The following is a 144,179-nucleotide window of genomic DNA, read 5'->3' as shown; positions in this document are numbered from 1 at the left end:
AAGCAAGTAAGTACTCTGCTGGATTATCTGGCTTCCTTTAAATACCAACTAAAATCCTACCTTCCACAGGAAGCCTTCCCCAATCCCTCTTAATTCTAGGGCTTTCTATTAATTATTTCATATTTATCCTATATAATCTTACTTTCTATATATTTGTTTGCTCGTTGTCTATTTCATTAGATTGTAGGCTTCCTGAGGACAGAGACTGTCTTTTGCCCATTTTTTTGTGTCTCCAGAGCTTAGGACAATGCCAAACACATAGAACATGCTTAATAAATGTTTATTGATTGGTTGAAATTGTTGTTGTTGCTATCCAGTCATTTTCAGTCATGAAATCCCATTTGGGGATTTTTTAGCAAAGATAGTGGAGTGCCATTTCCTTCTCCACTTCAATTGACACAACAAGCAAATGGGGTTAAATGACTTTACCCATGGTCACACAATGATTCCATGTCTGAGGTCAGATTTTAACTCAGGAAGATGAGTCTTCCTGACTGTAGGCCCTGCACTCCATCTGTGGTGTCACTCCTTTTGATTAAAGTGAGTGTTTCATTAATGAGATTTGTGAAAAAAAATTCCTTCTCTGTTGTTCTGAGAAGGGTCAACAGCCCAAGGAGTTAAAATGAGATTGGTAATGTAAAAATAGAGGTGAGGCTTTGGATTACTGAGACCACTAAGGAACATTAATTCCTAGGGGAAATCTTAAATTCCTTCATGCTTTGGTTATATTTCAGTATCTCTTTAGGTCAATGCTGCCACTGACATCTTTTCTGAGATACTGGGAACACAGTTCTTGGAGTGATCCAATTGAGAGAAGAGTCTTTTGCTATGTCTGAAACAATTCTCTTTGTCAATGTGGAAGAGTAAAGGCTTGCATCAGCCTACTAATGTGCCTCTGACCCAATAAGATAGCAAAGGACTGGGCAGACTAAACAAGACAAAACCAGGGCTTCCATTGATAAATTCTTGTCTCCAAGGTTAGAGATACTAGCTAGACTGGTTACATTCTGCCTTTCTAGCATAATGCTGTCTAATGCTTAAAAAGGATGAAAACAGAAAAAAAAGGAAGAAGGCTTGTTCTTTAGAGTCATAGCTAGGTATATATTACTCATATTGCTCATTGATTTAGAGAAGAACAGGACCTTAGAGATCATCTGAAACCCAGAGACATTAAATAACTTGTACAGACTCACATAGGTCAGAAGTATTAGAGTTGAGAACTGACCAATCCAGATCCACCATATGTTCTACTTCACTATGGTATCCCTCTTGCTCATGTTAACATTATTTAAAATAGAAAATATTTTCCATCCAGAAAGTACAACCTTGCTTTTAACATTTGGGAATGGAGGTGTGGGGCAAAGATGAGGGAAGAACATGTGTACTATTTTCATGAAAATGCTGACTGCTGAAAGAAAGTAGATTGAAAAATGCTCCTGAGCTTTGGGTCATTTTTGAAACATTCACTTAAAAAAAAAATTCAGTTTCAAATTCTCTCCCTCTCTCCAGCCCATCCTCCTCCCATTGAAAAGACAAGCAATATGATACCTATTATACATGTGAAGTCATGCAAGACATATTTCCATATTAGCTTGATGTCATTGTCTATTGAGGTGGTTTTGTTTTTGAGTAGACTAAATTAGTAATTAAGGTGGAAACTGAGGAATGAATGTCAATCTCTTTGATCTTCCCACCAGCATTTTTCTCTGGGTCTCTCTCTCCCCTTTCTTCTCTGTCTACTCCATCTAGTGTCCTCACCTCTTGCTTTGCTTTTTCTTGCTTTTTCATTCTTTCCAACTCTTTGTCTCCTTTCTTTCAGTCTCTCTACTAAACAATTTCTTTTGAGATAAAGGAGAGCCAACATTGGGTTTGCCCTACTCCATGATCAGTCACTTCAGGACTTTCTTTCTAGATTATTTTTCTTGTGTAGCAAGATAACTGTATTAATATATATATATATATACATACATACATACATATATATACATATACATACATACATACATACATATACATGTGTGTGTGTGTATATATATATATATATATATGATTTAACATATATTTCTAGATTTCTTTGCTCCCTAGATTTAGTATCATGCCACTTATGAGTGCTGAGCTAATCTCCAATATTGAGTCATTTATTTAACTTCTTTAACAGGACTCAAAGCATTTCTGCAGAAAGACATAGAACCCCCAAACAACTCACTATGAATTGATACTGCATAATTTTAATTGATACCTCAATGTAGTTCATCAATTCTTCCATCTATCTCCTACTGATTCTTCAGACACTCCTTAAAATACTTATTCTAAATCTTGATCTTTTCCCCATCACTTCCATCCCTTTCTCTCCCCCATCTCTCATCAGTTGACATTGTATTTTACTCTACAGAGACGAATAAAATCATTTGTCCTGAACACCTTTGCTTTTCTGTTTTTCAACTCAAATATTTTGCATTTTCATCCCATGCTCCTTTTTTTCTTTTTGTGCTAATAATTTTGTGCTAATAATTCTATTCTTTCCAACCTCTTCCAGGACTTAGCTATGTCAATCGTCTATCAACATATTTAGTCCTATTTTTGCTATTGCTTTATTCCTGTTTGCTATTGAATATGGTCAGATTCCTACATCTAAGGAAAATAACTTTCACATGACCTTGCTACCTCCTGCAGTGAAAATCCTATCTTTCTCCTTCCTTTGAGGAACCAAGTGCCAAATGTCTGCCTCTATTTACATGACAGTCATGTATCCCTAATCGATGGCAGTCTTGCTTGTTAGCACCCTCTTAAAACGCTCTTCAGAAAGTCACTAATAATCTCCTTGCCAAAGTCAGAAATCTTTTCTCAGTCCTCTTTCATTTCTCTTAAACATTTGATATTATTTTCTCTGCCTCTATAACAGTATATTATCCTACTTTTCCCAGCTATTTCTGACAATCCCACTGATTCTTCTGCCTCCTCCTCCTCCTCCTTCTTCTCCTCCTCCTCCTCCTCCTCCTTCTCCTCCTCCTCCTCCTCCAGAAAAGTGGGTACATCAGATCTTGGTCCCTTGATTTTTTGTTTCTTAGATGTCCTTGGGACATCTCATTCACCTTCAGTGTTTCAACTGCCATTTCTATGAAGATGATGTTCCTTCTTTCTCTGGAATTAGAAATGAACATATCTTCAACAGCCCACTGGATATTTCCATTTCCATGCTCTTCCCTCACATCAAATTCAATAGATCTAAACCAAATTCATGTCTTCCCCAAAGCAGGCTCCTTATTTTTTGTTGATGGCTTATTTCTGGCTGTAACCATTGTCCCTTGATTATCTTGATTCTTCTCTCTCCTCCTCCCATCCCCCCCATCCAATCTGTGGCCAAGTCCCTTCAATCCTTTCTTTGTAATGCCTCACCTCTATTTTTACCTTATCATTCCCACCCTAATTCCAAACCCTTATCATTCACACCCGATTGTTGCAATAGCTTCCTAACCAGTCTCCCTGCCTTTCATCTCCTCCCTCCAATCCATCCTACTCATCACTACCAGTTAGCTTCCTCAAACACTATTCTCATAACCCTCTCCTAGAAACTTTCAGGAGCTTTCCATTGTCTTTTGGACAAAGTTCAAAATCTTTAACCTAACATTTGAGCCTTCCACAAATTGGTTATAACCTACCTTTGTATTCTTATTTCCCATTACTTCCTCATGTTACCCAGTTTCAGTTAACTTTTCTACGCACTGTCTCTAGAACCTGTCATACTCATTTTTGGCTTCTCTTTTCTAATGCTGTTCCTGACACTTAAAATATCTCCTCCTGGTCTATTCATTCAAAAGGCCTTAAGAGGCAGTTCCAGTCTTCCCATTTAGATTGTAAACTATTCAAAAGTAGGAGCTATTTTCCCCCTGTATCTCTTGTCACACCTAGAAAATGCTTTGTGCCCACATAATTGTACTATTTACTAAGTATTCAAGAAGTAGAATCATGAGATGGAATCTTTAAGGAAAAACCAAATTCTAGGTTCTTGCACTTGAAAGCCTTCTAAAAAAAATCATTTAGTACAAGGATTCTTCCCTTTTTCTGCATCTGTTAGACCCCTTCTTCTTAAAAAAAAAAAAAAAGTTAGATTTCTTCTTTAATGTACAAGATAAAATATGAAGAATTACAAAGGATACCAAAATGATTTTTTATTTAAAAAAACCTTTAAAAACAAGTTCACAGACCCTAAATCAAACTTTAGTCTTAATCTAAATCAATCCCCTCCTTTTATACATGGGGGATTTGCAGCCCAGAGACATAAACTGGGTTTCCCAGCATTTTATACATATGCTACAGCGTGTAGAATGCCAAATTATACAGAAAGGGCTTTTAAAAAATCTTCCTAAGTCTGCAGCATTATGATTCCATTATTTTGATTAATAAGAGATAATTTAATAATAAATGTCAGTCTCTGGGATAGCCCAAAATAGGGAATCAGGGCAATTTGGGGTGGAGCTAGTAGTGAGAGTTGGTACCACCTCTGCTGATAATCACTCCCTTTGATTCTTCCCAGGGGCAGCTGCCCTTTGGCCTGTCATTCTGAAATTATTCAAGGTACAAGGGCATTGTGCTCTGCTCACTAGATACCTTCTTGAAAAAGCTGAGTGTAGGTGGTATTTACATAAATCTAGGTATGTTTCCAGGATGTACCAGGAATTTGATAGGGGAGCTTTGTAAAAGGAAAGATCACCATTTTTGTATCGATTTAGAATTGCATACATCAGATTTACTAAAAGAACAATTTACTTGTATTTAATATGGAATCAAATGGAGCCTTGGGCTGTAAGGCACTCTAGTTTTCAGTCACTTAGGCTAACCTATTTCATTTTACAGTTGAATACATTGGGGTGTAGCTATGTTTAATTGACTTGGTTGATATCACATGGCAGTCAGACATGGGATTTGAACTCAGTTCCTTTGATTGCAAGTCCAGTGCTCTCTTGTAAGAGGAAATAGAAAAGAGAGGGAAGGCAGCAAAGAGAACCCAAGGGGGAGGAAGGGGGAGAAAGAGAAAGGCAGAAAAAAGAGAAGGATGGAGAGAGAGAGAGGGGGGGGAAGAGAGAGGGGGGAAGGAAAGAAGGAGAATGAGAGAGAGGGGGGGAAGAAGGAGAGAAGGAGAATGAGAGAGAGAGGGGGGGGAAAGAAGGAGGGAAGGAGAATGAGAGAGAGAGAGAGAGAAAGGGGGGAAGAGAGAAGGGGGAAGGAAAGAAGGAGAATGAGAGGGGGGGGACGAAGGAGAGAAGGAGAATGAGAGAGAGAGAGAGAGAGAGAGAGAGAGAGAGAGAGAGGAGATAGTGAATTAGAGATAGGAAATGAGGGCTAACAGAAGGATGGAGATTCTTCAAGACCACAACTTTTGTCATTTCTGGAAACATTTATGTATGTCCTCCTTTCCTTCAGTGTTCCTGCAATAACATGGTGATTACCTATATTAGATTCAGCAGAAAGAGATACACCAAGGATCTAGCATTTTGTCTACTATCTTGGTTAAGACCCAGGGCTAGAAGCAGCCAAGGGCCTCAGCAGTAACAGGTGCCTTGAAACAGCCAATGCATCTACCTCCTCCCAGGATGACTTGTCAATCAATTCCCATACTAGGAGGATAATGACAAACCTGAGGTTATATAGATCACAGTATCATGGATCATAGACCTCAAAAGTCATCTAGTCCAATGCCCTCATGTTATAGGGTGGAAACTGAGGCCCTAGGGAATTAAGTGACTTACCCAAAGTCACATATGTAGTGAGCATCAAAAGCAGAATCTAAACCTCAAGTACTCTGATTGCAAAGTCATTCTTCTTCTTACTGAATCATAGTCCAATATGCTGAATCAAAAATAGTAATTTGTCTTAGTATGTATGTGTGTGCTTGTTCATGGAGAGGGAGGGATAAAATGTTTATGTATGAGAGAGAGAGAGAGAGAGAGAGAGAGAGAGAGAGAGAGAGAGAGAGAGAGAGAGAACCAGAAAGAGAGAGAGAGATAGAGACAGAGACAGAATTAGAGAGAAAGAAAAGGAGGAAGAGAAATTCAAATCAAACCTCAGAGAAAAGAAAACCTGGGTTCAAAATTCACTTTTGACCCATCATAACTGTGACCTTAACACTTAACCTTCTATTTGAAATTTCAATTTAAGTTCCCTATACCAATGAAGTCAGTTTACTACCAAACCAAACAAAACAAAACAAAACAAAATAAAAACCAACCAAAAAATCCATTTTTAGCTACCCCTCTAACTATGCTGAAAACCACATTAACCTCAAATTTCAAGCTGTGCAACCTGTCTGTGTGGTTGGAATCAGCATAGCACAATAGCGGCAGTTCCCGGGACTCTACTGGCACAGGACTTGACTGATTTCCGAGTGCTTTGCCTTTGACTTTCAGTTGAACCTCACAACAGCCTTGCAGGGCAGAAAGAACAAGTCTTATTATATCCATTTGATAAATTAGGAAACTGAGGCCTAGAGAGGCTAAGTGACCAAAGTCACCTAGAGTCAGTGACTGGCTGGGAGTCTCCAGGACTCTGGACTCTTGGTTGAGTATTTTCCTCATCTCTCTCCCTCTTTTTGGTCTTCCAATAAATAAACTCACCTGGAGTGAAGTCCCAAAGAACCTCCCTCGCACCCAATTCCACTCCATGTTAAGTATTGGAGAGGGACTCTCTGCCTCCTGTCTTGGGGACCCAGTCCCAGCCTCCCAGTTCTAATTTGCACGGCCCGCTGGGCTGTCCACACCCAGGTCACTACCCCCGGTGCTCAGGACAAATGACGATTGTGTCTTCTCCGGGGGTTCGGGACAGACGCTGAAGTGTCCCGTATTGTTTCTGGAAATTAGCAGCGGTCAGTACATTTGGGGGCAACACACAATCCCGGCTACTGTGGTGCATGCAAAAGGATTGCCTAGCAGGCAAATCCCCCCATTGCCTTTTCCTGCCTCCAACGCACACTTCATTTAATTTTCACAGTGGAAGGAGATGTGGCGTCTTTTGAACATAGATATCCTTGTGGGCAAATCTAAGTGGCAGACAATAAGGAACTGTGCACAGAAGCGTTTGGCCAGGGCTGTCAGTCTTCCCGAGATTAACAACTTCATCTGGGCCACTGTTGATATTGACACTCGGTTGCTAGGTAACTTGTTTACCACCCAATGAATAGGCGACTGAGGGCGAGGGAGAATAGTCAACAGATTGGCAAATAAGCCAAACGTGCTGGGACTTGATTTGTCCGCTATAGTGAAAATAAGTGGTTGTATTGATGACTATCATTTTACAGCGCCTCCGTAGCTCTCTGAAATGGCCACTTGAGAGTCTCCAAAGTAAATACGGCCCTTGTTCTCGAATGAGAAAAAATAGAGTGCATCTATTTTTACCCTAGGCCCCCACGGTGCTTGGTGGCTCTTGACGGAAATATACCAATTCATCAGAGGAATGAAATGCTCTCGGGCTCTGAAGGGCCCTTGCTGCTTGCCCACCCTTCATATCCCCGCCTCCTTCCGCCCCCAGGTCCGAGGAAGTTTCACAGGGGAAGGGAAAGAGTCTTGATATTCCAGAGATGGAGGTAGGGAAGAGAATTGGGGATAAGCAACATAAACCATGGCCTAGGGTGCCATATGTGAGAAGGTGTGGATGGGGAGGAGAGTTACATTGTTGAATATACTTTTATAAATTTATAAAATTAAAGAAACACAAAAAACCCCCAAACATTTGTTTTTTTTTCTTCTCCCACCTTTTCTTCCTCTGTTGGAAAAAAGAAAAAAAGGAAAAGGAAAACCAAGACTTTGTAATGCATACACACAGTCAAATGAAGCAAAATCCCAAAATTTTTGGTCTTGACCAATATATGCCTTGTTCTGCATCTTGAATCCATCATTCCTCTGTCAGAAGGTGAGTTATAACAAATGTACATATGTGTAATGACATAAAATTTGCTTTATGGGACATTTGGAGACTCATAAGATCATAGATTTAGAACTAGAAGGGACTTTGAGACCATTGAGTCCAGCTTCCTTACTTCACAGGTAGGAAAAATGAGACAAAAAAATTAAGTAATTTGCCCACATAGTAGGGATCTTTAGAACCTTAGTCTTTAAATTTTTTTTATTTGTATAGCTTTTTATTTTTCAAAATACTCGCAAAGATAATTTTCAACATTCACTTTTGTAAAACCTTGTATTTCAAATTTTCCTCCTTTCCTCCGCCAAAACCCCCAGACAGCGAGCAATTCAATATGGGTTAAAATGTGAGATTCTTCTAAATATATTTCCATATTCGTCATTCTGTACAAGAAAAATCCAATCAAGAGGTGAAATTAAAAAAAAAAAACAACAAGCAAACAAACAACAACAGCAGCAAAAAGTGAAAATACTATGTTTTGATCTACATTCATTCTCTATAGTTCTCTCTCTGGATGTGGATGATTCTTTCAATCATATATCTATTGGAACTGCCTTGAATCACCTCACTGTAGAAAAGAGTCAACTCCATCATAATTGATCATGTAATCTTGTTGTTGCTATATACAATGTTTTCTTGATTCTACTTACTTCACATAGCATCAATTCATGTCAGTCTTTTTAGGCTTTTCTGAAATCATCCTGCTGATCATTTCTTATAGAACAAAAATATTCTATTACATTCATATACCATAACTTATTCAGCCATTCACCCATTGATAGAAAATTTTCTTGTTATACAAAAAGGGCCGCTACAAACATTTTTGCACATGTTGGTTCTTTTCCTTTTTTTATGATCTCTTTGAGATAAAGACCCAGTAGAGACCCTGCTGGATCAACGGGTATGTAGTTTGAAAGTCCTTTGGGAATAAGAACCTTAGTCTTTTGCCTTAAAGGCCGTGTCCTCTACTCACTTTACCATGTTGAAAAGTCAAATCACATATATAAATTACAACAGCTCAATGACTAAGAGAACAGTAGCTCTGGAGCAGAAGACTTGAGTATTCTAGATCACTTCAAATCTTTGGGACTCTGATACCAAGGCAATGGAGTAATACCTAGATTTAAATCTCACCTTGATACATAGTAGGCATTTAGTAAATGTTTGTTGACTGATTGAATCAGGCACTTAACCACTTGGTGTCTTAGTTTCCTCATCTGTAAAATCAGAGGATTGATCTAGATGGTTTTTGAGGATTTTAGATCTAAACAATATTTTTATATGCAAAGCAGCAGTGGAAATGGGATGGGTTTTTTAAATGTTGCCTAAACTGAAGAAATAATTGGGTTTCAACTCCTGGGGGGAGATCTGGGTTCCAGTACTTGATCTATCACTCAATAGTAAATTACAATCTCCCAGAGAGTTAGTTTTTTTTTTTTTTTTAACTCAGAAATGAATCTACCCTTCGGATATCAAAGCTTCTAGCTTCAAGACAGAGGAAAAGAAAGTGATTCTGAAAATTCTTTGCAAAGAGTAAAGTAAAGGGTAAATTAAAACTCCTGTGTTATTTGCAGACTTGTAAGAAATGGTGATTGTGTTCTAGATATACTTGAAGAGAAGGATTGAGAGAAAGAACAGCAGATATTCAAGTGCTTCTTTTTAATGCACAGACAAGGCTTTCATGAGGCCCCTTCTTTGTACGGATAAAATGATGGACAATCTTTATTTGTACTACAGTGCTACATTCTATGAGAGCAGTCATCAGTAACCATCAATATTTTAGAAACTCAAGTTCTCAAGTTTTTGTAAGGAAGTGGATGGGAATGTGGAGACAGGAAATTCTCTTCTAAATAATGAAAAATCAGAGAATCATAAAGTTAGAATTAGAAGGATCTTTTGTTGTTGTTCAGTGAACAACTCTTCTTACCCCATTTGGGATCTTCTTGGCAAAGATGCTGAGGCCATCTGATAGCTCATTCTACAGATAAGAAAACTAAGGCAAATGACTTGCCCAGGATCACACGGTATTTGAGAACTGCAATTCTGGAAGATGAATATTCCTAACCAGATCTAACAGCCCCCAAAAGGTCTTAGGGGCATCTAGTGAATGAGGAAATTGAGGCCCAGAAAAATCAATTTATTTGCCCCAAAGCTACACATTTAATAAGGTTTTGTCATGGAATTCAAATCCAGCTCTTTTTCACTTCTGGTTCTACCACATCACCTGCATAACTATGGTAGAATATTAAAGTAGAAGACACTCTTTCACCATTTTAAAATTATTGTAATTTCATTAAGCTAAAGGCCTTTAGCTGTTATTCAGTTTTGCTACTCCCCTCTCCTTCAAATTTATCACAGTCTTCCTTTATCACAATTATTGATGTACTTGTCTTTTTCTTGTTGGTTCTGGAGAGCAGAGTCAGAACCTATTAAAAGTGTGGGGGGGTGCATACTCCCACACATAGAGTTCCTAGCAATAGCATATAGTAGGCCTTCACAAACACTTGTTTATAATTAATAGACTTACTTCAACAAGCAAATAAGAACCATTTATTTATTTAATTGCCACCTAAGTGGTAAGGAAACAAGAGTTTATTAAGTGACTATTATGTACTAGGCACTGTATCTATTACTTTACAAATATTGTCTCATATGATTCTCATAACAACCTTGGGAAGCATGTGCTATTATTATCCCCCTTTTTTCAGTTGAGAAAACTGAGGCAGCCCAAAGTTAAGTGATTTGCCCAGGTTTATGCAGCTATTAAGCTCTGAGGTTGGATTTGAATTCTTCAAGATCTTAGGGCTGGAAGTTTCGTTTACCTCTGATCTGTTGGTATGCAAATAAGATACTTTTAGAGTAGTTGGAATAGATCTTAAGAGTCCCTTTATTTTACAGATAAGGAAACTAGCCCAGAGACATTGGTTAATTTACTTAAAGTCATACAAGTAGTAGGTAACAGATTTGTAATTTGAACTCAGGTCTCAAGATTCCAAATTGAGAGCTCTTTCCACTGTCATGCTTATTTATAGTTAAAAAAAAAAAAACAAAAAAAACAAAAAACAAACTCTTGGAAAGTAATGGATAGAGTTCTAGGCCTGAAATTCCTGAATTCAAATCTAGTCTTAGAAACTTCCTAGCCAGGCAAGTCACTTCACCCTGTTTGCCTCAGTTTCCTCATCTGTAAATGAATTGGATAAGGAAATGCCAAACTACTCAAAATCTTTGCCAAGAAAACCCTAAATGAGATTATAGAGAGTTGAAGATGAATGAAAAAAATAACCAAACACAAACTATTCCCTGCTGAATCTTCAGTCATTAAATTGATTGGTGAATCTTTTCTTCAAAGTAATAAAATCATCCCAGCTCTTGTTCAAACAATCCAAAATCCAATTTGGGGAGAGTCTGATTTATTAAAGTTTGAGTACAATCATAATGTATGTAAAATTAACTTAGATCAAAATATTTAGCCATCATGATAGTCATTTAGCCCCATAACTAAAAAAAAAATAAAATCCAAATGTAAAAATAGTTTTTATTCTAGAGATATATTTTGGGAAATCATATTAGTCTACCAAATACCAGATTTGGCCCTTTAATATTTTCTAGCCTGACTTCATTGCCTTAAGCATCCTAAAGGTTAGAGCTAAACTCTATCCATATCATATGAGCAGCTTATCTATACTGGCTCTCCGTAGGAGCTCAGTAAATATTGTGGCTGGTAGTGCCAATAACTTTAGTCAAGCTACCACACCCCTGCTGTTCATCAAGTTGTCTCTGATAGGATTGGCAATTTAAGGTTGGCTTTACCAATTTGGTGGCCATAACTACCAAGCCAAAACATCTTGAGGGAAAGTGAAAAACTTAGTCAGCCATTGACATGTTTGTGCTTTAGGATAAAAATAATGACACACTTATATAGTGCTTTAAGGTTCACAAAATGCTTTCTTGGCAATAACTCTATGAAGTTGGGCAAATATTATTATTCCCATTTTGCAGATGAGTTAATGGAAACTTAGAGAGATTAAATGATTTGTCCAAGTTCACACAACTCATGTAAGGGATGGGATTTGAATTTAGATATTTCAATGTCAAAACCACAGTGTTGTTTCCAGCAGAATCCTAATAAACCTTAGGTGAGGGAAGCATTTATCTTAGGTGTACAAGCTGAGGGATGCAGGGGGCAACCCCTCCCAAATCCATGGAAAATTAAGATGGGAGGTGTTACACAGTTTTGTCATGTTCTTGCCTTGGGTGCAAAACTAGTTATGATCTTCCTTTCCATACATTACAAACACTAAACAATTTGGTAATTTCCCAAATTTGCCTATTTTCCCCACCACCTTAACTGAAGATCTCATTACCTTTGGCCTGTCTTATTATAGCAGGATTCTAGCAACCTTCATATGGCCACCCTCACTTCAGGCTTTACACATTCCAAACTTGCCTATGATAGATATCATACTAAATCAAAATTCTTAAGAAGAAATTTAAGGACTTCCACTAACTTCGGCCTTCTCTCTGTTCTCTCTGCCATCTCTCTCTCTCTCTCTCTCTCTCTCTCTCTCTCTCTCTCTCTCTCTCTCTCTCTCTCTCTCTCTCCTGACTCATTAGCTGTTTAAGTTTAGCCAATTCATTTCACTTGTTTGCCTCAGTTTCCTTAACTGGAAAAATGGGGATGATAACAGCACCTGCTTCTGAGGGTTGTTGTGAAGATCAAAAGACATAATATTTGTAAGATGCTTAGCACAATTCATGGCAAATAATAACTGTTATATAAATGTAAGCTATTATTATTATTCCTCTCCTCTACTGCCTAATTCTGCCAAACAATCTTTACAATTTATTACAGCCACAGAACTTATCCATGGCCCATTTGCTTGGCTTTATTCTCTTCACTAATCCTTGTTCCTCACCTCTATCAAAAACCTACCTAACTGTTAACCTTAAAAGTCTTCCATAATATACCTCTAGTTATCTATTTCCATCTTGTGGTTGGCACCTCCTTCTACTGCCACTTTATACAATACCTTAGTTATCCAGGTTGGTTGGGGAAGGAGGTATTCTACATAAGGGAGCTTGTAAAAAAATAGAAAGTGAACCCACTAGAGATCAAAACTTTTTATTTTAATTTTTTGATGGAAACCTTTATAGAATGTCATAAACTTGTTTTTCTAAGTAGGGCTTGTTGAACATAATTTTATTTTTCTTGATGATTCCAAATCATCATTAAAAGGAAAAACATTGTGTTATATTATAAAGAAGATTGGACTGAGAGTCAGATTGCCCAGATTTTAGTATTAACTATTTACTACTGTATGATTAGGGATGTTACCTTCTTCTCTGGGATTTAGTTTCCTCATTTGTAAAATGGGATAGTTGGACTAGATATTCCCTAAGATCCTTTCCAGTTCACATTTATTTGATTTTAGGACTGGTCTATAAGAATTGGCGCCTTTGGAGCATGTTTTTGCCCCAACACTAAGTGCTTTCAGTGCTCCAGAATGTTTTACAATAGATCATCTTCTCTTTTTTCTACCTCTTGGACAGATCAGTTCTATTCTGTAGTTATATTTTTTTCCTTTCAAAAGAAATAATTTTGTAAAACTCGCCCAGTACATGATACATAGAAGAGATTGTTTTCTCTACTTTCCCTTTCTCTTTACTGATCCTCTACTTGTTGCCTCCATTGCAACTTTATTGCAACTTTTATTTGTCACTGTTATTCTTCTGTTGTTCTCTTTGTTCTGGTCCACTAAAAAAGTTCACTTCATCTTCCATATGTAGCCTTTGGAGTGTCTGCTTTTTTTTTGGGGGGGGTACCAGGGGAGGAGGCTTATAGCTAACTTGTTCAGCATATAATGCTTCATTGGTATCAAGGTCCTGCAGCTCAAATTAAATTAAAAATCACACGAGAATAAGGCTGGTAGCTTCTTGTTCTTTATTATTTCCCCTTTAGCCTCCCTATCTCATAGGTAGTATAGATCCTCAAGAGTCACAGATGAAAGGTACTTTAGGCTTTAGTGAGTCCAACCCTTTCATCTTATAAATGAGGAAACTTCAATCTAGAGACATTAACTGACTTGCTTGGAGTCTGAGTGTCTAAGGCATAACCCTTCTTATTCAACTCAAGTGGCTTCCTATTGACTTTAGGATAAAATATAAACTCCTCTGTTTACTATTCCAATAGTAATCTGGCCAGGACCTATCTTTCCATCCTCATTGGACATTATTGTTGCCCCTTCCTCACTCTGCAAACCAACCAGATTGGCCTCCTCTTTGTCACACAAAAGCTTCCACATTGTCTATCCCAAGTGTCTGGAATATACTCTCTACTTCCCTCACCTACATGGAGTCCTTCTCTTTCCTTAAGACTTAACTCTAATCTTCTTCATGAAGCTTTTCATGATTCCCCCCAATTGCTACAGTCTCTTGCCTAAGCTAAGTTGTATTGAACTACTTTATCCCTTCCATCCCAGCTAACTTGTTCTGAATTATTTTACACATGTTTATATTCATTTGCTGTATATATTTATATATGTACTTGTTTCCCTCATCCAAATGTAAGTTCATTTTCTAGTAGGGATTGTTTCATTCTTTATACTTATATCTCCACTGACTAAGAGTTCCTGAAACATAGTAAGTACTTAAAAATGCTTCCTAATTATAAATCCAATGTGCTGTGTACTCCATGACAACTGACTTTCCAAATTTTGGACTTGGTTTTTTTTCCCAACTACAGTAAAATGTTTTGGCATCCTTGAGACCCATCCTTTTATTTTATATGTTGTTGTTTCAGGTTTCAGCTTTTGGGCCCCTAGGCAGAACACTTAAAGGGTTCAGAGAAAACATGAATTAATGAGAAGGTAGAAAAGAAAGTTTAAAGGCTTTTTCTTTCAAAGAAGAAAGACCTTTTTTGAGTAAAAGAAAGTTATATTCAGTGCTGCTGGTCTTATTATAAATTGGGTGAATGGACTACCTACAAGATTGGCAGAATTCTGGGAAAGTCTGCTGTTTGCCTTGGTTTCTTCAGCTGTAAAATGGGGATCATAATAGTACCTACCTCCCATGGCTGTTGGGATGATCAAATGAGATAATATTTGTAAAGTGCTTAGCACTGTTCCTGACATGTAGTATGTGATTAATGATTGTTTCTTTTCTTTCATACTAAGCAGAGTAGACTCAAAATGAAAATGTAAATAAGATCTGATGATCTGGAAAGATTAATATCTTATGCAATGATCAGTAATACCTGAGCCTGGTTTCTTTGATCTGATTTCCCTTAAGTCTATCAGAATTTGAAGGTAACGAGGAAAAGGGTACAATTTGACAGGGAGAAAGAAATAAAAGAAAGGGGAAAGGGATGGATTAGAGGTGTCTGCTAGAGAAGGCAATCCCAGATGGGAATTCTGGTGAAAAATTGGGCTTTTATAGGGAATCACAGGACACTGAATGCCTGTGAGGAAATCTGAATCAGAGGCTCTGTTGATGATGGGCATTGGAGACATGGGGAAAACAAACTTTTCAAAAGATAACATAGACTTAGCAGTGATTCTGCCTTTCTAATCATAGTAATGTGTCATTCCTCTCCAAGATCTTATCAGGGCAAGAGCTTATAAATTATGAGAGGAAAGAAAATGCAATGTAATTCTTGGGTTATTTTGAATAAGATTTCAATGATTCTATTTGCCAAAAAGTGAAAAATTTGTAGGGCAAAGTAACAAGATAAAGGAGGATTTCAGGCATTAGAGCCACACATCCAATAATCCTTTCATTTCTGGGAGAAAGATCTGGAACTTTTCCTGAAGAGTGAGGGCAGAGGGCAGGTGGAACATAGAGAGGTTAAATAATCTGCTTAAGGTCACCTAGCAAATCAGCAGTAGAGCTGGACTGGAACCCAAGTCTCCAGATGCCCAGTCTGATGCCCTGCCCACTGGACCATGCTGCCTTTAATGAGGGCACCTCTTTAGGGATTGCTGGCTGGCTGGCTGCCTGGGCGTAGAGCTGCTTGCCAGGCATCCAAAGCAGAGGGGCCTCTTGCAGATCAGTACCAATCTCTGCCCTTCTCGGCTATGTTTGGACAGAGGGCCAGGTAAGATGTGAGGAATGGAATCTTTTCCTAAGGAGTAGATGGATAAGAAATCTCCTGACTTCTTGAGGGCATTCTGGAAAGGTCATCTCACTCCCTCACTTGCTCTTTCTGTTACAGAGACCCTTTCAAATCAGGAAAGGTTATTGTGGATAGAGTTGAGGGAAATGCCAGCAAGTAGCTTTTCAGGCATAATTTCCATAAAAAGCACACAGTCTTGAGGGGCCATCCAGTGGAGAAGCCCTTTCTACTTCAGAAGAACCCAGTTCATCTTTCTCTGGGCTACCATTGGTCCAATGGTTGGTTATTATAGAAGCCCAGAGTGCTAAAGGGAGAAGACCTCTTAGAGATCATCTTATTCTGACTCCTCATCCAACAGATGGGGAAACTAAGATGTAGAGAAACAAATCGACTTTCACCTCCTATCCCTCTTGACTTGGGTGGGATCCTGCCCTTTGGCTGACACCTACCATGTCCAAAATCACTTGTGAGGAATAGCAGTCTCTGTCAGCGGTCTTGCTTGAGTTGATTTGGTTCTCTCTTTCTTTTTTGTTCTCTTAACCGTTGATATCAATGCAAAGAAGATAGGATCCATATAAATCTATAAACATTGACACAAATATTAGAGAAAGCTGATTGAAGCAGGTTGCTCACTCTTAGTTTGTCAGATGGGGACAAGGTAAGGGTAGCCCATTCTACTTAGAGATGGCTCACCTGGGAATCTTTGAAAGAACTGAGCATAAATGGCCATGGAGCAGGGATAGCCACAGTGGAACTTTCTGAGGGGAATTAGAAGACATGGTATATGTGTTTTGGGTGGCAGGAGCAGGTGCAGGGTGGGACTGGAGGAGAAAGCTGGCAAGTGTCTATCTTTCAGTGTATAACTTCTTTTAGACCAGAGTTCATTCTCATATGGGCACTGACCAATATAATCGAATTGGCGCCATTTTCCATTTGGGAGGAGCTAAGGACCTATCTTCTCAGACTAGCCAATCATCTTTTTCTCCCCCACCCCCAAACTAGAGAGACTCTGTTTATCTAATTCACCACAAGCCTTTCTAGAAAAGCTTCCATCTTCTGTTTTCCACTCCCCCTTACCCTATCCCTTTGTGGGGGTGGGGGAGGTTAGTGACTGGGAGATGGAGAGAAAAAAAATACACACACAACAAAAAACAACACCCTGCATTATACCCCACAAAGCTTGAAATATAAAACAAAAAAGCATCTGTGCGGAATAATAAAACAAAGTGTGTATACGTGTCGTTCTCACAGGGTATTTGGCTGAGCCCCGGCAACGGGAAAGCATGCATAGCTAACTCTCCTGACTGTGTGAAATCCTTTGTACCGGGCAGAGGCTCGGCAAGAGACCTGGAGCCCAGGGCTTGGCATGAGCCCCAATACATTTTTTGGAATGGTTTCTTGTTCATCACTGACACTCGTAATGAGAAATTTATACACCATCCTAAGCGGATAAATTAATTTCAAACACTTTAGACTGGGGAAGACAATGCCTATTGGCAGGCCCCATTATTGGCCTTTTTATTAAAAACAAAACAAAACCCATCGCCTGCTCATGGAGCTCACACAGTAAAGGGCCCAGCTCCGGCAGCGACGGAAACTTGGCCTGGCTCAAAAAGGACACTTTCAGTGTATATGTGGGTCAGGGGATAGTATGTCACTTTTGAAACTTAATTAAAATAGGTTCCATTTCTTCAAGGACTCTGCTTCTCGCCCCTGGACGAACAGGACCCCTCTTCCTGTACCTCTTTTAGAAATGGCATTTTGGCAGAAGGGAGTGTGATTTCGGAGGCTGCATTTGTGAAAGGTAATTAAATTGTTATAATGTTTCCATTCAGCCCCAAAGAAGCTGCTTAGGGGTGAGGGTTTGGGATTCATCAGGCAGACATATTCTCACTGTCTCCTGAGGCTGAGGGCTCTCCTGGCACTCGATCATAGCAAACATTAGTGACAAACAGGGCAACCTGAAACATACTAATAAGTGTGAGATTCAGAGTAACCACATTGCTATGTGCACATGCCCTCCGCGTACAGAGGGGGGCAACTTGACGGAAAACTGCAAGTCTTCCTGGACTCTTGTGGTCAAGTAATCCCAGCAAGCAGGGGTCTGATGATTGATATTCTGCTAGTGCTTCCCAGCTCCCTCTGCGCTTTCTTAGCTCAGTGCCAGGGCCAGGGACTCGGGTTGCAGGTTCAATCCCTGTATTGGCCACTTGTCTTTGCACTAATTCCATAATCACAGATTGCATCTGGGATTCTAGCTAAATAAATTCATGGGGTGATAAGGAGCAGGCGAGAAAGTGTGGATGACTCCTTGCAAGCCCATTCCTGCCACTGGATGGCAACTAAAAGTGAATGCTTTTCCAGAGACTTTGCTATTTTCCCATAATTTTGTACTGAATTTGCTTTGTCCCTAGAATGCTCTCCCTCTTCACCTTTGCCTTTTAGAATACCTGACTTCGTCACAGATTCATACTTAATATATGCTTACTGATTGATTGGTTGATCCCTCTGTTTAATTCTACCAAATTTTATTAAGCACCTACTATGTGCAAGATAGGTGCAGTGGTATGGTGAATACAGAGCTGCCTCAAAATCAGGAAGACCTGAGTCCCAGCTTCAAATACATACTGGATATGTGATTATGGGCTAGCCTCAACCTTTTGGACTCTACACCAGTGGTTCTCAAAGTGTGGTCCAGAGAATTATGGGCCTCTGAAATCCTTTCAGAGAGTCTACAAATTCAAAATTAGCTTTTTTTTGTCTAATATGGTATCTATAAGTATAACTCATTAACAAAAACTTTTTGGACAGATCCTCAATAATTTTTAATAGTATAAAGATGCTGAGAACAAGTTTGAGAACCACTGCTAAAAGCTGGACAGCTCTCACCAAGATCATAATTTGCAGGGAATGCATCAGCTGGTAGAGACATTTTCCTCATCTATATCAATGAAATCATAGGTATGGTTCCTAGCTCTCTATATATGTTATTAACCTTCTATACCTTATTAGCACTATTATATATTACTAACAATAATTATATAACCCATTTCTAGAGTGCTCTGAGGAGTGCAAAGTAATTACTTTCTTAATTTAAGAAAAACCCTATTCTTTTAATAAAGTTATAGAATTTTAGAGTTGGATGAAGCCTTTAATTCAACCTCCTAAAAAGGTATAAAATGTTTTTCTTTTTTTTTCCCCATAACAGGAGATGATCATTTGGTAAGTTATCCAATTTCTGCTTGAATTGTTCTCATGACAAGGATCTTACTACTAGATTGGGGAAATTATTCCATCATTGAAAAGCATTTATTTTTAGTTCTCATAGTGAGCCCAAATCAGGCTCCTTATAATTTTTATTCATTAGTCCTAATTTTAGTTCTAGTTCTAATTCTGAAGTAACAGACATAAAAAGTTTACTCCTTCTAATTAAAGGCCTTTCAAATATTAGAAGGAAACTATTAATTCTCTTTTTTAGCTTTTTCTTCTCCATATAAAAGCAGTCATATTCTCTTTAATGGTTCTTTATTTGATAGGGATTCTAGATCCTCCCACCATCTGAGTCACTCTCTTCTAAATATTACTACTAATACCAAGTATTATTTAGTATTATTCAAATACTAAATCCAAGATACATTAGGGCTATTCTTTTTCTTAATCCAAATTTCATATTTCTGTTAATTCTGCTTAAAGTTTTATTAGCTTTGTAAGGTAGTATGTGGCCTTTCTGCCTCAAAATTCTTTGTCACTTAAAAATTCTGAATCTTTTCTATCACTTGCTGCCAAAATAGCTCTCCACTATATACCATATGTGTGAAATGGAGTTTTTGAACCTAAATATAGGAATTTACATTTATTTATATTTAGTTCTAACTTGTCAATTTCACTCTAGGTTTTCAGTCTATCAAGATCATTTTGACCTATCTCCCTTGGTTTTGCATGACTGATAAATATGCTTTATCACACAAAGTTTTGCAAGGATTAATGTTGAAAACTATCTTTACATATATTTTGAAAATAAAATGCTACTATGAAAAATATACATCATGTATGGTATATAGTAATAGAAGGAACAGTGAATATGGAACCAAGAAAACCCAAATTTGAGTTCTAAATCTACCACTTATTAACCATGTAATTTAGTAATTCTGAAACTTATTTTCTTGTTCTACAAAACAGAATGCTGATATTAGCTCTATCTACCTAAAAGTTTTTGTAAAAACTTTTTTTTTGTAAAGAAAGTAGTTTGTAACCCTTAAAGTACCATATAGGGATGTATTATTATTAATTATTAATATTTGCCCAGGTTTTTGATTCAGTTGGACAGGATAGAATTAGGACAGCTATTTCCCTCCAAATTCACATAGAACACTCTTTGAATAAGATCAATTAACTATTGGCTGGCAATTTTAATTGAAAGGAGGGAGGTATCAGAAATCTTAAGATCTTTTCACAATGAAGGCCGTTTTACCTACCTTGGTAGGTGCAGTTCCAACAAAAAATGAGCAGTGGGTCCCACTATGTAGGATATATCTATGGTTATCTTGATCCAAGATGTGTGAAATCCCTAGAGTTGGAAAACCTTAACATTGTCCATAGTGGCCCAGAAATCCAGAGAAGTGTACGATTTACTTACTGAAGTAATCTGAGAAATTTCCTGAGCAAATGATAGGCAGGCAGAAGACAAACCCCATTTTGGGAACCACTGTCTTCTCAGAAGACATCTAATCTCGTGGAAAGGTTGCCATTTCCATGAAGATTTAATCCAGTTGTTGCTATAGCATCATGATCTCACCTGATCTTGTGGTTTTGTCACCTATCCCTTCCCTCCATAAAATTCCTACACACATCCCTTAACCATCTTCTACTCCCTATATATGATGGATTTTTAGAGTCAACAAGTGACTAACTTGGGCATTGAGCTGTAGATGTGGGAACAGGTCTGTTCCAATTTGGGAATGAAAATAATACTATTAGACTCTGCTCATTAGGGGATATGGAGTGGGAAGGGTCAGGGCATTCATGCTCTTGGGGATTAGGGGCAATTAACATGATCCTAGGAACAGAACACTGTTGGAGAAAAGGAAGATGATCTAAGTTATGATCAAGGAGAGTAAAGAAAATATCATATCAGGTCAAACCAGAACTCAAAAGGGTAATCAAATCCAAGCATCACATGGAGCAGAACTTAGCAACAGCACAAGACAAAGTAGTTGTTCAGGGAAATATATTACAAAGAGTAATAGTAGTTATCTAAGAAATGACCCTTTGTTTCACATCTCTGTCCATGACAATTCTTTTTATGGTTGATTTGTTCTAATCATACCCTTCTATTCATGAGGCCATATATAGCAACTATAAAAAGAACATATCACATTTAAGAAGAGAAGAAAGTAAAAGAGGAAGGAAGGAAGGAAAGTGGGAGGGAGGGAGGGAGGAAAGAAAGGAAGAAAGGAAGGGAAGGGAAGGAAGGGGAAGGGAGGGAGGGAATGAAGGAAGGAAGGGAAGGAAAGGAAGAAAGAAAAGGCAAGAAGAAAGAAAAAAGGGAAGGAAGGGAAGGAGGAAAGGGAGTGAAGGAAGAAAAGAAAGAAGGGAAGGAAGGGAAAAAGGGAAGGAAAGGAAGAGAAGGAAGGTAAGGAAAGGGAGAGAGGGAGGAAGGAAAGGAAGAGAATGAAGGAAGAAAGGGAAGGAAGGGAAGAAAGAAAAGGAAAGAAGAAAGGAAAAAAGGGAAGGAAGGGAAGGAGGAAAGGAGTGAAGGAAGAAAAGAAAGAAGGGAAGGAAGGGAAGGAAAGGGAGAGAAAGAAGGAAGGGAAGGAAAAGGAGGGAGGAAGGAAAGGAAGGGAATGAAGGAAGAAAGGGAAGGAAGGGAAGAAAGAAAAGGAAAGAAGAAAGGAAAAAAGGGAAGGAAGAGAAGAAGGAAAGGGAGGGAAGGGAAAAAAGAAGGAAGGGAAGGAAGGAAGAAAGGGAAGAAGGGGAAGAAAGGAAGGAAAGGAAGAGAAGGAAGGAGGGAAGAGAAAGAAGGGAAGGGAGGTAAGGAGGGAGGAAGGAAAGGAAAGGAAGAGAAGGGAGGGAGGGAAAGAAGGAAGAAAGGGAATGAAGGGAATGAAGGAAGAAAGGGAAAGGAGGGAAGAAAGAGAAAGAAGGAAGAAAGGAGAGAAGAAAGGGAAGGAAGGAAGAAAGGGAAGGGAAGAGAGGAAGGAAGGAAGGAAAGAAGGAAAGGAAGGAAGGAGGGAAGGGAAGGAGGAAGAAGAAAGGAAGGGAAGGGAAGGGAGGGAGGAAGGAAGGAAAGGAAAGGAATGAAGGAAGAAAAGAAGGAAGGGAAGGAAGCAAGAAAGGGAAGGAGGGGAAGAAGGGAAGGGAAGGAAGAGAAAGAAGGAAGGAAAGAAAGAGGGAAGAGAAAGAAGGGAAGGGAGGGAAGAAAGGAAAGAAGGAAGAAAGGAAGGAAGAGAAGGAAGGGAAAGAAAGAAGGAAGATAGGGAAAAAGGGAAGGATGGAAGGAAGAAATGGAGGGAAGGAAGGAGGAAGGAAGGAAGGAAAGAAGGAAGGGTGGAAGGGAAGGAAGGAAGTGAGGGAGGGAGGAAAGGAAAAGAAGGAAAAGACGGAAGAAAGAGAAAGAAGAAAAGAAAGGAAGAAAGGGAAGTAAGGGAAGGGAATGAAAGAAGAAAGGAAGGAGGGGAAGGAAAGAAAGAAAAAAAATTTATAATAGTAGGTGCTAAGCGCTGTGGAGATACAAATATAAAAGCTAATACAGTCCTCAATGAGTTTACATTCATATGAGAGAAACAACATACATATGGAATAGTGGTGTCTTGGCCTGAAAAGTTACAAGGGTGGGGGCATAGAAGAATAGATTAACATGCTACATCCAAGAACAATGACAGAGTTGATTTGATCGTGGTTCATAGTTCCATAACTGGAGAGGGAGGCAAGGAAATTAATGAGAAGGTGAAAAGAGAGAACAGTTGAAATATTGTTCCAGGAGAAGTGAGAATGAGGACTTATGACTTCAAGGACATGAGTTCTGAAGTTGTTTGTCAGGAGCGACACATCCAGGTGATTCAACTGATCTTTTTGTGGTAGTCCTTTTATCACTCTGGTCACCTTCTTTTGGATTCACTCCAGATTTTCTATTGACTTACAGAATGTAAAATACAGAATTGAATTTAGTGAGCTAGATGTGGTCTCACTAGGGCAAAGTATGACAAGACTGTGAGCTTTTAAGTATTGGACATTATGCTTCTCTCAATGTATTCTAGTTTAGTAAGGCCAAATGAAAGAACATTAAGTACCTATTTTTTTGCCAAGCACTGGATATAGCAAGAAGAGAGTGTGTGAACCCTTCTAGAAAAATTCAGTTTCTACTTTCAAGAAGCTTACAGTCTAATGGAGGCTATGACATGAAAATAATGTTTTCAAGTACAATGTTCAAATAAAATAAGATAAGCTGAAGATAATCACTAGAGGGAAAGCATCAACATTAAAGACGACCAAGAAAATGCATTTTTTCCTGGAATCTGAAGGAAGTCAGGAAAACCAGGAGATGGTGATGAGAAAAGAACATTCCAAGCATGTAGGACAGCCAGTGAAAATATCCAGAGTCAGGATATAAGAGTATCTTGTGTAAGAAACAGAAAAGACTCCAGAGTTCCTGGATTCCAGAGTACATCAAAGACAGTAAAGTATAAGAAGACTAAAAATATTATAAAAAGCTTTAAGAAACACTCCTCCCCATTTTTTATATTTGGTCTTCCACAGGGAGCCACTGAGTTTATTGAAAAAAGGAATTCCATGGCCATACTTGCATTTTAGGAAACATAAGAGTACATATAAGAAACGATACAGACTAGATTTAGACTTAGAAACTAATGTGTATATAGGGTCAAGGGGAGAAAGGTGAAAGCCAAGAAGCCTAACCTGTATAACTGGCAGGATAGTGATGCCTTCTAGAATAATAGGGAAATTAAGCATAAAAGAGGTGTTTAGGGCAAAAACCATCAATTCAGTTTCAAAAATTTCAAGTTTAAAAGTGTATGGGACATCCATTCTTTAACATAAGTTTAAGATGTCTACTACACCAAAACTGAATTCATTATTTCTCTTCCTAAACCTTCGCCACCACCTTTCTCCCTTCCTTGTTATTATAGAGGACAACACTATCTTCCCAGTCCCTTAGGTTCTCAACCTAGGTGCCATCCTTGACTCTTTCCAAGATCTCTTGATTTCATCTTTGCAACATCTCTGGAATATGCCTCCTTTTCCCACTGACATCCCCTCCTTAATCTTTTCTTTTTGCATAGTAACCAACCTCAGCCCCCTGCCCCCTTGCCAGACTTAGCTGGCATGAGCATTAAGATTTCTAATACTCTGCTTATAGGATCATACCATTCATATTTTTATATTAATCAGTCATACTTTCATTCTGTATACATGTCTTTGGAAAAAAATTTATTTTGGTTGATGAGTTCCTCATGTTTCCAAAGTGATCTCTTTAAGCAATCATCTTTTTTTCCCCCTCTCTCATTAGGATTATTTCTCTTTGTGTTTTTAGAATCTCATTCTTGAGAACTTCCTATACTTCTTGGTCTGGTTTATCCTATGTAATTTTAGTTTATAAGATCTAATCTATCCCTTTTCAGAAAACTTCTATGTCCAAATCTAAGATGCTTATCAATGATTCCCAGATTTCCTTTTTCCTATCTCAAATTCTAAGATCAAAAGATCATTCCCTCCAAAGTTCTAATCTATTTAACCCCAATAAAGTCTACTTGTGAGTGAAAATCAGATTTAGAATAGAAATTTCCCTTGTTGATTTTTCCACTTTTTCAAGGAAGAAATTATCACTAGGGCAAATGAAGAAATGATCAGCCATGGCTTTTGGCAGGGAAGGAGCACCAGCAGATGTCTGGATAATTGAAATGCTACATCACTACTAACTATATCATGCTTCTGTGATCTACTTCCTGAATTTACTCTTATCCATTTGCTCTTTCTGTCCATGTGGTGTATTGTGTGCTGTGTGACAATATTGCTGTTTCTATCTCCATTGATCTTAACCAAATGTTCTCATCATTATTCCCTTCTCTAGTTCCTGTAGTTCCTTGCATAGGTATATTTTCTTAACTTTAAGCATAACTCTAACCCTTCCATTTTATATCTCCAGTTTCTTTTGAATAGAGAAGATCATTTCAGGGCAAAATTCTAATCATGAACCTCATTAAGTCTCAATGATACCTCAGTCATAATTTGCCTTCTTATATCAGGGTCTCTAGTTCATCTTGTTTACTACTCATATTTTATTTATTTGTGTAGAAAGCCATAGAGTTCATTATTAGCTCATTTCTTGAATTTTGTTTCTCCTATTCCTACACTGTATGCCATCTAGCTTGGTTAATATACATTCACCAAGAATTCCTTTTCAGTTTAGAGTTCTTTACATTAAACTTGCAAGAAGATATATTTTTAATCAACTCTTACTGCTGTACTCTAATCCTAGCCAGTAATCTGTTGCTCCTGTATTTCTAGTGATAACCCAGAAATCCATATACTATTCTCAGTTGCCATTTCCTTAACTAGCTGTGCCCTTCCCAAATCTATGATTTTCTTCTGTATTCCTTGTTTTTGATTGGTGATGGTGAAGGAAAAACAATCCCACAACCAAGGATTTCTGTTTATTGTTTAAGACCATGTAATCTTTAGCATCTTCCCTAGGTTCTTTGGAAGTATAATTTATTCCCATATAAATCACAAGAAGTAGATAGTAGTCATGATTTGACATGTGTTGGAAAGTTCTGTCACTCTTTGAACTCAGGTCTTGGAAAGGTAACAGATCTTACTGTTGTGTAATATCAACAAATAGCTGCCAAAGCTTAGCCTGGGTTGTTGTTGCTTAACCAGAAGTCAGACTTTAACTTTACTATGTTATTTTTTCCCACTGAATTATTTTACATTTTCTTCAATTGTTTTCACTTTTTTTTTTGCTTTTGTTTGACTGATTCTTGAAGTTTCATTGATTCTTTCACTTCTATTTGTTCAGTTTTAATTTTTAGTAACTTATTTTCTTCAATTAGCTTTTTTATCTCCTTTTGCATTTGGCCAATTGAACTTTTATATGAAATGCTTTGTTCATTGCATTTTTTTCCCATTTCACAGATTTTGTTTTTCAATGAGTTGGTTTCTTTTTCATATCTATTTTTTAGGAATTATATGCTTTTCCCATTTCATCAAGTCTATTTTTTTAAAAGAATTTTCTTCAGATAATTTCTAGTTTTCCTTTTTCATACCCTCTTGCCAAGATGTCATTTCCTTTCCCCATTTTTCTTCTCTCTTTTAAGATCCTTTTTTAATTCTTCCAAGAGAACCTTGTGAAATGGGGACCAACTCATATTACCCTTTGGGGCTATATGGTCAGAGCTTTTTTTTTCTTTTTTGCTCATTTTTTAAAAAGTTAAGGTCTGCTCTTAAGGCAAAGGGGTGACAACTGCTTTAGTTTGTCCTGAGATAGTTCTGCTGACTGACTTCCAGGATTGGGTAGTCAAGTTCCGAGTTCTTCCAGGGTTCAGTGGTTCACAATTTGCCATTTGTATTTGCTTTTTGATGTCTTACAGCAAATCTGCTTAATTACTGGCTTGCAACTAGGACAGAGTAGCCTAAGAGCCTCTAAGTAGATTCCCCATTGTGCAGAAGCTGCAACATGCTGGCTCCCCACCCTGGCTCAGCCGCCTCTCCCCCTGCCCAAATGAAACAGACCTTTTCTGAGGTTCTTCCAAAGTGTCTTCTTCTGGAAATTTTTTGTACTCAAAATATTTGTGGGCTCTGTCACTCCAAGTTCAGAGGCTTAATCTGCTGTTAATTTGAGGGAAGCTCAGAGGAGGTCGCACAGACACTTGTCTGCTCTCCACTATCTTGGCTCCATCCTACTATGTTATTTTTTTTCTGTCCCTTTTTAGATTATCTCTTACCTGAAAGTATTAAAAATATTATTCCTCGGAGGGAAAGCATCTGCTTCCTTTTAAAAGCATTTAGCCTCTATAGCTAAGAGAAGAATTTTTAACAAGAAACAGAGAGGCAATCATAAAAATAAAATAAATAATTGAATTGAATAAAATTAAAAAGTTTTTATAAGAACAAAATTATTGCAATTAGGATAAGAAAAGCTGTTGCTTATAAATAAATTTTTACATCAAATATATTTGCTAAGGATCTGATATCTAAAAAGGAACTGATACAAATATATAAGACCAAAAACCATTCTTAAGTTGGTAAATGTTCAGAGGATACAAACAAATTGTTTTTAGAGGAATTACAAATAATCAACAACTATAGACACTAAAAATAAGAACTGTGAATCAAAATACTCAACAAATTAGCAAAGATGGGAGTAGTTATTGTCAGATGACCAATGAAAAGACAGATATGTTACTATACTCTTGGTAGAATTGTAAATTAGCCCAGTCATGTGAAGTTGTGTTATAAATGTCATTGACCCAGAGAACCCATTACTAAGCATATAGCTGAAGAGGGTTAAATATGGAAAAAAACTTATTATCTGCACCAAAACAGTCATAGCAGGACTTTTTGTGATATTAAAGAACTAGAAACAAAATAAACATCCATTGCAGTATTGTTCAGTCATTTTTCAGTCTTGTGTGACTCTTCATGATCCCTTTTGAGGTTTTTTTGAGTAGAGATTCCGTAAAGGTTTGTGATTTCCTTCTTCTGATCATTTTACAGATGAGGAAACTGAGAGGAAATAGGATTAGTGTCTTGTCTAGGTCACACAGATGGTAAGTATCTGAGGCTGGATTTGAACTGAAATAGATGAGTCTTACTGACTTCAGGTCCTGTATTCTATCCTTGTGCCACTTAGCTACATGAACATAATGGGAAATTATTATTCCATTAAAAAATAACATAAAGGACTCAACAAAGCATAGGAAGACTTACATGATATGCAGAATTAAATAAGCAGAACCCTAAAAACAATATATACAATATAAATGGAAAAAAAATAACAAAAAACTGAAGATATATGCTTTGTAATTAAAATGACTAAGCTTGTCTTTGGAGAAGAGATAAGGAATTATACCTCCTTCCCCATCTCTGTGGAAGTATGGAACATTGAATATACTGTCAATTTTGGTTGATATTTTCGTTTTGCTGAACTGAATTTTTTTTTGGTTCTTTATTATCTAGAATGGTAGGGGAAGGAAAAGAGATCTATGTAGATATAAAATGATGTGAAAATGAAAAATAACTAGTATATCTGCTCTTAAAAAATATATGTTTGCATTAAAAAATTGGATCTTCTTTGTCCTCTACATGAAATACATAATTCTGTGCTCTTTTCTTCTAACATAGATGAAAAATGCCTCTGGCCTTTGAAAGGAAAGTTGGCATGGTGGTAATGGATCCATAAGGAATTGTTTCAGAGAATCCAAGTCAATTAGGAAGAGAGCTTTTCCTTCATTCATGTCATAAGCATGCATAGAGCTTAAGTCCAGGGCACTTTTACATTGTTCCTTTACCCATTGACCTGTGAAGGGAGAAATGTTTGGTGAAGACACCTTTTTAGATTCTTCCCTGAGAGAAGGAAAAGAGAAGTTCCTCCTTTTTTTAGAGGAAATAAGAGAAATTTAGAGAAAATTCTTCTGTAATCTCTCATATTGTACATCTTCTCTCTAGATTTCCATGACACTTCTCTCTTCTGGTTTTCCTTCTATCTCTTTGATCTCTTCTTCTCAGTTTTTTTTTTTTTTTGCTGTATCTTCATGTAGGACATGGTCACTAATGGTGAGTATCCCCCAGAACTCTACTCTTGTCTCTCTTCTCCTTCTATATCATTTCTCTTGATATTCTCATCTATTCCCATGGATTCAATGATCTCTATGTCCATTATGCTCAGATCAAGGAATACTGCTTAGTGATTATTTCCATATATTTATATGTCTTTTATAATTAGAAGGCCAGGAAGGTTAGCTCTCACACAGCTAAGTAATGATATGGCCCAGAAACTCTAATCTTGGACCATGAGAACCTCTTCCATGTATGTCTCACAAACATTTTATTGAATACTGAATGTTTAATTCACGGTTTCCCTCAAATTGAGTTAGAGAGGCAAAAATGAAAAAGCTTTAAGCCCTTCATGATGATTTTTCTTTATAAGGGAACACAAAAGGGGGAGATTTTGAACACTAGCTCATCCTGCACAAGAGCCTGAACCAGCTGTCTGGGAGCAGCTAAAAGCAATATAAACCACCCTTCAGGAGGCATCAAGGAATGTTTTCAAATGATCCAATTCATCTTGGAGACAGCCCCAATTACTGAGGACTAAACAGGAGATGCTATTTGTCCTTTCAACAAGGTTTCAAAATGATTATCCTCATTTTCCTTAATGAAGACCTTCCAAAATCCCACCATCCAGTAAATTCACACTAAAAGTCCTTCAGAAAGACTTCTTTTGAAGTTGACTTACCACATTGATCAAGGAACCCCCTTACTCAATTCCCTACACTGGCAAGAAGAATATATTATCCGGTTCTTCCAAAATTTACAGAAGCCATGAGACTACTTCTTATCCAGTAGGTTGGCAGGGTTGTGAGACTGAGGAAAGATGTGGGATTCTGCGCAACATGTATGCCCCGGAGTTAATAGAGACCTTTTACTAACATCATCCCGCTAAGTTGATGATGGCTTTCTAGTGGGAGGGATAGTGTCTAGGTCTTCAGCAACTCCAACAGAATGGAATAAGGAGAGGGTGTGGCTGCTGCTATACAACCATGCTGTTAAGGGTGGAGAAACTGCAGGAAACACTGTCATTACATGGATGACTACTGCTTCTCCTCCTAGTACATTACCTTGAAATACTCTGCTTATTTTCTTGGCTTTGGATCATTGCCACAAATTCCTTCTGATTTCTACCTAATTCTTAGATTTCCTTGGATTTGGTGACCCCACAAAATCTAGTTTGACTTGGCACAGCATCTTGTTTACTCTCCTGGATCACAAGTTGAAAGATCCTTTGACTCCAGAAAAATTCTCTCCCTCAGACTCTGTTTACTGTCTTTCTGAATTGTCCTTCATTCCTTCTTTAACCTGTCTCTTCTTCAGGCATTGCCCTCCCCCCTAGTCCCATATCCTAACAGATAGAGATTCTTAACCTTTTTTTGTGTGTGTATCATGTCCAGTGGAGTCTATGTATCCCTTCTCAGAATAATGTTTTTAAATGTATAAAATAAAATCAATAGGAGTATAAAGGAAACCAAATACATTAAAATGAAGTTATCAGGATATTTTTTTAAAAGTTCAGAATACATTTCAAAGAGTAAGGAGTCGACAACTTGACAATTAATGTCCAATAATGCCCAACATTGCGGTTGAAGGAATGTCCAACACCCTTTTGTAAAAGTGTTTCTAGTATTAGTATTGAGTAGAACCTAAAACCCCAGAAAATGTTTTTATTTAAATGGGAGCAGCTCATTTTGCTGGTTTATTAAGGAAAAATACAATTAAAAATCCAAGAACTTTCTTATGTTTAAACATATTAAATTTAGAACATTAGCCAGGTCCTCAGGTGGACATTATTTGTAACATATATATTCACACTGGCCACAGTTAGTATGATTAGGATAATCAATGTATTCAGTCCAGTTGCCACCAAAAGGTGCAAAATACAGAGCATTTGCTAACATCTTTTCTAATGTTCACACATCTTTTTTAATGTGTGGTTTAATAATACAGCCATGAAAATATTCCTTCTAAAGCGAGTTGAATTAAGGCAAAATGCGATACCTAAGGTGTTTCCCAGATTCTTAACAATGATGCTAGTTCCTTATCTCAGATAATGGATTCTTTTAATAAATAAAATTATGTTGGGGGGGGGAGAAAGAGGTTGAAATTTTCAAACCTGGTTGTAGGTGAACAAATGCCTATTCCTAGCTTTGGTATCCCCATAAACTGGATCATCTGTGATAGAATTTTGGTTGGAATTACATTCAGATGGGTGAAATACTTGGATAGCCACAAGTTTACTTGTCTAAAATTTGCTGAGAGTGAATTTGTATCTTCTTTTCATACAAAGTTCAGTTTTCTGTCTCTGGAAGTGCACTTACTTCTTGGGAGCATTTTAAATTATAATGAATTCTTCTGGTGTCTAGTAGACTGTACTGTTTGTGAATCTTTTGGCAGTACTTGCTAATCTCTGAGGATTTGAGATCTAGAGGAGATTTTAATGGTCACTTAGAGATACCCCTTCATATTACAGCTGAGGAATGTCAGATTGAGAGAATTTAAGAGACTTGCTCAATATCACAAAGCTAACCAGTGGTGTGGTAGAGACCAGGAGTTGTATGTCTGAACTCTTAGTTCAATATTCAACTCATGATAACATATTGGATCATGTGAAAAATAACTTGCACAGTGGATAGCTATGATCTGTAAGATCAGAATTCAAATGTAGCTTCCAACACTTATTATGTGATCCTTAATTATGTGATTTACTTAAATCTCTGTTTGGCTCAATTTCCTCAACTGTAATATTGGGATATTAATAGCATTGTTGTAAAGATCAAATGAGATAATATTTGCAAAGTGCTTAACACAATACTCGCAGAGAATATACTTGATAAATTCTTGTTCGATTCCCTTCCCTATCCTTTATTTCCCATGAAGTTGAAGAAATGATTTATCTCCCTGGGGGCATTGCTTCAAGTTATGTGTTATAGTTTGTTAATATAGCATTGGTCCTCTGACTTGGAATTGTGTCAAAGTAGATTGTCTCTTGAATGCCATGTGGGATGGACTTTTGTGATGGAATCTCCCTTATTAGAAAAAAATCAAAGGGAAACTGATAGTGCTCTTTTAGTGACAAATCAGGTATTTCCTTCGGTTAATTTCAATTAGGATTGGGAGAAGGAAAAGAACTTCTCTCCCTTCTTTCTCCATCAGTGGCTATGGCAGCCTAAGGCTCAAGCACATGTCAATGGTGCTTACTATGTATTTTCCTAGGCAAGCCCAAACAGAACTGCACATTTCTGGCTATCTCTTCTGTTCTGTGATTTTTTCCCCCTAAGTACAGGTAACTGAATAGTAATCCTGAGACATGAATGTTTCTGATCTTAGAAGCTACCTTTTATATTAAAGAGATCCTAGGTTCCTGAGTCAAGTATTAGTTGCCCAGTAAGAGAAGCTTCTGGCAATTATAACATTTCTTAGAGGAGAAACCACTAAGAGAATGGCTTTGCCATGCTGAATGGATATAGATAGACAAAAAGGCAGACAGAGAGATAACAAACATTTATTAAGCACTACTATAGTGCCAGGCACTATGCTAAGTGCTTTACAAATATCTAATTTTTATTTTCATAATAATCCTAGAAGGTAGGTACTATTATTATTTCCGTTATACAAAGAGTAAAGTAAGGCAAAAGTGGTTAAGTGACTTGCCAGGGTTAAACAACTAGTAAATATTTGAGACCAGATTTGAATTCAGGTCTTCAGGGTACTGCACTACCTTGCTGCTAAAGCCAAGCCTTGGCTAGCAGAGGTATTGCCTTATAAATTGCTCAGAAAGGCACTTCCAGGGGTTGCCAGGGTGCTGGAGTCTAGAAATCTCTCTAATAGTCTGTTTTCACTAGAATTCTTCTGAAGCAGCTTAGATAACCATACGATTCTTTTTGATACATTGTAGAAAGGATTTTCAGTGAGATGCAGTTTGGATTAAATGGATTTATAAACCCACTCCTGTGATTCTCAAGTTAGAAATCAGTAGGTCCCAGAATGGTAACCTAATACTCCCCAAAATTAATAGTGACTCACATATGTCAAGGACTTTAAGATTTACAGAGTCCTTTCTATGCAACAACACTTTGGGAAAAGTGTCATTATTCCCATTTTACAGGTGAGAAAACTGAGATTCAGAGAGGTTGTGACCAACAAGTGAAACTAAGCCTCAAACCCAGATCTATTTTCTTCAACAACAGTGCCTTTTTTATTATTCCATTATGAACCTCATACCATAAGCTATTCAAGGACCCAATAAACTGTGGTGTTAGAAAGTTCTTTCCTGAGTCTATATTTAATTTCAACTGCTATAGTTTGGTGATTAGTTAGAAGAGGATGGTAAATATTTGTGTCAACTGAGATAGTTTCTGAAATCCAAATTTTTATCTAGGGCTCAGTACAGATACCTATTAGAGAAAAATTATTATGAAAGTGTTTCATATGACTTCCATAGCGATCCATTTAAGACTATGTCTGCATTGACAGACATAATATGTATGTAAAATAGAGAAGTATCTCACTAGCATACAATGAGACTGCATTTTGGACTGCTGACCACTGGAGGGGATAATATATCTTTTGTGCCCAGTATTATTCATACAAAGAAGATATAACTATCCCTTCTTCCCTCCTTTTCCTCCTTTTTATACTCTTTCCTACTTCAATGATAGACCTTAATGGTGATTTATTTAATTTGTCTTTACTTGTATGAGCTCATAGGAAGAAGTGAGAGAAAGGTTGTGTGGATGGGTGGGTGGTAAGGTATTGGCAATGAGAAGCCCTGAAAGGTGGGTATCTCTAGGGATGTCAATAGAATCCCCAACCTGCTAGAGAAAGAAGCTCAAAACCCATGAGTTAATTTGTCAGAATAAGACCAGCAACAGTCACCAAATCCCTTTTACTAGGACTTAGAATTAGCCACCAAGAATCTGCCTCTTTCCCCTACCCTACCAAACACTAATGAATCAGCACTAGTCCCTAGCTACAGAATTCCCACAACCTTCCCCCAATTCCTGTTCCTGCTCAATCTCAATAAGAAATCTATAAAATTCCACCACACTTTACTGGTTTGGATATCCAATAAACTTATTTTCTTTATCCTCTTTGCCCTTTCTATTATAAGAATAGCCTCTCAATACAACAACTTGCTTTTCTATCTTGGTTCTCAATAGACTTCTTGTACTGAATTACTGGTAGTGTGAATCCTTCTTAAACCCTTATTGAAACATGGTCTTCCATTTTCTCTTGGAGATGGTCTGGGTCCTCTACCTTCCTTGGAACTTTCAGAGAGGAAAGCAATTTCTTTTAGTCATGGTTGATCTAATAGAGAATAGAATCAAGCTCCCTAACCTTTCCCAGTTCTATCAGTCTTCTCTCTAATTTATTGAAAGTATGTTCCTAATTAAGGAAGGAGAAAATACACACACACACACACACACACACACACACACACACACACACACACACACACTCTCTCTCTCTCACCCTCCCCTCCCCATACACAGAGCTTCATTGTTAATGAGCTCAATAATGATTCTATTTCTAGGATTTTTTTTTCTTTAAGACTCTTGAAAAAACCCCAAACAACAACCTGGAAGGGAATCTGGTCAATTATGTTCTTGGCACTGCTGTGCTTCTTGTCTGAATGGCAATTCAACTCAACTCAAGTTGAATTGTAGAATCCCTTACCGTCTTCCAAAAATAACTTGGTATCTTATGGGAGCCTACTAGGAGTGTGCTAGAGTTAACTTAGACTGGATCTAGAAAGTCCACTGTTAAAATTTCTGGAATGAGCATTTATATCTCGGAAGTTAGCAGTGCTACAAATCAGAACTTAATTTATTTTAATGTTAATAAGTGATGGAGAAAATGTTAATAATGTCAATTCCACTTAAAACTGTGTCAGGTACATTTTTGGGGGAGTCTGTTGTTAAATATTTGTTAGCACACCCTTAGATTGCCCCCATCCTTTACTTATTAATGTATCCCCCTCTTGCCTGTACTTACTTGTCTGTATACATCTTGAATTGCCTCCAAATAAAACAAACTTCTGTAAGGGAGGGAATATTTAATTTTTGTCCTGGCATGCCTGGTATAGTCCTTTCAATATAATTGATGTCTCAGAAGTATTTGTGCATTGACTAGAACAAGTAGATAGATAGATATATAGATAGATAGATAGATAGATAGATATCTACAGCTACTTCTGGTCACATACTTTATGGCATTTCCAATTATCGATGTATTAGTAGCTATAGGAGGAATAGACAGAGGAAACAGTATGGCTCCTGGGGTAGATGACTAACAGAGAAATTAAGAACACTGCAAGATGGGATATAGCCAGGATACTAAATTAGGTAGAACACACTATAAATCCTACATCTTTGAGATGAATGATTGGTCTGGATCAGTGGAGGCAGATGAACCTTCATGGAAGCATTAGGACTTTAGCTAGGTCTTAAGATAATGAGAAAATGTTGAAAGATGGGAGGTTATGAGAAAAGTCTGATTATGAATATTTATTGTAAGAGCTTTGCTTTTCCTTATTTTTTTCTCCTTCCCTATTGGAACAGAAGAATTGGAAGTTCAATCAAGGCTGGCTAATTGAAAAAAAAAAAGTTTTAAATAAAAAAAAAAAAAAAAAAAAAAGGTGACCAGAAGTAAGAGTTGCAAATAAGTATGCTGGAAGAGACAAAAGAGAGATTTCCTCTCTCCTATCCCCTCCTCCTCTATTTCACCCAACAAAGTACCATTGATTTTGAGAATAGTGAGAAATAAGTTATTGAGCCAGGGCTGGGGAGTTTCAAATGCCAGGTTGAGGAGTTTAGGTAGCATTCCATATCTTGTAAGAAGCCAGCATAGATTTTTGACAGAGCTGGTGGCCAAAAAAGGCCTGCTGAAAGCTCTGATTTAGGAAGACAAAGAAATCTAGCAATGGTATGGCAAGTTAAATGACCAGGGCTAAACCAAATGATGAAATATACTGGCTTTGGATTCTTCTTTTTATCTTTCTCTACTTTCCCTCATGATACCATCCTTACCATTAGGTTTCTGGTGCCTTTTTGTTCTCTCTGACCTCCACTTCCAGATCTTGCCCTCAAGAAAATCTCTATACACTCTTAATTTCCCTTCAATGTGAATACCAGTCAATGGGATACCTATTACATGGAGATAATGGTGAATCAGACTAGTCTCCTTTGAACAGGTTTTCTGACATCAAGATCACTGGACTGAGTCAGAAAGTCTGAGTCTCAGGTTTAACTTTGCCATTTACTGTGTAACTTTGGATTAGACACTTTTCTTCTCTGAGATTCAGTTCCCCCTCTGTAAAATGGGGATAATAATGCCTGTACCACATAATGGTAATGTAGTCAATAGCTGCTGCTTCCATTTCCTTGCCATGCTTTTATTCTTTGGTTGTTGTTTGTTGAGGGTCATAGATAGTGGGGAGCCCTGGGGGAGGTATAAGATCCTCCAGCCCAATAAGGAATCTCACTGATTTATCTGCTTTCCATCCCCACTAAGGGCATCTCAGCTTTCCTGAGGGGTGTGTGACCACCTGTGCCTACTTGAAGCAGAGTTATACTGAAATGGGAAACACCTGTCCATAATAACAAGTTGGTGCATGCTCAGTACTCCATGGTGATAGGATATATAAAGTGGAAAGCTGCCTTGCTTAAAGGGATTCCTGCTTGAACATCCTCCTGAGTCTCACCTCATCACTCCTCATCCAATTATAGGGCTCAGGTTGGTCCTGAAGTCCTCTGGTGAGTAGAATTAGATATTTGGGGTTCAGGCTAAACTGGAAGTCTTCCCCTAACAGTTGTTGTTGTTGAGTTGTTTCAATTAGGGGTTTTCTTGGCAAAGATGTTGGAGGGGTTTACTTTTTTTTCCCTCCAGCTCATTGTACAGATGAGGAAACTGAGGCAAACAGGATTAACTTGTCCAGGATCACATAGCTAGTAAATATCTGAGATTTAATTTGAATGCATGAAGAAGTCTTCCTGACTGCAATCCTAGTGCCATTTACCTGCAATTCTATCCTCTTTTGATTAATTGATTTGGAATCAGAGAACTTGGGTTTAAATCCCAATTTTTCCAGTTATTTACCTGGGTGATTTTGGACAAGTCATACCTTTCCTGAGCCTTAATTTCATCATCTATATTGATGGAGGGTTCACCTTTCTAATCAAATTGATTGAGTTCTCTAATAATATATAATAAATAGCATGCTATGTATAAAATGTGAAACTTGGGATTAGATGGCCTGTAAAGTCCCTTTTAGCTTCTAAATCTATAGTCCTATTATCCTTTGATCTTCCCTTAGTCCTATCCTTCTCATAGAGAAGTCAGAAATAAATTGCTATTAAATCCAAAAGTACTAAATAAATGAGTGATTATTTTGTTTCTCTTAGATCAGTCCCTGATGTCCATAAGGGGAGACCTGCTGGAATAGCAGTAAAAGATAAAGATGGAGAAAGATTGGAGGGAGATGGGTAGAGAAGCTGCTTCTGTTTTTCCTCTTCTTCCAAAGATACATATCAGCCAGGGCATGGCAGATTAGTAGGGTGATTGAATTGCTAAGAGAATTAGCTACAATTCCAAGGTCATCTCTTTTTACAAAATTAATTCAAAGGCCTGTGTTGCTGGAGATAAGTCAATACTTTCAGAAACCCAAATGTATTTTTAAAGCCCGGGGCACTGCAGCCTATTGGAGGAAGATTATTGTCCAATAGTCCCAAATGGTCTCTATAGTGATCCATCTAAGATATCTGAAAATTCACAAAAAAAAAATGTCTTTGCCATGAAAGAAAAATTCTTGCTGCATTGAAAAATCGACTACTTAAAAATAAATTCATTTAGCTTCAAAAATAATGGTTAATGGAGACTTCCAGTTTGCTAAGTACTTTATATATACCATTTTGAAGGAGCTGGGGAGCAGCACCACCACCACCAAGGGCCTTTGACTATCTTGGCACAGCCCCTGGTAGTGTTGTTGGCAGTAATTGCTGGGACTACTTCTGAGTTAGTCACACCCTGAACCTGCTAATGGGCCTGCCTCAGCAACTCTCCTTCTGGATTACCCTTCCACCTGTGTTTTAAGATTTTCCCTCTCCCAGCAACTTTTAGAAGACTAGCACTGGACTTTTTTGTTCTGGAAAAGGGCTTGGTTTAAGGCAGGCCCATTGTAGATTCCACCCAAGACTGTTTCAGTACCGAACAAAACCACATCACGTTCCTGCCATAGGGATTTCCCTTGCTACTTTGAAGTTGCTTCTATCGGGCTAATATCGGTGGTGAGTGAAGTCTTTAATGGAGAGTCTGCTTGGTTTGGATTTGAGGCTCTGAATTTAAATACTGGCTCTAACATATTAGCTGTGTCTGTAGTTAAGTTACTTTACCACTAAGCCTCAGTTTACTTATACTTAAAATAGGGTTGGCAATTATTTTTGTCCTACCAACCTTACAGCATGGTTGCAACCCTAAAATTTACTTATACCTCAAAAGTCCTATATCAGCATAAGTTAATAATAACAAGCCTTCAAAGGGAAGTTTGAGAGATATCCTTGGGAAGGGGGAGATGGTTATTATCAGGAAGTTGACCCCAGAATCATTTTGAAGATGAGAGGAAAAATATCATTATTGTATAGAAAGTCTAATTCTTTTTTTTTTTTTTAATCCCTGGCTATAGAGTGTCTAGTTGCTTATTGCTTTTAGTCCCCTATCCCTTGCTGTCTTTGCTGAAGCACCTGCATCACCTCTGTTCCCATAATGCTATTCTTCTAATCCTCATTGTCAGTGCATCAGGAGTAGCTAGACCAATCACTCTGTCCTACTTAATTATAAAAAGAATAACAGTTCATATTTATATAGCTTTTTAAAGGCTTGCAAAATGGCCTCATGAATGGGTTATACATATCTCCCATTAATTCCGTCTGAGTCTCTTAAATAATAAGTATAAGAGATCTGCTTTGAATGCAGACCTTGCTCTGAGGTCAGCACTTTATTAAACCTTACTGTTTATTTAGATTAGGGGTTCGTCCCTTAGGGTCAGATTTCAGGGTATTTCTGAACTTAGATGAGAAAAAAAAATTCATCCTGCTCCAATACAATTGGTTTATTTTGTAATTTCATTTATTTTTTATTCTATAAATCTAAAAACATTATCCTGGGAAAGGAGTCAGTCTTCATGAACCTACCAAAGGGGTCCATGACACACAAAACAATGAAGAGCCCCAATGTAATGGAATAACCAAGTCTACTTCTATGTAAAGGTAGTGGAGGTTTAGGGACTTCAAAAAGAGCTTCCTGTCCCTAAAGCTTTCTCTTCCTGGTGCTCTCAGAAGGGCCTGAAATTTCTATTGTTTGGCTTAAATTCTCAGTCTTTGGGTTAAGTCATTAAAGGTCTCTATTAAAATGTGTTTCTGTGGCAAGTGGGTGGAGGATTTGTGGGGTGGGGAGAGGCATATTAAACTATTGGCCAAAAGCCTGAGAATGAATCATAGACAGTAGAAGTGGAAAGGATGTGGGAGGCAATGTGGTCCAGGGGAAAGAGTGATGGATTTGGAATTGGAGGATGTGGGTTTGAATCTCAGATCAATCACTTACTTATGCCTATGTGACCTTGGGCCAGTTATTCATTTCAAGAATTTGGGCTCTGTCCTCATCTCTAAAATGAGGGGGTTGAGATTAATGACCTTTACATTCTCTTCCAGTTATATAAATCTATGATCTTCTCCAATCTCTTCCTAATTTATCATAAACCCAGAAGAGAGAGAGGACTAATTTATCTAGTTATCCAATTAGAATTATTCAGATTTCCCCATTCCAGGGTTTTTTAGTCTTGCACCTAAGTCAATGAAATTCTATGATTAGCTTTGATCACCAAGGTCTAGACAGATGGGGTAGGTGTTGATTAAAAAAGTCCTGGAGTCTATCACTATCAGAGGTAAGCATTGCAGTGGGAACTTGGGACCCTGAAGAGTTGAGACCCAATTATTGGTCTACTATGAACTGGGGGAGGACATCTCAAAGAAGAGGAGGTTGTATAGAAAAGGAGACAAAACAGCACCAAAGAAGTATCTTCCATATTTTTTTTCAAGCTGGTTCTGGTTATTGAAAGTGCTCTTAAGTTAACCCCTGAAAGGTCCTTGTGAAATAAGCCAAATCATACTTTCTAAAGAAGCAAACAGATCAAAAGAACAATAAATACCAAAAACTCTTACCCTTCATTGCTTATTTATTCTTTATTTATCATTAGTCCTATACAGCTTGTATAAAAAAAAATTAAATGAAGTTTAAATTCAGTGACTTCAGAGATTTGGTCAATGATACTTGATTTGAAAAAGCAATGAGATCATACAACTCATCATTTGTGGAACATGGTATTATTTAACTATTTTTTTTCTATTTTATAATTTAAGATTGGGCTGAGAAGTATAGAAAAAAAAAACAACTGATATAAAAATAAAATACATTAATACAAAATTTTAAAGTAGGTTAACCAACCTGCCAACCAGCAGGCATTTTTTTTTGCATATCCAATATCTGCAAGGCATTGTGGGTACTACAAAGAAGTAGGCTTGAAGAGGCGATCAATCTGATATTTTTATGGCATTTTATATCTTACTTAAGTTTAATTGATATGTTTTTTTTTCTTTCCTTTCAGGGAAAAGGCTTCAACTAGATTTTTCACCCCAGAGAAGGGCATCCTTGAATTAACTGAGAATTTTAAAAAAGTACTCTTCTTCCTCTTGCTCTTTGTCCAGAAGAAAGGACTTCAACTAAGGCTGCTAACAAGATAGTTTGGCATCTGGCACAAGGAAAGGCCTAAAAAAAGCCATTGTACCATGGGTTATATCTCCTTAGCAAAAGGAAAAAAAATTAAAGTTGATTTTATTCTCTGAGTAAGGATGATTTAAAAGTTCATTCCTCAGGCCTCAGCATCAATTATAACTAAACAAACAAACAAAAACAAGCCTTTTATGATTCTGGAAATGATCAAGGCACAACTCTAGAAGAAAATAATTTAAAATAACCTATAATCAAAACATCAAAGAGTTTGCTTGCCCAAAGAGCTGTTAGAATTTTTTGAAGAAATGATGTATGAGCTTAAAAAAACATTATTAAGTAAATGAGAGATATGGAGGAGAGAGTTGGAAGAGATCCATAATTTAACATAAGTTATAAAAACTAACCCTGGTAACAAACTCTAAAAAATAGACTAAATGAAAATTAATGACTCCAGGAGATGACAAGAATTCTTAAAACAAAGTCAAAAGAATGGGGAAAATAGAGGAAAATGTAAAATATAAAAAACCATATCAAATAGAGGAAAATGTACCTAGAAAACATATCAAGTCAGATAATTTTAGCATCATAGGATTACATGAAATCCATGACCATAAAAAGAATTTGGATATCATTTTTTCAGGAAATCAGTCAAGGCAATTGCCTAAATAGAGCAAGAGGATAATGTGAAAATGGGAGGGAAAAAAAAACCCTCACTGATCACCTCCTGAAGGAATTTCCAAAATTAAAACTCCCATGAATGTCTGCCAAAATCCAAAACTTCTAAACAAGGAAAAAATACTATAAATAGCTGGAAAGAGAATTCAAATGCTGAGGAGCCACAATCAAGGTTATTTAGCAACTATTGCATAAAAGAATAGAGAACATAGAATGAGATTATCCCAAAAACCAAATAAAAGGTCTATAACCAGAAATTATTTATTCAGCAAAATTGAGTACCATGCTACAAGCTTTAAAACAGATATTCAATGACAGGATTTAAAAATATTCTTGAAGAGAAAAATAAATCTGAAAAACTCTTTGAAATATAAATATAGAAGATAATGAAAAATATTTTTAAAATCAAAAATTAGAAGACATTTTGTAAAGACTTATCTTTGTAATAATTTATAATCTAATGTAGAAATGGGTTGTTATAAAGCTTCTTTAAAAATCCCATTGTCAATTCTCAAATGATGAAATTGAAACTATATCCACTCATATGAAAGAGTGTTCCAAATCACTACTGATCAGAGAAATGCAAATTAAGACAACTCTGAGATACCACTATATACCTGTCCGATTGGCTAAGATGACAGGAACAAATAATGATGAATGTTGGAGGGGATGTGGGAAAACTGGGACACTGATACATTGTTGGTGGAGTTGTGAAAGAATCCAGCCATTCTGGAGAGCAATTTGGAACTATGCCCCAAAAGTTGTCAAACTGTGCATACCCTTTGACCCAGCATTGCTGTTATTGGGATTATATCCCAAAGAAATACTAAAGAGGGGAAAGGGACCTGTATGTGCCAAAATGTTTGTGGCAGCTCTTTTTGTTGTAGCTAGAAACTGGAAGTTGAATGGATGTCCATCAGTTGTAGAATGGTTGGGTAAATTGTGGTATATGAAGGTTATGGAATATTATTGCTCTGTAAGAAATGACCAGCAGGAGGAATACAGAGAGGCTTGGAGAGACTTGCATCAACTGATGCTGAGTGAAATGAGCAGAACCAGAAGATCGCTGTACACTTCAACAACAATGCTGTATGAGGATGTATTCTGATGGAAGTGGAAATCTTCAACATAAAGAAGATCCAACTCACTTCCAGTTGATCAATGATGGACAGAAATAACTTCACCCAGAGAAGGAACACTGGGAAGCGAATGTAAATTGTTAGCACTACTGTCTATCTACCCAGGTTACTTATACCTTCGGAAGCTAATAATTAATGTGCAATAAGAAAATGGTATTTACACACATATATTGTATCTAGGTTATATTGTAACACATGTAAAATGTATGGGATTACCTGCCATGGGGGGGTGGTGGAGGGAGGGAGGGGATAATTTGGAAAAATGAATAAAAAAAAAAATCCCATTGTCACAGGAGGCTAAAGATATAGCCAAGTGAAATGGAAGACTTGTAGTTTTGTTATTTTAAAGATGTAAGAAAAAAGAAAAGGGGAAAAGAGAAGGTATAAAAAGGGAAGATAACAAATGAGAGAAATGGTTCTGTTCTTTCCATTTAGATTTTTTAGGCATTGATTTCCCTTTATCACTTAGGTCTGAATAGACAGTTTTTGTACTGAAGACCAATCTTGCTTCAACCAGTATGGAAGCTTGGATCTGCTCCATTTTTTATATGAATCTGTTTGCTTCTCCTAGGGCCTTCTTGTTTCCCTAGACTCACTGTATAAATGCTGACCTTGGTTTAGATAGTCATGTTAACCCACCAAAACTTACAACTCCTGAATTCAGCCTCAGTCTTTCCAGTAATAGTGATTGCTGAGATACTATTATGCTTGGCTCCACTTACATTGTTTTTGTCATGCATGTTATTTTCCTGATTTTGCTTAGTTCACTCTGTATCAATTTATACTTTTCTGTATTATTTCTTATAGGACAACAATATTCCATTAATTACATTTATGTACAATACTTGTCTAGCTATTCCTTACTTACCTTATATTCATATCTTTACTACATAAAGGTGTTGCTATAAAAACTTTGGCATATATTGAGTTTGTTTGTTTATTTGTTTTTTGTCATTGAACTCCTTGGGGTATGCCTACCACTAGGTCAAAGAAAGTACAGTTCGCTAGTTTATTTATTTATTTTTTAAAACAAATTGGGGAAAAATTTCCAGTATGGCTGAACCAGTTATAGCTTCATCAACAATATATTCATATAACATTTTTAAATCTCACCAAAATTTTATCATTGCCAATTTGTTGAATATGAAGAAATATCAGATTTTTGATTATTTCTCTTATCAATTCAAAACATTCCTCTCTATGGATAAGAGTTTATAATTTTATATACATAATTGATTCAAATTTATAAGAAATGAAGCCATTCTCCAATTGATAAATGGTCAAAGGATATGAAATCATATTTTAAAAAAGTCATATAAAGGTGCTCCAAATCACTATTGATCAGAGAAATGCAAATTAAGACAACTCTGAGGTACCATTCCATACCTGTCAGGTTGGCTAAGATAACAGGAAAAAATAATGATGAATGTCGGAGGGGATGTGGGAAAACTGGGACACTGGATTTATTGTTAGTGGAGTTGTGAACTAATTCAACTATTCTGGAGAGCAATTTGGAACAATGCTCAAAAAGTTATCAAACTGTGCATACCCTTTGACCCAGCAATGTTTCTACTGGGCTTATATCCCAAAGAAATCTTGAAGAGAAAGGAGCCCACATGTGCAAAAATATTTGTGGCAGCTCTTTTTGTAGTGGCAAGAAACTGGAAGAGGAATGGATGCCCATGAGTTGGAGAATGGTTGAATAAATTATGGTATATGAATGTTATGGAATATTATTTTTCTGTAAGAAATGACCAGCAGGATGATTACAGAAAGGCCTGGAAAGACTTTTATGAACTGATGCTGAGTGAAATGATCAGAACCAGGAGATCATTGTACATGGCAACAACAAGGCTATATTATGATAGACATGTGGCTCTTTTCAACAATGAATTAATTCAGATCAGTTCCAATTGTTCAGTGATGAGAGCCATCTACACCCAGAGAGAGGCCTGTAGGAACTGAGTGTGGATCACAACATAGCTTTCTTACTCTTTCTGATATTTGCTTGCATTTTTGGTTTTCCTTCTCGGGTTTTTTTTTCTTTTTAGATCCGATTTTTCTTGTGCAGCAAGATAACTGTATGGACATATATATGATGTTTTAACACGTATTGGAATACCTGCCATCTGGGGAGGGGGAAGAAAGGGAAAATTTGGAACAGAAGGTTTTGCAAGGATTCAGTGTTGAAAAATTACCCATGCATATGTTTTGTAAATAAAAAGCTATAATAAAAAAGTTTATAATTTTAAAAAAATTGCTTTAAATCTTTTGCCCACTTTTTGGTGAATAGCTTTTAGTCATATTTTAAAAATGTTTATATATACTTTATTCTTGTTATAATCTTTCGTATAATAGTTTAATATCTCTACAAAATACATATTTTTCTTGCCACCCTACCCCCCTAATATTGTAGATGAGAAAACTGAGATATCCAGAGAGGAAGTGTTTTGCCCAGGGTTACAAAGCTAGCCAAAGGAAGGGCTGAGATAAGAATCCTCAAACTTCTTGCCACTACCATTAGTGGAGTTCAGGACTTAACCCCTCTGGCCTGAATGATTGCTTCTCTGCTTCCAAATTTTCTCTTCTCCAATCTAAACTCCTATATTGTTGCCAAAACTATTCTTGTGCACACACATCACTATACCACTCAGCAGCCATACCTAAGCTCTATTTTTTTCACTGGATAAAATAAAAACATCTTTCCCTGGCATTTAAAGGCATCCACAATCTGGCCAGTGAAGCAATATATTACAGATCAATTTATCATCACATTCAGTCCCTACAGATACTGGCTATGAGATCCTGGACTTATTTCAGCCTTGTCAATATCTTAGGCAGTGCTCTAAGGGCTATGGTATCAAATTTAAGTAGAAATATTATATCATAGCAAGTATCGTTACCAGTGCATATTGACATAGAAAAACACATATTAACATTATGTTTTATTGTATTTTTATTTTTAACTATTTCCCAATTATATTTTAATCTGGTGCTATCCCCATTCACCAGATAGTACCTTTGACACTTTTGCTCTAAGACTATTCGTTACAGAGAGGGTGGTGACCTTCATGGGTAGAGAGAATTCCCTATACCAGTTAGGTCACAGGTTCATTATCTGTTCTTCATTCTCTGGCTCAGCCTTCTATTCTAGTGCCTTCCCTCTGTTAGTTATTTTCTGTTTATCATACACACACACACACACAATTTGCTTTGTATAAATTTGTTTGCATCTTGTCTTCCCTGTTAGAATGTGATCTGTGTGGCGGCAGAGGCTGTTTTTCCCCTTTTTTGTATCCCCAGAGCTTAGCAAATACCTGGAACATAGTGGTTGCTTAATAAATGTTTATTTATTGATTGATTTCCATTCCATTATTTTATTTAACTTCCCTTCATATACCTGAGCTCTAGCCAAAGAAGACCAGACATTTGTCTCAAGCCTGCCATTTTTCTTCCAAATCTACACAGCCTTCTTGATTTAATCTCTGAACCAAAGCACCAAACACCCTGGCAGTCTCAGGTCCTAACCTAGAACATTCTCACTGTGCTAATAAAATATGAAGTAAGGGCAGAGACAACTCTACCCCCATTACCACTCAACACAATGGAAACCAATTTGGTTGTGTGTATTTGAGCCTGAGGCTCTGACAGAATTGAAATGTCTGGTGGTAGTTTTAGATAGAGGCCTAGAACTCAGGTAGTTGTAGGCTTGAGTTTGCCATATAGAAACAATAGTTGTAGCTGTAAGAGTGATTGAGATCAGTAAGGAGGGATAGTAGGAGCAGAGGAAAAAGACAGAGGAGAGACAGAGGAGGTATAGAGAGAGGGACAGTGCAAAGGTCTGGTCTAGCTCCTCTTGTCAGGATAAGCAAAAGTCCTTGCCCCACGTGTGGACGCCAATTGTAACGAGCTGTCGTCTCCAGAAGCTGCTGGATCACTCTCTGGGAAGAGATCTGCTGTGTCTACTCAAATCTCTCAGACAGATTCTTCTTCCGGTAGTGAACCGTTGTCTCCAGGCAGTTGCTGTTAACTCTTGTCCTTAGAAGTGACTTCCCTTCCTGCAGAGAGCCCCGTCAGGCCTGATGTAATGCAGAGAGTCTTCTTCTTTCTCTGAGAGCTCTCTTTTATTCTCCCAGAGAATGGGCGTGGGATAATGCAAGGGCTTCTGGGAAGAACCACCCCAGCCAATGAGCTTGCCCCCTCTATCAAGTCAACCTGAGTTCTCACCTTGTCACTGTCCAGACAACCTCAGTTCTCACTTAGTAATCCTAACATCTCCCCCTTTCTTTTGATTTAGAACATAGGACAGTCATGACCTTGAAACATAAATCCATCAATATGGGAAGTATTACAGATAATTACATAAATTACATAAGCATATAGTAACATAGTAACATAACACATGCTAGAAGCATATAACATAATCATAAATTGAAAATTTATAAATGTCCATAAGTCCATTGTCCATTAGTCTCATCTTGTGTGAGGAAGTCCAATGATTCCTGCTGGTTTTAAAGTTCTTTAACAGTCTTCTTATTATCCATGCTCTTTCAGTGTCAGATGTTTCTTAGATCTTCTCCTTTATTTTGAGGTCTTTCTCTTTTTCTGTCTCTCTCTGATGGACAAGGCGAATATGACTCGTTGGCACCCATCTGATTCCTTCTCCTGCTGAAGAAATACAAGCAAACCCTCTCCCCCAGGCAGTTAACCTATCTGGTCCCTTCCATTCACCACTTTCTGGATCTCTCCACATCACCTGGCGATTATCTAAGGACAGTGGAGATGCTCTCACTGGACACTGCCCTTCTGGTGGGTTATAAAACCTGTCTGCTGGAGCCAGTGCATCTTTGTCAAAAATTAGAAAATTAATGGTATAGAGAACTAAATTTAGAAGTTCCCTAGGGCTACCTGTGGCTCCCCCTTTCTTTTGTTTTTGGAGGAGTGTCTTAATATCTCTGTTTCTTCTCTCTACCTGTCTTCTCACTGTATCTCCATACCTACACTGAGCTCTTAGATGTCCAATTTTTCCACATTGAAAACATCGCCGAGTTTCTCTAGAAGTCCCTTGCCAGGAGGGACCCTGTTTTTCCACGTTCATCATTGTCCGAGTATAAAAAGCATTTGTTCCCACTGTAGCACAACGTCTTATGATCTCCTCTAAAGGAGCATCTTTGTCTAATCCCCATATAATTCTTTTGCAAATCTCATTGGCATTTTCCTTAGCCAGATGTCTGGTGGTAGTTTTAGATAGAGGCCTAGAACTCAGGTAGTTGTAGGCTGGCCAGAGAATGGGCGTGGGATAATGCAAGGGCTTCTGGGAAGAACCACCCCAGCCAATGAGCTTGCCCCCTCTATCAAGTCAACCTGAGTTCTCACCTTGTCACTGTCCAGACAACCTCAGTTCTCACTTAGTAATCCTAACATCACAGAGAGAAGAGAAAGGTAAAGGAGAGAGACACAGAGAGATAGCCAGAGAGACAGACACACAGACAGAGAAAGGGGAGAGAGGAGGAGAGGAGAGGGAAGCGGAGGAGAGGAAAGACTGAGACAGAAGGAGAGCAGAGACAGAGAGAAAGAGAGAGAGGGAGAGTAGAAAGACAGAGGTGAAGAACACAGACAAAGAAGTTTGAAGACAATTTTAGGGAATGTCCATGTTAATAAGCCCCGAAAGCAAAGTAAAGAAGACAGAGGTATTGTAGAGACCAGGAGAATAGAGAATCAAGAATATGATCACTTGAATGGTTTTAGCAGAAGCCACTTCGGAAGAATTAAGAAACAAATGGAGAGGAGTGTAAACAAAAATATAGATTATTATTTCTAAAAGTTTCATTCTGGAAATAGAAGAGAAATTGGATAATAGCTTAAGAGTACAGCTAGGATCATTATAGATGTTACAGAATTATTCTAGATTAGGGAAGACCTGAGGGCAAGAACCTAGTGGAGAGGGAAAGCTTGTAGTCCTGCCTATATTATTTTAGTGACAGCTTTCGAGGCAGCACAACCAGTGTGGTAGGTATAGAGTCAGGAAAATCAAAGTTTATATCCCACTTCCAGAACTTACTAGCTGTGTGGCTCTGGTCAACTAACTTAGCCTCTTTGAACTTCACTGGTAAATTGGGCAAATAATTGTACCTCCTTCCCAGGACCCTTGGGAGTTCTAAATCAGATAAGGTAGGGAAAGCTCTTTACAAACCTCATAATGGTACGCACAAGTGAAAATTATTATTATTTTTTCCTTATTCAAAGATAAGAGAACAACTTGCTGCTAGAGAAGGAGAAACTAAATTGGAAGTAACCCTTCAACAAATAACCGAGTATTTCTCTAGTGGGGAAAATGAATGGCACTCTAGGTATTTAGCTACTGGTAGGGCATTGTCCCGAGCCAGCTCTCTGTCCCTCCAGGGGTTCCCTTTGCTCTGAGAAACCCCAGGACAACTTGCCTCTGATCTGTCACCAAAGCAGCCAGTGGATGAGGGGAGCTCAGGGGAGCCGCTCCAGCTAAGCCAGGAGTGACAGCTGTCCTGGGGCTTGCCTTTGAGGAGGCCGGCCAGTGGGCAAAAGTCACTGAACCCCAGCCTAGAGGAGAATGAGTAGGGCTTTGATGAGGGCAACAGAGACAAACTCCCTGTCTGCCTCTACCTTTCATTCAAGGGCATCTCTAGGCACTGATTGGCACTACCAACAGAGAGAAATTGGCAGCGATCTGTGGTTATTGTTTGTTTCATTGTCGCTTTGTATCCCCCTTTCCCCCTCCCACCTTTATTCTAAACCTAGTTCCCGTTGGTACCCCAGGCGTTTCTCCTTCCTGGTCCTTCATCACTTTTCTCTCTGCTCCTGACTACTACCCTGTCTTTTATTTCTTCACCAAAACTTACCCCTGAGAGACAGGGAAGGCTTGAATTTGGTAGACATTTGTTATTGGCTTTTCTTTACTGTGGCCCCTGGAAAGAGGCTATTATCCTCTGTCTATAATGATGTTTGAATACATCCAACCCCCCTCCTTCTCTCCTATCCCCAATTTCTAGCTTCTAAGAAACTAACAAATATCCCTGCTAGCTTCTCTTGATGCTATTTTCTGTTGAACAAATTTTTTTCTTTTGCCAGAGGCAAAAATCTGTTTTTCAGAGGTAGATCCAGGAATCAGAGAGAAAAACACACTTGAATTTCTAGATTTCCTACATGCCCTTTTGGCTGCTGTGCCTTTAAAACTTCAGATACTATGCAAATAGGACTGAAAGGTTGCGTTTACATTGGAACTCCCACTTCTCTGGACAGTTGGACATTCATGGGGCATCTTAGTCTCTCCTGTTCCAATTTCACTTCCTTTTGTTTTGAAGGGATTATTTAAAATAAATAAAAAAAAATTCCCAAATCCAACAGTTAGGTGGTCTAGTAGATAGAGAATTGGGCTCAGAATTGGGAAACCTCATCTTCCTCAGTTCAAATCCAGCCTCAGACATTTACTAGCTTTATGATCCTGGCAAGTAATTTAACCCTGTTTGCCTCAGTTTCTCATTTGTAATATGAATTATAGAAGGAAATAGTCAATTGCTCCAGTATCTTTGCCAGAAAAATGCCAAATGGGATCATGAAGTCAGAAAACTGAAAAACGACTAAATAATAACCACAACAATAACAAAAACACAGCATCAACAAACCAAAGAAATAAAAATAAACCCCTGATTCAAAAACAGCTCAAATGTTTCTTTGGAAACATATCAAGTACATTTAAGCTTCCATGAATTGGAATTTGACTATCTAGATACCTCACTTAACTGGAATTTTGTTTGTTTCACAAAGGATGATGTAGTGGAAAAGGAAAAGTGGTCCTGGTCCTAACCTATTTAATTTAAGGTATAACATTAAACTCAATTGCTTTACTTGTGAGATAAAGAATAAAGGAAATAAGCATTTATTAAATGCCTACATGCCAGATACTGTAATAAGCAAATATCTCATTTGATCCTCACAACTCTTAGGGGTAGGTGCTATTATTTCCATTTTTCAGTTGAAAAAATTAAAGGAAAAAAGAAATTACATGATTTGCCAAGAGACATAAAGCTCAGAAATGTCTGAGGTGAAATTTGAACTCAGGTTTTCCTGACTTTAAGCCAGAGCTATCCATTGCACTACCTAATTGCATCTAACTAACTTGTAAGTCATTCAATTATAATGTTTCTTCTAACACTTTCTGGTTCATTTAGTTTTCTGTGTGATCTTGTATAAATTTCTTAACCTTACAAGGCCTCTATTTATTCATCTGTAAAATGAGAAGGCTGAATTAGACAATCTCCAGTGATTCTAAGAATTTAAGATACTTTGCCAGTATCTTCAGAAGTACCTTCCATGGGTGTCACAGGACTTTAATATTGAAAAAGTCTTTGGTGTCCATCTAATCTAACTCCACCAAAAAAGGAATTCCCTCTGCAACAGACCAAATAAGTGCTTAAAAACATCCCTGGAGGGGGTAGGGATAGTTGAGGTGATAGGAACACCTACCATCTCCAAAGGTAGCTCATTCCACTTCAACATAGCTCTCTCTAATTAATGCCAGTCTTTATATTTTAAAGCCTATTTTTGTTTCTTTTACGGTCTTTACCCATTACTTCTAATTCTGCCTTCTGGGGCCAAACAAATATATTTAATATTTTAAATACTTTATAATAGCTATAATTGCCCTATTCTGGAAAATATTCAGCCTTTCCATGTCCTTCCTAAACTGTGACATCCAGAACTGAACATAGTATTCCAGATGAGATGTTTCCAGGCAGAGTACAGAAGTATTACCACTTTTATTCACTGAAGTTATGACTTTTTTCTTATAGCCCAAGACCACATTAACTTTTCTTAGTTGACCTAACATACCATATTTGTCTTGCTCAGTTGTATCTGAGTCTTTGTGACCCCAATTGGGGTTTTCTTGGCAAGGGTATTGGAAGAATTTGCCATTTCCTTCTCCAGTCATTTTATAGACTAGGAAATTGAAGCAAACAAACTTAAATGTTTTGCCTGGGGGGGTCACACAATTTGTAATTGTTTGAAGCTGGATTTGAACTCAAGAAGATGAAAGTCCACTTTATTCACTGTTCCATCTGGCTATCCTTCACGCTATATTAAGCTTGTAATAAAAGCTGAAACTCCCAGATCTTTTTCTTAAAAATTGAATTTTTTATTTAAGTAGGCCTTTCCTTTCTTGTATTTGTAAAGTCAATGTTTTAAACTCAGGTACAACAAAAGAATCACTGGGGCTCCCATCTTTCATGGATATCCAATCTTGCTAGAGAGGCTGCTTCCGTAGTAGTGGCACTTTAGCCCATGAGATTTTCTTTGTTCTTTCCCTCATTTCAGTTTGTCTTATTTTTTACACTGACTCCTAGCTTATTCTGATGGCTCAGTGCTCTCCTCTCAGATATACTAATTTTTATAATTTGCTAGAGAAGAAAATCTTTTATTGATTTGAATTTCATTATAGTGGGTTCAACAATTGATTTGGAGTCAGAGGATCTTAGTTTACATCCTGATTCTAGTAGTTATGACTTGTGGGACTATGGACAGGTCATTTCTCCTTGGCTTCAGAAATAAAGAGCTTGGACTAGACAATCTCAAAGATTCTTTCTAGGTTGAGATTGTATATCATCGCCATTTTATGGATGTTAAAGGACAAAAGCTTTTTTTTTTTTTTAATTTTTTAACCTATCCAGCAATTGAGAGTCCAAATTAGAGTGTGAATTCATAGCTCACAAAGGTCTGATTTCTTTGTGAGCCTAAGAACTCTGTTCTTATCAAGAATCTTGCTATGAACATTGCAGCCTCTATCCTGATTAACTTTCTCATAAGCTGGAACCTTGACACACATGAGGGAGTAAGTGATTATGGACTCATTGCAACCTATCCCCCCTTCCAGGAAAAGCATATGAGCGTATAAGTAAGTCTCATAGAAATATTGTGCATTATAAAAGGAAGAGGACCAGCCTAAGCTTTCTCAGACAATCAGTCCTAACCCTTTCTTTGACAATGCCCTACTATGTAGCTGGTGGCAAGTCACTTCATCTGTCTTTGCTCTGCTTTTTCCATCCATGAAATATAAATAAACATAATCTTGTATTCTTTATAACCTGGGGATTTTTTTTGAAGTCAGTAAATGATGGTTTGAAATGTTCAGAGAAAATATTTAAGTGAAAGGTTCAAAGTCCTTTTTTATCTGACATAGGATTTGAACTCATCTTTTAATTCCTGAGCCAGTGTACTTTCTGCTATATTATGGTTCCCTGACATCTGCAAGATATCATAGAAGATAAAAAGAGATCTGTAATTATTTTATAAGCAACCTCTACCCAATACATCCACACAAACATACCCCTCTCGTGTCTAGCTAATGGCAGGTTCTTCATGTTCCTCCCAGTTTGGTGTGGGAACACCAAGAAACCCACACAACAGGACTTTGGAAGGTCAAGATTTTTATAGGGATGGGTGGGGTCTCTAATAAGAGTGTCTGGTTGATTTCCTAACTCCAGTGTCATAAGCAAGGAGGCACCAATTAATGAGTCATAATATGTATGCAAGTTTTTCATCAAATAAAGAGTTTTCGAAAAAAAAGGGCAGATACCCAGAAGGACAAGATAGAAAATAGTATGCCTATTGACCCAGAAAGCCAGAGGATCTCTATCACACATATGATAATTCAGTATAATTTGGGGGATAACTGGAGCACAGGATTTATGTTGGGGACATGACATTAGAGACAGGCTGGGATAGTTTATGTAAGGCCATAAATGCCAGTCTACAAAATCTGGACTTGAAGGGAACTTTAAAGGCTTTTGAGCAAGGTAATGATATGAAGAAACCATTAGTTTAGGAAAACTTATCTATACAATGGTTTGGATTGGGGAGAGTCTTGAGACAGGAAAGATAATTGTCCACAAGTATCAGGCTTTATGATTACATGCCATTAGATACTATCTTAATCACCATGTACATCAAATGTGATAATATATGCCTGACAATAAGAATAGTTGTTGGGTCCAGTGTGCAAAGGACTTCTCCTTCTCCCACTTAAGTTCCCTCTTGCTTGGGACCATGCATGTACAGTGATTCAGGTATAGTTTTGAAAGAGTTTGGCCTCTTACAAGAACTAACCTTTTTCTCACACTCTTTGCTTGCTGTACTTATAATTCAATGCTCTAATAAAATTATTTAAAGCTTCAGTTTGGGCTCATTTTTAGAGTCTTCTCAAAAGAAAGGAGTAGAAAAGTATTCATGGATCAGGTATGGGACAGATATTTATTTCTACTACTGAAAAGAAATGCTAAGCAAACAAACAAAACAAAACAAAAGCAAACGCAAAAGCATAAATTGACAGACTTAAAACGATATTTTGTACCTTAACTAATATTCCTTTAGAACACTGATACTTAAACCTCATTGCAACATAAAACAATTTGTAGGACTTTGGAAAAGGCATTGTTAGATTTCACTTTGGCTCTGTAATTTAGCCTCCAACTCTGTTTCCTAAGCAGCCAAGCTGGTTCTTGAAGCACTGCATTGTTAAAAAGAGCCCAGTCCATCATAGTTGATCATTACATAATCTTGTTACTGCCGTTCTCCTGGTTCTGCTCACTTCACTCAGCATCAGTTCATGTCTTTCCAGGCTTTTCTGAAATCAGCCTATTCATCATTTCTTATAGAACAATAATATTCCATAACATTCATATACCATAACTTATTCAGCCATTCTCCAGTTGATGGGCATCCACTCAATTTCCAGTTCCTTGACATTACAAAAAAGCTGCTACAAACATTTTTACACATGTGACTTGTTTTCCTTTTTAAAAATTGTCTCTTTGGGATATAGACCCAATAGTAAGAATGTGGGATCACAGGGTATACACAGTTTTATAGTCCTTTGGGCATACCTCCAAATTGCTCTCTAAAATTGTTGAATCATCTCACAACTCCACCAACAATGTATTATTAGCATTACAGTTTTTGGGGGAATTGAATCCTTCAGTAGCCAGGGGTTTGGTCATCTGCAAAATACCCAAGAACTGACTTAATCCACTTGGTTGACTAGATTCAGGAAGGAGAATTTTGCTCATACTCTACAACTCCAAATTATATATGTAAAGTACTGTATAAATTTTAATAGAAATCATCCTCATCACATTCATCACAGTTTTCATCATCATCCTCAATTTCATCCCCATTCTTGTTTCCCATTGTATTATAGGAGGAAAATCAACTCTAATTATTTTAGTTTCCTGATTGTTTAGATTCTGGGTAAATAGAATCACTTATAATCCGTTTTTATTTCTTCCATAATAGCACAAAAGACACCATGAAAATTTGTTTTAGATGCAGAGAGAGCTTTTTGGATAGCTTATCTTTTGGCAAGATTAAATTCAGTCTCTGCCCAAGGGCCAATATTGCAGGTGTTTGGGGAGGGCCATGGCCCATGGAGTTTGCACCTTTTCATCCGGCATCTGGCCCTGGGATCTGGGAGAGACGGGATACTGGATTAAATGGGTCAGCGATCTGATCGACAGTGACACTTCTTCCCGTCCCCCATGCCTGCCCCTAGCCGGGTAAACCTTCTCCTCCTGCTAGTCCTGTCCTCTCTTGCCTTAGCCCCATCCTGTTCACGTGAGGGGGGAGCTGCTTTCTAATCTTCTTACCAAGGAAATGATTTTCCGTGGTGTTAAATCCCAGTCCAAGGGGAAGGCAGCAAGCTTTGCTGTGGAAAAACAGAGAGCAGTGTGGGGTCGGCTTAGACACTAGAGCCTCATCCAGGGCAATAGGAGCTGAGGACAGTGTGGTCTGACATATGGGGAAAGTTTTCAGAGAGCATTTGGGATAACAATGGCTTGGAGACCACCACCATAGACAGATACAACATGGAGGTCACGGTCTAGCAACCTGAATCTGACCTCAGGATTTTTCTTCAGATCCTTCTTGGGCTCATGCAAAAAAGATCTCCAAATAGTTCTCTCTCCAAGAATTTCTCCTGACTATTGGTGAATGTCAGAAGGCAATTTGATCAGATGAAGGAAGAGCCAGATTTGAAGTCTAGGAGATGTGAAATCAAGTTCTGACTATGACACATTGGCTTATGTCACTTAATCTCTTGGGAACAGGTATTGATCATCCCTGGTAAAGAAAATGTCCACACAGGGAACGATCTGTGCCAATGTAATCATAGGTCCAGAATGATCTCCTCCCTGCAAAAAGAGGAACATTAACAGCATATGGGAGAATGTGAAATATAACAATATGAAACATCCTATATACATGCCATAAAGCAAGTTATAATAAGAATCAGTATGAAATAGAAGAAAAAGCACAGGACTCAATTCTTAACTATATATGTGATTTTGGGAAAGTCATCTTATCACCCAGAGCTTAAGCTTTATTATCTGTGAAATGAATGGTTTTATTAGATGATATATTAGTTCCTTCCCATATCTTAAATTCTAAGATTTAAGGGATCTATAAACAAATGAAGGATCTATGATTTCATCAGTGTAGGCTCAGTCCCTCTAGCAATATTAATTTATCTGTGACTTAGTAAAAAGGGAGTCAGACCTCTGAAATTCATAATTCATAAATGACTTGTTCAGACTTACACAGTTGGACAATACTAGAGGTGAGATTGGAATTTAGGAAAAGAGCAAAGATATCTATTAGGTAGAATTAGATTGCTATCCATGCTATCTCTCCTGATCTAAGAGATATAGTCTGAAAATGAATACAACCGAGTCCTCCCTGATGTACTAGGAAACAGGTTAAAATCTTTGTTCTTCTAAGTTCTTATCCTTTCATTGATCTGATATGCCTATTTTCCTGGATGTGATACCCTGCCTAATCTTGTTTTATTAACTTAAGCAAGTAAGTATAGATAATGGCAGGTACCTGTCTAAGCTATAGAGCTACAATTTGTATAAAAGTCAATTCAATTTAATTTAGCCAATATTTATTAAGAGTTGATTTTGTACAAGTTGGTTTAATTATGATAAGTATAATACAGACCTGTTTACAGGGAGCTTAAAATCTATTGAGTGGAAGGATAATTGAATACATAACTATGATAGAAGAAAGGTTTGCTAAGCTCAAAGAAGAGGTATAGGTATGGGGAAGTGGTATGACAAATCTGAGGGGAAAGAAAGAGAGAAAGACAGACTAAGACAGAGACACAGAGACACACAGAGAATTAGAGAGAAAGAAAGGGGGAGGGAGAGAGACAGAGACAGACAGACAGAGACAAAGGCAAAGACACTGAGGGAGACAGAGATGGAGAGAGATTTAGAGAGACAGAGAGAGATGGGGGGAAAGAGAGGGAAAAGGAGAGAAGAGAGGGAGAAAAAAGAGAGAAAAAGATGCTTTTAGTTGGAAGGGTATCAGAGAAGTCTTTATAGTGGAAGTGGCATCTAAGTTAGGCCTTGAAGGAATGTGGTGATTTGTAATTTCAAGTGATGGAGCTAAGACAGAAGAAGAATATATTCCAGGCATGGGAAAGAATGGTACTAAAAGCACTATAGAAATGTGCAATATTTTTCAAACATTTAGCAGAGTGCCAGGCATATGGTAAATGCTCAAAAAAGGCTTGTTGAATTGAACCAATATTCTGTTATTATAGTCAATATGCACTAACAGGATAGTTTCCAAAATTAGTCTGAAAAAGCAATCTGATTTTTAGTGATTTTTTTCCTTTTTGTTAAACCAAAGATCTGATACTCCTCACCTTTGATTTCATGATAATAAATTTCTTTAAGAAAATTAAAGAATATATATTCATTCTTTAGGGATTTGATTCACATTTGAAGGAATTTTTCATAGCTTTTGACTAGAATATTAGCTAGCCTATGAAGGTAATGACAGACGTTAACTTATTTTTAAACATTAGCCAAATTACCATGACTACCACCATTATCACCACCCCTAATGCTATACTACTAGGTTCCAGATGTTGTGGCTCCCACTACTATACACATACATTTACATATACAGATATACACATACATGTATGTATATACACACACATAGAGCAAATAGATGGATAGTAGATACAGTGCTAGTTCTGGCGTCAGAAAGACACATCTTGAACGCAAATCTAGATTTAAATACGTATTAGCTGTGTGACCCTGGGTAAGTCACTTAATCCTGTTTGCCTCAGTTTCCTCATCTGTAAAATAAGCTGGAGAAGGGATCAGGAACCATAGTTTAAGAGGCTGGGCTCTATAAGAACTAAGATAAACTGTAAACTTAATCATTGTCCTTTTCCCAGACCAAGGTGGTATGGGGGAAACAGGAGAGGGAGGACAATTAAGACCCACATTTTGGGCAGTAAGCTGTTTGTATATTTATCATGATATATTTTGAAATAAATGTGCCTTTATGACAACTAATCCAAATGTTAATGAAACTGGGGTACAGGGGATACACCTATACTTTAGGAAGCACCATTTGTGGAGACTGGAGCCAATATCAAAAAGCCCAGAGACTCCCAAATCCTCTTAGAGAACCCTGGGAAGAGGAGGTGAGGCTGAACAAACTTAACCTTTAGGCAGGGAGGGTCAGGATGGCCAATTTACACATACATAAGTAGATATATATTATTATATACTGTATACATTTTATGTGCATGTATATGTTATATATAAAACATTCACATATGTATGCATTATTCAAAGTTTCTATGTGATTTCTTAATAAGAGCAATGGATGGCCTTTATTAAATATATATTAGAGCAGGGTTTCTTAACTTAGGATTTGTAAACTTGCTTTGAAAAAATATTTTCATAGCTGTATTTCTACATATTTTGTTCCTTTAAAATTCTATGTATTGTATTTAAAAATTTATTCTGCATTGGGGGTCTACAGGATTCACTATGCTGCCAAAGGGATTCATGACACACAAAAATGGTTATGAACTCCTGAGGGTGAACATTAGAGGAAATGATAATTTGGTGAGGATTTTTCAGTCTAGAAAGACAAACTACATGAGATCTATATGCTGAAGAATGAGATAGAAAGCAAGAAACAGATTTTTTCACTAGGCTGGAGTAGGGGGCTACTCCTTGAGGTAAAAGAAGATAGTCCTAGGGCAAATAAAAGGAGTATCTACTTTAGTTTCATAATAATATAGGAAGAAGAATATGTGAAAAGGTCCACATGTACCAGAAAGGTGATTAATGGAATGGAAAATGGGCCCTTAAAATATATCACAAGAAGTGAGACTACGGAACCCCAGAAAAAGATGTGCAATGTCCATCAACTAGGGAGTGGTTGGTATGTGATTTTCATGGAATACCACTGTAATAAAAGAAATAATGAAGGGGATGATTTCAGAAAAACCTGGGAAGACTTCTATGAACTTATGCAAGATAAGTTAACAGAACCAAAAATTGTACACAGTAATAGCAATATTGTAATGAGATCAGCTGTTAAAGACAGCCTCTCTGATCAATACAGTGATCCAAGACAATTCCAAAAGACTTATGATAAAAAATGTTATCTCCATCCTGATAGAGAACTGATGAACTCTGAATGTAGATTAAAGCCTACTTTTCCCCCATTTACTTTATTTCTTTTGTTTTTTGTAATATGACTAATAAGAAAATATTTTGCAAGACTTCACATGATATCAAATGGCTTGTCTTCTATGTGGGTGGGGAAGAGACTAGAGAGGAGGGAATTTGCAACTCAAAATTTAAAAAAAGAATGTTAAAATAAATGAAGTATATCAAAAAAGAAAAAGATTCATAGTTTTAAATACATATTGATGATGAATGTCATCTCCATTAAGAAGTGGCAAAAGGAGAGATTTAAGTATATAACAAAAAATGAAAAAATGATCTAAAGAACCAATGATTCTAAGACAGGATTCCCTTCATCTTTTTCTAAAGGAGGATCAACTTTTCATGTATCTATGTAGAAAGGAGTACATGGTTATAAAAATTTCCTTTTTAATAGCAGCAGAAGCAAAAATAGGAAGAAAGACAAAAGAGAGATATTTGATGACTGCATCATTTGTGAAACTATGAATGGGTTCAGATATTCTAAAGAATAATTTATAATTATGCAGAAAAAGTTTGCTAAATAGCACATTAGTGCTCTTTGGCCCACTGCTGAAGCTATCCTTCTTCTTTCCTGCCCCTCTCCATTTAAAAAAAAAAAAAAGAAAAAGAAAAAAATACATACAAAATGTTTATAGCAATTTTTTTGTGTTGGCAAAACTTGGAAATTAAGGGGTACTCATCATTTGGGGAATGACTGAACAAATTGTGGCTTATTAATATAATGGGATTTTTACTATACTATAAGATGTAATGAAGTAAACAATTTTAAGAAATAGGAAGTGAACTAAGAACCAGAAAATTATACTTTAACATTATTATTATAAGAATGAACAATTTTCAAAGACTTAACTCTGAGCAACTAAATGATCCACTATGAATACAGAGGACTGATCAAGAGGAATGCTGTCTACCTAATGCCAGATGGTGGACTACTATGCAGAATAAGAAATACATTTTTAGTCATGACCAATGGGAGTAATATGGTTTGTTTGACTATATTTATGTGATAAGGAACTTTTTCTTTCTTTCCTTTGATTTTTTTTCTTTCTTTTTTCTCTCCTTTACTTCTTACTTCCTTTTCAGTGGGTGGAGAAAAATGGTAGGGAAAAAAATTAGTGCTTGATGATTAAAAAGAGAGAGCACACACATGTGGGCATGTATGTGTGAGAGAGAGACAGAGGCAGAGACAAAGAGAGAGACAGAGACAGATAAAGAGACACAGAGAGACAGAGGCAAAGAAACAGGGAGACAGAGAAAGACAAAGAGAGACAGAGAAACAGAGATAGCGAGACAGACAGATAGACAAAGACAGACAGAGAAATAGAGATAGACAGAGAGACAGAGACACAGAGAGAAATAGAGAAAGACACAACAAGAGAAACAGAGAGAGATAGAGACAGGGAGACAGAGAAAGACAAAGAGAGACAGAGAAACATAGAGATAGTGGGACAGACAGACAAAGACAGACAGAGAAATAGAGATAGACAGAGACACAGCACAGAAACAGAGAGAGAGATAGAGAGATAAAAACAGACATATAGAGACACAGAGAGAAATAGAGACAGAGAGAAACAGGGAAAGACACACACACACACACAGATTGAGAGAGAGCGAGACAGAGACAGAGAGAGACAGAGAGACAGAAAGAGAAAGAGAGACAAAGAGAGAGACAGAGGCAGAGAGAGGCAGAGAGACAAAGATAAAGGGAGACAGAGAGACTAACTTGTGGCCCCTGGATTCTCTGCTGAAGCAGCCAGCTACATGATTATATCTGGTGGATTTCTGAGTTTACCTGAGGTCTCCTCAAACTTAGCTTGGCAGGTCCTTGGACAATGTGTATGCTCAGTCAGGGGCTGGGCTTGTATTCCAAACCTTTCCAGCTTGGCAAGCTCTACAAGAGTTTGGCTTGCATAGTCTCCTAAAGGACAGAGTTCCTCATACATCATGAGGAAGCATCAGCATTTCTCTGAGAGTCTTAAAGACTATTGTGTCTCCTGCTTCAGACATTTACTAAGTAGCTACATAATCTTGGGCCAGTCACTTAGCCTCTTGATACTTTGGTTTTTTCTTATGCAAAATGGGGATAATAGTAGCATCCATTCAACAGAGTTGTTTTTAGTATCAGATGATATGAAAAAAAAAAGCACTTTGCAAAACTGAATGTGCTATACAAATGCTAGCTATCATCACATATATGCTATTATTACTATATTATTCATTGACATAGTGAAAGAAGAGGCTTGGAATCCAAGTACCTCTGGGAAAATGGCTACAGAAATTTAATTTTCTCTGTAGTGTAACTGACTCATAGCAGATCCTTTCTTAAGAGCAGATTTTTTTTATGAGGAAGGAGAAGGGATTAAATGCATGACTATGATGAGTCTCACTAACAGGGAATATCTCACAGAGAAAAGAGAAAATGGGTCTACTTCCAAAAAAGGAGAAAGTGGAGAACCAAAGATAAATTTTGCTGAGCACTTGGCACCATTAGTGCTAAATATCATAACGCCTTATGTACATAGAGGTACATAGCATTCATCCAACAATGTACCTAATATTTGCACAGAACTATGATAAGTGAACAAAGATAAATAAACTATGTTTCATGCCCACAAGTAGGGGGCTTGTGGGAGGAAGTATTATGAAATTCTGCCAGAAGGACAAAAAAAACAGATTGTAGAGGGTCACTGAGGCCACATGAAAAGCAAAATAGTTTGGATTCTATCTTCTAGGTCATGGTGAACTATGGAAAGTTTCTGAACAAAAGGCTTACTTAGGACAAGAGATTTGAGCTAAATGGGATCTGAGAGCCACTGAGTCCAATCCCCTTATTTTAAAGTTCAGGAAACTGAAGAAAGGTTAAGTGACTTACCTAGGATCACCCAGTTGGGAATTGAAATCCTGTAGTTTTCCTGACTGCAAGTCCTGTGTTCTATCCACTAACACCATGTTACTACTTAATTAGAGGTGTGCAGCAGGATGATTAGGAGAGCAGAAGTAGATTACTTGAATTGGAGAGGGAGAAATTAGAGGCAGGGGTCAAGTTAAGGGAATTTAATTTATACAACTTCTTGCATCATACTTTTACTTTTGTAAATACCCATAAGTACAAGGAAAAAAAATTGGGGAGGAAAGAAAGAGAAGAGCAAACAGGAGATTGCAGGAAAAAAAATGGTATATGGACAAAGGACCAAAAAGAACAAGGACGGGGTAGCTGAGTGTCAGAGGGATTGGATTTGAGGGAGATTGATGAAGTCATTGAGGGCAGATAAATATCAAAATCATCAGCAATCATCCCTGTTGAAGCTCTGAAGAGTCTCTCATCTCCCAGAATCCTATTCACTCTCAATGACTTGATGAGGTGACTTAGCTTCTCTCTCATGATAAGAGTCACAGAGCAAAGGAATAAGGGGAAAAAAAGAGGAGAAAAGGGGAGTAAGAAGAGGTAGTTGATTGGAAGGGATGAGAGAGAAACTTCTAAAGCCTTTGAATGGCATAATTGGAAATTCCCTGATACATCTTCAGTTCCCCTATACATCCATGCCTTATCTTCCATTTAAATATTCATGCTTTTCAAGACCTGAATTTGCTTCTGTGACTGAGCTGGTAAAAGTGCTTGCCTTTTAAACAGATAATCCTGGATTCAAATGCCAACAAGGCCTTACTAGTGAGACATCAAATCCTCCTCTAGTCCAGGGCTTCTTAAACTTTTTCTACTCATGATCTTATTTCATCTGAGAAATTTGTATGTTATCCAAATACCTAGACATATAAAATAGGTATACAAACCAACCATTTACTGTTAAATCATAATTTTGTGACCCCTCCCATTTATTTATGAGACCCCTATATGGGTCACAAACCATAGTTTAAGAAAATGCTGGACTTGGGAGTCACTAATATTTGGATTCATATCCCACTTATACTTAGACATATACTGGCAGTATTGAAGATGTCATTTAACATCTCTTGACTTCAGTTTCTTCATTGTAAAATGAGAGAGGTTGCATTTGATAGCTATTAGAGTCCCTTCTAGATATAAATCTATGATTTTATTTTTGAGTCTTAGATGCCCTCCCTAATTTGGTGCCCTCCTGTTGCTCAAAGCTTGTCCTGTCATATTATCCTACTTTAAAATGTTCCCATTCTGGATGTCAGACTGTCTGTTGCAATTATTGAAAAATATGGCTCAGCAACTTTATTATCTGTGCTGAAAGCAATGTAGTAGATGTTTTTACAGTGATCTTTTGAATTTTCTTAATCTTATCCACTTATCCATTAGTGACCCTAATGGCAAGAATTTTTAGACAAGGAGAAGGTGGTTCTAAGTAAAACAGAGAAGGAGTAAGCCTTTCCACACCCTTTTTACCACATCACATAGACAACCACCTTCTTCAAACATATGTCTAAGACCAACCTGGACCAAACCTTTTACTCTGAAAATTTTTTTTTCTGAAAAAAGAGATCTGTTGGAACCAGCTGAAACTGGCTTTTGAGAGCCAATTGCTAAGTTATTAGTGTGAACATTTATACTTCAGAAATTAGAAAATGCTATAAACTTGGGTTGGTTTTATCATTTTTTCAATTTTCTAGACTTAAGAAAGTGACAGAACAAATGTTAATAATGAAAATTAAATTTTTAAAAGAATGGTAAGCTTATTTCCCCCCCAAAACATAACAATAGCTTGGCCTGTTTGCATGGGGGAATGGTTTTTCTACAAGAGGAAATTTAGCCAATCAATCAATCAATTACTGAACACTTAATTGGCTTACAAAAGAAGTAGAAGGCATAACTAGGCCTTCAAAATCCTTCTTGGGAAGACAAGATCTATACTTGTGAGATATTTATAAATACAAGTTAGAAAGAGGAAAAGGAGGTTGGGATGGTCAGGAAAAGATTTCATGGGGGAAGAGGGCCTTAATTTGGGCCTTAAAATTATGGAATGGGATTTGAATAGGTAGAGAGGAAGTCTTTAACTGATAGAAGAGCTCCTTTTCTTTGAGGTGGTCTAGGGTTTAAGGTTTGGGGGAAGGGGAGAAATCCCTAGGCTTGAAAATAGATGGAGTAAGGGTTTTCACTGGAGTTCAGAAACCTCTGGTTCATCTCAGTTGGAATGAAATCTTGTACTAGAGTTCCCTGAAGTTACCAATGCATCTCTGAGAATGGCCTCCAGAGCCTAGGGCCTGGTTGCCTTGTTCTGACATGGTTAATGGGGAAATCACAGAGAACGGCATGTGGGAAACATTTCCTTTTGATATGTGAGTCTGACCTCTTGTACTCAGGTCAGTCATCAAAGGTGAAAAGGCTTTTGGCCCTTGTTGAATTGCTGACAGAGTCAAGGGCCCCCCAGATCACCAACACCTCTGGGGAGGAACAACTGCCAGAGACCACAGAATAGACAGAAACCAGGCCCAGATGAGCAGGTCCCCTATCCCTTGCCTTCCCTTTTTGTACATCTCCAACATACTTCCCTGCCCCACTGCTGCCCCCCCATTCCCCAATCCTAGCACAATGAAAGAATCAAGAAAGGAAAAAAAATGAGAACCCTGATTATTGTCACTGTTAGGAAAACAAGGGTATTTGGAGAATCCTAGGATGTTCATAGTCATCTATTCATTATCCGTCATCCTATGCATCATCTTTAACAAACACATAAATACAACTCCTAACCCCTTCAAAATTTTCAAAAGCACAAATTTTATGACCATCAAAAATATTGATAAATCCAAAAATGTCCTAATCTCTAGCCTTTAATTAGGAAGAATCAAGATAATAAACTAATAAGAAAATAAGCAAATAATTAGAAAGAATTAGGAAGAATCAAAAAATAAGCTAATAACAAAACAAACAAAATAACCTTTCCTCTTTCAGACCTAGTTGCAATTCTATTACCTTTGGTACTGTTTTTCTTGTTTCTTTTATTCTTTATTGTATATATATACATATATATATATATATATATATATATATATATATATATATATATTTACATACGTGCATATATCTTTAGTCAGATTTTGTAGTTTTAATCCTCCATTTCATTCTTTATCCTCTCATATACATCTTTAAAATTTATCTTTTTATATTTCCTATTTGAGATGTTTTACAGCACTGTTATATTTTATTGGGAAAGTAGGTAGTGCAATGAATAAAATGCTGGGTCTGCAGTTAGGAAGACCTGAATTCAAATCTGCCCTCACACACTTACTGGACAAGTTTATTTAACCCTATTTGCCTCAGTTCCCTCATCTGTAAAATGAACTAGAGAAGGAAATGGCAAACCATTCCAGTGTATTTGCCAAGAAAACTCTAAATGGGGTCACAAAAAGTTGGGTATGACTGAAACAACTCAACAATAACAACAAATTTCATTACATTACTATATCATAATTTAGGCAGTGATTTAGTTCTTTTTACCATTACAGATTAACTATTGATATTTTTTATAGATAGATCTGCTTTATATTTTTTAGTGCTTTTTTGAGGATGTAGTCCTGGCAACTAAATTACAGAGTTAAAAGATATAACCAATTCCATGACTTATAACATGTTGCTTGATCAAACATTTTCACCATTCTGCAGTCTCATCAACAATATATTAAAGGCCTTGTTTTTCCACAGTCCTGCCAATTGAACATTTGCACTTTTTGGATACCTTTAGTCATTCTAGTAGATGCAATATGATTTCTTAACATTGTCATGATTTATTAGGGAATTTGTGCATCTTTTTACATGTTTAACAATTTGTAATTTGCAAGTCATCTCTATTCTTTGGCCATTGCATGAAGAAGTGTGTTTCACTAGTTATAGAAGCATAGAAGCACAGGTAGGCAAATTGAGACAGACCGACAGATAGTCAGGTAAACAAGTAGATAATATATAAATAGACAAATAGATATGTAGACAGTAGATTGAAAACTACATTCCTATAGATTCTGGATGTCAAACTTCCATTATGTATATTTCCTTATATATATTTCCTAATGTATTTTCTTTCATCTTAAATATACTGCTTTTTGTGTGTAAAGTCCTTTTATCATTTACACTATTTTATTAAGAGCACCTGGATTCTTTGAAGAAGTTCTCTAAGATTTACTTTCTCTTGACAACTTTACCCTCCAATACTTTTTTTATGTAGGTCTTTTTTTTAGTTTCACCTAAATTTCTTCACCTATAATTTCTGTTAGGGAAGGCAATTATTGCAGTGTTACCAGCCATCCTTTTTCTCCTGCAGGACACCATAATAATTGGACCTTTACTTCATACTTGCTTGCTTCCTCCCTGCCCCCACCCCCTCATCAGTGTAATCCTAAAAGGCCCTTGGAGATCCAACTCATTCAAACTAATTAGCTGTTGGTAACATTTTACAGAAAGTGAACAATATAATTAAGGAAGTGAGGTGGTGCAAAAGATAGAATACTAGAACTAGTGACAGAAAGATCTGAGTTCAAATTTTGCTCCAGTTACCTCCTTGCTGTGTAATCCTGAGTAAATCACTTGACTTACTTCAGTTTCCTCATCTATAAGAATAATAATGCCACATCACAGTATTGATGTGGTAAATGAGGTAATATTTAAATACTTTGAAATCTTATTAAAGTGCTGTATAAATGCTAGCTATTATGAAGAAAGGAAAACCCAGAATCACGAATTTTACATTTGTGTTAGTCACTCATTTTTGAGGCCTTTGGCAAAAGCATTAACCTTAAAGTCTCATTTTCTTTTCATGAACCTGAATCTCTCTGTATAAGAGTTACATGTGTATAATAATGGTACCAAAAAAAAAAAAAGACTCGTAATATTAGGAGATGAAGTGGAAAAAGGAAATGTGAATTAAATAGCAAGTGCTAATATTTTTTTTTCTGAAAAAGCAAAAAAAGCACAAACTTAATTTGCTTTAACCTAGATTAGATGAAAATCAAGACATTTAAAAATTTAATTCAACTTAGATAATTCATTTGTGTGATGGATAAAGGAGAAGGCCCTGGACTGAGAGAGAGGAAATCTTGCTTCCAATTGTACTTTTGCTAACTTTGGTGATGAGAGAGAGCTAACAAGGCGCAAATTTTGGTAGAAGTAACTTGACAGGATTATGCTAGTAAATATTTCACAAGTAGTCCTCTGGAGGGGGGAGGGGGAAAGAAAAGAGGGGGCAAATGTTCCTTGGACAAGCTTTTAAGTTTTATTTTCTCTATAACTTATAAAAAAACTAGACAGTCAGCAAACCAATTTCTAAATTAAGCCCTGATGTGTAGCATTTGCCAATTTCCAATGTATAAATATTCACACTGAACATCTAATAATTAGCTCTCTGAAACTGTCTCTATCTCATCACTAATATGACTTGAAGTATCTGATTTAGTTTGATGGGAATTGTTAAGCATGGCTTTAACAACTTTTTTTGGAGTCAAGTCAACTCTTTCATGGGGGATGGGAGGAGGGAAGGAGAGGCAATAGGGCAATTTGCTTAGGGTCACACAGCTAGAAAATGCCTAAAGCAGGATTTGAATGCAGGTCCTACTGACCACAGACCTGGTGCTCTTTCCATTATTCTTGATTTTTTTATTCTTTCTTCTTTTATTCTGAGATAAGGGGCAAGGAGTCCATGTATTGGCCCATTGTCTTATGTTCCTTCACTGATAAAGAATGGAATGATAGGAGAACTTGGGAAACAGGATGATGGAGTAGATAGTTCTTGCTTTAGAATTAGGTGATCTGAGTTCAAACCTGAGTCTGTCACTTGCTACTTACATGATCTTGGTTAAGTCTTGCAGGGCATGTGCTAGAAGGGGTTCTAACAACGGAAATATTTTGTTAATCGTTTTTACTTTAAAAAAAGTGATAGTTTAAAAAAGTGACTATTAATAGGTTTGCGAGTACACAAAAAGCAATTTGCTTTCAAATGATTTAAATACTCTTATTTGAAATATTATCATTAGAAAGCTGTCTCCTTGTCCCCTTAGATAGTTCAAACTTTAGCTCAGTTGCCGAGACTGTTGAAAATACCAGTAAGTGGAGTTCATATCAGTGGACTGTGCACGAGAGAGGTTGATACATTTCTGTAAGCTTATTTTGCAATAACTATCAATGATCCGTTGCTGCATCTAACTAGCCCTAAGAGCTTATGAAACAGTAACATCATTGTCCCTGATCAGAAGCACAAACAGTACCAGTAGTGGCTGTAAAATCATAATGCTACACTCTGTTACAATAATTAGTTCACTTTTTATGCTGGGGGCAATAGAATGGTCTCCGAGGTTTACTTGGTTCCTTCCTTTTTGGCTTTAGGGAGTGCATTCTGGATGAAAAATTGTGAGTTTATTCACAATTGTCCTAGCCCACCTCCACCCCCTAGGAAAATTCCTAACACCTAGACAGAGGTTGGGCTTTCTGCCTAACTTAGAATTCGGATGTATCTCTAGTTAACCCTTAGCTTTCTTGTTTTGGTGGGTAAAAATTCAGTTCATTGGAAATTTTAAAGTAATGAAACAGCAGATTATATTTAAGTGATCATGGATAAACAGGCACCAATAGGGAAAGTTGATAAATGCACTAAGTTCTTGGAGGGGAGGACTTGTCAGCCTGGTGTTTGTTTGTAGATCCAAGGACTCTTATTAGGTTCTGTAAATCCACAGCTCAGTTTTCCCTTTACTCCTCAAAAATGTTGCAAAAATACAATACTCATTCCAACTTCTTGAATCCAGATGATGAAGTCTCTTCTCCCAGGTTCTGAGATAACTTTTCCCTACTATACAAATTCCATAGGGTTTAATCTAATATCTCACACGATCGCTTTGAATGATTTGAATGGCCCTACTCATACCCAGTTTGGACTGCTTGATTCAGTGAAAAAGTATCCTTACTTAGGCAGGGCATAAGAAGCCAAATGGTGATTTCAACCCTATTCTTACAATAGAATTATAGATTAGAGTTGATCGGATCCTTAGATATTATTGAGTCCAATTTCTTCATTGTAAAGATGGGGAAACTGAGGCTGACTGAAGTGACTTGGCCAAAATAACATAGGTATTATGTAGCAGAGCCAGGATTTGAGTTTAGGCTCCTAGACTTTAAATGTGGTACTCTTTCCTTTATCCCATACTTCCTGATTTCAGAGACTGACCTTTAAATAAAGAAACCATAGTACTATTCCTTTCAAGGTAGCCATCTTGGAAGGCCACAGATTTTCTGGTAAGACTGCTCCTTCTCAAAGCATTTCAAGGGTATCTCTTTGAGTATGACTTTTAGAGCCTAAGGAACAGGTTTTTTGGGACTGTTTTCAATGGTGGCAATCTTTAGAAAATTCTAAAATTAGAAAATTTAGAAAGTTTGGGAGTTGGTATCCAGAAGATCTGGCTACACATCCTGGCTCTGCTGCTTAATTTCTGTGTGACCTTAAACATACATCTCTGGATCCCAGTTTTTTGATCTATAAAATGAAAGAGTTGGGCTTGATGTCTAACCTCCTTTCCAGCACAAAATCAATGATCCCCTGGCTGGTATAGCTCTGGCCCATGTTATGAGACAGAACTGCTATGAATAGCCAAGAGCCATTTAGAGTCAAGTGCACTAAGTAAGATGAGTGATCAAAATAAAAAATATAATTTTGAGAAGGTTCTTCAATACCTTAACCCAAAGGAAATGGTGGGAATTTCAGGCCCCATATCAGGTGGGTGAAGAAGATATATTGATCAGGATCATCTAACATCACTTCATATAGATAGTAGTTTGTTCTATGTATATATAGTCAGGCTATTTGGGAGCTATTAGAAGATTTAAGACATAGATAAAAGGGAGGGAAAAAATGAAAAAGAATGTAATCATTTTAAAGGAATCATTAGAAAAGGAGAAAGAAAAAAGGAAGGTGTGCATATGGCAAGAAGGAGTAGAGGAAAAGCTTTCCAACCTGGGATAGATTAAGAACAGGTGTAGTCTTGGGGCAGCACAGTCAAAAAGGGTCTCCTCCAGTAAGAAATTATTATTTACAATGTAATTTGGTAATGTCAAATGGAGCTTTGGAGTCCCTTAAACCTGGACAAATGTCTTTTTTGTTTTTTAATTAATCTTTCTCTGTCCTTACTCATGACTTTTGAGGTTTACCAGTGACTATGCCCTTCAATTTGGAGAAACCACAGATGGAAAATGGAATTTAAAGACAGGGGTAGGATTGTTTCCTCTACTCTCTTTATAGGGAGATAGTTCATGGCTATTTGATACTTCTAGCCATTTTACCAACATGACATGTTTCTTTCAATGTTTTATTAAACAAATAGTTACTGATCACCTTCCATGCTAGGTACTTAAGGGAGATATTTCTATAATTTGTCACTCCCTCCAACAGTGCAAATAGCAGCTTAGCCACACCTTTCCTTCCCGTGCTATTCTTGTTGATGTCCTCCTTATTTTTATGATTATACCTTCTTTTTTTTTTTTTTTTTTTTTCCCCCAAAAAGGTGGGGTAGTTTACTTCTTTTCCTGGGAAGTTTTCACTTTTATTTCTTGAAATAAAGCTCTGAAAAAATAGGCTTAAAAGAAGCAATTTGACTAAACCTTTAAACTCAAATCATACAGGCGTTCATTGAGTGGCCAATAATAGCCCTAACCCAAGTCTATGTGGCTCAATGTTTAGGCTTTATTGGTTTAAAATGAGTAATATACACTCATTACATTAATGAGTGTAAATAGCAATTGCTATTCTGACCAGCAATCTTCTGACCAGCAAGGTGTTCCCCTCCCATATTGATATCTTTGTGCAGGTAAATTGGGCCTAGCTTTTATCTAAATTCTCAATTAAATGAGCATAACCTCCGACAAACTGAGACCTGGGAAAGACCTTCATTTAGAAAGGCCAAGGTCATCCCCTGCAAGCTGGGTCATCTCTAGTCTCCTTGACCTTTGTCTTGCCATGGGAGTTGATGATTCAAGAGGAGAGAGCAAAGCTGATGATTTTGTATAGGACTGCTTTACTTTAATCTGTTTCATGTACAAGTCATTGGTCTTTTTCTAGAATAAAGGGCAAACAATAATATCTATGCCCTCCTGGAAATCCCCCACAGGAGAGTGATCCAACTGAGCCTTCTTTGGAAGCAGCTGATTTCACAACAGATTTGAGTACCGAATCTGGAGTCAAAAACACCAGAGTTCAAATTTGACCTCAGGCACTTACTAGTTGTATGACCCTGGGCAAGTCACTTAACTTCTGTTTCCCTAAATTCCCTAAACTATAACATGGGCATAATAGCATCTACCTTGCACAGTTGTTGTGAATCTCAAATGAGATGATATTTATTAAAAAAGTGCTTAGCACAGTACTTGACACCTAGTAGGCACCTAATGCTTATTTACTCCACCCTTCTTTTCTCCTCCTCTCTTCCTCTAGTTTTCTAGATTTTGCCTGTAGAACTGGACATTGAGGGGTTCCCATCAGTTGGGGAATGGCTGAATAAATTGTGGTATGGGATTATGATGGAATGTTATTGTTCTATGAGAAATGATAAGCAAGATGTTCTCAGAAAAACCTGGAAAGTCCTCCATGAACTCAAGCAAAATGAAATGTACTATGTACAAATAGCAATGGGATGATCAGCTGTGACTGATTTTGCAAATCTTAGCAATACAATGATCCAAGACTACACTAAAGAATTTACGATGAAAAATGCTATTTATATCCAGAGAAAGAACTGATTTGTCTCTGAATACAGATTGAAGCATATTTAAAACTTTTTATTTTCTTTAAGAATTTTTTTGGGGGAGGGAGAGATCTGTTTTCTTTCACAACATGACTTTTATGAAAATGTTTTGCGTAACTTCATATGTGCCTTCTTACTAGGGGGTGGGGATGGGGAAGAAAGGAGAGAATCTGGAACTCAAAATTTGAAAAAACAAAAGTAAAAAATTGTTTTACATGAAACTGTGGAAAATAAAAATATTAAAGAAAAAAAGAAAAAAATTGACTTTTTTGGAACATTATGGAGCTGTGGAACATATGGACTGTCCATCTATTTCCCTTCCGTGTTGCCAGGGGGTTACAAGGAGGATCTCCAGGAACTGGTGGTCTGGTTGGGGACATGCATGAAAATTCCAAAGCGGTATCAGAATAACCATAAAAGGCAATAGTAAGATATAATGAAGGACAAATGAAAATTCCAATTATGATAGCAAGTTGGCAAAAGAATTATGATGGGCTGGGTTGATCAGGGAAGATACATGGAGCCAAACAGGCTTAAAATGGATTTAGAAGGATTTGAATAAGCAGAAGGAAGTAGGGAGGGCATGCTCAATGGGTGTCAGGAATACAGGTAATAATAATAACTAACATCTACATGTGTTTTAAAGTCTGCAAAGCACTTTATTGCCTGATCTTTTTTAATCTTCCCAACAATCATGCAAGGTAGGAACTATTATTATCCCCATCTTACAGAAGAGAAGACTGAAACTGAAAGAGATTAAGTGAAGTCCCAAAGCTGGTTAAGTGTCTGAGACAGGATATGAATTCAGTTCTTCCTGACTCCAAATCCCCCCCAAGCTGTCCCACAGCATCATGGTATAGCTCCATTGACCCAAATAATTTAGATATTACCTAGGAATTTTTCAGATCCTGCAGGACTTAATCCAATCAGTGACCCATAGTATATGGTCACTACTATTTTTTGGTGCTTCATCATAGGAAACTCAGAAGAAAACAGTTCTGTCACTGCTGAAAGGAATCTGGGAAATCATCCAGTTTACGCGACTAATTTTACATATGAGGACCCAGAAAAAGACAGTTAACAGCCTTAGGTCACCTAGTTGGTTAATGCAAAAGTAGGGTTACAGGTTTGTTCTTTATCATACAGTAGCAGTCTTCCTTCTCCCCCTTTCACATCCCCTACTTTGGGGAAAAATAATTGTAGTTTAGAAGTTCCAATTTCACAGGGTAACACAGAGGATGTGAATTCAAAGGAACCAAAGAAAGACCACTTTTTGCCAAATCCCTGTTGCCTAGTACCCTGATATTTATTTCTATTGTTTCATCTTAATAACAATAAAATAATAGCTATTTATCACTACTAATAGCAGCAAAACATGGAAATTTCCTCTCAAAAAGTAAAACCATTTCCTACAATAGATCTAGGTTTCCTACTATTCTAGAGATTTAGTCTGTTCCCATTGTTAGGATTAGGTCACTATAGTCAATCATACACACAACTTTCTAGAGGAGCCCTTCCTGATTGAAGAGGGCTGCCTTATAAAAGACTCCCAATCAATAGGACATAATGTAGGAATTTTTATTTTTCCTGAATAGTCTGATAAACACACACACATACATACATACATACATACATATATAAACATACTTATATTTACACATATATGTATACATACGTATACATATACTTATGTGTATGCATTGCACAATACATGTTTACAAACATAATTTAGATATCTCCCTATCCTATATGCATATGCAAACACAATATAAACACATATATAACACCCATGTGTATACATGCACACATAAACACATGCATCTCTATACATACATGCAGAGCTATCACATTTGGGGTAGGTGGGGGAGTAGCAGACTTGTGATTTAATTGATGCAGGGAATTTCTGGTGAGGAAATCCCCCTGTACCAACATGGATTCCAAACTGCTCTACTGTTTGTAATCTCAAAGAATTACTTAAAGCAATGAGATTCAGTGATTTGTCCAGATCTCAATATGTATTAGAAACTTGAATTCAGGTCTTCTAGACAATCAGGACAGCTTTCTATTTCTTCATGATACTTTCTCTATTCTTGTGTATGGATATATGTGATTAGGAGTCCCGATGACAATTACCTCTTTCAGGACATAGTCCTCCACCTTCTTTGGATTTGGTCCTTTCAAATATTTGTAAATAGTTCGTGTCTTCCCTCTAGCCACAGCTTAGTCAGATTATAGCCTTTAGCTCACTTAATCTTCCCATGAGCCTAACTCCTAATCAATTAGCTTGATCTTTCTGAATATCCTTCCTTGAAGATAAGAGAAAACGTGATGGGATCTCTGGAAGGGGCTGGGGACTCAGAGCAGGTGGGGGTGACTATGCCAGATGTCATTCCTTCTCCCTCCCAGTGATTTTACCTCACAAATATCTTAGCCCTGATTCCCTCTTTACAATTATTTAATGAGTGTGTGTTCAGAACCACGGAATGGGAAGCAAAGGAATTAAGAAAACAATGAGGTGCTGAAGGAAGGATCACTTTACCAGGAGTCTGGAGACAAGGCTTCTAATCCCATCAAGTCCCTAACAAGTTTATGACCTTGGGCAAGGGGCCTCAGCTTCTTAGCTAGCAAAATGAGGTTGATGGACCACATGGCCTCTAAGACTTCAATTCTTTTTAAACAAAGGCTAGGGACTATGGATGCATGCATTTGTATTTTAAAGGTGCAATTTGTGGATTTAAAGGAATGAGTATGTAAAATTTCAGAAGAGTAGTTGAGTGGCTGTTTTTCTGCTAGCCAGAGATTTAAAAGGCTCTTAAAGTATAAAACAAAGACCCAATCTCTTCCCCTAGCAGATTGGGGCTGATTGCCCAGGGCAAAAGTGCATTGGATGATACAGTGCAAGGTGAAGAAAAGAGCTCTTATGAAAGCCAGAAGACCTGCATTTTAGCCCCAGATTTGTCATTACCTAGCTAGACAATCTTGGATAAATTCTCTGAACTCTCTGAGATTCAGTAACAAGAGATGGGATAGAAAGTTGGCCAAGATGAGTTACTAAGGTCCCTATCATTTTCTGATATAAATGTCAGCTATAGACTTAGAAGCTGACAAGGGCAGCCCCTCTCAATTTACAAATTAGGAATCTGAAAAGTTGCCCCGGGTCACAGTCAGTCAAATAAACAGAAAATAAAAACCTACTTTGTACATTCTACTTGTGCACTGGTTCAAGGTGTTCCCAATTCTTATGGGGGATATGACATGCAAACAACTAAGTACAAAATTATATAAAGGATAAATTGGAGATAATCAGCATGCAGGGGATCAGGAAAGGCTTCTCTTAGAAGATGGAGAACCAGTTTTCAATCCCACATCCAACCTTCTTTCTTCCATATCAAGTCATCTCTCTTTGCTATTAAACCAAATTCTTTCTGTAGGAATAACAATACACCCTTGAGAAATGACTCTAGAGTGCTGATAATATACAAGGTGTCAACCACACCTATGTCATAGCTATGAATGCTAGCAGATGCTGAATAAAGCAGGTAGTAGGGAGAGGCATGGTAGAGAATATGAACTGCTAGAGAGAAGAGGCTGTTTCAATTTTTTAAATTATATCCAGCGCCTAATCCTTTCCATCTCTCTCTCTCTCTCTCTCTCTCTCTCTCTCTCTCTCTCTCTCTCTCTCTCTCTCTCTCTCTCAATCTCTCTCTCTCTCTCTTTCTCTCTCTCTCTCTCTTTCTCTCTCTCTCTCTCTCTCTCTCTCTCTCTCTCTCTCTCAATCTCTCTCTCTCTTTCTCTCTCTCTCTCTCTCTCTCTCTCTCAATCTCTCTCTCTCAATCTCTCTCTCTCTCTCTCTCTCTCTCTCTCTCTCTCTCTCTCTCTCTCTCTCTCTCAATCTCTCTCTCTCTCAATCTCTCTCTCTCTCTCAATCTCTCTCTCTCTCTCTCTCTCTCTCTCTCTCTCTCTCAATCTCTCTCTCTTCCCCCCCCCTCTTTTTTTTTTTTTTTTTTTTTGGTCCTGGCCTGTTAAAACTTTCCATTAAACATAGATCAAGAACTATATTAGCAAAGCTACTATGAATCAGAGTTAAGATTTGAATCCAGGTTTTTCTAAATCTAAGATTGGCTATTTATCTACTGAATTAGTTGCATCAAACTGAAACAGAAACAGATTCTTGCGGTTGATTCAGAAAACTACAAATTAACATTATCTATATTGTGTCTTATTTTTATTTATTTTGTTAAATATTCCCCAGTTATATTTTCATCTCATTTGGGCTGTTTTGATAGATCTGACAACTCTGCATTGCCAATATGGTTGATGATCAATAAATGTTTTTTTCTATAGCTGAGTTGTTTGTCCTCTATTCCCAAAAAGGTAGATTATTTAGGAAGCTTGGGAAGAGCCTTGGAACCCATCCTTTGTAAGAAAGACAACTGGGCTTCCTGTCTAGAGAAGCCCAAAGTTCCTCAACATTTTTGCTAAGCCCTGCCTGTCCTTGTTACCTGATTGTATTCCCTTTTGTTTTTACTGACTACTCAAGTCTATATCAAGATTGGAAATCCTTGAGTGGATGACCCTTACCACTCTAGAGAACATTCTGTTCAGCTGGCTCTGAAGAGAAGGCCCGCCAAGCAAGTTCAAATGTAGGTCTGGTATTTGTGGGCATGTGAGCCCGAGTCCTTGCACACTCCCCCATGGGATGGAGTGCATACTTATAAAGACTGTTCCTAGGTTCTGTGGATATCAGAATGTACAACTTTTCCTTAAAACCTCTTCAGCCTATATAATCCTCCTGAGAGGAGCTGAGGTTGGGAAACAGAGTGGAAGCAAAGTTGGGTTACACAATTAAAACCAGGACAGAGAAAGGTAGTCAGTCAATCATCTAGATGGTACAGCCTGAGGACCACCAGAGACAGAGGAATGACTGAAGTGACCCACTGAGCCTGAAATGCCATTTGAGGATACCATTAGGAATTAAAAGTTTTAAAGCTTTAGGAGATTTCTGTTAAAATGCAAATCATCATCATAACTAGTACACAGTACTTTAAAGTTTACAGAGCACTTTACAAATGTTACCTTTATCTTCACAATAACTTTTTAAAAAATTATTTAATTTTAATTTATAGAATAAATTAAGCATTTCCATAGCATAGTATAATAAAAAAGATTAAATAGGAAACTGCAAATCTATTTTGTACTATTTCTTTTAAATATATAATTAAACTATCATGCATATTTCTTTTCCTTTTTTTCCTCTCCTTTCTCCCCCTCTGCACTTCCTGCCCTGGAGGTGGCTACTATCAAACACAAATACATACATACATACATATAGATTATTCTATATATACTTCTATTTATCAGTTTTTTTCTGTTTGCAGATAGTATCTTTCCTCATATGTCCTTTATAGACAATTTTGTATTTTTGATAGTCAAAATGACTTAATAGCTCAAAGTTATTTTTAAAACAATATTGTTACTATATACAATGTTCTCTTGGATCTATTCATTGTATTCCTTTTTATTTTATGCAAGTCTTTCATGTTTTTCTTTGTGAAGCAGATGGTGTTATTATTAGCTTTATTTTACAGGTGAAGAAATTGAGGCTGAGAAAAGTTAAGTGTTTTGCTCGGCATGTAATTAGGAAGCTTAATCCCTATTAGTGAACAACAAGAAATACCCTGAAATAGTTTTATTCTCACTTTAAGAATAAACAATGTGAATTTGAGCCATAATTGTTTGAGGCAGGATTTGAAATCAAGTCTTCCTGACACTAAGTCCAATATTCCATGCCCTGCCCAACTCATCTGCCTCTATTATTCCTTTGATGGGACAATGCTTTATTAACATATCCTTAATGACTTTTCAAGGGTACCAAGGAATGGGGTTAAGGGAATCTGAGTTTGGTCCTGACTTATGATTTCATTGGTACTCAGAAATCTATGGGAGGAAATTACCTTTTTCCTGATTATTAACAGACTTATGTCAATTATGTATCAGAAGCAATACTTGAAACCAGGTTTTTTTGACTCTGAAGCCAGCTTTTTACCCACTCTTCCACATTATCTCTTCCAGGGAAGTTGCTAAAAACAAATATGGAATTCTGTCATTTTAAGCCAATTATAACCATTGTGGATATAATAGGTAAATTGAAGGTTTTCCAAAACAGAGCTATCAAGATTACTCATTCCAATTCTGCTCTCTGGTCAAAGAGGAAAATTTCCAACTGCTGGGGCCACAATTCATTTAGTTTTTTTTTTTTTTTTGTCCAGAATTCCATGTTCCAGCATTTCAAAAATCCTATTATTGCTGTCTCCCTAGCCTGTTCCTCTGGCACAATCTTCTGTCCTTCTGTCCAAAGCTGCCTAGGTGGTGGGTACATTATACTCTTACTAATGACTGGAGGAAATGTTTGATCTTGTAGGATGCATCTTTCAAAGGTATTATGTTCCCCAGTTTGTCCTAGGTGAATATCTTTTCTCAGCATTCATTGGTTCTTTGTCTTAAGTGAATACCTTTTCTTAGAATTCACTGGTCCTTGAAGATGTGGGAGAATTAGCTTTACCTTTTCCATAGGAAGAGATGACTCTTCAGCTTTAAAAAGCTGAAAAATGAGTTTTAGTGTTAGCTGAGATTTGCTTTCCTTTGGCATAAGTTTTTCTACATGGGTTAAAGTTTGAATGATATATTGTCAAATACTGGTCTTTGAGCTAAAAAGATCCAAATTCAAATCTTGACTCAGATACTAGCTATATATTGGTCAAGTCACTTTATTTCTTTTTAATCTAAATTTCCTTATTTTTAAATGAAAGAGCTGGCAGTGACTATTAATGTCTCTTCTAACTCTAAATCTATGATCCTATGAGGTTTATGGAATCTCCTATTGTGAACTTTTATGTATATGCTACTGATGTGTGTCCTAAAAGCATGTCAAGACCTGAGCAGTTTTTCCACAAATAATTATCACTGGGAACTGAGGCCTCTTCCCCTGAATCTTTTCCCTCCATCTCTTCCCTACTCTACCGGCTTGTATTTCTTGTCATTGACTTTCATTATACATTATGGGACTATTAAAATATAAAGTAGTGGAAAGAATGCTGGATTTGGAAGAGTGAGAGATTTTGTGGGATTCCATACTGTGATCCTTCCCTTCTATGTGACTTTGGACAACAACAGCAATAAACATTTATTAAAGACTGACTACATTCAAGGTGAGAGGCAACGCGTTGGAATTGATAGAGAGCTGGTCTTAGCATCAGCAAGAATAGACTTCAAGATTTGAGAAAACTGGCTCTGACACATGCTGGCTGTGAGATCCTGGGAAAATCTCTTAATCTCTGGAGAACACTCTAGCAAATTCTCTAAGACTAGAAGATGCCACATAAGTTCTGCTCGAAGGATGGATAGAAAGAGTTTTTGCACCAGAGCTCCCTGTACCAAAGAATTAACAAATGTAGTTCAACAACAACAGCAATGACAGTAATAACATTCAAATCACCAATTGGATAAACTAAGAAAAAGAAATAAAACAATTGCTGCTCTTATGGAGCTAGTGCTTTATGGGAGAAAGGGGAGGGAAGGTGGGAGAAGAGAATACAAATATACACAGCCAAGTAAATATAAATACAAAATAAAGTGGCACAGCATGGAACGGGGGAATCAAGAACGACTTCATTAAGAAGACATTACTTTGGTTGACACTTGAAGGAAACTGGGGAATGTCAAGAAGTAAAGGAGAGAAGGGAGTACATTTCTGGTGTGGGGCTTATATCTGCCTATGGGAAATAGCAAGTTGATTTCTCTTTAGTGTGCTTCAGTTACCTAACCTATAAAATGAGATTAGACCATGTTATTCTCTAAGTAATTTTATAGTCCTAAATCCTGAGAGTTTCTAAATCTAAAAGGTGATTCTAGCACTAATAGTCTTTGGTTCTAGGATTGATTATAAATTGGTATTTAAGTGGTAACTGCTTGATCATCTAGTACTCTCAGAATAGGTTGGGGTGACTCTTTAAATTAATATTGAGAAGACTTTATAAGTGAGGTCTGAATGGTTATCACTCTTAAAAAATCATCACATTAGATGGTGCCCTCTCTGTCTCTGTTTTCTGTTTCTTTCAATCTGTCTAACACACACACACACAGCTCTCTCACCTTTCTGTTTGTTTGTATCTCAATTTCTTCCTCTGATGATATTGTTCTCCCAGATCTCAATAAACCCTTGGGAAATATTCTATAAGAAATAAAATAATCAAGATGGTGAGCTCACCATTAGTGATCTAATGACTAATTAGGTAATTGTCATTGGCGCAGCAATACCTATTAAGAGCACACAATTCATGGAAAGGTTTTCCAGGGCACAGACTGCAGGTGCAGATGGCCCAGCTGCAGGAGGGCTGCCCCATGGACACCAAGGTATTTTAATTAGCCACGTGATCTGAGTAATTGTTAAAGGCAGGAGCTGGGGCTCAGCTTTCTCTAATTCCCACCATTTGACTCCCTTCTATGCTTGCAAGGTTGACATTGAACTCCCTCAGATGTAGCCCAGTCAAAATGGAAGCTCCCCAAGCTAATTCAGCTCTGGGTGAATCCAAACACAAAGGTCAAATGTGATGTTGGGAGACATCCATCTGTGCTTTCAGATGTGCAATAAAGAGCTGGCAGCCCTAGTCAACCCTCAAAAATTCTATCCAGCCCAAACCTTAATGGGAAGACAAAGGCTAATATTTTCCCCCTTAGATTGGTGACTCTGTTTGCCTTCCCACAACAAACAGCATTGAAGGGTACATCACAAGGAGGAAACAATTGTGACTGATGCATGCCAGGGGACAATTGGGCAATGACTGGGGGCGCATGAAAGGGTGAGCTAAATGAAACTAGGAAAAAGATGACTGGCAAATATATTCTCACCCAAAGAAGATCAGTTTAAAGAAAATACTTTTATCTAAAAGGGATTGAAGAAAATTGTTAAAGACTTTCAACTTTGAATGAGAATGACAACTGCTCATTTGCCTTGACCCACTAGATCTCTATATCCATGAAGAGAGACTAATTTGTGGCTACTCTTCTCTGGTGGAGAATGGTAACAGACTGAAGTTAGGGTCTAGCTTAAATATAATTCAATCAACAAACATTTATTTAGTGCCTTTTGTAAGCGTGACACCTTACTAAGTCCTGAAGATGCAAAGAAAAACACTGCAATCATCCTTGAAGAATCAATTTGGGAGATGTATCATGTGCATATATTAGTAAAAAATATATACAAAGTATTGGGATGGTAGAGTCTTGGAGAGCTCTAATATCTACAGGATAGAGGAAATACCTTGTGTAGGAGGTGCTACTCATGCTGGGCTTTGAAGGGCCGTTGGTTTGAAATTGACTGTATGGTCATCAGTACTATGTTATTGAGATCATTTCATAATCTTCCCAGAGTAGGAGGAGTTATTAAATGTCACAATTTTTCTTCCTGGTATCCACCTCAAAAGGCAGGGATGTTGTCCCAGATTTCCTACTTTCCTTTTATATCAATGTTCAAATTTCCCAGTTTCCTTGAATAGCTTAATCATAATTGTGAATTTACCTCTGTCTTTTCAAATCTTTTCACATCTCTTATTTAAACAATTTTGGGAGCAACAAGTTCTTTACCTTGATTTCTTTTTTTTTTACTTGCTCTAAACTTGTTTCTCAACTTCTTCAATTGTCTGGGATGTAGTGAACATCCCATTCATTAATTCCTAGAGTTCAATGACATTCTCTCTCAGCTTTCATCTTCCCCTCTGAAGAAGCTTTATCCTTCCCCCCCCCCCATTCTTATGTAATAGCTTTTACATCCCCCCAGTCCTTTGATCATTTGAATTGCTTCCTCTCTGTACCTTCTCTGGGCCCCATACTATGGCCCTTAAGAAGTGTTCACAGCATTGCAGATGTGGACACCACAATGTCCAATTGAAGGTGAGAGCTTTCTCTTTGGTCCCCAGCCCCCTCCCTCGCAGCTGATGTTAATGCCAGAGAAGAGGAAGGACATTGCATTCCTGTCATCTTCCTTCATTACTTAAAGAAATTTGTTATTTCATCCAAATGGATACTCCCTGCAGAGATACAGATTGCGATCCCTTTGCAACTGGCTATTTAAACTGCTATGGCTAAAAAAAAAAAAAAAAAATCATTATTATTTGGCAACCCTCTGGGAATGATGAACCTCTCTGAACTGAGCTGTGCTGGTGCACAGATGACAGTCTGTCTCTGAACATGTACTCAACCCTTTCCAGCTTGATAAGACCTGCCAGAATTTAACTTAGGGTCAACTCTATGAAGCATTGGAGAAGACTATGGCTGTCATTTACACAGCGCTTCATGGCTTACAAAGGTGCTTCCCTAAATTAGCTCATTGGATCCTGTGAGGTAGACAGTGCAGGTATTATTATACCCATCTGTAGATGAAGAAATTGAGGCTCAAAGGATCAAATTACCCCAAACCACAGAAATAGCTGGTGGCAGCACAGGGCCTGAAGTCCCTCTCCTTTGCCTCTAAACACAGCCATCTTCCTCTTACATCATGTTCCCCTCCTCATCTCTTGCTTTCTTCATTCACAAGTAAATGCCTTTTTAATTTAGACCATATTTTGATTGAATATCTGAGATCCCTGCAGAATCTCAGATGTTTGGGGGTTAAGGCTCAGACATGCTATGACATTACTAATCCACTGTGATAGATGTTTGTTGAATTGAATCCACTAGATTGTAGACAGAGTATGTCATCTCTCTTTGCAGCATCTTGTATCTCTCAGTAGCCCAGTTATTATTATGGTACATGCTTGTTTTTCTTCAAAGATTTCTCCAATGTGGTTACTCTCTGATATCCTTCCTTATGACTTGAAAATTGGAATTACGGGAAGTATAATGAGTAGGCTAATTGAGAGAAGCCTTTTTTGGGGGGGAGAGGGTTAATTGGAACCAATGATTGATAAACAAATATTTATTAAGTACTTACTATATACCAGTATATATATGTATATGCATATATATATATATATATAATATAACTCAAATGTTTAATAGCTATATAACCCTGGGCAAGTCACTTTACTCTGCTTCAGTTTCCTCTAAAATGAGCTGGAGAAGGAAATAGCAGACTACTTCAATATCTTTGCCAAGAAAATCCCAAATGGACTCACAAATGATGGGATATGACTTAAATGACTGAAAAATGACAAATATACATATATCTGTGGGTATAAAAATACATAAACTATAAATAATGTATGTCTATGTATACATATTTAGCTATGTATCGATAATATATATATGTAACTTAAATTGAACAAATACAAGTGCACACAGTCATTAAATACAAGGTAATTTAGCATTTTGAGAGATCAGAAAAAGCTCCATGTAAAAGATGCCTTTGAACTATATCTTAAAGGAATTGAAGAACTCTATGAGATAGAAGGTTAATCCTGGCTCTGTGGGTACAATTCCAAAGCCAATCCATGTTTTCACAAAATAATAATCATAAAATATTAGAATACAAAGCAATGTTGTAGAGCACCTAATTCACAAAAGACATCCCTAAAAAAGAACTTACTATGACATATTACAAATAGTCATTTAGTTTTTTTTTTTAAATGACCTCTGGTAAAGGGGAACCCACTACCTCCTGAAGCAGCCATTCTACTTTTTAAGAGGTCTGTTTAGGAAGGTTTTTGTGACATCAAACCTAAATTGACCTTATTACATAATCCCCTACTTCTCCCCCTTCCTTCCCAATAACTATTTCCACCCTTTAGATCAATCTGTTTGTCCTGATTTGTCCCATACTAATTCTTTTATTCATTTGCCAGTTTTTCAAGTATTTGATGATAGTCATGTCTTCTCCAATACATCTCTCACCCAAATATCCCTCATTCCTACAAATGAACTTTTATATGTCACAGACTAGAAGCACTTAGATGCCCATAGTTGTCCTCTTCAAGGGTTGCTCTAACTTATCAGTTTCTTTTCCAAAATGTGGCACTCAGAAGTGAACACAATGTTCTAGATATGGTCTGACCGAGGTACATTACAAGGTGACCACTACCTTTCTACACCTGATAATTTCAATCCACACTGTTTTCTCCCCTTTCAAACCATTCAGGAAGGCTTACTTATGTATCCTGTATTTTGGTACTTGATTCTGTTTAATTTAATTTTTAATTATTCATATTTCTCTGATTTGTTCCAAATGGACAATTAATATTCTTCCAAATCAACAATGAGGGAGGAAACCATAGCATATATTTCTCTTGTACTTGTACTTTACCTCTCAAAGTATCTCTAATTTAATAGATTAGGAAACTGAAGCCCATAGTAGTTATGTGATTTACTCATGGCCATTTAGGTAGGAAATATCAGAGGCAGAAATCTGAATTCAATTATCCCTGATCCTACATGTCAAACTTTATTCATTATATCTTGATGTCTCTAAAATTACTCAGTACATATTTGTGGATTGTCTCAAGGAAGAAAGGAAAGAGAAGGTTTAAAAAAACTAATGGTGTAAGTAAAAGACAATTAGACATGGAATCAGAATTTGTGTCCTGGCCTGGCCATCAATAATAAGTGGTATGACCATGGAAAAATCACTTCTCTGTACGAAGTAGTTGAGCTAAGTTAAAAGTTCCTTCCAGTCCAAAATCTCCTCATCCTCAGATTTCAAGTTCCTCTTGATTGAGCATCATCTCTTGCTTCATCAACAGCTTTCAATGGCTCAGCAAAGCTTTCTGCTAAAGGAAGGAACTCAGAGGAGGAAAGGAGAGGTCGCTGTATCTTGAGGTGGTCATAATAGTCTTTCCAGAGGAGATGAGCCCTAAGTTGTCTTCTGAGGGAAAGAGAAGAGAGAGTTTTATAACTCACAGGTTCACTGTGAGTCAGCAGTGTGATGTAGCAGTAAACTAATTTAATATGCTCCTGAACTGCATTGGAAGCAGGGAGGGAGGGGGAAAGGGAAGGGGAGCTCACTTCCAGGAATAGAGATTCCTGAGAATAGGAATGATGGTTCTGCTCTACTCTGCCCTCCTCAGGCTTCCTCAGGAATATTGTCTTCAGTTCTGAGTACCATTGATAATGTAGCAAAGAGCTGAAGATAAAATGCTCTACTCACCTCCTGCCAGAAAGGTGATGAACTTAAAAATACAGAATAACACTTACATTTTTGGCCACAGTCAATGTGTAAATTTGTTTTGCAGGACTATGTTTATTTGTTATCAGAATTTTATTTTTCTCTTATTTTACAAAATTGTTCTGTGAGGGGTTGTAATGGGACAGAGAGATAATAAATGCTTATAAGAATAAATAAACATATAATCCAGCAAATAAATAATATGAATCAAATAAATGAAAATAGATAAATTAATGAACAAAACATAAAAAACCCAAGCAAATGAGTGAATACATAAACTGATAAATAAATTGTTAAACAAATAAACCAATAAATGAGTGACTGAATGAACAAATGGAGGGGAGAATGTCTAAAGTTGACAACCACCATGGTAATGGACCTTGAGCATATCATATGAGGATGAATTGAAAGAATTGGGCATGTTAAATTTGAAGTAAAAAAAATAGTCACTTTGGAGATGAGGATGGGAGAATGGAAGATGGGGATGGGGAATAGGGGAGGAAAAGGGTACAATAAGTGCCTTCTCATTTTTGTGAAGGACAGATTAGGTATGACCCATTTGACCCCAGAGAGTAGAATATGAGCAATGAATGGAAATTTAAAAGAGTACAATTTTGGCTTGACATCAGGAAAAACTTCCTAACAATCATCCAAAATTGGAATGGGCTGTCTTGAGAGAAGCTAGCTTCTCCCATCTTGAGGATCTTCAAGCTGAAACTGGATGACCATTTTTATAATGGGGATTTCCTGCATGTAGGGATTGGGTCAGAAGGTCAAGTTAAACTCTTCCAGATCTCAAATTCTAGAATTCTGTAAATGTAAGGTTTAAAAAGGCGGAGAATGGTGGAGAAGATGGATATTCTAGATTTGGGGATAAACTTGACCGGCACATGGAGGTAGGAACAAAGCTAACTTTGAAAGGGGACAGTGAAGTATGGGAAAATGCTTTTATAGAAAGAAATACTTTCTTACTAATTACTCATTTCATTATGTTAAAATTAATAGTCGAAGGGGGCTTTATTGTTATAGAGTTATTTCTGGACAGGACAATACTTCCTGCCCCAACTTACCCTAGAGTTATGGGTTTCTTATTTGCTCTTTGTAGACTCCATGTACCTATGAAGTCAATTCCTCCTTATCTTTTCTCATTATGACCTAGACTTAGCAAGCCGATATAGGATTACACACAAGTAGCTCCTGTAGAGATGAGAGAAAGCACAAAAAAGCCAGTTGCCAGTTTTTTAAAGTTATTTCTGGGTGTGGGAGAACAAAGTTTTGATTTAGGACCCAGAATTTAAATTTTGGAAGCAAGACATGATAAAGAATAAGTAAATTTATAAGTTCCACTTCTTTTAGCAAGTCTTCTTTGATCTTCTTAGATGCATATTATTGTTACTGTTTTTTGAGGGGAGAGTTTGAGGCAGGAAAAATTCAGACCTGTAACTGCATGACAATGGGAAATTAACTGGTGCATATGTGTGATTGGTCTGCACCTTGTAGGATTAGGGAATTGGCTAAGAAGGTTTAACAAGCATCACTGGTTTTGATCCATCATTTGAGCCACCATGGACTTAAACCCATTTTTTTTTTAAATTTCACGGCCAGCCTTCTATTAACAATGCCTCTTTTAGTCTATGTATAATACTTATGTACCATACATACTATGTATGATACTTATGTACTTATGTGTGTACTTTTAAGTTATTTTTGTCATATCTAATTCTTCATGACACCATGGAGGTTTTCTTGGCAAAGATATTGAAATAGTTTGCCATTTCCTTCTCCAGCTCAAATTGAAGACTTGTCCAAGGTTACATAGTAAGTGTATGAGGATAGATTTGAGCTTCAAATCCAGTACTCTACTACTGTGTCACCTAGCTGCCCAGTTTTAAGTTATTAAAGCTTAAAATAGCACCAAGCCTTTTGAGACTTTAATTAACTTTATATGTATGTCTACTCTTATATGTATTATCTCCCCACCTATTACAAGCACTTTAATGATACAATCCATATATGGTCTAGCATAATGGCCTTGGACATTGTAGGTACATTTAGAATGCCTCTTGGGCCAAAGAGACTGAGGTGTCTGGGAAAAGGGAAAAGGTATTAGTGCAGAGAGTTCTCTACTAGATTACAACTGCTCATGAGGGTAGGGATTTTGTATCCAAAGACCCAGCACAGTGATTTGTATAGAGTAGTCACTTAAATGTTCTTCAAACAAAATTAGATTTGACTGGCCTTAATATACTTCTTTTCAACTATGACAGCTGGCTTCACTAAAAGGAAGACCTTTTGGAAAGGGGACTCAAGATAGAACCTGAGGAGATGAGAAATGGACCTTATGGAAAGGGGGCCCAAATGAAACCTAACGAGAAGTGAAGTGATCGATATCTATCTCTATAGATACCTAAAGATATAGATATAGATATAGATATAGATATAGATATAGATATAGATATAGATAGTCAATAGAATGAGCTAAGTTCATATCTCAGCCATGTCATTTTCTAATTGGATAATCTTAGACAAGACATTTTTATTTCCTTAGGACTCAATTTCCTTACCTGTAATAAAGGTACTTGGACTAACTGGTTGAAAAGATCCATTCCCGGGGCAGCTAGATGATACAGTGGATAGAGCACTGAGTTCAAATGTGACCTCGGATAGTTAACACTTCCTAGCTGAAGTCACTTAACTCCAATTGCCTCAGGAAAAAAAAAAAGAAAGAAAGAAAAGAAAAGATCGATTCCTACTGTAAATCTGACCATGTATGAATGTACTATAACCCACTGAGTGAATTGGTTCAGGTACAATGATGCCTAGTCCTCTCCATGATGGGCTTTTTCTTGTATTGCTAAGGAAGAACAGTTGCTATGGCCCTTCATGACCTTTATAAAGGCAGCTGAAAAGAGCATAGATTATTGGGTGCTTGGAGTACGAACAAGTGCCAATTACCTGTGCTGGGGCTTCCTATACTAAGAACATTAGAGAAGGATGATGTGGCCCTTTAAAGTCACTTCTTAATGGAAAAGCCAGCCTTGATGGTGTAATCTACTCAATCCACCAGGCTGTACTGCCTGGATTACTGCAACTTTCTGGAATGTCCTCTGGTGTGATTTCTTATTTAGTAATTAACATATGGGCTTGATTTATCCAGTCAGGAAAGGAGATGAGCAGAGTAAAAACCAAAGAAAACAACCATAATAAATTAGGGAAAGTACCCCTAAATTGACCACCCTGATTTGGTAATAAACACTAGTCTTCTATATTAGATTCTGTTTTGTGTCAGAATTTAGAATTAGATGAGAACTTTGAAATCATCTAGTCTAGCTCTTTCATTATGTAGTTGAAGAAATTGAGGTCTAGAAGAAAGAAATAACTTTCTCAAGTTAACAAGTAATCAAGCCAGAATTCAAACCCACAATCTCTGATGCAAAAACCCAATGCTTTTCCTATTGCATAGAATTGTTTATGAAATGGAAAGTACTTAGTAAACTCCAAAGTCTTAAACAAATTCACTTTTAATGTCAGTAACGCTTTGTGGTCTGCTGCATAGAGACTTAGCTTTAATAATAAAAACAGCTGACATTTGTACAGCTCTTATCCTGCTTATTTATACTGTTTCTGTTACATATGTCCCATATATTATTGTTTAGTTATTTTCCTGTCCTGTCCAGCTCTTTGTGGATCCATTTGGAGTTTTCTTGACAAAGACACTGCAGTAGCTTGCCATTTTCTTCTCCAGCTCATTTTAAAAATGAGAAAATTGAGACTTGCTCAGGATCATAAAGTTAGTGTCTGAGGTTGAATTTGAACTCAGGAAGATTAGTTCTTTTTTCTTAAACAAATCTTCTAAACATATTTCCACAATTATTGTGCTTCACAAGAAAAATCAGATCAAAAAGGAAAAAAAATGAGAAAGAGAACAAAATTCAATAAAACAACAACAAAAAATTGAAACTATCATGTCTTAATCCACTCAGTCCTCCCTCTGGGTGCAGATAATTCTCTCCATCACAAGATCATTGGAACTGGCCTAAATCACCTCACTGGTAAAAAGAACCAGGTCCATCAGAATTGATCAAGATGAGTTTTCTTGACTTTCTTTGACTGTATCCATCCTGTCACCCAGCAGCCCCATCCTTATTTTATAGAAGAACAAACAGAGCCCAGGAGAAATTAGGGCCATATAGTTAGGACATGTCCAAATCAGGATTTGAGGAGTCCTGCCTAGGTGAAGTTCTATAATCACAATACCAGATAGCCAATATTATTACATGGAGGATGTAGGTTGGATTTTCTGGTTATTCTTGGGAGCAAGCTGCTTATATATACCGTTAAATAAGAAAATGGCAGCTCTAGAATGTGCTTTCTTCTCTTTCCAGCTTCCCCTTCTCATTCTTCCCTTATCCCCAAGCTGTTCCCACTGTTTTTACACTTCCTCATATCATATCTACCTTGAAGACTGAAGTCAAACATTTCCTCTTTTTGGATGCTTTCCCTGAGTGGAAAGGGTTAGATTAGAACATACAAGAGCCAAGCTGAGCTGCCCTGTTCACTTTCAGGGACGCATACACTTAGTCCTGAAGGACTTTAGAATGAGTGCCTTGGTCCTTGAGATAGTAGGAGAATAGGGTGCTGGCTCTTGAGTTGGAGAAGCTTCCCACTAGGAAGGCTTTGGAAGCAGAGTCTCTTCTCTCCTCTCTGGTGCACTTTTTCTTCCTGACTGCCAAGTATGGGGACTCCACGAGGCTTGGACATCCTCTGGGGTAGAAGGTTTTTTCCCTCCCCCAGCTATAGCAGCTGCTCACACATGGTGTTAGAGACGTGCTATGGAGAGGAGCATGAGCTTGGATCTTACTTCTTCTGATTTGGGTTTATTTCCTTGAGCCGATTGGCTCATCTCAAATAACACCCATGGTTTCTCTGTCTTGAAACCTCTCAGGTCCATCCCCAGCTCTCCAGAACATTTTCTTAGAGCTTCCTCCAGGCAAGGTTGAAGATGATTACAATAGCTATCTCCACCTCCCCCCCCCCCCCAACCTCTCCATCAGAGATTGTGGTTTTTCTTTCATTTGCTCAATCTTGGGTTGTTGCCACTTAAGCAACAGGGAAGCAAGAAATCCTTTGCTTCCCTTCCAAAGGAGGTAATTAATGAATCGCTGCCTATCACTGCTGGCCCACACTGCCTGCCACTTTACTCTACTTCAGTGCTCTTTAATTTGGGATTAGCTCCTTCCTATCTCTGCTGAGAATGGGGCACTCGGCAGGAAAGGTCTCTCATATTATATCAGGTCATGGCAATGGGCCAGGAACCTCCAACCAGCATCTCAGGCCATATTTTGCCTTCTTCGTGCTGAGATTCTGTTTATCTGTTATTCTTTGGTTTGGAGTAGATGGCAAATGCTATTGGATAAAGGTGAGTCATGGCTAACATCATTGAGATGGAGATGAGTCAAGCAAGCACAAATGAGAGGTCTCTCTGTATTGTGGGAAATATGGCCTTCCTTTTTGGGTCCCTGATAAAACTTCAAAGGATTATAGTCAGACCTCAATTAACCATTCAAGCAATAAGCATCTATTATGCACCTTTCTATAGACTAGGAGGCTCTGTGGTTGTTGGGATGGAGATAACCAAAAAAGGAAGCAATTTGTTCTCTCAAGGAGCTTACATGTCAATTTATCAGGATAATCAGATCTCAATTTATCAGGAACTGGAAAACAAATGATTACAATATTGTATTAACTAAAAAAAAAAAAAAAAAAAAAAAATCTTCCCAACCTAATTTTATAGGAAATCAAATTCTAAGCTGGTATCAATGGTTTTATTGTGGTGTTTAAATTTTAATAAAAAAATTCAAATTTTCTGTGGCCTTGGGACATATTCAACCCCAAGTCTTCCATATCTTCTACATCTCCAGCCAGAGCCCTAGTATAGCACTCTTTAATCTTTTTTTGTGCCAAGGGGCTCTTTGACTGTAGGGTAAAGCCTTTTGAGAATAATTTTTTAAGTGCACAAAATAAAATGCATAGGATTACCACAGAAATCAATGATACTGAAATACAGTTATAAAAAATATTCACAGATCCAATCAAGAACTTGTTCTTGACTATCCTTCCGAAAAAAGAAAGTGACAAGATAATTTTAGGTCTTTTCTTTTGTTCCCCTGAACCTGTCTGAATCATCTGGAAATGAAAGCCTGGACAACCACTCATAGCCTAATGATGAATCATCAAAGGAAGATTAATCCTGTTCATTTCCTAAGAAAGGGAAGCCTATGCATGCGTTTTAGAAACTGTAACAACAACAAAGATGAGGAAACCGAAGAGTTTCCTTGTTTCATCTTACTTCCCCCCAAACATTCAAGTAAACGCAAATTGTCTTTTCAGAATACAACATAAGGACTACCAGCACACCTTGATATTGCTCAAGATTTCAGGAGGGGTAGAACAGGTTTGTCTTAGGATCACATAGAAAGATGATAGTGAATATCTCAGCAAAACTCACAGAGAGAAGAATCATATATTTGCAGCTAAAAAAGATCACAGAAGTTAACCATTCCAACGTCTTCATGCTATACATGAGGAAATCGAAGCCAAAATCAGTGAAGTAGAGAAAGGATTAAAGTTTTGGTCCTCTGAGTTCAAAACTTAGGTTCTTTCCAGTGGGCCATGATGGTGTTCAAAAACACTGGACTTGGCCTTTCCCCTGTATCATCTTGGACAAATTACTTAAAACTCTCTGAGCCTCCACATTTGTGTCTGTAAAATAGGAATATAATAATTAACTTATTCCTATTGGTTTGTGAAGATCAAACAAGTATGTGAAAACATTCAAAAAACTATAGTACTATACAAAGGTAAAGTATTATTATTTATGAATAAATTAGTTCTCAGTAAGGTGGAGTACTTAGTTAGAGAAATTGTAAGACATGATGGTAATATTGAGAGAGCAAGATATATTGGAAAGAACAAGCAAACTAAGAGATCTTGATTGTAATTCTGCCTCTGCCATGTTCAAATAGGGTGATCTTCTGTAAATCATTTCTCCCCTGCTTCAATTTCTTCACCTACAAAATTATAACTCAAAGATTTTAAATGTTTTCTATGATTCTTTAAAAAAAAAAAAAAAAAAAACCCAGAAGTTAGTAATTATTTGTGAGTTTTTTTCCAGGCAAACATTAATTCTGAGGCTTGTCATGAAGTAAATTCTGAGAGAAAACATGGCGCTCAAGCAGCTGTGTGCCTCCTCTCCGCCATCTTGGCTGGAAGTCCTCTTTTTTAAAATTCAAGGAAGAATAACAATGAAGTTGGAAAAAAGAAGCTTGGGTTAGAGGAAGGGAACTATCTCTCATCCCACTTTCCTAGTTCCAATTCAGACACCTGTCTTGTGGCCCATTCTGTCAAGTGCTTACTCCAATCTGGGGAAGCAATAAACTAATGTCATTCCACTTTTGTTATTGGCAATTAACCTTATCCCTTTCAAGTTTCAGATGTGATTTAACTGTCCCAGAAGAAAAAGCCCAGGATCTTATTTTTAAAATGATGTGCCTGCACAGCATTAATTACTAAAGAGATGTATTATTATTATTGTTATTCTAATTAGTTCCTTTATAGATATCAATCAGTATTATTAGCTTAATTATGGAGCAGATTTATTTTTTACATTCTTGGACAACTTTAGGGACTGATCATTTTATTTTATTAATTTCTCTTGGGTTGGTCTGTGGAATGGGCTTGGATTGGATGTCAAGAGGAGGAGTCAGTGAATAAGACAATATTTAGATTCATTACTTAGACCTGGAAGGCATAGAATATGAGAGTAAGACTCTTCACATTCTTCCCCTTTCTAAGTCTATGAGTGGTAGGGTGGCAAGACCCCTGGTTTAGAAGAGGAAAAAACTAGGGATTCTGTTCTTAAATCTCTTCCTCAATAGCTGTATGACCTTTAGTATATCACTTCATTTTTCTCATATATACAATGAAGAGTTGTAGTTTGATGATCTCTAAATTCATATTCATAGCACTAACATTTTATGATTCCACAACACATCTCTCTGCTGTTTTAGAACAAAGATCATTGAATCTAGGGTTGGAACTGGGGTTAATTTCTCCATTTTCTATTGAGGAAAGGTCTGGCTAGCAAAAGGAAAAATAAAATCTGTCAGTCACCTAATAATTCCTTAGGGCCTATATTTTGTTCAAAGAAGTGTGATAAGCATTTAGTATTAGACATTGGCACTGCTTTCACAGAGTTTATCATGTAATCAGAGACATATTTTGATATAGCTCTGATTTTTTAATCATGAATATTTTCTCTAACTATGTGTGTCACAACTCCTCTGGACTTTACAATCTTGCATGATTCTTTTGTTTGTCTTTTCATAGATCCTCCACGTTGATCCACTGGACATGTTGAAGGCCTTTCTCTCATATTTTGAATGCCACTTGGACTGTCTTCCTATATTGTTCCTATCTCCATACATGACTGAGCCAATTCACCTTCTTGTCAATCATGTTTTAAAATGTCTTTTATGATATTTACACAAGTTATCACCAGTAATATATTGTAGCCTATCATGCCTGCCATGCATATTTGTGTTGCCCTTTGAATTATTTATAATATTTATTCTTCTAAGATTAGAGCTTTTTACAATTATAGCCTTATAGTATTACTAAAACATTGGGCTTTTGGAACAGTTTAGGATCATAGAAAGAATCGCACACTTTTCCAAATAATTCCTTCCCACTCGATTTTAAACCTAACACTATCTATATGGTTATAGATAAATAGATATAGATAAAATAGAATAGATAGAAATACACACACAAATAGATAGATGGGTATATACACATTTTTTCCTTTCCTTTCTCTCCGTCTTTCTCTTTTTTCTTCCTTCCTTCCTTCCTTCCTTCCTTCCTTCCTTCCTTCCTTCCTTCCTTCCTTCCTTCCTTCCTTCCTTCCTTCCTTCCTTCCTTCCTTCCTTCCTTCCTTCCTTCCTTCCTTCCTCCCTTCCTCCCTTCCTTCTTTCCTTCCTTCCTTCCTTCCTTCCTTCCTTCTTTCCTTCTTCCCTTGATATAAGAAACTCTCAGAAAGGAAACTCTCTGCAATGATGCAGATTGATAACTGTACTATAACTTATAGTATTAAATATTACTATATTCATATTATATATATATATATAAAATCTATTCATGTATACATATATTATTATAGCATAGACTTAAGACATTCATAGATATAGCAGAGTTGGCCTTAGTGTCAGGAAGATCAGAGTTCAAATTGCTTCTCTAATAAATTTTGTCTATACAGAAGATATTGTTCTAATTCTTCACCTTGCTACAATGAGTGATATGGTATTAAGAAGTGTGTGGTATAGTATATTTGGTTTAGGTGCAAGTCAGAAGATAGCAAAAAGAACCAAGGAATAGGGATTAGACCTGTGATTTATTTAATATAAGGAATTCCTGGATGGGGAAACTTCCCTTCCTGACATGCCAGGAGGATTATGGCAAATTCAGCTTCTGACACATCCTGGCAGGCCACTTCACCTCTCAATGCCCTAGGCAGCTCTTTAAGACGTCAAATTGCATACAAGTGGCCACCTACATTGGAAGAGGGAGTTTCCTCATCCCAGAATTCCCTGTCCCAAAGAAACCTCACATTTCCCATACACAAATCTCTGTATGTGTCTATAACTTCTTCGTTGAATCTAGACTAGAAATATCTACCTATCTATCTGTGTATGTGTGTGTGTGTGTGTGTGTGTGTGTGTGTGTGTGTGTGTGTGTGTGTGTGTGTGTAAAATCCAGTACCATTATTCTCTTTTTGTAAAGCTACAGATTTCATGGAGAAGGCTTTGTAGAAGCGTTCCTGGTCTCATTGCAATTGGCACAACACTGATAAGACCAGTTAGAAAATCTGTCATCAATAGAGAAATGTTCTTTTGTTTATGTTATATGCAAGACAGGTTTGTTTTTCCATTGGCCAATACCTTGAAGGAATATGTCTCCCTGTTTTACACATTGCTCCACATCAGCAGATCTTTGAACAAAGCTATCTCTAGAGCTGCATCAGTCATTAAGTGTTATATAATTTTAATTTATGAATGAATCATGCATGAAATCTTATTTGAGGTGAGCCTTCAAGGTTGCATTTTGTGCTGCTGAGTTAATTTTTAAAAACACATAATGTGATTTTTTATTCTATGCACCTTTCAGTCAATTGTATGATTGTGAACAGGTGGAAAGTCATTTTGTGAAGATGTCTGTTCTCTGTAAATGATGGTCTTGATCTATGCATAGACTATTCTCATAAAGTTTATAGAGATGAGATAATAGACATATGGACTAGTAATTGCTAGTGCCCTCCCAGTTACCTTATTTTTTTCTTTTGTTTTTTAATCACTGTACAAAAGCTTTTCCATTCTTTTGGAAAGTTCCTTTCTTTGAGATATCTTGAAAATTCATCCTGGAGTGCTTTTAAAATTGTGTAGCTTCAAGCATGAATTTCTTTCTTTCTTCATTTCACATGCAGGCTTAAAAAATAGATTTAGTGAATAAAAAATAGCAGAGTTGGGTCTAGACAATAGCTCTTCAGAAAAATAATAGAGATTTTAAAGGACTACAAATTCAAAAGTAGTCAGTGGTATAATAGGGAAGCCAAGAAGGCTGAGGGCAGTCTTAGGCTACCTGAAGAGAAGCTTAGAATTCCAGTAGCAGTAAGGAGAGAAGACAGAAGAGGAACATAACTCCTTTCCATTATTTGGGTTGTTGTCATATGGACAGAGGGTTCTTGTTACAGAACTAAGAGTAAGTGAGAGCAAGGGAAATTGCAAAGGAGGAAATTGAGATTTGATGTTAGGAAACACCTCTTGACAATTAAAGTGATTGAAAAGTGCTTCAGAAAAATTCCTCTTTACTAGAGGTTTTCAGGAAAAAGCTGAATAATCTTTTTTTGAGTATGTTATAGAGGTGACTTTCAGTTATGGATGCGATGAGAAGACTTCCAAGATCTCTTCTAACTGAGACTCTGTGACTCCTGAACATCTTTCTAAAGGAAATTGCTATTATGTGCAAGTACTATCTTGGGTTCTGAGGTAGATGGTAGAATCTAAATATGGTTTCTCCATTTCTGTAACTGATGAAAATAGGTCATTATCAAAAACACCAGCAGATCTGTTCTATTTTATATTGATTTGTTTTCCTTCCAGTGTCATCTATACTCTCCCCCAATTTTTAGAATGATCTTGCCATGCTGAATTTTTTGCCAAGCTCTTCATAGGCTAATTTTGTTCTCAAATGTTTGGGACTATTTTTTGAGGAGAGAGCCAGTGAAATTTTTCAGAGAGGGGGTGGAGTGTCTTTTGTGAAGGATAGCAAGTTAGGCTGGTATCACTGGATTAAAGAGCAGGTGAAGGAGAATGCAGTATAAGGAGATTAGAAAAGCCTACTCCATTATACTTTAAAAAACGAGCTCCTCCTCTAAACTGATGCTGCCTTTGGCTGCCATGTTTCTCTATTTGTCAAAGAGATCTAAAATTTGAGGATAAGGTCGGATTCTGGAATCCTTTCATAGTGGTGACTATTTTTATCACTTAGAGAAATTGTGATAGAGTCAATATCTTTATTTCTATCCATTTCCCACTTTTTCAGTCAATATCTTATTTAAACAAATATAATTGAAGTGATTTTTCATCTATTATTTGTTTTTCTTATTTTATATTGATCCTTTCATTTAATTTGGTATTGATTTTGACCTTCCCTCTAACCTGTCAATGAATTACTTGCATATAGCTGACTCTAAATTGGTTATTATATGATTTTCTTTCCATAAAGATGGATTCAATTTCACATCTTATGATATTTTCCAAGATTTAACATATTTTAACTATCTACTGATTCTTTCTGGAGGAAAACCCAAATGATATGTCATTTTGGGGCTTCTAAATAGTCTAGGAGCCTTTGTGGATTTTCTTACCCCTGCCTTAGGAGAGACCCTTTTTTACACCATCATTGAGTATCAGACTTTTGTTAAAATCTTATTTGAAGAATACTGTTAAGTTCTTATAATTTATTTTATTCAAGAGTGTTAGTGCCTGAGTTAATGTTAATTTCACAGAAATTTGTTTGTTTATTTTAACTTGAAAATTCTAGAAGAGATGCCCAAATTTTCTATGAAATTAGTAAATTCAATGAAATTTATTAAGCACTAAACATGTAGAGAACTCTGTGTTATCAGAGAGGAAAAAGAAAACTTTTAGATAAGATGTGTTCCTGTGCTGGTGAAAGGATTTATAGTATAGTACAGAGATTAGACAGATATACCATAATACATTAGATTATGTGGGTAATGCATTTGAGACGTGAAAGACAAATTACTCTGTGAGGACCAATGGGGACTAGATCATCCCAAGGATCAAGGGAGTCCTCATGAAGATTCATAAAGTCACACATTTAGAACAGAAAAGAATCTTCAGGCCATCAAAATCCAACTCCCTCATTAACAGAAGAAATCAAGTCAGTCACTCAAGTAGCATTTTTAAAGTTAAATTTTATTTTGTTGTCCTCATTCATTTTATTTTCATCAGCTAGCATTAATTAAGCAACCACTGAGTGTCAGGCATTGTGCCAAGTAGTAGGATATGCAAAAGAAAGGTAAAAAGTAATCCATACTTCAAGGATTTCACAGTTAATGGGGAAGACACTATGCAAACAAATAAGATTGTCAGGATAACTTCTGGATAGTCTCAGGAGAGATGATACTAATATTAAGAAGACTGGCTATAGTTTGTTGCAGGTCAGACTTTAGCTGACACTGGAGGGGAGCTAGGGAAGGCAATGGACAGAAATGAAAAGGGAAGAATTTAAATTATGGGAGAAAGCCAGTGAAATTTTTCAGAGAGGGGGTGGAGTGTCTTTTGTGAGGGATAGTAAGCTAGGCTGGTACACTGGATTATAGAGCAGGTGAAGGAGAATGCAGTATAAAGAGATTAGAAAATCAGGAATGGGGAAATGACAAAAAAAAAAAAAAAAAAAAAAAAACCTTTAAAAGACAAATAGGATTTTAGACTTGATCTTAGATACAAACTTCCTTGAAGTTTGTTGAATAAGAGGTAAAATGATCAGACCTGAATTTTTAGGAAGCTCAGCTTGACAGCTCTGGACTGATGTGAAGAAAGACTTAAAGAAGCAGGCCAACCAGAAATCATTGCAATGATATAGGCATGAGGTGTTGCAGAACAGATGGTAGAGAATGCAAGGATAGAACTCAACAAGAGAAGATCTTTGATAGATTAAAGGGACAAGGTTCAATAGAAGAGGATAGTGTGGAGTCATACTGATTTACCAAGGGATCGAGTTGGGAAAGAGAAGATTATGTAGCCAATGCAGAGATAATGAATGACCTGGGAAAGAATTGAAAATACATATCCCATGGCATCTTAGCATTTTATCTGGTCTTTAAAGGATAAATAAAAATTCCGTGGGAAAAGACAGATAATAGACATTCCAGACATAAAAAAACAGCTTATGTAGATACACTGAGGTGGAAAAGTGAAGGGTACATTCAGGGAACAAAGACTAAATAATATAGTTTGGCTCTAGTGTCAAATGATTGGGAGAATAGAGAATAAGATAAAGCTGGAATGGTGAAGGTATCAAGTTGTAAAGATTCTTGAATGCAAAGGGATTTTTAATATAGTAGATAATTAATTGGTAGATAACAGGGAGCTATAGCAAATTTTTGAGCAGAGGAATGACATAATATATAAAAAGATCTATATAAAAAGATATCTGACAGTGACATGGAAGGTAGATTGGAGAAGGGAGAGAGTAAAATTAGGAAAACCTGTTAGGAAACTATTGCTATAGTTCAGGTAAATAGTAACATCTTGGAAGTGGGAAAGAGAGAGTGGGAAAAAAGACAGGAAAGATGCAAAATATATTGCAAAGAAAAAATCATCAAGACAATAACTTATTGGATATGACAAGAAAAAGGGAGTGAAAAAGGATGAAAAGGAAAGAAGAGAGGGAGAGAGAGAGAGAGAGAGAGAGAAAGAAAGAAGAAAGGAAGGAAGAAGAGAAAGGATCGAGAGAGAGACCGACAGAGACAGAGACAGACAGAATTGCCACAGCTTGCTCTTTTCTAGCATTACCTACAAGAACTCAGGATAACTTTCACAACAAAATGAAGCATTGGAGCATGTGGGGAATGAAGAAAGATTAGGTCCTTATGTGACAAGATAATTTAACAACAAGGGGAGGGATATTGCCTTGGGCTGGAAGATTAAAGACTTCATAGAAATGAAACATGATCTGAGACTTACAGAAAGAGGAAAAGGACCTATATACAAAAAATATGTATATTATTTGTATATATGTGTATATATAAAACATTGATAGTGACTTTTTTGGATGGGAAAGAACTAGAAACTAAAGGGGTGCCCTTCAAATGAGGAATGACTGATCAAATTATGCTGTATGAATGCAATGTAATACTACTATGGTGAAAAAAAAATTTATGTGATGGGTTTTGAGAAAGCTGGGAAGACTTGCATGAACTGATGCAGACCAGAATCAGGACAATCATTTAAACTATAGTAATAACATTAAAAAGACAAGGCTGATTAATATAACTATGTACCATAATTTCAGAGGGTTTGTGATGAAATATATTACCAACATACTGAGAGAGAGGTGATGGATTTGGGGGTATGGCTGGAATATGTATTTGGGGGAATTTGTTTTGCTAGATTATATGAGTGGTCCCAAAGTTTTGTTTTTCTTTCTCTTTCAATGGAAGGAAGGAAGGTAAAAGTGAGAAAAAGTGAACTTTTCCTAAAAAAAAAAAACAACTTAAAAATAAAAGAATAATTTGTCTAGTCAGAGAGCATTAGATGGGCATTCTACAGGATCGAAGGCCTTGGATTCTCATGGACTGTTTGGAGAGAGTGAGCAGATCAAATGGTTCTTTCTATGAAGTAATTGGAAGCAGGTATGGAAATAGCAGAGGAAACACTTTGGTTCTTGAAAGCATACGTTTTTAAAGGACTTGGGCAGCATCTATTTACAAGGAAAGTATTATTGTTCCACAGAGCCATAACTAGCTGAAACAGCACCTGGGGCCAATTCAGATGAGGGGAAGGGCCAAGGGCCACAGCTGAAGTGCTCTTTCTTTGGGAGAAGTGATTGATTCCTCTGCATCCCTAGGCTACAATGGCTCACAACACTTGCGAGGGACTATTATTTTTGAGGGTAGGAGTCTATAGGGAAGTAAGAAGTTGTGGAAGTGAAGATCCTAGTAAGGGAACATTTACTTCCTTCTTCCTTCACCTTGCCTTAAAGCAAAGATCCAGAGTAGTTTCATCACATATTTCTTGTTAGAGTGTAAGCTCCCTGAGGCCCAGGACCCTTTATTTATTTATTTATTATCCCCTGTGCTTAGCACAATAACTGGCAATTAAAAAACACCTAATAAATATTTCTTCATTGATTGATTAATTACACATTCATCTTATTTGTCATTTAAGATACCTCAAACTATTTTGTAATGTTGTTAGTGTTTAGGATATTTAATGTATGTATTTACAGATTCAACTTTCTGGTATCCAACACTATTCACTGTACTACCTAGTTGGAGGACCAATATTTTCCTTATTCTGGACACTATTTTTTTTTCTACTACTGCAGCTTAAAATTGCATTCACTTTTTAAACTATCAAATTATATTTAGCTCAGCACAATATTTACTAAATATCCACTATGCAGAAGACTTGGAACTTTGGGATATAGAGATAAAAACAGCCCAGTCCTAAACTCAAGGAACTGGGCATCTATTGGAATTTAATTTTCCAGTGTCTGAAGGCAGTTTATTCCCCACTATTCCTCTCCCTTTTAAAAGTTTCCTCTGAGCTGAACATGCTTAGTTCTTCCAAGCAATTCTCATGTCATACACTCACCATCTTACTTGCATTTCTCTGGATTTTCTGTATAACATTCTTTTGAAAACGTGGTACCCAGAATTGAACTCAATATTCCAAGTAAGTTCTGACTAAGACAGAGCACAGTGGGACAAATACTTCATCATTACCAGATGCTGTGTCTTTCTTATTATAGTCCAAGACCACATTGGCTTTATTATGTAAAGATGAGATGTTCATGTACAGAGCTATGGAGAATACTGATTTAAGCCCAGTGCCCTAGCACTGTATCATCTGAGCTCTGGGTTACATTAGAGGGCACTGGAGTTATTAGCATCTGTTTCTCAGGTTATTCTCACTGTGCCGACATACAATATGGTGTTCCAAAATACCCTAAAGTCCAGTTCCTCATTTGTACAAATTTAGAGGAAATATCAACATCTGTATTTGTCTCCTTTTATTCATTTTCCCTCCATATATTTATGTTTCAGATGACAGCATAAAATATACTTGAAAAACCTTCTGAAATCGGGAGAAGGGGTTTGCAGGAAAGATAAGTCTAACTAAATTTCCCCAGATGGGAACTCAAATGCTCAAAGGTTCAAAGAACCTTCCTCGTACTCCCAGCTACGTGGGAATGCTTGGAAACAGCGACATGCTTTAGGCGACTTAATGTAATGAGGTATGTAAAAGCAAAGCCAACACCCACCCAAGCTGTCAGAATTCACACAGAAGGGAAGAAGAAATGTGCAGAGAGAGGGAAGACTATGTGTATGAAGTAGAGAATGTGCCCTTATTTAATAGGAAGAGACTGAGTCTGGGTTCAGAGGAATGGAATTCAGGGCACATAGCCTTGGAATATATTTGTAAGTCTCTGTCTCTGAGTTTGGAATTTCATGTGACTTGTATTCTTTCTCTCTCTTTTCCTCCCTCAAATTAAGTTTTATCATTTCTTCTAAGTAACAAACATTTATTTTCTCTCCTTTTCCTTCCTAACTCCTCCCCACTGAACAAAAAAGAAAGAAAAATAAAAAACCTCCTAAAATGCAGTAACTCAAAATAAAATCCTACATAGGACATGTTCAGTAATGTATACCTTATTCTGCATCTTTAGTCTATCACTTTTCTGGGAGGAGGCAGGTAGCACACTTCATCATTAGTCCATCATAGTTTAGTATTTCACTAATGAGAGTTCTTAAGTTTCTCAAAACTGTTTTTTCTCTATAATATCACTGTATAAATTATTCTCCTATTTACTTCACTATATATCAGCTTATAGAAGAACTCTTCCCAGATCCCTCTGAAATTGTTCATTTCATAGTACAATGATATTTCATTAATTCATATATCATAATTTGTTTAGTAATTCTCCAATAATTGTTTTCTTTAGTTTCCAATTTGGGGCTATTCTTAAGGGAGATGCCATAAATGTTTTTGTGCAGCTGAGTCCTTTTCTTCTTTCTTTGTGATTTTTGTTCTCTAAGCTTTAAAAATGACTGAAGTGGAAGTCAGTCTTAAGAATGTAAAATAGAAATTGACAAAAAACCTCCATTTGATATTTTCATGTTCATTACATCAAGTAATTTTTTGTGACAACAATCATAAATAAAACAGGGTGATTTTAACTTTAGAATGGGACATGATTTGAAAATCATATCTTAAAAAAAAACAATAAGTGAATGTTAAGGAGTAAAAGTTCAGTGAGATAGAAGCAATAGGAAATGTTTCTCTTCCATCAAAGCAATATTTGGAAACCATTGGTAGGTGCTGCGTTTTTTCAAGTTTCTGATCCAGGCAGTACTAAAAATGACATATAGCTATTTAAAAGAGACTCAATGAGATGTTGAAGTGGTATTCTGCAGGAGAGGAATTGGGCTTTGTGATTGAAAGAGTTCTGATGGTTGACTGTTTTCTGGTGTGATTTGCCTTCTTTGATTTCATCAAGGTAGAGTTCCCAATTGCCACCTCTCAGGCTTGGAGAGGCTGTTGGATCATTTATGACTAGTGATATGGCTCCAGCAGAGTCAGATTTAGTGGGGAGATAAGGCTGGCCACCGGATCAGGGTCACTTCCTCTTACACAGTGAAGGCTGGAGCATAAATGTGTCAGACACCTGTACTACAGACTACAAGGAATTGAAGGAGCTCACCCGCTGCTGTGGCTGAAATCAGCCTTTAGAGGGGTGGGGGCAGGGGATTAGAGCCACAGAAAGTCAGAATTAGGAGATTATCTCATTCAATCCCTCATCTGATTGAGGAGGTAACTGGGGAGCTAAAATGGAGAAGCAAAAGAGAGCTAAGAATAAAACCAGGTCGGGTAGAGATGTTACTCTTTTATGCATCACATGTTAGAAGTAGAATTCCATCTAGCATTTTGTTTACAGACTGTTTTTTGCATTTGTTTCTAATTATTTAAAAAATTCTTTCTCCCAGTGAGATTATAACCTTAAAGGCAGATCCTGAGAAGTGCATATATGTGTACTTTAAATAATGATACATATATACAAAGGACTCTACAGAAGCAATGGATGGAGGGCTAGCTTTGTTCTGCTTTTGACATATGATAGCTGTGTGAACATATCAAGTTACTAAATTTCTCAATGTCCTAGGTAACTGTAAATTATAGATGATTTAGGGTTCTGTACTGGTGGAAGGAGTTTCCACACTAAGAGTTACCTAAATAATGAAATCTCAGGTCTAGATTTGGACCCAAAAAAAGTATGAATATATATGTGTGTGTGTGTGTGTGTGTGTATACCATCTGCAATTAACATTCAAATATTTCTTTTTATTCACATTAATGTAATTTAATTCTGGGTATATAGAATTCATTTATTTGTTTTATGTATTTTTTAAAATTCCTGCTATGTTGAAGGCTCTGTGCTAGGATCTGAGGCAGAATATGAAGAAGTATCAGGACTCTACTCTCAAGGAGTTAGAGTACAGTAGGGAAAGTAAATCTTTTACCTCTAAAAATTCAAATAATGAAGGTACTTTATGTTTCTATAATAGTTAAGAGTTTTCTAAGTGCTTCCTCATGTAATGTCTCATTGTATTTGGTTCTCCTAGCATCCCTAGGAGATTGTCCCCATTTAATTTTATTTTTTGCCATTTTTTTATCAAGAGTTTCTTCTTATTTTTTATTGAAGCTTTTTATTTTAAAAACACATGCAAAGATAATTTTTCAACATTGACCCTTGTAAAACCTTGCTTCCAATTCCCCTCCATTGTCTCCATCCCCTCCCCTAGATGGCAAGTAATTCAATATATGTTAAAGATGGTAAAAATATGTGTAAATCTAAAATAAGTGTACATATTTATTGCTACACAACAAAAAAATCAGATCAAAAAGGAAAAAGAAATGAGAAAGAAAATAAAAAATGCAAGCAAACAACAACAAAAGAAGTGAAAATGCTATGTTGTGATACACACTCAATTTCCACAGTTCTCTCTATGCATGTAGATGGCTCTCTTCATTACAAGATCATTGGAACTGGCCTCAGTCATTTAATTGTTGGAAAGATCACATCCATCAGAATTGATCATCGTATAATATTGATGTTGCCGTATACAATGATCTCCTGGTTCTACTCATTTCTCTTAGCATCAGTTCATGTAGTCTTTCCAGGCCTCTCTAAAAATCATTTCTTATAGAAAAATAGTATTCCATAACATTCATATACCATAATTCATTCAGCCACTCCCCAACTGTTGGGCATCCACTCAGTTTCCAGTTTTTTGCCTCTACAAAAAGGGCTGCCACAAACATTTTTGCCATGGGGATCTCAATTTTATAATAATAAAAAAAATAAGAGTCCAGAAACTTGAAGGGATTTGCATGAGGTCATGTAACTAGTATGTGGTAATGGGGTGTAGCATCCAAATCTTTTTGAACCTAAGCTAGTGTTCTTTCTCTTATTATATCCCATGACTGCCTTGCAAATAATAATAGAGATCAGCAACTCAACTGATGTTATAAGGCAGAATATAATTAATTTCCTAATTGATTAATTTATTTGTTGAATAAATATTAATTAGGTACTTACAATGTATAAGAAACTGAGGGTGAATAAAATGAAACACTGCTCTATCCAGTAGAGGAGAAAAGGCATGTCTCACATAACTATAGTGTACAACAAGATAAGTACTTTACTCTAGTAAATGATATAAAATACCTACTTAAATCAGAGGGGGCATAGGCACTTCAGGCTTAGTTGTTGGAGGATCCAAAAAGCCTTTATGAGGTGATTAGCATTTAAAGTGGTCTCTATTGGATGGCTGAGATTCCAACAAATGTGGAAAAGGCTTTCCAGCTATAGGGAAAATACCTAGTAGGAAAAGAATATGTCCCTTTCAAAGGACAGTGACTAGCTTAACTAGAGCCATGGCTAAGTGAAGAAAAATAATGAGAAAGGAAAAGTCCTAAATGTCAAATTAAGGCATTCAGATTTTCTTAAATAAGGAATGGGCAACCATTAAAAGATTTTTAGTGGAAATCATATGTCTAAAGATAAGGAGGAAACATAATACAGTGAATTGAGCATTTTGTTGGTCATTTTGTTGTGTCCAAATCTTGGTGACCTCCTAGACCATACATCCCATGGAGTTTTCTTACAAAGATGTTGGAAGAGCTTGTCTTTTTTCTTCTGCAATGAATACTACATATGGATTCACAAAGTCTAGATTTGAATCCTGGCTCAATCATGTACAACTTGTTATTGTGTGATCTTGGGCAAATAACAATTTCCCTGGGTCCCTTTTTGCTTATTTACTAAATGAGGGACTTGAACTGGATGACTTGCAAGGTCTCTTCTAGCTTAAGATCAATAATTCTATCATTTCAGTCTAGGAGAGAGGCTTTGGAGTTCACCTGTCTCAACCCCCTCATTTACAGGTGAGGAAAATTGAGGTCTAGAGAAATTTGTCAGTGTCACAAGGGTAGCAAGTGGAAAAATAAGGATTTGAACCCATAACTTCCAACTCCAAATCCCCCCCCCACTCCACTCTCTTTGTGATCAAAACAGTGCTTTAGGAAGATTAATTGGGGTCCTCAGTTAAATACTTGATTGATTGCTTGAACATATGGGCACATAGAGGCAGGCACACACAAATACTCATACTGTAGTAAGAATGTTCTGTCATTATGTGAAATCATATTGCTTTCCCAGTGACTCTTCCATTTAATTTATTCCTAACTTTCTAAGGAGCAAACTTCCTTGCCTGAATCTTGGGTTTAAAAAAAAAAAAAAAAAAAAAAAAAAAGGGACCTGAGGCATGTAAGCCTCAAACTGCAGCAGCTGTTTTTCTCTTGGGAGTGGAGGGAAATATCCTTAACAACAAACCATTTTATCATTGTACAATCCCATTTGTGATAAGAGGAATTCCTTAGGGCTTACTGTGAATTGAGGACATGAACAGCCGTTCTGTGGGCTAAATCAGCTAAAACAGAGCCTTAGTAGATTCTAAGTCACATTAGGCAATTACATTCTTATCTCGGAGAAATAATGCTTCCTGGATTTGCTCTCATTTCTGCTGGTTCTGAGAGGCTAATGCCTGATTAAGATGTTTTGGTCCTTCCGTACGATAAACCTATGTATTGGATTGGATTGACTACATTCTGCACATGGAAAATTACTTTACAATTGAGATAAACAATTGCATTTCCTTAAACCCAAAGGGCAAACTCTCTCAAACAGCTCTTGGAATCTGGAAAGCACAAATGTCTTATGTGAGAGTTTGATTGAAGTTGGAATGGCTGCATTGATTTGGATGTAACCAATCAAATATTTCCTCTTTTTCTTTCATGCAGAATATCATGTAGAGAGAAGAAAGTCATTGATTGTCAATTTCAGAGTTCTTCTAAAGTCAATAAACAAATTTTAGGTTGTATCTGTGCTCTTGGTATTAATCTAGGTGCTATGGGATATATTTAAGATGATAGATGTGACAACTGTGGCTCTCATTTATAAAAGACTCTTAATATTTGCAAAGTATTTTATATCCCCCTCTTCATTTGAATCTCATAAGGGTACTGTGAGATATATATGATGAATATTATTTCCATTTTACAAATGAGGAAACCAAAGTCTTATAATTAATGACTGATGGAACTGAATCAGACCTGGATCTTCCTTACTTCAAATACAATGCTTCATTTGGTCTAGGGAAAAAACAAAACAAAACAAAACAAAAAACAAACAAACAAAAAACAAAAACAAAACACACACACACACACACACACACACACACACACACACACACACACACACACACAACATTGGGCTGTTGAGATATATGTCCTAGTCCCAACTTACTGACTGTGTGACCTTAGACAAGACACTTCAGGCTTGGATGAAGTGCCAAATGAAAAGGGTTGGGTTAAATCATCTTCAAGATTCCTTTCAAATCAAATACACAATACTATGAACCTATATGCTAGATCAAGGGAACACAGACAGGAAATGCTAAAGTGACTTATTGAAAGAAGAGATAACTGTGAACTGGGGAAGTCACTAAAGGCTTTGTGCAAGAAAAACAATCTGATCTTGGTTTTGATGAAAAAGATCTCAAATGGAAGGGAAAAAAAGGGATGATATTTCAGGTATGGGAAATTGCATTAGCTAAAGTGTGGAGAAGGAAAGTTTCAGTCATGTTTAGGGAGCAGCAAAAAGACTGAACTGACTGGGATATATTATTTCTATATTTTAATTCAATTAAACACAGAATTTTATTCTAAGCTTCAGATGGTAGTGGTATTAAGGTAGATCAAAAATTAAAATTAAATAAAAATTTTGATAAATCAAATAACAAATGAAAAGTGCTTTCTACACCTTGAAGTACTATACAAATGCTAGCTATAATTATAGAGAAATAGAGAAATTTTACAGAAATATCTCTTCATGATGACAGAGTAAATGAGTGCAGATGGCTAAGATTTCCTCCAATAAGGGTGGGGAAAAAAAGACACCATGAACTCTAAAGGAATATTCTACCCCAGGTCCACTAGTAGAAGTTTGAAAACATTAGAGAAGATATTTAGTCAGAAAAGCCAAGCCTGAGAGGAGAATATACAGAGAAATCTTTAAACTCACAGACCAGAGTGATCCAGGAAAAACAGGAGCCTGCAGTGTTGATCTGATAATTTATCTAGGAATGAAATCTGTAGGATCAGAATCTACAATGGCCAATGATCCTCTCCAGAGATCCTTGAAAAAACACCATATTCACTACCTAGAAAAAGCAGAGCCAGGATCTCAAATAATATAGGCCAAGACCAAACAAGGCTTCACCATTTGGAAGCATGAAAATCTGACTCTGAAATAAAGTTCTAATTAAAAAAGCATGGAAAATGAATAAAGAAAGAAAATACTGATAATAATAAAAAAAATAAAGTCAGGCATACCTATAAAACAAACCCAGAAAAAAAGAAAATGACTTCGAAACACATCAAGGAAAGCATCAAACAAAAATACATCCATTCTACAAGGTTTATTAGGATTCATAGAAGAAATGATGGCTTTTGAAAAAAAATATTAATGAAATAAGAGCTCTAGAGGGAAAAAATGAGGAGGTAAATAGCTTAGTACAAAAGATACAAAACCTTATTTAAGTAACAGACTCTTAGAAAGTTGGGTAGGACCAAACTTAAACATGAGACAAAAAAAAGAATCAGAATAAAATTGAAAGACTTGAAAATCAAAAGAAAAGATTGATAATGATAGAAAGAAAAGAAAATATTAAATGTTTACATATATATGAACAAAAACAGCTAACTTGGAAAACAAATCAAAAAGAGATAACTTACAAACCATTGAATTACTTGAAAACTGAAATCAAACAATTTTTAAAGTCTATATTCCAGATGTCAAGAAGTAAAAAATCAAAACTGCCTAGGACTAGAGCTGCTTAGGACAAATCAAAGGGTAAAATGAAAATAAAATCTATTAGGTATTTCCAGAAAGAATTCCCATAGCCATAATACAGAGTTTAAAATAAAAGAAAATATATTTTAAGCAAGTAGAAAGAAAAATTTAAAAACCAAGGAACTATTGTAAAGATCATGTAAGATCTGGAAACTACCACCAAAGAGGATAGAAGAGCCTGGAATGCATTATACCAATAGGCAAAAAGATAAAAACTTATAGCCAAAAATAATATATAATCTACCTGGGGTAAATAGACACACTCTTTGGTACTTAAAATATCCCTATATGTACATAGATAGGTTATTTGAAAAATTCAAGGATACATATTTTCATACCATTGATACAGGTGATAATTCATCATTCTGCATTCAGCTTAATGATGAACTCTATAGCTGAGCTCCTCCTCAAATAACTGCCAAACAATGTGCTGATGGGCCCACACTTGGCAACACTTTCCAGAATTCTGTCTTATCTTTTGAGAACCTTGGGTTACTTCTACACCTGAGTAGGACTTTATTAGTGAACACAGATAATTACAGCAAATATATTAGAAAGGTTCAAAACATAACACTATTATGTAGGCAAATAGTAATGGATGAGTTTGAAAAGGCAGTATTAAGGCAGGTTGTGGTCTTGAATGTCAGGCTAAGAAATTTGGACTTTACCTTTTAGTGTAATGGGGGGGGCTGCTAAAGGTTTTTGAATAAGGGAGTCAGAAAAGGCTTTGTTATTGAAATATCAGTCAAGTATTTTTTTAAATAATAGTTTTTATTTACCAGATATATGCATGGGTAATTTTACAACATTGTCAATTGCCAAACCTTTTGTTCTAATTTTTCCCCTCCTTCCTCCCTCCCCCTTGGTAGGTTGACCAATACATGTTAAATATGTTAAAGTATAAATTAAATGCAATATATGTATACATGTCCAAACAGTTGTTTTGCTGTACAAAAGGAATCAGACTTTGAAATAGTGTACAATTAACCTGTGAAGGAAATCCAAAATGCAGGTGGACAAAAATAGAGGGATTGGGAATTCTATGTAGTGGTTCAGTGTCATCTCTCAGAGTTCTTTCACTGGGTGTAGCTGCTTCAATTCATTTCAGTCAAGTATTGTTGAGCAAATTTCTTCACTTGCTATCACTTTTTTGAATGATTTACTAGTGAATTAATAGGTAATTAATCTGTCCCCATAATGTTAGAAAGGAAATATTCCAAAGTCAGGAAATCCTCTCAATCAGATCCTTTTAGAAATGTTGACTTTCCTACTTCGCTTCTGCTTAGCTAAAATTTTTGAAGGCTTAGGAAAAATTATTAATAATGGCCACCTCACTTTTTGATAGTTGAAAATTAAACAAAGCTCCTATTTTACACAAGGGCCAATGAAGTCATGTTTTCCATAAGAAACAGAAACAAAGAATTATCTGAAAGTAATCACCTCATTGATTCTGATTCTTGCTTCCTCTTCCTTTCCTTTTACACTTTCCTCTTGCAGACTAGACACACAGGGAATTAACCTCTAACAAGTTGAGTTGCTGATCTTAGAAAGAGAATAATTCCTTTAACTAGAAAGCTTAGAAGCTGATTGTTATGTAATTATAGTCACTGATCTTGATCCTAGAGAAGAGATGTGGAAATGTTTTACCCTTCTTTTACAGGAGAGAAGGAGCACTATACATATGCAATGCTGCATATGCTTCCATAGGTGATGACTGTTTTGGTTGATTTTGCTTGTCTGCTTTTTAAATTTCAAATGAAGATTGGAGGTGGGAGGATGCAGAGAGATGGTTATCTGCAAATGAAGATGATGCAATAAGAGTGCATCAATAAAACTTTAAAAAACAAACAAAAAAATTTAGAGGTTGAATATTATGTGAATAGCAATGCTAAAGTGAATACTCTGTAGAAATTCAATTTTTAGTGGAACTTTATATGATTTCTATAAACTTCTATGAATATTCTTTATTGAATTTTCTGAATTGTTCTTTTCACTGTGACTTCCCCAAATTGAATCTTCTGGCTTGGATTTCTCAAATTTTGTAGGATCTTCTTGGGCTATTGCTACACAAATACACCAGATACTTCCCTCTGCCCACGTACCAGGCACATCAATTGGTATTATTTGAAGATCTTCTTTTTCATCAGTATTGATGAAAAATCATCAATAAGGAATAAAGTAGTTCTATGATCTCCGAGCACCCAGGGGAGGATACCTATTAGTCCAAATCATAACTCTTCAATAGTTCACATACCCTACATATATTAAAAGAAAATATAATCTTTATCAAACTTCTAGTGTCAGTGCCTCAGGAAGAGTAAGCACAGATGCTAAAGTGTCAGTAATTTATTAATAGAAACTAAGGTCCTATTACTTTAAAGGACAAACAAGAAGAGATGTGCTTGAGTTGCTATCTTATTTTCAGACCCAAATGGAAGCCAGTTGCAACCAACTCCCCCAGTAGATCCAATCAATCAGTATTTATCACAATAAATCCAATTCAGTTTTATCTCAAGACCTTATGACCTTGTGTATAGCAATGTATACTCATAGCTTCATATCCACCTATAGATATGTAAATGTGCAGACACCTTTATCAAACCCCATTTATGTTCTTTCCATCAAGGGACTTAAGGAAAAGGCTATATTTTCCCACTCACCCCCACATATCCCCACTATGTTTAATTCTTTATAACACTGTACTCAAGTGCAGTTGGAATTCAATAAATATTTGGACCCGAGTCATACTGATTTCTTTCTTTTCTGATATACTAGAGCATGTTTTAGTCTGACCAACTTCCTACCTTGTGTGACTTTGTGCAAAACATTCAACTTCTCTGGGCCTGCCTTGATTTTCTTAAACTTCATATTAGCTAATGATATATCTATTTCATTACTATTTTGGTAGGAAAATAGTTCACTTTTATTTATCAACTCACTATGGTTTTTATTGTTTGTTTTAAATTCTACTTGTATCTTCTTTGACTTGCTTAATTTTTTTTTTTTTTTTTTTTTTGGTGTTTATTTGGAAGTTTTGCTTTGTTGATTTTCTAGTTACTTGAATTGTCTGTCCAATTCATTGATCTCGTCATTTTCTTTTTTGTCAATGAAAGCATTTATAGATATATAAAATTCTAAGATCTCTCCTGTCCAACATTTATGTTATTATTATTGATTTATTCCTGATTCTTTCAGTTGTTAGTCCTGGCCCATTCCCCATCATTGTTTATTTTTTATTTTTTTATAATCCTGTATTTATTTGTCTAAAAACATGCCACCCCTGGTAGAATATATGACTGTTTTACTTTTGAGTTTGTATTCCCAGAGTCCAGAACATTATCTGGTGCATAGATATTGCTTAACAAATACTTACTGACTGATATTCCCAAGGTATAAGTTCTGAATTTGTCAATCCCCTATTCAAGAATTTTTGGTAGTTTCACATTGTTTCAAGAACAAAAATACTTTTCATATTTATAATCCCTCAGAGTCTAATCCAAGCAATCTTTGTAGATTGATTTGCTATTATTCCCTTTCACATATTCTACATTCTAAATGCCACTTCCCTACATAGGATATTCTAGCTTTTGCCTCTATGCCTTTATATAAGTTGAACTCAGTACATGGAATGCTCTCTCTTCTTATCTCTTACAATCCCTATTCCTTCAAGATTCAAGTCAGGTATTTTCCCATACTTAAGGACCTTTCTGATTTCCTCAGTTGTTAGTTCTCTCTGCCCTCCAAATTACTTTGTATTTATCTTGCATGTATTTTGTATACTTATCTGTGTACATGTTTTTGCTTACTGATAATTCATAAGCTGCTAGAGGGCAATGAATGGGTTGTTGTTGTTTTTTATCCTACAACGCCTAGTACATAATAGGACTGTTTTCTTTAAATTTTTCTCTTGGCATCTTCTCATGGGAGAAAACATAAAACCTGTCTACATCATGCAGGAATCTTATTTTATAGTATACTTAAAAATTCCTTGTCCTCTTTCCTTCCCTCTTCCTCCCTCCCTCTCTTCCTTGCTCCTCCCTCCCTTCCTTCCTTCCTTCCCCCCTCCCTCTCTTCTTTCCTGTCTCTCTCTCTCTCTTTAATGAAAGTACTTATACATATAAAATTTCCTCTAAGAATTGTTTTGGTTGCATCACAAAATTTTTGGTATGTCATCTAATTTTTTTTCTTTGATAATATTAATTTTTGGTTTTGTGATTTGTTCTTTGACAGGATTATATTATGTAAGATCTATTGAAGTCTAAATCTTTCTAGGAATTCTACTTATTGATTATAATTTTGAAGTTTAATAGTTTTTTCATTTGTCTGTAAGTGCTTTATATTTTTCACATGGCTAATTTTTGTAAATGTACCTTACAGAGATGAAAATATGTCTGTTCTTTATGATTTCCATTTAGTAATTACCAAAAAGTCTATCATTTCCCCTCTAAAATTTTACTTAGATATTTAATTTCATTCTTACTTATCATTCTATTAGTTTTATCTAGGTCTGAAAAGGAGCACATTGAAGTCTCCAATACCATCTCTTCTTCAAGAAAAAAAAATTTGTCAGGTCTGACTTTGAAGCAAACTTTTTATTTATTATATGCTCTTTATCCAAATCTATAATAATACTAGTATTGTATATGAGAATAAGACATAATCCCTTCCCTCTGGAAGCTGATGATCTACTTGTTGAAATAAGAATTATACACAGGAAACTGTGTATAAACTGTGTATAAAACAGAATATAATATTTTTTATTGTAGGACAATCTCCCTCCTCTTCTTTGTGTATCTAAATCCTATCCATCCTTCAAAGTCTATCTCCCCAGCTCCTTTATAAAACTTTCTCTAAGAATTCCAATCTTCAATGCTCATCCAATTCTCTGAATTTTAACAGCTGTTATTTACCACACACTTTAGTATTTAATTACATGTTATCTTGTATTATTTACTGTTTTATATAGCTTACCTCTTTAGCTAGATTATAAGGCCCTTAAGGACAAAGGCTTCTCCTACAGTGTTTAGCATAATATAAAACACATTATAAGTCCTCAATAAAAATTATGAGAAAACACTTTAAAATTATGAATTGATACTATAAATATAATGTAATATTATAATTATCAACTAAACAATTTTATTGTTTAGTATAGAGTCTAAGTGCTGTAGGAGTTGAAGGAAAAGATACTAGCTATGAACTAGAGTCTGTCATGGAAGGCTTCATGGAGAAGATGGAATATGAGCTAGTTCATTTGACTAAAATGTAGGATTTGAAAATATGAAGTGTAAGAAGGAAGCCATGTTAGTTAGGTGAAAGAAAATAAAAACATGTCTAGAGGAAGGACTGGTCATGTTACATATAAAAAATACTAAAGAATATTGCTTAACTTATATGAGGTTTTCATATTTTCTTCTATATTCAAAGAGAGAAAAATAGAGACAGATTGGGGGGGGACAACAAAGATACATACACATACAAAAGAGAAATAGAGACAGAGACAGAAATTGAGAAAGATTGAGAAACAGAGAGGTAGACAAGGAATGGGAACATATTATATCCACAGAAACCATAGAAAGGGTGGGTTAGTGGATAGAAGGTTGATCTTGGAGTAAGAAACATTTGAGTTCAAATCTTACCTCTGATATTAGCTGTCCTTGGACAAGCTGGTTAGCCTTGTTGAGTATCAGGGAATTCTCTAGAAGTTATGCTATCTGTCTTGGTGGAGGGAGTTCCCTATGCCAACAAATCATAGATCCTTTAAATGTCTGCTCATTTATAAATATGCTGTTGTTGTTGAGTTATTCAGTTGCACCCAATTTTCATGACCCCATGGACCCTGCTGTTCATGGAATTTTCTTAGCAGACACTGGAGTGATTTTCCACTTTGTTCTTCATGACTACTCCAGAGTTATCACTTTTTCTTTTAACTTCTATAGTGTTGTACTACACAGTGAAATAATTTAGTTGATAATAATGATACTATATTATGTTTTGGAATTTTTAAGGCTTCTTCACATTATTTATTGAGGGTCTAGATCATGCTAGACTAGAGAAGCCTAGGTCATAGCCTTTGTATATAAATATATGTAAGTACAACTTCTCTTTCTTTCTCTCCAATAATGCCTCTTTTTAGGAAACAATGGAATGCATATGGTTGTATCTCTTAAAGTCATCTTGGTGGTAGATTAATTAGAGTGCTGGGTATGGAAAGATTTGGGAAGACCCGAGTTAAAATGTGCCCTCGCTAGCTGTCTGACCTTGGGTAACAAAGTTAACTTCTTTCTGTTTCTGTTTCCTCAACAGTAAAATGGGCAAATAGTAACACCTACTTCCCTGGATTATTATGAGAATCAAGTGAGATAATATTTGTAAAAGCACTTAACGAAGTATCTGACACATAGTAAGAACTTAATAAATTCTTATCTTCCCTCATCCCCCTTCTCTCTACCAGCTTCCTTTCTCTTTGGACTTGGTACATTGCCTCTGCTTAAATACTTTCCCCTTACCTCTGTTCTTCCCACCCCCTTTTAAATGTTATCTTCCTTTATTGAAGTGTTAGGTTCTTGAAAAGAGGGCCAGTCTTTTCTGCATTCCCACAAACACTTAGCATGGTGCCTGGCATCTAATAAGTGATTAATAAGTGCTTTACCTATTTATATATACATAGATATTCATAGTCATATATATGCACACACAGACATAGATATATTTCCTAGTCTAATCACTTTCATTGTTTTTCTTTATTATTTCAACACATCTTAAAAGAAAAATACAAAAGCAATGATTTGGAACACCCTCAGTTATTTGCTCTCACAAGCAGTAGCTGCCTCCAAGATCTCTGGAAAAGAAGGACATTCATATGATCATAAAGACTGAGATTGAAAAAGGTGATTGTTGAGGCATGGATTTTTGATGAGTGACACTTTAGGAAAAATAACAGTAGAAACTATTTCAAGTCAATAATTAACACAACAAAGAAATAAATGAACTTGACTGTTAAGAACAAGAAATATTGGCCTCTCCAAAAACTTTATGGTTGTAGGTATTAGTTTCTTGCTTTGATTGAGAATGATTTTTCAAAGATAAGTTGACCAAGGATTCCTGATGCTTTCTCCTGAATTGTTCTCAATGATCATATAAAGACTTTGCCCAAGGTAGGATCTGGAATAAGGCAAGACTGGGTCTTCTTGGACTAAGAGTCTTTCACGGGATGATCAATGTCACCTACAAGATGATCTGATCTGATTAGGGTTATGTGCAAAAGTAACATCTCAAGACCATAAGGGGAATATGGGTCATTGGAAGCAAATAGATTAGTTATTGACATAGCAAACATGAGATAAGTAGCAGCCAGAGTCTAAAGATGTGCTTAAGATCTAAACATATAGATCAGCAATTTGGCAGTATTGGAACATAATAATATCTGAACACAAGATTATTAGAGCAACAATATGTGTATTAGAGCAACAATCTACTTTCCATTTAAGTGTGGTTAGTGTGCCATTATACACTGGGCCTTAGCAGGCTTTGGGAACTAACCTTGATCACCTGTTCTTCTGAATGAGGTTCAGCATTGGACAGCTCCCTATTATCAATGAGTCCCATATAATGGAGAATATGATTTCATAAAAGAGAAGTATGGATAAGATAAAACTAATATGGAACTAAATCTTAGCTGTTTAAGCCTTCTTTCTTTTCTAGGCTATGCAAGAAGTATTATTTTAAAGTAATGTGACTGATTTTTAAATACCTGAATTGTGATTTCAATGTAGTTCACTTATTGCAATAGTATTAAAGTATTTTTGGAATTGTTCTTTGAAAATGACTTTTAAAACCGACAGTTCACCCTTTTGAATATCATTAGTGGGAACAAATTTTCATCCTTTCAAGGAGTGTAGTTTTTGGGAACAACCAAAAGATGTTTAGAACCAAATCTAATGGCCAAGCCAGGAAGTTACATTTCAAGTCAAAAAGAATGTGACAATTTTTTTTCTTTTTTTTGTGGATTATAAACTGATTTCTTCCATAGAGTTAAAAAATAGTTTGAATAATGCCAGCATCAGTGACAAATTTATTTTTTTCATTGTCTTCTTACTTTCTAGTCACACCTTTGTGTGACCTTTTACTCTATGTATTATCAAGTACTGTTTCTCCCCCACAACCCCTATAGAATGTCTTCCCTGTAAGAGACTTCTTACAAATAACAAATGTGAATTATTATTATTTGTAATCATTATAAATAGGTACATAAAGAACAAGGTTGTAAAAGGCACAAACACAGGGAGGCACCAAGAAAGGCACAGACTTTCTCTGAATAACATCCCCATCTTGTGGTCTTTAAGGTATTTCCACCAATGTATGTTAGAGTTATGTTGCATTTTTGCAATGCTAGACATAGGCATGAATACTACATAAGCATTTACTTGCATAGACCACATACAATTTAGCTTAGGTGTATATTTAGCCTACAGATAGAGTTTTCCCACTTCAGTTCTATACACTATTATTTTTCTACTTCCTATTCTCCCTATTTTCTTCCTTGGCTGAAAATTTATTAAATGTAGCTTGCACTAATGAAAAAGAGGATAGATTGAACCATTGAATGCTGGAGCTAAAAAGGACAATATCCTCCCATTCCCTTATTTTAGAGAATAGGACACTTCCTCAGGAGTAAAGTGATTGCCTGATGCTACAAAGCCAGAACTAGATTCTGAGTTTGCTGATCCCTAATTCTGGTGCTACATCACTTATTTAGTTATTTTTTGATCGTACATACTTTGTACCATAGCTGCTGTCTATAAACATTGTACTATTGTCAATAGTACGACAAAGTCCGAGCATATTGGCAAAGGGAAATGGAAGCTATAGGAGCACACAATTATCAGTTATCTCTTCAGTTTAAGACCATTCAAGATCCATTCCTATTACTGGTCCTTATCAGAGGAATTTTGGTAAATAAATAAATAAAAACCATAGTTAAGGAAAAAAAGTCAGCTGAGAGTTAGTGCTGAGATCAGAGGAGTGAGCCTGGTCAAAGAATAATAGCATGCATTAAAGAGAGAGAGAACAAGAGCCCCAATGAAAGTTAAGCATTGTGAAGGAGTTTGGGGAACTTGGAGGAGTCTGAGGGGCTTGTTACTGTTTTTTTAATCTATATTCTTCAATTAACAAGAATTTATTTTTTCTCCCTCCCGAGATGCCTTCTTCCTCTTGTTTAGTCAGAATCATATCTGACTCTTTGTGACCCTGATTGGTATTTACTTGGCAGAGATACTAGAGTGATTTGATATTTCTTTCTCAGCTCATTGTACAAATAAGGAAACAGAGGCAAACAGGGTTAAGTGACTTGCTCAGAGTCACACAATTAGTAGATATATGAGACCAAATTTTAGCTCAGAAGAATGAGTCTTCCAACTCTAGGTCAGATACCCAATTCTGCTGTTCCACTTAGCTGCCTAAGAAGGTCTTTTTCCTTCATAAAAATATGCATAATCAAGCAAAGCATATGTCCACATGAACTATGTTTAAAATTTATGCCTTATTCTGCATCTTGAGTCTGTCTTCTTTCCTCTCAGGAGGTGGGCAAAATACTTCATCTTTGACTTTCTGGTCTCATGCTTAACTTGTTGAATTAATCTGAGTTCACTAGCCTTTCAAAGTTGGTTTTGTTTTTAATAATGTTGTGGTTGTACAAATTATTCCTCAGGTTCTGCTCACTTTACTCTGTATCACTTCCTATGGGTTTTCCCAGTTTTCTCTGAAACTGTCCATTTTTTTTTCATTTCTTGTGGTACGATAATATTTAATTATATTCATATACTATAATTTGTTTGGCCATTCCCCAATAGAAAGGCACCTCTATAGGGTTTAGTATTTTACAACTACAAAAAAGGACTGCCATGAATGTTTTTATTCATGTGGATGCTTTTCCTCTTTCTTTGATCTCTTTGGGGTATGGGCCTAGTAGTAGTAGAACTGGGTCAAAGGGTATGTGTAGTTTAATGACTTTTTGGGAATAGTACTAAGTTGCTTTCCAGAATGGCTGAATTAATTCACACCTCCACCAACTGTGCTTTCATGTGCCTATATTTAGGAAAACCCTCCAATATTTGTCATTTTCCTTTTTTTTTTTTTTTTTTTTTTGTCATTCTGGTGGGTAAGAGGTAAAACCTCAGTGTTACTTTAATTTTCATTTTTCTAATTAGGAGAGATTTGGAGTAAACTTTTTCATTTGGCTATGGATAGAATGTATTTTTTCCTTTGTGAAGGCCTACTCCTATCTTTTATCTATTGAAAGATGAGCTGGGGAGTTTTTGCAAAAGACAATGAATGAGAGTATGTGCAAGAAGGGATTGTCTTATGTTCTATGTCTCACTCACTGTTCCCCATCCCAGCAGCTGTATTGAGGAGCCATGGTAAAAAAAATGGCAAATTTCCAAGTTCCCAGGAAGAGAGTATTCCCGGGGTACACCAGTGCAGCAGAATGTCTGTTAGTGATAGGTCCTCAATTAAAATAGAACCTCAATTATAATAGAATAATAGAAATAGAAATAGAATAGAAATTTAGTTTCCCCCCCTATACTTCCAAAATATGGACTAGGATATTTTTTTTTTCTGAAAGATGACAAAATTGGAATATAATTGGTTCAGGGAGCTGTAGCTCTCTTGAAACAAATTCCTGGTAGCCTTTGGCAATACTGATATGTTTTTGGTCACATAAGGTCATAAAAAGTCCCAAGCATGTCGATTTAGAGGACTACATATTTAGTGTGTGATCTTGACATTCCCCCTCCTTCTGCCTTGCTGACCATACATATTTCCATGTAGAGAATAGCAACAAGGTATCTACTGAAGCAAAATGCTTGAGTATCCTTGTTGAATATTTTTCCTATGCTATAGCTAAGAAAATGTCCTTATGACTTATGAATGGTTCATATAGTTTCAGCAAGAAACTTGAAATAAGAGGGAACTCACAGGGCCTGAGGCAAACCTGCCCCTAACCCCAACACAGTACATGGAGCATGGAAAATATCAGAAAATAGTGCAGGGAAGGAGTCAAAGAGGCAGAGAAACCAGCGTATGAGAGAATTGCCAGCAAGAACCATTAGTACCTCATGTGGTACAAGAATCAACAAGAGGGCCTTAGCGGGTTTCATTTAAGTCAATGTGCTTTCTTCCTATCACTGGGCCCCAGGCCTTCAAGATCACCACTAAAACAGTATCCCAAGCACCTCTCCAGTTCTGGCCCTTTTCACACACTGATTTATGAGCAAGGGGACAGGAGGGTCTTTCTGAAAGGCTGCTGGGGTTTACTTTACAGTTCTGGCCATCTATAGGCTAATTAGTTTTATGGCCTACATAAGAGACAGGGAGGTTTAGAGGGCTTAAAACCGTATTTGCTCAAACCTAACAAAAACTCAGCTGTCCTCATAACCGTTTAATTTACTAGGCACTTAGAGGCTGAGCTCCCCCCCCCTCTTTCCCCACAGCTGGTTAGGTCTCTAACAACAGGGGGTCTCTTGAAGGCCAGGGGAGAAAATCATTCCCATTCCTGATTGCATGCTCAGCAGAACATTTCGACTCACTGAACAAATCTATATTTGGGACATTCCAATGTGGGTTCTTGTTTGTCGGACGAATGAGTGAGTCGCTTTTATGTTGCCTTATTGCTGAGGAAATTTATTCATTTGGTTTCTCCTGGGGAGTACACTGAAGTCTCCCATGACCTCCACTGCCTAATGTTCCCACTCGTGCAAAGCTGCTAAGCTGGGGGTTCTGAGAGAAGGCCTGCCTCCTTTGCATGCTTTCTTCCATCATTCAGGGATTAGCCTTCAGAGCAAAGATTAGGATACAGATGTCTTTCAGAGACCAATAATAGTGGTGAGTTTGTACTAGAGCCAGCAGTGTGCTAAAAACATATGATATGTTTTGATAATTTTAATATAGTAATGATCTCAAAAGTCAACCTTTCAATCCAATGCCTAAGTTAGGCAGGAATGAAAGTGGGGCTCTAAGGAACACTGTGCTAAGGTGGCTGAGGTCGTTTACCCTGGTGCAGTATTGGGTTTGGAATCAGGGTCCTGGATTCTAATCCTGGCTCAGACTTAATTTGATTTAATCCACTGAACACTTATTAAGCACCTACTATGTGCAAAGTTTTTATGGTAGGCTCTGAGAATATAAAAAACAAAAACAAAAACAGAGGCTATCCTCAGAGAGTATACATTTTATTGGGGGCTACAACAGCAGTCTCTCCTTCCCTTTTCATGCCTCCTAGGCCCTAGACTCCTAGCGCCCTTCTGTATCTTAGACTCAATTTAAACTTGTTCTCACCTTTTGCACAAAGAAGTTAGACTCCAAGCCCAGTGTCGTCTTCCTGAAACCTTTTTGATCTTCTTACTGTCTTTTCAACCATTGGCAAATTATTTACACTTCTGAGTCTTAATTTCTCCATCTGTAAAAATGGGTATAATATCTGTACCTATCTCAAAAAATAGAAATGAAAGTACTTTTAAAACTTTAGAGTGCCACATCATTCTAAATTATTATCATTATGGTAAAATGGCAGACTTCCTCACATTTAGTCAGCCACTGCACAGATGCATTCTATTGCTAACACAGAGGGATCAAACTTGAGGCTGTGGATAGCACAGTCACTTTAACAACTAGAAATGGATTGTAAAGCCTGTGTCTCAATAATGGTAGTAACCATATCCCATACATAGCTTAGCAGTTTATCCTTAGCATTGTTGATGCAGAGCAAGTTGGCAAATGACGTTCTTAAGTGACTAGTAAATTTAATAAAACAAAAATGCATGTGGGTTTTTTGGACCCTGAAGGACGGGGATAGCTATTCAGATCTGATATCATTAATTTATCTGTGAGCAATTGGGCATTGAATAAATAAGTAAAGGTAAGAGAAGAAAGGCACTTTCAAGATCATCTATTCCAACCCATTTTACAGATCAGGAAACTGATGTTCTAACAGGAAATGATTTGCCTCACATCCCACAGATATCAAATGGCAGTACACATATTCTCTATTGTATAACCAGAGCTTTTACCTCTACTTAACTGCAGTTCTCTGAGCATCAGTCAATAAAAATTGTTTTGCATATATTTTTATCATGTTTAACATATATTGGATTACATGCCATCTAAGGGAGGGAGTAGAAGAAACAGAGGGAAAAATTGGAACACAAGGTTTTGCAAGGTTCAATGCTGAAAAATTATCCTTGCATATGTTTTGAAAATAAAAACTTCAATAAAAAAGAAAACAGGCAAGGACAACAAAAATCTGTTTTGCCTAGACATCAACATGAAACATACCTAGCCTATGATAGTAATAATTCATACTTTCACAATTCATTAAAGCTTGCAAAGCAGTTTATATTTACATACATACATACATATATTTCCATTCCAGCCTCATAGTAACCCTATACATATTTTTGGCCCTATTTTGCAGATAAGGAAATAGAGGCCCAAGGCTGTGTCTGTGCTCATAGAAAACTAATAAATGCTGTAGACTAAGACATGAACCCAGCTTTTCTTAATTTAAGGCTCAACACTATTTCACCACACTACCTCCTTCAACTAGTTAGTGCTTTTAATCTTGCTAAATACTTTCACATTTTCCTCACAATAATCCTTTGTGGTAGATAGAGTAGGCTTTATTTAAAAATTTTAAAGGAAGAAAAAAACACCTGAATTTCAGACAAATGTAGTGGTTTGCTCAAGGTTATACATCAGGGTAATGTAGTCAGAATCCAGCTCTTCTGACTACAGAAAGAAAAAAAAAAGCTTGATAACGTTCTCTTTCCTAGACACCAGAATGCTTTGACATATAATTACTTGTCTAATTTACTTTGAGTTACTTGTAAGTTTTTTTTTCCTAACCCAAAGACTTGGCTATTTGTGCACCCTTCTTTATGTGGTCAGAGACTGACAGTTCTCCATTAAGGTGGGAGGGTGAGGTTGAAGTCGATGTGGTTAGACATCATTTAGGCCACTGTGAACTAACCCATGGGCCGTGACACTAGCATATATTATGACTCTGACCTTGGCGGGTCACCATGCCCTGGATCTCTCCATTCCCTTTTGTCAGTTGTTGACTCTGAGAAGGGAGAGAGAGGAGATGGTCATGGCCCTAGTGGAAGAGGAGGGGTGGGGTGCTATGTGGACAGACGTTGCATATGTGTGGGTGTATGTGGCTGAATGTTTTATCTATGTTTGTATGTATGGGAGGTGAATTTATCAGCGGGATATATATCAGTGTGAGAGGGAGTGCAGATAAATAATTCAATTTTGAGGGAAATGGTTCTTTCTCTTACTATGATTTGATATTCTCACTGGTATGTTATAGACTAAAAATATTAAAAGGCTTTGATTTCATGAAGTGTTGTTGGGAACAAATCTCTAGCACTCCTCTAAGTACTGGGGAGTTGCCCAGCTACACATAGTTGGAGATCCTAAATCCTGAGATATCCAAGGGCATTAAGAAATGGGGAGGGAGATAAAGATTTGTAAAGATCTGTTCCCTAGTCCCTGAAGTCTCATAAGCACAACATTTGCAAGAACGAAAAGGAATAAGCAGGTCCAGCCTTCAGCAAAACTGTAACATCAGCAGAGTTTATTTTCAGGGCCCTGCCTCCTCACAGTTTAACATTTGTCTCTCTCCCTCCTGTAGCCCTCCACAAGTGACCAGTGTCCTGACACTACCCCTGCAAAACCCTCCCAGACATTCCCCCCAAATCCCCTAATCAGGCAGTTTTTCATGCTCCCAGCACACAGTGACCACACAACCTGTCTCCACCTAGGGCCATCTTTGGCAGTTTGTACCCATTATAAATGGTCAAGCGTTAGTCAGCCACTAGGGCCATTTGTGGAATTTCAAACAATTATACAGACCTCATCTTATACATACATTCTCACACACATACAGATAGCACACATCTATAGCCTATATCCATAACACAAACTCACATGTCCATATCTACAGTATACAAGCACATAAACATATAAATACAAACCTTATTTATTACTTTATTTTTTCATTCAACAAATGAGCTCCTATTTACAAAGTACTGTGCTGTATTCACACATATGTATTCACAAGTATGCAGACACATAGCACTTGTGAAACAATTTCCTTTCACTCTGAACACATATGTACTTAGTGAAGCAAATTTGCTTTAAACTTCAGAGCCATCTGAGGGAGTTTGAGTCAGCTCTGTGATTAAGGGCTGCAAAAAGGAATGAAGTAGAGGGCTTTTCCCCCTCCCTCCCCCCCTTTTTTTTCCTTAGCTATTGAAGGACATCTTGAAGTAAAAATAACTCAGCACTTGGGTCTTGCAATAACAAAAAAAATGTTGAACAGCAGGGTCTCTCTGAAATGCTTGCCCTCCCTTACTGGATCAAGGTCCTGAAGCATACCGCCTACACAACTGAGATGTGGCCTTAATGATTAAAAATGAAAGCCTTCTCAAATTCCCAATGGCATATACATTCTCAAAGTAACAAAAATTGGGGATTGGCAATCTCCTGGACAATCAGCTGCCTTGCCATCTGTGGAGTGGTGGGCACATCAACCTTCCATACCTGACCTTTCAAACACCTTGACCTTCCAGTTAATCATCCTCCCCCACAATCATGACTTTCATCTCCATTTTATACCAGTACCCACCACAGCGGGCATATCTTAGACCTCACCATCACCCTAAATGAATTCATGTTCATAATCTCCTTCCTTCTTTTCTTCCCTCCCTCTGACTCACTCTTAAATGTGTTCTTCATCTTACTTCTAACCTTCCATCCCTCAATGTTTTTTCCTCTGCTCTGACCTCAGTATTTGCCCTTCACATGTGGTTAACTATAGGATTAGGTACCCAACCTATAGCTAATTAATTCAGCTCTTTATTCTCCTCAGTCCTTGAATTTGTTTTCCCCTTGCTCTATTCCCAACTTTCAATCCTGGATCATTGACCCCCTCACTCCCTCAGACTGGCTTCTTTACTCCTACTCTCAAGCTGTTGAATGAAGTCATGTAATTGTGCCAACTAAGTACTCTACAATCTCATGTTATCAAAGTTCAATTGAGCCCCTGAGGCTGCACCACAGTCCTCATATTTCTTAGCAATCCTTTTAGTAGGGATTCCAAACCTTTTACCTCTCTCCTCATACTCTCCAAAGCCCACCCCAGCATATGATTTTGCTTCTCACTTGACTAAAAAAATCAATGATCAGTCAATCAATAAGCATTTATTAAGCACCTATTATGTGCCAGGAATTATGCTAAACACTACAGATATCAAAAGAGACAAAGGATAGTTTCTGCCATTAAGGAATTCACAAACTAATGAAGGAGAAATCAGGCAAACAAATATGTTAAACAAACTATATACAACTAAAAAAAAAAACCCTACATACAAAATAAGTAGGACACAATTAAAAGAATGAAATAGGCAAATATGAGATGGGAAGGGAAGAGGAGAGAAAAGGAGGGGAGGGGAGGGGAGAGAAAGGAAGGGGTCTTGAGACAGAACCCTATTGAAAAATGCATGATCTAGATGAGGATCCAGTAAAGGAAACAGAAAGAGAATTCAGATAAATAGAATTTTAGACCCAGAAAGCATGGTTTCCTGAAAATCTAGAGAGAAGAGAGTATCAAGGAAAAGGGTGCAGAGCTGTTGAGAGAATAAGGACTCAGATAAGGCCAGTGGAATGGCCATTAAGAGATCACCAGCTATTTTGGAGAAAGTAGTTTCAGTGACACGATGAGGTGGGAAGCTAGCTTGTAAGGGGTTAAGAAGAGAGGAAAGTGAAGGGAGAAAAAGAGGGAGAAATAAATGGCCTTTTCAAGGAGCTTAGCTGCAAAGGGCAGAAAAGAAGTTAGACAATAGTTAGAATGGAAGGATCACATAAAGATAAATGGAAGAAGGAGATGTGGGTGTGTTTTAGGAAGTAGGAAATGGGTCATTAGACAGGGAGAGATTGAATTTAAGAGTGATGGACTGGAGATAACAGAGGATCCAATCTGTTGGAGGAGGTGGGATGGAATGGAATTGCTTATACAAGAAGAGAAGTTAGCCTTGGTAAGAGTAAGATCATCTCTTCATGTAAGGTAAGAGTGAAGGAGATAGTGACAGAAGGCATCTTAATGAGATGAGATGAGGAAGAAGGAAGGAAAGGAAGAATTCAATCAATGGCTTATTTTTTTCCTGTAAAATAAGAGGCAGTATTATCCTTCATTTTTTATACTTCAAATTTCTCTACTTTTTTCACCATCCTCCCTAAGACCTGAGAATGAGTAATGTGTAAGACTTTTAAGTCTTACACAATGCAATCTCCACCCCACCCCCCAACTTGGTCATACCTAGAGGGAGAGGATAAGGGATCTCCTATAGAAGTTTCCTCTCCCTCTCCCTCTCCCTCCCTCTCTCCCTCCTCTCCCCCCTTCTCTCTCTCTCTCTCTCTCTCTCTCTCTCTCTCTCTCTCTCTCTCTCTCTCTCTCTCTCTCTCTGTCTCTGTTTCTCTGTCTCTTATTCTCACTCTCATTCTCACTATCTTATGCTTTTTTCTTTCTCCCTTGATTTCTTTTTCTGTCTCTCCACCCCTTTTTCAGCTACACATTCTTCAAGCTCTAACTCTTTCCTCAATTCTTAGGTCTTCCTCATCCTTAAAAAAATTGACTTGATTTTGGTATCCTCACAAGCTACCATCTTCTATATCTGCTCTCTTTCACTAGCAAACTCGTAGAAGGAGTCATTTATATACTCACTGCCTTCATTTCCTTGCAATCTGCTAACTTCTCAAAGCCCTGTAAATTGTCTTTCAACCCCATCAATCTTCTGAAAGTGTACTGTCAAATCAATCAACAAGTATTTATTAAACACCAATTATGTCCCAGACACTGTGCTAATCAGTGAGACTACAAGTGCAAAAAAATGAAATAATCCCTACTCAATGACTTCACATTCAAATAGGGAAGACAATTACATGGATTAAATATACATCTAATAAGTATAAACATATACAAATTGGTCCAAGACAAAGGTAGTTTGGGAGAATTCTCCCAAGGGTTTCATGCAGAAGATGATTCCTGAACACTGTGTTAAAGATTCAGAGAGACTCTAGGAGGAAGAGGTGAGGTGGCAGGGCATTTATGGCATGGGCAAAGGAAGGAATTCAGGAAATGGAAATTGTGAGGATTAGCATAGAAAGCTAGTTTGGTCTCATGGCAAAGTGCAAAAGGAAGAGGCTGGAAAGAATGGTTGGGGTCAAGTTGTTTAGGACATTTTAAAGGGTAAAGTGAAGAATTTCTATTTAGGAAACCACTAGAATTGTTCAATTCAATTTAAGAAACCACTAGAATTGTGTTTTATGTTTGCTTTTGGTGATAAAAAAGGTGCATCTGCTTTTTTAAAATTAATTTTATAATTATAATTTTTGACAGTACATATGCATAGGTAATTTTTTACATTATCCCTTGTACTCCCTTCTGTTCTGAATTTTTCCCCTCCTTCCCTCCACCCCCTCCCCTAGATGGCAGGCATTCCCATACATACTAAATATCTTATAGTATATCCTAGGTACAATATATATGTGCAGAACCGAATTTTGTTGTTGTTGTTGCAAAGGAAGAATTGGATTTGGAAGGTAAAAATAATATGGGGAGAAAAACAAAAAATGCTAACAGTTTATACTCATTTCCTGGTGTTCCTTCTCTGGGTGTAGATGATTCGGTCCATCATTGATCAATTGGAATTGGATTAGCTCTTCTCTATGTTGAAGATATCCACTTCCATCAGAATACATCCTCATACAGTATCATTGTTGAAGTGCATAATGATCTCCTAGTTCTGCTCATTTCACTCAGCATCAGTTGATGTAGGTCTCTCCAAGCCTCTCTGTATTCATTCTGTTGGTCATTTCTTACAGAACAATAACATTCTATAACATTCATATACCATAATTTACCATAATTCTCCAATTGATGGGCATCCGTTCATTTTCTAGTTTCTAGCCATTGCAAAAAGGGCTGCCACAAACATTTTGGGTGCATCTGCTTTTGATAATCATTTTCCCCCTCAGATATGGCTAGTTTGGAAACAGATCTGGGGTCCTGAAGGACACTGCTATTCCCAAAGCTCCTGGCTTTGTGCTGTTGCCACAAGGGTCTGAAGGGAGATGATGATCAAGGTGGTACTGAAGTTTTGACTTCCCTGGAGCATACAGAACTCCTGTCTCTCCTTCTGAGTTTGTTGTTATTATTATGAACTTGAAAAACACCAATAGATGCCAATTTTTCCATATACAAAGATGAACAGAAAAACTATCACATATGAAATTGTGAATCTCTGTTACATAAAGTCTGGCTTTTTAAAAAGTTTATAACAAATTCACCACCTTATTCCCAAAGCCATCCTACTTGCTTATGTCTTCAGAGAGCTTCCTTCTATCTTTTTTTGTGCAGTTTAAAGACATTTCATTAATGTCTTCCCTCCCACCTTTAGTTATTATTATTACTTTCTGCATCCCTTGGAGAAAAAAACAAACATAAAATCAAATGCTAACTTGTAATTAATAAATGTTATCAAGCAAAATGAGTTCATAAATAGGCTATATCTGAAAATCTATTTTTCATTTTGTATCTAAAATCTACCACTTTTCTACCAAGAAGAAGGTGTTCTGCTTGTATCATCTGGCATCATGATTGGTCATCACATTGATCAGAATTAAGGCTTTCAAAATAGTTTCATTTAATAGTGGTGATGTCATTGCATAAATGTTCACTTTTTATCATTTCATGCATGTCTTCCCAGGTTTCTCTGACTCTGTCCCTTTAGGCATTTTTAATGATGCAATAATATTCCATTACATTCATGTACAATCATTTGTTGAGCTGATTGATGGATACCTCCTCTAGTTTCCAATTTTTTAACCAGCCCTTTCTTGAAGACTTCTAGTAAGAGGAGAGCCCACTGTTTCATTTAAGGAGAACTCTAATTATTAGGAAGGTTATCCTTACACCAAACTTAAATTGGACTCATTGAAATTTCCACTGTTTCTTCTAGTTCTATCCTTAGAACCAAAAAAACCAAGTTTAATCCTACTTCCATGGGATCACCCTTTAAGTACTTGAAAACAGTTATAATGTCTCCCCTAAGTTTTCTCTTTTCTTGCTTTAACATCCCTAGTTCCTTCTACAACTCATCAGCTTGAGACACTTCATCAACCGTCTCCTAAATACTCTCCAACTTATCCATGGAATGTAAATAAATAGCAGCATGCAAGCAACCAATATTTATTAAGTACCAGTCACTGAGCTAAGACTGAAAATACAAAAAAAAAAAAAAAAAAAAAAAAGCAAAAGACAGTCCCTGCCCCCAAAGAGCTTACAATCTAATAAGACAAATAAATTTTTGTTATTGTTCAGCTGTTTGGCTCTTCATGACCCTATTTGGTGTTTTCTTGGCAAAGAAAAAAGGTAAAAAAAAATTTTTTATAGATGAGGAAATAAGACAAAATAAAACTTACAACGAGGATTTGAGGCCAGACTTGAACTCACAAAGATAAACTTTCCTCAAAAGAGCCCAAGACTCTTCCACTGTACCACCTAGCTGCCCCAAGAAATACTACAATTTTTCATATGTATTAAGTCCCAATTAATGCAAATAATGAATTCCCAGAAGGACTTGTATAGATTCAAGTTCACATTCTTCAAAGTTATAATTATGTAAAATATAGCAATTAGTTCCAACCCAGTAGAAAAATACAGTGTGGATTCTAACCATTGACCTCTTTAGGAGATTCATTATTTGTCTTAATCAGGACTTGACAGAGTTCAATGGTCATAGCATTTCTTTAGTCCTGAACTCTAGGCAAGGTTCCTGAAGATTTTTCCACTCATGATCCCTTTTCACCAGAGAAATTTTTATGTCATCCAGAGTATGTGGGCAAATAAAATAGGTATACAAATCAAACATAGTTTTGGAAATTGAGTGGAAGCCCTTCATTTGGGGAGTGGCTAAATAAGTTATGGTATATGAATGCAATGGAATATTATTGTTTTAAAAGAAATGTGAGAAGGATGATATCAGAAAAACTTGGAAAAACTTACATGAACTGATGTTGAGTGAAGTGAGCAGGACCAAGAAAAACAATATGATTATAGGATGATCAACTGTGATGGACTTAGTTCTTTTGAACAATGTATTTGATTCAAGCAATTTCAATGGACTTGGGATGGAAAATGCCAGTCACAACTAGTGAAAGAAATATTAAGACTGAATGTGGATGGAAGCATAATATTTTCACCTTTTTTTCTTGTTGTTTGTTTGCTTGTTTTTATTTTTATTTCTTGTGGTTTTTTTCCTTTTTGATCTGATTTTTCTTATACAACATGACTTATGTGGAAATGTTTAAAAGGATTGCACATATTTAACCTAAAAATAAAAATAAATAATAGTTTCATGACCCCTCATTCAGTTATATGACCCTATAAGAGGTCATAACCTACAATTTAAGAAGCTGGACCTTAGACTACTCCTGGAACTATACTGTCTACTTGTTAGCACTCTGTTGACTCTAACTCATATTGAGTTTGTCATCCACATAACTCCCCAATATTTTCCAAATGAATTCCTGTGTAGCCATGCCTTTCCCATATTATTTTTATGTCAGTAGCTTTAAAAACCCAAATGAAAGACATTTATCCATATGAAATATAATTTTATTGGATTCAGCCCAATTCAAACCCATTGAGATCTTTGTGTACGTTGATGCCATCTAGTAAGTTAGATCTTCTTTCCAACCCTGTGAGATCTGTAAATTGATAAGCATGTCATTGAGATCTTTCCAACACCCTCATGAAGAAAACTCCAGCCCAGAGAGAAAACTGATTAAGGTAACATAGCTAATTATGAGATGAGTCAGCTTTCAAACCTAATTCCTCTGGCTATTGTAGGCCCTTCAGAAGTAGGAACCATTTCATTTCTCTTTGTATATCTCACAGCACTCTGAACAGAGTAGATATTGAATGAATGATTATTGACTGATCATTGAGAGTTAACTATGCTCATAGGACTCAGTAGAAAATGTTTACTGCTTCAGGAGATTATCCCTGGGAGCTTTTAATGATGGAAAATTATTTGGAGACCCTGTTGGTTGTCTAAACAAACAAACAAACAAAAACTACTTTTTGCATTCAGGCCTGAGTTTTCTTCAGAGAGAAACCTACTAGGGATTTCTCCTGTCGGACCCTCTCTATTTGTCAATAACTTGGAAGAAGATGGTGTGTGTGTGTGTGTGTGTGTGTGTGTGTGTGTGTGTGTGTGTGTGTGTGTGAGAGAGAGAGAGAGAGAGAGAGAGAGAAAGACAGAGAGAGAGAGAGAGAGAGAGAGAGAGAGAGAGAGAGAGAGAGAGAGAGAGAGAGAGAAAGAGAGATTGTTTCCTCTAACAATATAAATTCCTCAAGTACAAGGACCACTTGATTTTTGTCTTTGCATCCCCTGGACCTGACACATAGCTGGCACTTAATACATGCTTGCTAACTTGACAAGGTATGCAATAAACAAATAAACAAATAAATAAATAAAGCACAGCTGTTTTTAAGCACATCCCTACAAAAGAGATACAGACAAGAGGAAGAGTTTTGGAAAACAGTTCCAGATTTAGTGACAGAAAAACTGTAGTCAATCTTGATCCTGAGAACTTAACCTTTCCAAGACCTCAGTTTCTTCATCAGTAAAGGAGATTGAAATAGATGATCTTTAGAGTCTCTCCCATTGCTGATCCCATGGATTTTTATTTTTTAAGACTTTATTTTTTAAAGTTAGGTGACTTGCCCAAGGTCACACAGATAGTAAGTGTCTAAGGCTAAATTTAAATTCACATCCTCCTAACTATAAGGCTGACCACCTAGCTGACCTAATCCTATGGGTTTTAAAAAAAACTAAATACATGCATTGATTGTTCTGTTATTCTTAGTTTATATTCTGACTTTTGCTTGCCTTTTATATTAAATAAGCAGCATGCACATTAGCATTCAAACCTCATTAAATTGGACTAATTGGGGAGAAAGGCCAACCTGAATTCAGAGGAAGTGTGATGGGATATATTTAAAGCAATGCCATTCTCTTAGGTTTAAGGAGGGACTGACACTAGAACTGGGCAAACAAATTGCTTTGTTTCCTGGGAGGAGTCCAGAGCAGAACTGCTTAATGAAGAGATAAATTAACACATTCATTGTTTGTATGTAAATAGGTGCTTCTAACCTGCTTGAGGCTGTGGAGAAAGGTTTTTTTTTTTTTTTTTTTTTTAATAGTTTAAACAATCCTTCTGCAATCTTGTTAGCACTATTAATTTGCTTAGTTATCAAACCCACTCTCCTAGATGCTCAAAGGTGAATATCAGCCCAGCAGCTACCCAAATTACCTCAAATTCTGAATTACTAGAATCCAAATTCATGAAGTGTAATTGTCAATGCTAATTTATGCAAAGTAATACCCAAGGAGTTAGCAACTAGGTAGAGTGGGTGCCTTGAGACATCAGAGACCTAAGTAGCCATTATTCAAGGAGTAGATATGGGAATGGTGGAAGTGAAAGTCAAGAGACAAAGAACAAGAAAGCAGACACAATGCCCTATAATGGAAACCTCTATGTACAGAAGTCAAGGGCCACAAATCCTAGTCTTGTTCCAGACATTCATCTTCTATCCTAAGTAAACCATCTCAACTTTCACTGTTTCCTCATCAGTAAAATGAGAGAGTTGGATTAGATGGTTTTTCAAGGTGTTTTCCAGAAGTATAGTTCTAGGATTTTCTAGGATTCTATAAATATATATAAATAAAATTATATAAATCCTTCTGAAAGGGATCTACCGAGCAAAGATAATACTAGGAATTTCAGTACTGAGGACAAATGGAAGAAGGTCTGAAGGATGACCACTCCTGGCCATTAAGAATGTTCACAAAGTGTAGGGTTTGGGGAAAAGAACAAGACTATGCGGTAAGTACTGAACCCATGAAGGATAGAAGATACTGGAGCTCATGGCTGATTGGCACAGTAGAAGATGTACTGAATTTGGACTGAAAAGAAATGAGTTTGGATCCTGACTGTGTGACATTGGGCCTTTGAGCCATAGTTTCCTCATCTGCAAAATGAGGCTAGATGAGATATCTTCTAAAATCCCTTTGTTGAAACTGATGTTGACTCAGCATCCTATTGTTCCTATCCCTGCTTATCAACCAGTGCTGGGAGAAGATTCTGATGAAGAAGGAGACACTACACTAAACCTGCAATTTTCTGTATTATATATGTTCTTTATCATTTGCCCTTACCTATATATTAGCCCCTTCTTACTACCTTGGGGAGGGACTGAGATGCAAGGACCCACCTCTTTTGCTGAGGTGGATCTATCTGAACTGTCTTAAAATTAACTATAAAAAGCAGTCCTCACTTTGAAACCATTGCTGATCTCCAATGATTAGTCTGTCAATGTGCTGCTACCATGACTATTTATAATAAAATCCTGCTAATTCTCTTTGTTCTGAGTTTTGTCTGGTTAATGTGAAAGCCCAAAGGAAGAATTTCTTTTCAACACCTTCCTGGTCTAAATCAATGATCCAGTGACCTCTAACAGCAGTAAAGACCTGAACACAATGGGCAAACTTTAAAGGAGAGGTGCTTGCCAAGTGATTGATGGCAGAAAGAGAGTCTGAAAACTGCTTTCTTGAACAAGAATTCTTCTAATTTCTCCCAATGGTGCTCTGTATCAGGGAGTTTGAGAGAAGAGGCTTTCGGCATTGGAGAGGGAGAAATCCAATTCACTTGCATGCATTGGCTTCACCTCTCTGATGGCAAGAATGAAGGATAAATAACAAAACACAGCTAGACTAGCAGAGGAAAACTGAGTTCTTGGGGAGAAAGGGGAGCTAGGAGTCTGAATGGGACAGTTGAGGAAATAACCATAAAGGGAGGAAAGAGAAGACATCTGGAACCAGAGCTGTTAGAGAATCACTTTCTCTATAATTTTGCTCAAAGCTCACTTTGGTTCTCTTGGATTTCCTCTGACACACAGCACAGAGACAGGTCCCGAGTAGTAAGTGGGTTGCCAACTAGTTGGCTATCTGAGCAAGAAATGTATTGGGAGGATTGAAGAGGGGAAAGAGGACAGCAAAGAGAAAAGGGAGAAAGAAAAAGGAGGAGAACAGAAATACAAAATTCACATTCCACCTATCTCTATTTTGTAAATAGGCAAAAATATGTACATATTCATGGTAGAGGAAATAGTTCTTTTCAGTTCTAGTAGGCAGTTGGATGGAAAAGTGGATAAAATGTCAAGTCTAGAGTCAAGAAGATTCCTCTCTTTGAGTTCAAATCTGACCTCAAACATTTACTAGCTATGTGACCCTGGGCAAGTCACTTAACCTTGTTTGCCTCAGTTTCCTCATGTGTAAAATGAGTTGGAGAAGGAAATGGCAAATCACTGTAGTATCTGTGCCACGAAAACTACAAATGGGGTTGCAAAGAGTTAGACATAACTGAAAAACAACTGAACAGGACATAGTTAAGTGGCTCAATGGATAGAGTACTAGGCCTGGAAACAGGAAGATCTGAGTTCAGATTTGACCACTTAATCTAATGGAAAAGAATATGACAAAGCACTCCAATATTTTTTGCCAAGAAAACCATATGGATAGTACTGGCATGCTATAGGCCACAGGGTCACAAAGAGTTGGACACAACTGAATAAGTGAACTATAGGGTATACCAAATTTGAGTTTAGCAATCTTGTTTCCTCTGCAGAAGTCTACTTTAGCTTACTTTTCCCCATCTGTAAAATAGGTGGGAGGCTAGAAGTTTCAGAAAGGTTTCGGAGTAGCATTTCTAAAAAGAACTCAGGGTAGGAAGGCTAGGAGCAATGTGTTCCTTCCCACTGAAGAATTATGCTTGACTGAAGGTCAAAACAAGACTCAACTGGGAAAAAAAGGCAAACTTGCAAATGTGTGATTTGTTTGGAAAGGGTGGACACCCGTGGCTGCTCCTGTAGCTAAGAATACCAGTTCTGCTCGTGCCTGCTTATGCTCTCAATCCCATTACTCCGTGTGACTGGGCACCTAAAATAGCCCATGGTGGCTTTTATCCTTAAAGTTCAGCTTCCATTGGGCTATTATTAGTCTGGCCAGTCATCTTTAACCCCTTGCATACAAACTCCCAGCCCAATTCTAATAGGGATGCCCCAAAGGTCTATTTGGCCTCAATGGCTGGTCAACCTTTTGCAATTCAATTTCTCTTTTAGCAAATACATCTCATATATCATTCACAGTCCAACTCTTCTCATCTCTAGGAAGTTTTCCCATTCATTCTAGTTCATTTTGATCAGGTTCTCCTCTAAAATCTCAGTAATGGAACCATATTAGTTAGATTTTTCTGGAGTACCCTCCTATTGACTCACCCAAATGCACACTTGCATTTACAATTTGAAGTCCCCAAAGGAATGTTTGCTTTTACCCTCAGGGGTAATAATGCCTTGTGATTATAACTTCTAACATTCCTGAATCTCCAGTAGGTCCCATTATCAATAAACCAATAAACCCGATTAGCTTTTACAAAAAAAAAAAAAAAATTACTAAGAAGGTATAGTAAGAACAATTAGTACAAAGCTTTACCACCCTATTGGGGATGCATTTTCCCCTTGTAAACACAAGATCCCTTGGGAGGATAGGCTCAAGTTTAAAGTACAATGGTAGCAAGACACTTGAGTAGAGAATACTTGTGGCTAAGAATTATGCACTAAATCTAGTACCTGAAAATAATGTTTCTCTCCTGACATGGTCCACTTTTATACTAAAAACCCCAGGCTATGTAAGAGAAGGGTCATCCATGAGAAAACATTTGAAGATATTGAATCTTTGAATAAAGATAATGTTATCTACTGACTGATTGATAATGGGAAATACTCCTGAGAGAAGTTACAATCCCTTAAAATTACAACCACTCTGAATTTAGTAACCACCATCCCTCTGAGAACCCTAGACTGGGAGAGGAGTTCCCAGATTGGGGAGTGGCCCCAGAGAGGGTTCTATAATGTGGGGACTTGTTCCTTTTGCATGTACACTCAGTTCCAGCACAACACTTCCTGAATCATCAGATTCCCCCCCCCACCTCGGCTCCTCAATCAATTAGAGGACTTTTCATGGTCACATGATACCAAATCCTGTCATTCATAACTGAAAGTAAACATACCAAAATTTCCAACTGGTTGTATTCAATAACTATGTATGTTTCAAGGACTGAAACCAGGGAAGAAATATCTGCATATTCTTTGAGGTCTGAAACTCGGTAGGAAATAGCTGTACATGCTCAAAAGAGTGGTCCCTCCTATTAACTAGTCCCCCAAAGTCCACATTGCATCTATTAAACTCAGACTCTGTCTTAGTCATTTGGTACTTTTCATCTTTGAGTCTTCTTCTCTCCTCTACCGTAATCATCTTCTCTCTCCACAACATTGCTCACATCTGTCCTCTCTGACACACTCTACCCTAGATTAGGGTCTCATTGCCTCTGGTTTAGCTTCCCTGCCATTAGCCTCTTCTCTTTCCATACGAATTCACACTTCTAAAACACATTTAAGTGAGAGTGTCATCCTCTCGAAAAATCATCAGTGACTCCCTAACATCTTTATGGGAAAAAGCCACACCCTTCTTTGGTACTTAAAGCTCCCACTTTTATTTCCAATGGGGGCAGCTAGGTAACCCTGTAGATAGAGTATCAGAAGTCAGGAAGACTCATTAAAATCTGACCTCAGACACTTACTAACTGTGTGATCCTGCACAAGTCACATAACTGTTCACAACAATTCCTCATTGGTGAAATGAGCTGGAGAAGGAAATGGCAAACCATTCCAGCATCTTTGCCAAGAAAACCCCAACTGGGGTCACAAAGAGTCTGATGTGATTAAAATTAACAAATAACGACAATTTTTCCAGTCTTATTTCCCTTCACATACCCTCTGTTTTCATCAGACTTTCCAATTAGCTGTGATTCATATGAATCATTCATTTCTTACATAAGAACCTTTGCAAAACAACAATACCAATAATAGTAACAGCTAACATTTATATAGTGCTTAAGGTTTGTGAAGGACTACAAATATTTTGTACTTAGAGAAAAACAGACAGACAGAGACAGAAACAGAGAGATTCTGTAATTATCTCCATTTTATACATAAGAAAACTTAGACAAATAAAAGTTAAGTGACACAGTCAGTGACTGAAACTGCAATTGAACTCAGGTCTCCTGACTATGAAACCACTACTCCAACATTTCATCTACTAATGTATCCCTTCTTCACCTTTTTTCCTAGAACAAAACATAGTTCAGGAACCATGTCCTAAACAAAGCCTTTTCCTGGTCATACCAGGATTATAGATACTCTCTCCTTGAGATCCTTTCTTTAAGAGATTATTTGACTTAAATGAATGAATAAATGTACATTTCTTAATAGAATGACACCTCATTAAGAATCTCAATCAGTACTATTATTAATTTTTTTACCTTATATTTCCAGCATCCCTCATAATGCCTTTTCAAATAACAGATGTCTAAGAAATATTTGCCGAATTAAATTGTTATTTTCTGCATATATACCTTTACATATACAACTTAGGATAGTGGCAAGAGTCCTTCTAGATTTGGATCCAGAAAACCTGGATTCAGATCCTGACTGTAATACTTACTAGCTATGTGACCATGCATGAGTAAGTAAAGTCTTTACTCTGTCATACGGCTTCTGTGAGCAAAGTGTTCACAAAGTGACATTACTCCTGTCCCCTCAGTGAGATTGTAAGCTCCTCAAAGGTATCAACCCCTCTTAATATATTCTACAATTCCCAGCATATTGTGGGAGTTTGATAACTATTCACTAAATGAAAAATGCTTAAATTATCTGGATTGTACTCCTGGTTCCTTTTTTGCTTAATGTTGACTCACCTTATTAAGACTCCAGGGGAAGTTAGACTAAATGGCCAGTACACTGAGCACTAGGATTGGAGTCCAGAAGATAGAGTTCAAATCCATCTTTAGATACTTACTAGCTGTGTGACCTTAGACAAGTTATTATACCTCTGACCCAGTTTCCTCAGCTGTAAAATAGGGACAAAAATAGCACTCATTTTCTATTCCAATAATCTATAATATTCCAAGTCTGCCATATTCTTCATGTATGACCTTAAACAAAAGACTTTCCCTTTTTGGGACTTATCTTATATCCTATACATCTATAAAAAGAGAAGGGTAGATGAGATCATTAATGAGTTTTTATTTAGTTCAATAAGTTTAGGAGTCTTTGTTTTCTTCTCTTGGACTCAAGGAGCTAAAAGACATCTTTATTAGTGACATGACCCAATCCTGCCTCATCTTGCATATGAGAAAAAAGGGGAAGGAAGAAAACAAATATTTATTAAGCACCTATGATGTGCTTGGCACTTTACAAAAATTATCTCATTTGATCCTCACAACAACTCTTTAAAAAATGAGTACTATTTTTGTAGGTAGCCACAGTTAAACAAAATAGTCTATAGGTAGGAAAGTCAAGAATCAATAGAAGTTGAATTTCAAAGTAAGGAGGATGTTTGCAGGCAGAAGTCCTCCTGAGAAGGAGTGCTTGCTCACTTGTTATAGGGGTAAGGTTTTTAAGCATGAAAACTACAAAAAATACAATCATTATTAGGTTCCTATGTGTACAAGCCTATGTGTGAAGGAATTTTGGGAACCATCCAGATATTCCTGGGTTCTGTGAGAATAGTCTCTCAATTATCAGAATCACTGAGCCTTGTGATTTTCTAAAGCCTTAAAGGTCATTTAATCTTGTGACCATTCAGTGGGGTACAGAACCAGAGTTAGCATGGTAGAAACAGGGGAACAGCCCCTGGTTCAGTTCACTTAACAGTTACAGATGCAGGGATTGTTCATAGTGTCAGGAGATGAGATTGATCACTTTCTAGTGCAGCATGCCAACTAAAGCTCCAGCTCTTATGTAGGATCCCCTGGAAAATAGAGAAATCATAAGTCCCAATTCTGTTTGTTATGGTTACATCATCCAGAGGTTGAGTACAAAATATTGTTTATGCCAGGCTCTGAAAAAACAGGATGTCTCCCAATATCTTCACAACATATTAAATAACTAATATGTAGGATGCCATGAAAAGCCAGAAGACTATTTAAGAACCCTCCCATATAAGCATGTACAAATAGGATGATAAGTGAAAAATTCAGTGACTCACCTGGATGAGTCATTAAAGTATACAATCTATTTAGAAAAGTCCAGATGATGATTTGAAATGTCTAATTTCTTGCCTACATCATAGAATTTCAGAATAAGAAAGGCTCTTAGGGGCATTTAAAGTCAACTTTTATCTTCAACAAAAATGTTACCTATAACAATGCTGACAAGTGGTCTTACAAAGCTTTTCTTGAAGATCTCCAGTAATGGAAAATTCACTGCCTCCTAAGATAGTTCATTGTACTTTGGAATAATTCAAGATGTTAGGAAATGTTTCCTCCTCTCAAGCCTAAATTTGTCATTTTATAACTTCTAACCACTACTCCATATTCATAGGTTGCTAGGCCTATAAACATAGAGTTGAAAGGGGCTTTGGAAGTATGTTGAATCTTAACGTCCTCATTTTACTGATGAAGTAACTGAGTTCAAGAGAAGTTAACTGATTTGCTCAGGGTAGCAGAACTAATAAGTGTTATACCCAGATCTTTCTAACTTGAAGTTTAGTGTTCTCTCCTCAGGGACCAAACTAAGTAAATCTAATCCCTCTTTTGATGATAGCCCTTTGAATATTTGAAGATAGTTAGCTGTCTTGTCTTCCCTTCTACAGGATAAACATTCCTAGTCCCTTCAAAGAATTCTTATCTGGTATGAACCTGAAGTCCTTCACCAATCCTGGTTGTCTTTCTTTGGATGTTCTCAAACTTAACAACATCCTTCCTAAAATATGGTCTTTAGGATCAAGCACAATACTCCAAATATGGTCTAGCCATGTCACAAGACAGCAGGATTGTCCTTGTCTTGGGCAGAAGGTAAACCTTTAGCCTGTATCATTCCTTCTCTAGCCTAATGTGTATGTAGAATAGGCAGCCATCTACATACTGTGATTTCAGGAGCCCATAAGAGCTTACTCAGGGCATCTTCCCTCTTTACTGACTTTACTTACCTTTGAGTTTTATATCTTTTGTTTAAGCCTTTGATTTCTATTAAAATGAAAACATTTATCTTAACATACCTGTATGAATAAATTGGTCACATACTTTTCTTCCTCCTTTTTTGTCTTCCATTCTTTCCGCCCTCCCTTATTCCTCTTTCTCTTTTTTCTACTTCTTGGTCTTGGAAAGAAAAGGAGAAAACCAAGACCAAGACCAAGAAGACTTTCCTTTCTCCTCCTCCTCCTCCTCCTCCTCCTCCGCCTCCTCCTCCTCCTCCTCCTCCTCCTCCTCCTCCTCCTCCTCCTCTTTCTCCTCTTCCTCCTCCTCTAACTCTTCCTCCTCCTCTTCCTCCTCCTTCTCTTTCTCCTCCTCCTCCTCCTTTTCTTCCTCCTTCTCTTTCTCCTCCTTCTTCTTCTCCTCCTTTTCTTCCTCCTTCTCTTTCTCCTCCTTCTTCTTCTCCTCCTCCTCTTCTTCCTCCTTCTTTTCCTTCTTCTTCTTCCTCCTCCTCCTCTTTCCTATTAGGAAAGGAATGCCAAAAAGATTGAGGAAGTCTGTGGAGAAGGATACAGTTGCTGAAGGAGGTAGCTCAAATCCCTAAAGACTAATAGTTGAAATTTGGAGAGAATAGCATAGGACCTATAATTTTATTTGTTTAAGACTTCTGCTTTGTACAATTTGTCCAATTATTACCAATTGGGAAGTCATTTGTAATTTAAGGTTGTCTTTTGCAAGAACTAGAAGGGATCTCGAAAAATTATCCAGTTCAATTCCTTTATTTTGCCCATGACCAGAGAGACTAAACAACTTGCCCCAATTTACATAGAAAATTGATCAGTTAGGTGTCACAGAGCAATATACTTGAAATCAAGAAGACTCATCTTCCTGAATTTAATCTAACCTCAGACACTTGTTAACTGTGTTCTTGGCTAAGTCACTTAACCCTATTTGCCCCTGTTTCCTCATCTATAAAACAATCTGGAGAAAGAAATGGCAAAGCAGGATCTTTGCCAAGAGAACCCCAAAATGGAGCCAGAAAGCATTGGATAAGACTGAAACAATGGAATAAAAACAAAAGCATAGAAAATGAGCACAAAAGATGGGACCTGAATTCCAGCCCTCTGAATACAGAGTTCTTTCTGCTACATGACTTTATTTCTACAAGTTAAATGAATTGTTTTTGGCCATTCAACTACTATATATCAGAAATAGATTTGAACACAGGTCTTCCTACCTCTCCCATGCTGCCTCTCCATCATTTATCTGGCAGATACCATTTACAAATTACCTTTCCTGACAACAGTGCTGTCAAGAAGTAGACAGGGTAAGAATGATTTTCAGATGAGGAAGTTGAGGGCTCAAAGGTCTGTGAAGTAATATCAGAGGGCAGAGAGTAGGTCTCTTACCTCTCACCCAATTCCCTGCTTTTCCATAACTGGACCTCTGTATCTTCACTGACTTCACAATTTGGCCTTGGGCACACTGTGTTTTTGACTTTGAAAATGTCCCCCCCTTCCACCCAGGAGCCTACTGGTCTCATTGATCCAAACTCTCTCCCTTCCAGCTCCCTAATTCAGGGCAAAATACAAAATCCAAAGCAAACTCTGTCTATTTAAGTAGCAAACATCTAACCTGCAGAGCCCTACAGAGTGATAAGCAGAATACAAAGTACGAAAAAAACTCAGGAAAATTCAAGGAAAAAATGTTTGTGGAAGTCATTTGACAGTCCCCAGAGTGCCCTTTACAGGCCTGAAGCTGGGCACAGGACCAATACTTCTTTAGAGGCTGACCTTGTCTTTCCAGGCAGTAACTGTATTTAGGTGTTATACCAGAAGCCCAGTGACTAGAAGCTATATTATGATGAGGATGCATTACAAGATCTATAAAATAAGATTTGGGTCAGAAAATGGACCACTCTGGCACTATGCTGTGGTATACTGAAAGTCAGGGAACTAGAGTTCCAAATGGAACTCTCTCATTAATCATGAAATCATAAACATTGACCTAGAGGGATCTTAGAGATCATCAATCCCAGTCCCTTTATATTACAGATGAGGAAACTGAGGCACAGAGAGGTTAAGGAACTTGCCTAAGATCATGCTGCTAGTAAATATCCGAGATAAGATTTGAATCCAGATCTATTTTATTCCAAATCTCCATTAACTTCATGGCCTTGGGCAAACCCTTCATTTCTTTGGGTTCGACATTCGTAATATGAACACATATTAAGAGTGTTGTGAGATAGATTCAAAGTTTATATAAGATACAATCTTCACCTTTGCAGAATTTATTGTAAACTATTTTGCAGTCTCTGAAGTGGGTCTCTTCTACAGTTGCTATAGCAGTCTGGACAATAGTGCCAGGGGACAGTTCAGTGGCAGCAGACCAGGACCTTGTGTGAATAGGCAGATTACAGATTGTATCAAATTGGAAATCAAATTCTTGTGAAAGAAGAGTGTCAAGGACCTTGTGTGAATAGGCAGATTACAGATTGTATCAAATTGGAAATCAAATTCTTGTGAAAGAAGAGTGTCAGAAAGTCAGACAGTCAGAAAGATTATATGCAATTCAAAACACCAAAATCTAGCATATCAACTGCCCATACTGTGACTCTACCTTCCTAACATATACCTCAATTTACTCTTTGTCCCTTCAATAATTCACATGAACCCAATCTATTTAAGGTCCAGTGAAGTTGAGGAAAGAGCCTTATCCTAGTTTGTTTTCAGTTGTTTTCAGTTATGGCTAACTGAGCCCATTTGGATCTTTCTTTTTGTCAGGGATACTGGAGTGGTTTGCCATTTCCTTCTGTTTACATTTTACAGATAAAGAAACTGAGACAAACAGGATTATGTGACTTCCCCATGGTCAAACAGCTAATAAGTGTCATCTAATAACAGCTAATAAGAGGCCAGATTTTAACTCAGGAAGATGAGACTCTGATGCTAGACTTGCTACTTTATCCAGGGAACCACTTAGTATAGGAGAGATCATTTGGGAGAAATAAATATTATTTCTACAGAATCACTGAATGATCAGCTTCACAGATTCTCCAAGAGCATGCATCATACACAAGGATGATGTTGCTGATCTTTTATCAATAATTCACATGCTTCAGGTTACTTTTCAAAGAGTGGAAATAGGATTGCCCAAACTGGCCTTCATTCTCTTGCTTCAATCTACTTGTCCCCAAGGCCACATATTTGTAGGATAGGTAGACCAGATCAGAGAGGCAATTCAGGAGCATAAAGGGATACAACCAATGAATTTGACCTCACTAGCATTGTAAACTAAAAAATATAAATGTGGATAGCAAAATAATAGAAATGTTTAATAAATGTCTGAATAGATTTCATGATTGGCAAGACTGATTTATAGATATATAAAAGATTAGAGATAAAAGAAACCTCAGGTATCATTTGGTCCAGTTAGATCATTATGACAAGGAACTAAAAGCCTAGAGATTAGGTAATTGGAGCTCCCAGAAGAAGGCTAGTTTTTCCAGGATTTCCAATAAAGGCATTTAGACTTATAGGGCCATTTTTAGACAACCATTTCTCATGCTAAGCTGAATCTTCCTAAAACACCAGTTCTTAATTTTGGAGTATATGTATTAGACCTTTTTAGCAGTCTCATAAAGCCTATAAACTCCTTCTCAGAATATATCTTTTAAATACATAAAATAGAATACACAAGTTGAAAAAGGAAATTAATTACATTACAAAGTAGTTATAAAAATTTACTTCTGGAAAAGTTCACATATTCTAGGTTAACAATTCCTATGTCTAGAAAAAGATAAGAGACAATTTCATATAATGTGAATAATGAATGGGAAGAAAGAAACTTTGAGTTCTAATGCCAATTCTTTAGCCATTTTACTACGAGACAGACTATTTTCTCTGAGTCTTTCTTCAGTTGTGAAATAGGGAAAGAGGCCAGAGAGAAAGGACTTCTATTTTCATGGAATAGTATGAGACAAAAGATAGATTTGATGTTATAATTATCAGTTTCCTGTTTAAGGCTGTCAGTCCATTTTAATATATGTTCATATACTATTATTTTTTAAAAGATAGATGATTCAAAAATATGAGTCAATGTTCTCAAAACGTATACCAGCAGAAAGGAACCTATAATAGTAGTGCCAAGCTGGAAAGGCTTTAAACATAGACCCTCCTGTTGGTCCATTATAGGCTTTTAAAAAGGGAACAGATTTCTCACCAACTTGGCTGAAGGGTGGGGGTGAATTGTTTATTCATAACAGTTTTAAAAGATTGGATGAGATTGGGTGTGGGAGAGGGAAG

The sequence above is a fragment of the Sminthopsis crassicaudata genome, chromosome 3 (assembly GCF_048593235.1).
Source record: "Sminthopsis crassicaudata isolate SCR6 chromosome 3, ASM4859323v1, whole genome shotgun sequence".
In the NCBI taxonomy this organism is placed as follows: Eukaryota; Metazoa; Chordata; class Mammalia; order Dasyuromorphia; family Dasyuridae; genus Sminthopsis; species Sminthopsis crassicaudata.
This window is presented reverse-complemented; position numbering follows the sequence as displayed.